The sequence below is a fragment of the Euprymna scolopes genome, chromosome 22 (assembly GCF_053919585.1).
Source record: "Euprymna scolopes isolate OS-2025 chromosome 22, ASM5391958v1, whole genome shotgun sequence".
Taxonomy (NCBI): Eukaryota; Metazoa; Mollusca; class Cephalopoda; order Sepiida; family Sepiolidae; genus Euprymna; species Euprymna scolopes.
The window spans coordinates 31,026,332-31,170,510 of NC_136503.1; the positions used below are offsets into that span (position 1 = coordinate 31,026,332).

At 33.8% G+C, this 144,179-nt stretch overlaps 1 protein-coding gene and 1 pseudogene across 1 annotated transcript; one reads left to right on the top strand and one right to left on the bottom strand.

Annotated features, from left to right (window-relative positions):
- Positions 1–3,171: 3,171 nt before the first annotated feature.
- Positions 3,172–119,827, bottom strand: LOC145243946 (tonsoku-like protein). Its single transcript, XM_080107074.1, has 24 exons — positions 119,707–119,827; positions 115,759–115,854; positions 110,658–111,050; positions 107,170–107,242; positions 98,357–98,528; positions 96,745–96,853; positions 93,849–93,994; positions 89,429–89,581; positions 83,161–83,286; positions 77,798–78,032; positions 74,320–74,408; positions 59,975–60,061; positions 57,925–58,161; positions 50,666–50,786; positions 49,352–49,469; positions 46,328–47,032; positions 43,613–43,769; positions 30,780–30,858; positions 28,543–28,692; positions 24,434–24,633; positions 13,703–13,889; positions 9,288–9,466; positions 8,428–8,504; positions 3,172–4,518 (listed from the first exon to the last, which is right to left on the bottom strand). Exons 1-24 carry the CDS (start codon positions 119,735–119,737, stop codon positions 4,143–4,145), a joined length of 4,296 nt encoding a protein of 1,431 aa, XP_079963200.1. The 5' UTR covers positions 119,738–119,827; the 3' UTR covers positions 3,172–4,142.
- LOC145244038 (5S ribosomal RNA) lies at positions 82,358–82,474 on the top strand (annotated as a pseudogene).
- Positions 119,828–144,179: the final 24,352 nt, after the last annotated feature.

Genomic DNA, 144,179 nt, shown 5'->3' on the forward strand with positions numbered 1-144,179 from the left:
GTATTTTTGCATTTTTTTAAAAATTAATTTTCAATCTGACAACTACACTACAATAGGAAAATTTAAAATTTCTGATATTGAATTTCACGGCAAACCAATGGTTTCTACTTAATTATGTTTCATGTTGCAATAATGAATATATCTAAAAATTATGAAAAATGACAAGGTAGGAAAAAATGATTTAAGAAAATATTTTTTGATGAAAATTATCCAAAATAAAATGTCTGGCTAAAAGAACAGTGGTGAGGGAAGGTAAATAGCGTGTAAATATTGCCAATTTTTTTTAATAAATTGTGTCAACAACCATAAATACTTTATTTTTAGCATAACTGAGTTATAAATAAATAAAATGTTTGGTCAAAAAAAACATGAGAGTTCAAAGAGGAAGCAAATTTGGCAATTTAAAAAAAAATAAATTGTGCATTAACAATCATAAATATGAACTATTTACTTTGTTTTTAGCATAACTGAATTACTTCCCTCGTTATGTCACATGTTTTTAAAACAATATGGCGAGAGTTTTTTTATGATAAAGATAAAAAACTTGTGTTTTTTTTAAATGATATTTAAATACTTTTGACATGCCAATTAATTAGATATCATTGCTTTTAGTTGAAATTGAGAGAAAAAAAATCAGTAGATACCATTTTTTTTTTTAAACTGATTTTTTCGTTTTCCGAATTTGGCCATTATAGTGCAGTTGCATCTAGACGTTAAACCGAATATCATTATATGAACATTACAGGGCAGCAAAACCAAAGCAAACGTCAAGACATTTTAAATATCAGAATGAATAAAAACTCCAAAAAGTCTAAATAAATAAATCAACAATTTATATTTTATAATTTATTTTAAAAAATGGTTCAGCTATATGGTTTTGTGGAAAATGTGGTAAGCTAAAACAATAAATAACAATCTTCCTGCACTCTAACCCTCAAAAATAAAAAGGTCATAAGAGGTTTGGAACCTATTTAAAAAAAAAAAAATAAAAAATAAAAAAAATCTGTAAGAATGTTCAACTCAACTCGCACTTGTGATCTTAAGAAAAAATTAAATTGTTGGAAAAATACTGTCCGATTTAACAAATAATTTTTAAAACATTGATTTAAATTTCTATTCTTGCATAATGTATCTAAAAATGGACAAATACCTAGCTGGAGTTCAACGGAAGCAATATGATCGCATGCAACCTGACTGGTGTCAATCCTTTTAGATTGGACCACATAGAGAGTAGGTGTGAAAACATTACCTGGTCTTATATCGCGAGTCCAAAACACTCGCAGCATCATAAATACCAAAGCCAAATAAAAAAGGAGATTCTTGAAATAATTTACATAAAACTTCCTATGTTTTAACCTTTTTAGCGAATCTGTCACAAAATTGTTTAATAGCAGGAGATACTATATGCAAAACTGGTTTTATTTGCAATACACACAATAAATTCAGCAATTAACTAATATATGCATGGAAAAGAAGACAATTTTCAATTGTCAGCATTCAAGATGGCCGCCATCAGAATATGTAAATTAATCAAATTTTATAATTTATTTTGATAGTCTTACTTATTATGTTGCTGCAAATGTCATATGCATTGTTTGGACATACAATAAAAGGTTAAGTTTACTGAGTCATTTAAAAGTATGTCTAAAAAATAATTTTTCTACAAACAAACAAAAGAAAAAAAAAAAAAAAAAAAAAAAAAGCGTTTACTTTTCTTGTTCAAAATCAGTTATAAAACTTCTCACTTCCCAAAACAACCAGCACTATCAAGAGAGCATGGAGAAAAAGGGTCAACAAGTAATGGGACAATACAAATGTGGTTTAAGAAATTCTATAATAGTGATGAGAACTTTGAAGATGACATTGAAGTAGTAGTTGTAGAAGCAGCATAGTTTTAATTTGAAATAATTATAGCAATTCAAAGTCAACTGAACATGTTTTTAAAATAAACTTAGTATATAATTCGATATTGCAGTTTCAACTTTTTATTAAGTCATTTGGAAAATACTGTTAGGTCATTTGGAAAATAGTCAGTTTTTGTGACTGTTTTAAAAAGTTAATTTTGATTGTTTTTTTTTTAACATACTTTTTAATAAATTTCCAATTTCTTTCAAATTACAATTCTGAAGCATAAATGAATTTAAACTCGATCGTTAATTCTTCACAAAACAGTTATGAATATAAAGAGGGCATGATCGTGCAGTGCAAAGGTGATTTCAGAAATTCTATCGTAATAAGAGCTTTGCAAATGAATGTAGAGAATTGCTATGCACTCTAGACAATGAACATTTAAAAGTAATTGTTGAACAACGTCTAAATCAAAGTGTCAAAGAAAATGTCTAAAGAATTTGATGTCGATATTTCAATAATGTCTGACCATGGAGATCACGCATGTAATGTTTTCACACCTGCTGCCCACCCCAGAGTCTGAGACATTTACAGAACTTAAACTACCAAAACTGGATAATAATGGTGATGAAGATAAAATAATATAAACACACACACATATGTATATGTACTCCATGTACGCCTGACAAGTCCATACAGGGATGAAATGTGAAAAATTCTGTGTCGCTTAATAGCCATATCTATTTTCATAACTTTCTATATGAACTATAATAAGTAAAAAAAAAAAATGCATTGGATAAGGCAAGGGAAGCTAAAACAGTAGCCCTTGATATATCTGAGACCTTTGACAGGATTTGGCATTAAGGTCTTCTCATAAAAATTAAATCATGTTATCATTGGACGAATATTTAACATAATCAGATCCTTCTTAGAAAAGAGGAAACATGATTATAAATGTCGATGTGTCTCCCAAGTTGATCCTTCCATCCATAGCCCTTGAGTCCCTAGAGGGGCATAGGCCATCCACAACTTTTTGGAGATGTTTTTGTAGCGAGGATTTATTTTTTACAGGGTGAGAGTGCTGGTCCCACGCCCAACCTTCCCAGAAGGTACATACAGCGCCTAGCCTTCCCAAATCGTCACCCATCTGGTACTGGCCAGGCTCTGCGTTGCTTAACTTCGGTGATTTGGTGAGAACCGGTGTGTCAACGTGATTGTGCCGTACAAGTTGATCCTTACACTTTTAATATTCCTGATATTCATAAATGACTTACCTGACAAAATTGTCTCTAAAATGGGTATATTTGTGATGACACCACGCTCTATAACAGACACAAGGGGAGTAATGAATAAACGCATATCTAAGGCAATCGCTGAAACCTTAGAGAATGGCCTCCAGTCTGTAGTGGGATGAGGGTATAATAGAGACACGACCTTCTCATTTGAAGATTCAAGTATTTCAGATTTGTATTAAATTTTATCCATAATCATCAGACATCAATTAAGCAAAATTCAGTGAATTTCAATTCCTTCTGAAGCCTTAAATTTTTTTAATGAATGTATTTTGATGAAAATGGGAATAAGGATTCTAGACATAAGGTTTAGTAGGATTATATCTTGATTTTCATTTTTGTAAGGATCATAAAAGTGATGCAAAACTGTTCTGTTTGATTATATAAAAAAATGACAAAAATCTATATTCCAAATTTCAAGATGTTAACCATCTTACCTTTTATTTCTTTAAGTATGTTGAGATGCACAATTCTGTTAACATCTTGAAATCTGGAATATAGACTTTTGTCATTTATTTAAATATGCTCTGTAGTTACATTGAGCTTCATAAATTAAAGGATCGGTATGAATAAAAGGGGAAATATAATTAAATAAATATATTTCCCCATAAACATAGACATTATAAAAATTACATTCATGTACATATGTATGGATTATGTTACTAACAGAATAAAATCCCTGTTGTAAATCTAATAAGGATTCGTGATGGATTTCTCGAAATATATTCTAAAGGTGGTAAAGGACAACCAAAAATGTTAATCTCTGTTTTTCCTATAAAATTTCACATTCCTAGGTCTAATAGCCTAAAATAACTAGTGGACAGTAAGACAGACACATGTCTCTCATATTAGCATAGATAGATGAATATTACGCAACAAGAATTAGTCAAAGTTTTTCCTTTCTATTTGGTAGAGACTGGATACATATGCTTTAGATGTGATAACAGGATTTCTGGCAGGAGTTTTCAATTGGTCATCCAATGTGGATGAAATGATCATAACTCATATGAGACTTTGCAATTGATCACTATTGCGGACACTTAAGCACACCTCATTTTTCCAAAACTCACAGACCCCCAAATCGCCCCAATGTCCAGTCCAGACTTGTTGTAAACTGTTTTTATCAACATTGTCAAGTTTTTGGCATGAGAACCTCAGCTTGACCAGTGGAATTTCCAATGATAACTTGCCGCTAATAGCATCCAAGAGGTTTGAGTTAAGAGGGGCCCTAATGCCACAATGGCTCATGTCCACTTGTTCGAGCGCACACTGACCATTATGCGTAGCGTTATCAAGCAATTCGTACAACACTTGCTGAGTAAAACATGGATTGTTTGATAAATTCACGGAACGCAGCTTGACAGCAAAACACGGAAGCCTGGAAAAAAAAAAATAAATAAATAAGAATGAGGACTTGTCAAAGAAATACTTTATTTTTCTGAATTTTTGAGATGAGGAATTGATAACTCGTATTAGTTGGATTATTCAGATTATTGTTTTCATCTTAAGTGTTATTTTCATAACATTTTGACTGATGTAACCTCTGACCTTATTCAGGTGTATCTTGTCGAATTCAGGAATTCTGAATGAAATCCTTTATTTAAACTAGAATGCTCTCGTTCTGTTAACTATGACTGGGTAGAAGTCTCAAGTAATTTGCAGTTGTATTCTTAGTATCGCCCGCACTGAGGATTGAACCTTTAACCTCTAGAAGAGGTGTCACTTATAACTGAATTTTACTTAGCATTTTTACCTGTTACGCCATGGGTCCACATTATATATATATAAGTCAAAGGTTACAATGGGTCAATACGTTGTGAGAATAACACTGAAGTTGAGAATAATTTGAATAATCAAAATATTTTATTATTAGGTTGGTGCAAAAACAATACCAGTTTCCCACATGTTACTTTTATATATGATTTATGAATTAATTCATTGATATATATATATAGCCATGTTATATATCATTTTGAAGCGCATTTTTCGCGCTATCGAATCGTGTTATTCGTTACTGTTCTCAATCTCGTCATTTATTTTTCTGCAGGCTTTTCGACAGCATGGACAAAATTCAAATCCACATGATTTTTTTGTTCCAGTTCAAACTAGGCTGAAAATGGTGGTTGAAGAAATTTTGCAATGGTGACGAGAGCCTCAAAGATGAAGACGGTCGTAGTCGGCCGACTGCAGATAATAACAAACATTTGAAAGCCTTAATTGTAGCCGATCCTCGCAAAACCACACGTAGTTGCTGTTGAACTCGAGGTCATTCACTCAACAATTGTTTGCCATTTAAAGCAAATAGGGAAGTCAAAAGAGTTGGATAAATCGGTGCCGCATGAATTGAACGATAATCAAAAAAATCGTTGTTTTGAGGTATCTTCTATGCTCCTTCTGCACAACAAAAATTACCCATTTTTGACGTGTGATGACAACTGGCAACAGTGGTTGGATGTTGGAGAAGCTCCACAACACTTCCCGAAGTCGAAATTGCACAAAAAAAAAAAAAAAAAAAAAAGGATATGGTGGCTGTTTGGTGGTCTGTGGCTGGTCTCATCCATCACAGCTTCTTGAATCCGGGCGAAATGATTACGGCGGAGAAGTACTGTTGACAAGTTAACAAAATGCACCAGAAGCTCCAACATATGTGCCTGAGATTGATCAATACGAAGGGATCAATTCTCCTCCATGACGATGCTCGCCCGCATGTTGCTCAACTGACCTTGCAGAAGCTGAACAAATTGGGCTACAAGACCTTGCCTCATCCACCATATTCATCAGACCTCTCACCCACTGATTATCACTTTTTCAAGCATCTTGAAAACTTCCTGTGCGAAAAGTGCGTCAAAAGCCGAGATGATGCCGAATCGACCTTTAATGATTTCATCGCTTCCAGAAGTCCGGATTTTTATGCTAATAGGATAAATAAACTTGTTCCTCGTTAGCAAAAATGTGTCGATTCTAATGGTTCTTATTTTGATTAATGAAGTTTTTTATGAAACTAGTTATGATCTTTAGAAGTTGAATGTCAAAAAACAACATTATTTTTGTACCAACCTAATAATTCAAAGTTAATTCCTAAAAGATATAATGAAATATTTTTTTTACTAGTAAGTCACCAGTTATCAAAATTAAAAACCACCCAAGGATAAGGGGATTGTCAGTTGAATGATGAAGAATGTTATGAGAAGAATGGAAATGATGAAGACAAATTTTTAGAGATTCACCGCAAAAAAGAAAATAAGAGAAAATTGATTTGTCTTTTTTTCTTTCTTTCTTTCATTTCATTTCTAAAGTTTGGCTGAAAGAGAAAAGTAAGATTGTTTTGTTTTACTTTTATGGATATTTGGATTGTAGGTGACACAAAGTAGTTCTGCTAGTGTGTGTGTGTCTGTGTGTATATATATAAATATATATATAAAATAATGTGAGAGATTATATAATTATTTCCACAGTCAAACAAAGAAATACAAAATAAAATGAATAAAACTTTGGAATGTAGCTGTATTGTTATTCATCTATGATATAAAAGCGAAAATGTATGTGTGTATTTTTTTTTCGTATGTCTGCCAAAGGCTTTTGGAGGGAGGGGGGGGGGGCACGAAGGGGTCACAGTTTCTTATAACTTTTTATATACTCCCTAGATTGTAATATCTCCGATTTACGAAAGGAAGTCACATGTATCCTTTATTTCAGTGACTTTTATGTTGCAAAATTCCCGCTGCGCTGTGATTTCATTTTCTCTATAGTGTGAATTTTGACCTAGAAAACCCCACGTTCACGTTCGTTTAATCACCTGCTTTTTTAAACATTGAATTTCACCCTTCCTCAATTCTCTGCCTGCATAGAGTCGTGGTAAGGTGTCAGGCTATTCGCCTCAAGGCTTCGGGTTCGAGCCTACCTCTCTACCAAATTTTTTTTTCTTTTACACCCCAGCTAGTCTATAATAAAAATCTCACCTGTTTGTTTAAATGTATGTACGTATGTATGTATGTCTGTCTACCTAAAACTTTTAACAGATGTGATGGATTTTCACAAGATCGATATTGTTTTGAAGCTCAACCCTTTAGATGACAAATATTGAAAAATTGGCTAAAAACATCAATTCCTTCACCCTCAATTGGACAGTTTTCTTCAAGGGGGGGGGGGTCGTTTGTTTTGCGTCACCATTTTTGCAAGTCATTGTATCGGTTGGAATGATTTTACTAATTTCAACGTTCCGAACTTCCACTTTTTTTTTGCTCAACACACACCTCCAAACACTCGGGCACCCAGACTAGTATATATATATATATATACTAGCAAAAGTACCCGTCGTTGACTGGGTTCAAAAACAGCCTACAGAAAATGGACTCTGATTTATGAAAGTATGATAGGTTATGAAAAGGAAGGGCTATAAAGAGATAGCTTCGAATTTGGGGGTATCAAAACCAAAGCAAAATATGATGAAAGTAAAAATAAAATAGATAAACCCCATAATTTATTATACCATACCTGTTCACACTGAAACACTTATCACAATATTCTGTGGATCTATATTAAAAAACCTTGTTAAACTTTGTAACATATTTACATTTTATGGAGGTCAGGCGCGAACGAACACTCCATAATTTTATTATACCGTATTTCTTCAAACTGAAACATAATTATCAAAGTATACTTATGCAGATAGATATGAAAAGTCTTTATTAAAGTTGGTGCCTATTTCCATTCTATGGAGACCAGGCGCAAACGCAGACCCCACAATTTTATTATACCATCCCTATTTAAGTTAAAACATACTTATCAAAGTATTCTTATGTACATCTATATCAAAAACACTTGTAAACGTTTATTTTTAATTTTTAAATTTTTTATTTCCATACTTTGTGGACCAGGCACGTACGCAGACCCCACAATTTTAATGAATCATCATTATGCCAGATCCAACATACCTATTCCTGTGTCTCTATACATCTTCTATCATTATATGTGATCAGTTTTCTATAATAGTCAACCATATAGGAGCCTATTCATGACTAGGCACACACACAGACGTTCAGCTTTATATTATATATATATATATATATATATATATATATATATGACAAAACAGCTATATTCCAAATTCAAAGATGTTATTCATCTTACCATTTCTTTCTACATGTGAAAACGTTTAACTCTTGACAGTATCTGTTTCGTAGCGCAGAAACAATCATAATTATTATGTTAATTATGAATATTTCCAGCACAGACTCCTCAGAAACAGATACTGTCAAGAGTTGACGTTTTTATAAATCACACTTACCTAACAAGGAGATTGCCATCATCAAGACTTAAATCGCAGCCAGACAAAGAAAGTTCTCGCAATTCTGGTTGTTCACACTGCATAAAAAAAAAAAAATGGATGAATACACTTTGTTATAAAATTTCAGATCAAGTAAAAAAAAAATTGATAACAGTTTAGATCAAGTAAAAAATTATGTTTTTTTATAACATGAAAAACACTTAACAATTTTATGGAATTACGTTTCTATATTTTTGAGATAAAGATTGATTATTCGCATTATTTTGATTCTTTGAACTACTGTTCTCACCTAGAGTGTTATTTGCACAACATTTTGGTCGATGTGACCTCTGACCTCCTTCAGGTGTATCTTGTCGAAGTTGGGAATCTTTTTGTCAAACTCAGAAATCTGCACAAAATTTCGAATGGAACCCTTTATTTAATCCACAAGGGTAGCATGCTCTCGTTCCATCAGCCATGACTGAGTAGAAGTCCTAAATAATTTACAATTGTATTTTGAGTGTTGCCCTCACTGAGAATTACACCTTCAACTTCCAGAAATGTAACTTTACAACTGAATTTTACCAAGTACTTTATCTAATATGCTATGGATAGTTTTAGATTCCCGAATTCGACAAGACACATCTGAAGAAGTTTGGAGGTTACATTAACCGAAAAATGTGAAAATAACACTTAAGATGAGAACAGTAGTCTGAAGAATCCAAATAATATGAATTTTATGGAGAGTTGCTATTTTAAATTAAGGTAATTTTCTACGAGAAGTGAAAAAGTACCATTACTTACCAACGGTAAAAAAAATAAAAACTTACCAGGAGTAAAAAACAGTATAAACTTACCAACGGTAAAAAAAGTAAACTTACCAGGGGTAAAAAATTCATAAGAGAAGAACAGACAACTTGATTGGACAGAGTTGATGACTTGGTCGTCCAAGAAAGATTCAAGTTAACGAGACGTGTTGGGTCTAGCCATTTAAATAAAAGACGGATTCCACTGGATTCAAGAATATTGAATGATATATCAACATCCTGCAAAAAGCAAGCTGAAAAGAAAATAAAATTTGTTGTAATATTGACTATTAACTGGAATAGCTGTCCCATAATAATGAGACACACATCATCATCATCACCAACACCACCATCATCATCAGATTTGGTTTAGCAGCTGTTTTATATGTTAGCATGTGTTCGTCAGATTTTAGAAATTGACTTCTAAACTAACCTATCTTTGGTCAGGTTTTTATTTATCCTTTTTTTTTTTCTCTCAATCCCTTCTATATCACATTTGTCCATGTTTTTATTAGGCTTCCCCTGTGAACTGACCCTACTATCTCAACTGTTCTACTACTAACCTAAGCACTCTCATCTACTTTTTAATGTGACCAAGCCAACTAAATCTCTTGCTTTACACACATCTCCCTATACTGTTCTGAGATAACTTGATCTGAGCATGTCTTTTCATATCCTCAAACCTAACTGGCCAGATTTTACGTTTATGCATCATTACACTGCATATACATGCCTGATAGTTTTCTGCTGGTTAGTAATGACCAAAGTTCCCTGAACATATTCTATTCACTTCCCACTCTTGCAATCACAAACAGTCATTAATAAGACTAAGCTGTTCTCTTTTAACAATTACAAGATGCCTCTCCAATAACCAATATCCATGACTAATAACAGCCTACCTGAGAATTTTTCCTTCAAACTTCTTGGCTTAACATTCACAGAAAATATGAACTGGAACAAATATATTGAGGACATTGGGAAAGCTGCTGCAAAGAGGGTGGGCTCTCTCTATCATGCTTAAAAACTACCCATACCTGAGAGTATCCTGTACCTCTACAAGGCAACCATTCACCCATGCATGGAGTATTGTTGCCACATCTGGGCTGGTGCATCTACCACAGGTCTCTCCATCTTGGATAGGGTTCCAAAAAATGGTCTCTAATCTGATAGGTCCCAATTTGTCAACTAGTCTCCAACCCCTGTCCCATCACCACAATGTTGCACCCCTGTGCCTGTTTTACAAGTTTTTTATTTTAATGGAATGGGCTCTGATGAACTCTGATGTGACCCCCTCAACGTACGTATCCCCGGCAAACCCGCTTAGCAACAAAATCCTACCCCTTCACTGTTGAGGTTCCTAAATGTCAGAAAGTTTTCTACTCTAATAGCTTTTTTAGAATGGCTAGACTTTGGAATTCCCTACCTGCTACCTGCTTCCCAAACTACTAATATGCAGAAATCAAATACAACCAAGATCTTAATCTTTCTTAGGCATGGTCCCAATTAGTAGCCCCTTACGTCCAAGTAGCAATATGCCTTGTTTTGGGGTGAAGATGAGTAAAAAAAAAAATGATGTTGATAGTTATTTAATTCTCGATGTAGGTGTGAAAATTCATATGTGCACTCACTTGCCCTGATCGTCTTACACATTGTTCCGGGTTAAGGCAGTCGTCAATCTAGCCAGCACTGCTATGAAGAGTTCTCATACCCAGTAAAATATGTCTGTTTATAAACAATAATATATACTAGCAGGACCCGTGGAAATTCCACGGTAGTTGAAAGTTTTTAAAACACATAAATAAAATAAATAAAAAATAAAATAAAACAAATAACAATGAATTTAAAACAATTTTTTAGCAAATTCTTTTTTAACCTTTTAAAGCTAAAAAGAATTGATTAAAATTTTTTTTTTTTTCCCAATGCAAATTCAACATACAACATATTTTTTTTTTTACTTTTGTGTCTTCAACCTCAATCTATGCAATAATGGTGAACAGCACCTTTTAAAGATCAGATTTGATAATTGATGTAGAATCAGGTGGAAAACAGTTTGAGGGGAGGAAGGGACTCAAATATAAAAATGGCGCTACAAAAATGTATATAATGACCCCTTGACGTACATATCCCCAACAAACCTGCTTAGCAGCAAAATCACACTCCTTCACTGTTGAGGTCCCTATATTCCAGAGAGCTTTCTACTCTAATAGCTTCTTCCCTAAGGCAGCTAGACTTTGGAATTCCCTTCCTGCTACCTGCTTCCCTAACTAACTGTGCTGATATGCAGAAATCCAAATGTAATGTAAACTAAGATCTTAATCTATCTTAGGCATGGTCCCAATTAGTAGCCCCTTACGTCCAAGTAGCAATATGCCTTGTTTGGGGGTAAAAATGAGTAAAAAAAAAAAAAAGAAGAAAGAAAGAAAAAAAAAAGAAAAAAAGACACTTTTGAAAACATTGCATTTATTAGAAACTAGTTCTATTCATCCAGCATTGCCCAATTAACACATATTACTAGAGGGAGGGGCTTATTAGAAAAAAATAATTAAGTCATGAAGATAGCATGTTATCACCTTATCGGATGCAGGGCGAAAGATTTTGGGAGGAAAAACATTGCCAGTTTAGGTTGATCACTGGAGGTACAATAGGAACCACCAATCATCATTGTCCATACTAAACTTTTAAATAAAGAATTACAGCAAAGCTATTAGATATGTAAAGTTTAAGGCTTTACCGTTTGGTTACAAAATGTAGAGTGGTTTTTGGTAAATAAAAAAATCGAATAAAAATTGAAACCATGAGGAGTCCAAAACAGAGGTGTAGACATTAAAAAAAAAATATATATATATATACTAAAAATTTTCAGTCAAGTTTTAATAAACATCTGAAACTGAATAAAACTAAATTGAAACATGGAATCGACAAGAAATGCAAATGTAAAACTGTATGTATTCTAGTTTGCAAGTCGATTCATTTCTTTCTGGAAAAACTTTCACAGCATTCCCCTCTGAATTGAAACTGTAAAAATTGTGGATATGTACTCGTTGGACATTTAATGCTGGGCTAATCAACTTTACAAATATTAATGGATTGTTTTATATTGTTCTGGACCCCCCCCCCCCAAATTTGACCTGGCAAAATCTTGATCTTACATTACTTCTGTTAGAGTGTCGATGCAGATGTCTATATCTATGTTAGTGCATTTGTATTATACACATTGTATCATTTTCATATGATTTCTTTTCATGCAACTCATGTCTTCAACCGACACTGGTCAGATCTCACTTCAATACATCATCATACTGTGTACACACGCTTGATAGACTTTTCTTGTTGGTCAACAGTGCGAGTTAGTAACAACAGAAGTACCCTGAACTTACTCCACCCATTCTTAATTATTGATATCATACTAGCACCTGCTCCAGCCTGTGCTTCAATAGTATCACCAAAGTAACAAAATTTCTAAACAACCTCAATAATATTGCCATCTACATATACTTTGTCCACGTCTGCACTATTATGCTAAAGATTTGGACGAATGCTATGGAAAGTAAAAAGTCTCAGAGTTACCGAGATCAAAGTGATGATCAGTAGTTGTAGTGTTGGGAAGCTCCCCCCAGAAAAAGGAAAATTCTTTTGCTCGGTTTGTGGAAAGGGAGTCTGGTGCAATTCAATTTTTTGTGGTATCTCTAAGTAGCAGGTAGACAAGTGCAGTAGAATTACTGGTTGAAAGAGGACAAACAATATTTTGTGCAAGAAGTGTAAGAATGGAAAGGGATGAAAACTCAGATGCGGAGAAAGTATATTTGTATGGTGAAAGCTATTAGAGTTGTCAAGTTTTGTGTCTTGTGGCACCGTTAGAGCACAAGGTGGAGCAAATGCTAGCGTGATTGCAAAAATTAGGAGTAAATTTCGTGAACTTCTGCCATTACTAAGTAGCAGAGCATTATCACGGTCGACCAAAGGACAGAATCTATCAGTCTATGAGATGTTTGTACGTAGTATGTGAATGTATAACAGTGAAAGTTACATGGAAAGAAATGATACGAGAATGATATGATGGATGTGTAATGTGGGTCTTAAAGACAAGCTTAGTTCTGATGAGCTCAAATGAGGATTAAATCTGGTGAGCATAGGGAGATGTATGTGGAAGAGTAGACTTCGTTGGTATGGTCACATTAGAAGAATGGCTAAAAATTATTCAGTTAGATGTAGCACAGTTGAGGTAGCAGGCTCAGTTCACAGAGAAAGGGTAAGAAAAACATGGGATGAAGTGATAAAAATAGACCTTCAGGATAAAGAAAAACCTGGCCAGAGATAGACTACTTTGAAAGTTAATTTCTTAAAGCTGTCCGATACATGTCAGCATATAAAACAGAGGTTAAACCGATGATGATGATGATGATGATGATGATGATTTCAGTTTTATTAAACTTGAATCTTAAGGTGCATATAATTGAGATTTTCATTTCTCATCACCACAAACTACTTACCTCGCATATCATGAGTTTCACTAAGAGCTGGCGGCAACCGATATGCCATTTCAAAGAATTTATACGTGATGTTACACGAGACAAGACTCAAGCGAATGAGCGACGGCAAAATAGAAATGAGACCCATTAACACGTTGCTGCTCTGATCAGTTAAGCAGTTGTAGCTCAAATTCAAATGTTCCAGCTTCTGTAAGAAGAGAAAGAAACAGCATTATTATATATTAGCAGGAACACCTTGCATTACCCGGAAATTAATATAAATCTTTTAAATTAAAACCTAAGTTATTACCAAGTAAAAAAAACAAAAAAAATTTATTCACATAACCTAGAACATGGATCATTTGGTAAAAACAGTGCCGTTGTTTCATTTTTTGAAAAATAGTCTAATACTAGCATGGGTGCCCGGCGTTGCCTGGGTGTTTGGAGGTGTATGCTGAGCAAAAAAAAAAAAAAAAAAAAGGTCAATTTTTTTAACTTTGACCCCTATTATTACCCCTTAAAATTTATTGTTTTGGGCTCATATTTAGTTATTAAGTTAGATCCATGTCCAAGGAACCTATATCTAAAATTTCAAGTGTTTAGACCCCAAATTGTCGGAGGAGTTTGGTAGAGTTCTCAAAGGTCAAATTGTTGAACTTTGACCCCTTAACAGCCAAATTTCTGCCCGAAAACCGATCACATAGATTTCCCCAAATCTCAGTACCCTGTATATCAAATTTCGAGTCTGTAGACTAAAAATTGACAGAGTTATTGCATAGGGAAATGTACACACACACACTTTCACTTTTATAGATATATAGATAAATAGTCTTGTTAAATATCTAGGTTGTGTTTACCAAGAAATCATTTTGACAAAGGCGTACACTTGGTGACAAATGCAAAAAACACCATAAAATAATTATCCAATGTACCAAAAGGATTTTTGAATAAAAATAATGAACCTGACATCATGTTTAATACCTGCACCTTATGTATCGAGAAGTCAGGCGTGCACCTAGCGACAAAAGTAAGAAACATAAAATAATTATAAAATTTACTAAAAGGTCATTTGAATAAAAATTATGAACCTGACACCTGGGAAGAAACAACCAGCATGGGAAGAAACCACAAACTTGATCAATTGTTAAAAGAAGATAAGTTAAAGTATATTTGATAGGACATTACAGGTGTAATCAAGTCAAACTAAAGTCAGATCAATCCAGTGAAATGATAATGACCGAATAAAACACTCTTGGGGTGTAGCTACAGTGACAATAGTTATATAAGAACAACCAAAATGGGTATTAGAGTCTTTTTATCTTCATTTTTGTTTAGTCTCCTTTTTTTTCTAAATTACGATGGTCATTCTGAAAGTAAAGCCTCCTATTTTCTTTTTAACTCTAAAAGTTGAAGAGCTACGAAGATGAGAGTGATACTATTAAAACAAACACCCTTTCGTGCTCCAGAATTTATTTTTTCTACATAGTTACCACCATTCTCAATGCACTTTTGTCAGCAATTCAATGATACATCTGCTTCTGACGCACGTCCATGGCAGGAATTGCTTTCTTAGAGTCTTATACTGTTAATATCGACAAGAGAGAGATGAAATTTTCAAGTCAAGAATGCGTATGTTCAGATTATAATAATGCAATTTGTAACCCCCTCTGATCCATTCAAGTGGAATAAAATAGGAGGCATTACTTTTGGAATGGCCCTTGTATTATTGTATGTGCTTTTTTACAAAATTATTTAAAAAAAGGAAACACCAAAAAAAGAAATGAACCCCCCCCCCCAAAAAAAAAACATTTTTAATTTAATTATTTTGGTATCTTCAGGCATTAAATTAATAATTAAACCAAATTGTTATGGTAATATTGTTGAAAATTTTATTTATAAACTTATTATATATAAATAGCTTCACAAGCTTTCAATTATTTAATATACTTGGAATAGTCGATTCCAGAATTTGTTAGGAAAAACAGTGTTCAACCAGTTGTTGATCCTCGTAATATCCAGTTTCTATTTAGCACAAGGATTGTATGTGACTTAAGGTTGAGCTTACTGTAGGATGGATCCATTATTGAGCACCACAAAGGCAATCATGACCCTGTGGAGTTCAGTAAAGACCACCAATCGGATTGATGAATTCACAATGAGAAGTCATCAGTTTTAATAACAATACACACGAAAAAATTGAAATGGCTTAACATATTTCAAAAATTGCATACATAGAAAGAGCTTAATAAGCTAAGAAAGAATCTTTAAAATTTTTTTTAAATCCAATTAAAATTAAGGCAGTTATGGCTATTTTTGTGCCTTGCATGTTTGAATATTTTTCCCTCTTTAAGACCATTGCAAAGTCTGTCAAATTAAAATATCGCGAGGAACAAAACCATCTAACATTCGCATATAATTTAAAGCTAATATTCTTTCCATTTTCAGGCATATTGTAACCGATAACTTTTCTTCACTTAAATAGACTATTTTGCCGCTTACAATGCCATGTCACTTAATTAATAAGTCAATGCTATAGTAAAGACAAACTCGGTAAAAAAAAGAAATTATGCTAAGTTATTTAGAGGACATGAAAACTTTATTTAAGTACGATACTTAATATAATCAGCCATCGAAAAAAATTTTTTTTTTTTTTTTTTTTTTAAGAAAAAAAAAAAAAAAAAAGTTAATAAACATCAGTGACCCCCCCCTTCCTTGTACACTGCCATTTCCTTTCCGGATCCCTGCTCCGAACTTATGCTCGTGATCCATCATCTCATCTGAAGATGAGGGGCTCTTATGCCTTACACAACAATTTATCAGTCTGTACTATTGTCTATAAACTGATATCATCAACAATTAGATAAGCTGTTTTTAAATTTCCCCTCTTGACAAAATTGCAAACCGGAATGCAAACGGATTTTCCTTTGCGTTAGAGGATTGAACTGAAGCAGTATACTTAATATGTACAATACGTGCGTACTAAACTAAACCACCTTTGTTACCTATATACAATCGCCTATACTGAATCCTCATCGGCTCAAAGCTCTCTGTATCCCCAGACTCTTAATTTCTCAAATCTTATATCACCAAGACATCCTTCTTAATTGATACAAGAATCCTCCTGAGCAGTTCAACATCCAGTGATCATATATCCAATCCTCATGAAATTGTTTATATCACCCTGAATATTACCTTAAATCTTTATTCTATCCCTAAGCTAAGTAGAACACCTAATAACACTCTAGTCAACTACTTTTAAAATTAGATAAACCCAGTTTCAATATTAGAAGTACATCGTCCCTCACCTTGACTACAGACTTGTGCAATAAGTCATGAAACTATTGTACCTAAAATTCCTCTCCAAACTACAAAATACTGCTGCTTGTATACTAAGCAAGTACCTCCTATAGATACTTTACCTCCAAGATGACTGCCTTGTCTGTTTTGCATGACAAACCTTATTATTTTTTACTTAAATTCTCTTTCTCCTGATCACTAACAAATCAAATCTGCTCTACTTCCTAAGTTGACACTAAACAAATCCGTCTCACGTAACTTAGATGGGTCCTTGCTCTCCGCCCTTGACCATAACAAGCTCGTAAATCGATACCCATTAACACCTAAAATTTCCTAGGCATGCTCCCGATTATAACTCCCAACCCATAACCAAGCTTCTAAGTAAATACTTACTAGCCTTAGTCCAATACATTGACTTAAAGTAATCTATAATGAACAGTAACCATTAATATCTCTTTATTAAGAGATAGTATTGCAGTAATTATTACACAAACTAAACCGGTACTCATTGAAATAAAAACTTCCGGATATTAAGAGAAAGGCGAAGTCATTCTCCTTAGTTGTAGTCTAAAGGCAACTTACTCAAATTGTCTAAAATTCCATGCATTCATATACAATACTACTTATCCATCCATCTATACTTTAACTATACTTACAGAATATGCAATAACCTATATCTATCAGGTATAACTGTACTCCACATCAAATGTTCTCTTGTCTCTATACTAAGCATATCTAATCTTTCAGTCTTACTAAATGTCCGGTTTGGGCACCAAATCAGAATTTCTAATAGAAAGTAGATCATACTCTAACACTTTATCCTAATCCTAAACCTACTAAACCATATCTAACCATACATTCCTAAACCTACTAAACCATATCTAACCATACATTGCTAAACTTACAAAACTATATCTAACCATACATTAACTCGACTCTCTCGATCCAATACTGTAGCAAATTTAACTGCTTCCACTGCATGAATTTTTACGTATACCCTCTCTCAGTATAAATGAAAATGGACAGCATAATAATGCCCTTTTTAAACCACACTTGAGGAGTGAAAATCTTCTGTAGAAGCTAACCTAAATGCCCGATTTTTCCAGGAGATATTAACCTAAATAACCAATAAATATTAACTACCCATGCGGGGTCGCAGAAATATCTGGATTAGGACCCAGGCGCGGGGCGAACCCCCTCGGAGCTGATGGACCCGTAGGTCTTCCCAGGCCATCCGTCTAGGAGAAGGAAAACTCTGAAACTAAACCTAGGGGAGGGAGGTCTCTTCAGTCCTGGACGACAACCTTCCTAGAGCTGGTGACTCAAACAAATCACCGGTTGGCAAACCTAAACTGCTTAAGGAGGAGATAGACTCTGTCTATCGCTCGGCTTTCATACTCCTTCTTTGCCTATTGGCCAGGCGTAGAGGTACTATCACAGGGACTCGCTTGAATCACCCAGTGGTTGACCTTGTTTCCTGACTAGGGTAATGAACGCCGCTTTTCCCCACTCCTGCCACATCCCATCCCCCTAAACTGGACACAGTGGGGTGCTTCAGTGCCATATATGTCAGTGCAGTTGGACTGGGCTGGCTTTGCCTAATGGATTGAGGGTACCGGATTGACAGTTCCTGGCTGCTGTTTCCGACTGATAGTACAGGAGCCCTAACTCTTTGGTAGCGCTTAGAGCGGCTGCTCCATCAACAGTTGTAAAATATCGGGATGTTTGTAGTGCCATGTCGCGCATGGAAAGGGACCCTGCACTCATCCCCGGTGGGCTTTCCTGAGGCCACAATCCTGTGGGTGAGGACAGCTGATGGTCTACTTGTATTGCATGTCTGGTATTCTGCACAACTACTTGTCCAGCACCCCCTCACTCATCCACCCTAACTGAAACTTTTAAATAAAATAAAATGAAATGACAGCTCAAGCAAAAGTTACGTTTAAACCAGGACCAAACTCAAAGAAAACCAACCTGCCTCCTCCCTTGAGGCTTGCATTTACTAATATCCGCGGGCTTAGAACTAACTTAGATGATGTTGAGTCATTTCTCCTTGTAAACACCCCGGATATCTTAGCATTAAGTGAAACTAACCTTCACTCCTCCATACCCTCTAACCACTTTAACATGCCTGGTTATCTCCCACTCTACCGTAAGGACTCGGACAGACATATGCATGGACTTGGAGTCTATATTCGAAACACCCTCCCCCTAACTAGAGAAATAAAACTAGAATCAGAGGGCCAGGCCTTTATGTGCTTCAGACTAAATATGCAACACAATATTAGCTACTTATATTTTCTCTACCGCTCTCCCTCAAACCAAGACTGTACCCTAATAAACAAAGTCTCAGACAGCATAGATATAGCACTCTCCCTCGATACTAGCGCACAAATACATGTATTTGGTGACTTCAATGTCCACCACAGTAACTGGCTAGGATTCTCAAATCACACAGACGTAGCTGGTAGCGCCACATATAGCTTCTCTATATCTCATTCCCTATCTCAGATGGTTACATTTCCGACACGTTTCCCAGACCAGCACGATCAACATGCCTCACTTCTAGATCTCTTTCTGACAACAGTTCCCAATGACTGTACAACAAATGCCCATAGCCCACTCGGGAATGCTGATCACGCTGTGATAATGGTAGAAATCAGCCTAAATTCTCGCCCTAAAACTGAAGACCCACTACTCAAAACAACGAGGTATTACAAAAAGGCTGATTGGGAAGCCATCAGGGAGCTCATCAGAGATGCCCCATGGCAAAATATCTTTACTCTTCCAGCGGAACAGTGTGCAAATGAGACAACTGAATGGTTCAAAACTGCTATTGAAGCACATGTTCCCGCACGGAAATACTATAGCAAGCCCCACTCCCCCCAATGGTTTACTTCTGCTTGTGCAGCTGCCATTTGTCAAAGGCAGCATGCGTTCCGCAGACTCAACCGACATAAGTCCAGCTCAAATAAACAGAAGTTTATAGAAGCTAGAAATAATTGTAAGAGAGTGATAGACACAGCTAAGTCAGATTACTCTGAAACCACCAGAAAGCGCATCGAAGCACAGAAATTAGGAACCCGGGATTTTTGGAAAATCTACAACAGCGTAGTTAATAATGGACAGTCAATTATTCCCCCACTAACAAACAATCATGAGGTTGCTTGCACGGCAACTGACAAGGCTAATCTGCTTGCCAGTCGGTTTGCCTCAAACTCCACACTGAACTCGGTACACCACTCACTCCCTGATTTTCCTCTGCGAACAGACGCCACACTTGACGACTTGAAAATCACCCCTTCTCAGGTACATGCTATTATAAAAAACCTAGACACCTCTAAAGCATGTGGACCAGATCTCATCCCGGCTGTGCTATTAAAAAAATGCTCTGCCGAGGTTGCTCCAGTTCTGTCCAAACTTTACAATAAATGCCTTAACGAATCTTGTTTTCCCGACTGCTGGAAAACCGCCTCTGTGGTACCAGTCTTCAAGAATTCTGGTGAAAGAACTGACCCACTAAATTATCGCCCCATTAGCCTCCTCCCACTTTTCGCCAAAATATTTGAGTCCTTAGTTAATAAAGCCCTAGTCCAGCACCTAACAGCTGCTAAACTCTTGACTGACAAACAATATGGATTCAGGCAAGCCCGTTCAACAGCAGATATCTTAACTGTAGTTTCTGAACGTATATACCGTTCATTGGATAAAACAGGGGAGGGTAGAGCGGTGGCCCTTGATATATCTAAGGCTTTTGACAGGGTATGGCACGATGGTCTTCTAAGGAAAATTAGATCATATGGAATCACTGGAAGAATTCATAATGTAATTAAATCCTTCTTAAGTAATAGAAAAATCAAAGTTGTCCTCGACGGACGTACATCCAAACAATATGACATAAATGCGGGAGTGCCTTAGGGGTCTATCCTTGGACCTCTATTGTTCCTGATATTCATAAACGACCTCCCTGATAATATTGTTTCGGAGATGGGTATATTTGCCGATGACACCACTCTCTATAACAGATATGAGGGGAAAACAAATGAACACATATCCAAGAAAATGGCAGAAACACTAGAGGATGACCTCCAATCCGTAGTGGAATGGGGACAAAAATGGTTGGTCTCATTCAATGCTGCTAAGACTAAGCTTGTTTCCTTCAATAACTACAAGAAACCTTCTCTACCACCAATAGCAATGGCCAAGAACACATTGCCTGAAAGTACTTCTTTTAAACTCCTCGGCCTAACGTTTACAGGGAATATGAACTGGAATAGATACATTGAGAGCATTGCCAAGGCTGCTGCAAGGAAGGTTGGCTCCCTCTACCGTGCTAGAAAACTACTTACGCCTGCCAGTATCCTATACCTCTATAAGGCAACCATTCGCCCATGTATGGAGTACTGTTGTCACATCTGGGCTGGTGCATCTGCTGCTTGTCTCTCGCTCCTGGACAGGGTTAAAAAAAGAGTCGCAAACCTGATAGGTCCTGAACTGTCATCTGGGCTTCAACCTCTGTCCCATCGACGAGATGTTGCATCCCTCTGCCTGTTCTACAAATACTTTAATGGTGAATGCTCTGACGAACTGCAAACACTTGTACCTCCCCGACGTAACTACCCCCGACAAACCCGACAAGCTACTAAGTCTCATCCCTTTACAGTGGAGATCCCTAGGTGCAAGAAAGCCTTTTACTCCAATAGTTTCTTCCCCAGAACTGCGGGTCTTTGGAACTCCCTTCCGGGATTCTGCTTTCCCAACTGCAATGATATGCAGAAGTTCAAGTGTAATGTTAACAAACATCTTTCTACTCTTCTCCCTTCATAATGACCCCGCTAATTAATTCCCTAATAGTAGCCCCCTGCTTCAAAGTGGCACTGTGCCTTGTTTGGGGTGAAAATTGAATTAAAAAAAAAAAAAAAAAAAAAAAAAAATATGCATTTTGTCACATATTTTGTAGTACCTTTTTTTAGCAAAAATGCTATATCTTTGTTAAAACACAGGATTAAGCAATGAAATTTGCTATGTAAGTGTATTTCTGTGCAAGAAATCAGGATGACACTGAAAATCTCCAGAAATTAATGGTTTCCAAATAATCTGCAGAAAATGTACATAAATTCCTTAAAAATGCCATGCATCCATTAAAAGAAAAGAAGTTAGAAAACTCAAAGCTGAATTGTAATGCATTTTATACACAAAAAACTGAAATCTAAATCTAGGACTGTTTAAAAATGAATATATTGCAATATTTCTTTGGTATTATTGTAGATTAATACCGTCTGCTCCCCCCCCCCATCCATCTGACCACCTCTCCAAAATATGTGATTCTACCTTTATTGACGATTATGTGTGAATACCCTGAAAAAACTTTAATTAAAGATAAACAAAAATTATTTTAGAATTTAATGTAAAATGATTTCCCATTTTGAGCCATTACAGTGTATTTGGGCCAGTTAACAGAAAATTTTCTAAATCCTGGGCGTTTTTTTTTTCCTAAAAAAAATGTGTGGTTTCAATATGGTCTCTGTGCAATTATAAGATGGGGAGGTTGCCATTCTGACTTTGGGTTGATGATAGGGCTAAGGGAAATTATGTATGAACATCCTGAAGACTTGATAGAAACAAAACAAAAACAATTTTAGAATTTGGAGTAGGGGTTGGTTTCACATAAATTTAATGTAAAATAATTCACCATTTTGAGACAACTTTAGCATTTTAGGACAGTTAACCAATTTATTTTTCTATGGGAGATAAATCATTTGCATTTTCTTTAAGGAAAGATTTTTTTTTTACGCTTATATGTAGCTTACAGAGGAATTTTGTTTAGTGGGGAGCTCTCCCACTCTGACTTAGCATTATTGTTAGTGCTAGAGGCTTTAGGAGGAAGCTTGCCCCTCATACCTAGGGTTGGACATAGGATTAAGGGAGTGTTTTTTGTTTTGTTATTTTTTTTGAAGAGGGCATTTGACACCCATTGTGAAACTTGGAAAAGTATCAAATACTTTTTGTCCCACCTATTTAAATATTTGGGGGAAAAAAAAAAACAAACTTTTTGCTAAAGCTGACAAATTGTTCACAAATTTTGAATGAATTTGATTTTTATTTTTAATTACAATTTATGTTTTCTTTCTACCATTTTTATTTCTTAACTAAGCACCTCCTACAAATATTTAAATATCGATTTTTCATTTTTTTTTTGATAATCGGGTAGATTAGTTTTTATTCAATAATAATCCGCTGAAAACATTGTAAAAAAAGACAAAATTTTAAAAAAATATAGAGGGGTTGTACCGCTCGTACACTGCAAAAAAAAAAAAAAAAAAAAAAAAAATCATATTTCAGTGCACATTTTCTGTTGTTCAAAGCATTTTTTGCTTTGAACAACAGAAAATGTGCACTGAAATATGATATTTAAAAAATTCAACCACTGGTCAAATTTTTTTAAATATTCATATGGTTGATAACAAAATAGCTGTAACTAAACATGTAAGAAAATTTTTTTATAATCAGATTTCAATAAAAAAAATCCGATCTGGAATAAAAATCAACAACAAAAAAAAAATGTCTGTTTACAGTGGGTGTGGTATTTCTGTTGCTTTTGCTGCTGCTATTACTAATACTACAGTCTACACTCAAAATCCAAATGATTTTTTTCCAGATATTATGTTTTTAAATTGCTATTTACCACAAGAGAAAACCACATACAAGTATTCTTTTAACGGATAAAAACATTAAAAAGATGGTTTTACTCAACAGTGGGTGTCCGAAGAAAATTAAAAAAATTTTTTCACTAGTTATCATGCTGAAATCTTTTTTTTAACACGAAAAAAAAAAAAAAAAAAAACAATGGTAAAATGTATTTTGGATACCCAAAACTATTAAATGTGACATCTCTTCTGGTTAGTTTCTAAATTTCATGAAAAATTTTTTAATACAAACACAGCTAGTACGAGTATTTACAAATCAACGGTGGTCGTTACAAAATCTTACCGAAAACGCTGTTTTATGATGTTCACATTTTTATCACTTTATTTGCTTAAAACTCTTAAAATATATAATGCACATTATTATTTATTAATTCGTTTGAAAGTATATTCATTTCTGAACAAAACGGTATTATTTTGAGGACTTAAAGTGCTTTGGTTTGTAAAATATGACTATCTTAGCAGAAGTTCCTTGAAATCTGTGATTATTCAGAGCTTGGTTGACCATTTGAGACCTGTTAGATTAGAGATTCTTTTTTTTTGGATCCTGTCCAACAGAGGGAGACTATTGATTGATGCATCAGCCAAATATGGCAAAAGATATTACATGAATGGGCAAATGAGGGTTTTGTCAGATGTGAGTATTTTTCAGCGCAGTAGAAGGAGTCCATCTTCTTTGCAACAGTCTTGGCAATGTCTTCTATGCATTTGTTCCAATTCATTATCTTTTACAATGTTAAAATTAAATTACCTGCAAGGGTTTCTGAGAGAAAGCCATCAGTCCTAGCCCTGGTGTGGCAGAAATTGCATCGGATGGTTCTATGATCTTCTTCAATTCCATGAGACCAACTGCAGTAATGCCGTTACACGAGATATCTAAAGAAGCGAGTCCAGGAATCGTATCCAGCATCTTGGCCAACATTTGTAACCCGATGTCACCAAGCTTGTTACCTAAAGAAAGAGAGATAAAAAAAGATTCTTTTTCTTCTAACATGGTTTTACTATTATTTTTATTATAAAAAAAAAAAAAAAAAAAAAAAAATGAATACATAATTAATTTTAATTATTGTTGTGGTCCTGTACGGGTATGGAAGAAAAACCAACTCGTAATTAATGGAAACAAAATATATTGAGCAGAAAAGTATATACAACAAAATAAAAATACATCAGTCCGACTGCCAAGTGCGTATGACTTGTGCATAACGTGTGCTAATATCGAGAGATATATTCTCCCAGTCTTTATGGTAAGTAGAAATGGGCATTATTATCTGTAGGGTGGACACACCACAACAATTATACAAAAATAAAAAGAAAGATTAAATACATTTTGGCACTTCTACACTATTAGGACGAAATTTCGGAAATCGTAAAACTGAATTTCACATGAAAACAATGGTATCTACGTATTCCTCATATTTTTAAGATGATTATATCCAAAAATTACAAAAATTGATAAGGTAGAAAATTATTTATTAAAGAAAATAAAAAATAGAATTTGATGAAAACAATAGTACAGGAGAGTTCAAAAGGAAGGTAATTTTCCATTTTATTTAAACAAGATGGCAGCAATTTTTCACCTGCTACCACAATTAAAGTTGTTTTTTTTTTTTTTAAATAATTCAGTAATATTCAAGTAATTTCGACTGCATAATTTGGAAACTATCATTGTAATTTATTAGAATTGACCAAAAAATCAGTTGAAACGATTGTTTTTATCTGAAAACTCCATTTATCGACTACAAAATCTCATTCCAATAGTGTAGAAGCCCCTAAATTAAAATAAAATCTTTTATACTAAAGTTAAGATGTTTTCCCTTTATACTTTAATGACACAAAATAGATGATAAAGTACACATTACAGAACTTTACGTTCGGAGTAAAACAGTCGCATTTGAAAGTGGTTTTTCCAAGTGGCGACTAGAAATAATAAAACGCTTATCTTTTAGCGATTGTGTTTTTTTACCAACAATTTTCCAAAGGTATTACTGAATGAAAAATGTTTTTTTCAACCTATTTTTTTTTTTTTAAAATAAAATGAGCAAAGTAAAATTATTTAAATAATAAAAGTGTATTAGAACAATATACACCCTTTTTTTTATTTAATGAAGGCTGTTTAAAAAAAACATTCGAAAAAATTAAAATTTTTAGACGTTCAAGTCTCAACATAAAATTTGATGTATATTTAGAATTACACTTACTAAAAAACAAAACACAAAAAAATTTACATGATGTAAGTATTTGTCATGGAACAAAGATTTCATATTCCAAAAATCACATGGGCTTGGTTAGTAACTTTAATATTTGGCTAGTAAACGAAAATATTTAGTTGTCACAGGTCAACTAAAGATAAATTTGACTGTAGTGCCCTGCATTAGTTCTGAGACTGAATTACGTTTAAAAAAAAATTCATTTTTAACTCTTTTCATTAGCTGTAATTTGTAATTAACTGACCAAACCACCTATCTCTCACTTAGTTCTGCATTTCTCTCATCCTTTCCCACTTTATGATGATTCAATCATTGTCGAATGGTTGTTAACGTCTGCGAACATTTAGCGAAAGAGTGACTCTCTCTTCTTAACTAATTTACATAGTGTATTTACACGCACCATTAACATGCTTGTAAATTAAATAGCATTTGGCATCTATATCATCCATAAGGTTACGTCTAGTATTTATTAAATGCAAATATACGACGGATGCGTGATGTGAGTCTTAAGGACAGGCTTCGATCTGATGACCTCAGTACAGGGAGACGTTTGCAGAACAGGAGACTTTGTTGGTATGGTCATATTGAAAGAATGGATGTGAGTTCTTGGGTTACTAAATGTAGAACAGTTGTGGTAGAAGGTTCAGTTTATAGGGGAAGGCTAAGAAAAACATAGTTGGAAACAATAAGAATGAACTTGAGAGGAAGAGGAATAAATAAAGACCTGGCCAGAGATAGGTATGTTTGAAAGTCAATTTCTAAAAGCCCTCCAATCTATACTAGTATGCTCACTGCTTGTAAAACATCACTAAAACAGAATTTTTGTGGGGAAGATCATGAGAGAAAGACTCATAAGATCACCATAAACCGATTTAAATTTTGCCAAATCAAATATCAAATGAAAGGAAACTGATTTATAAGTTTATCAACATTCTTATATATGCGTATTTGGTGCTTTTCGTTATTAGAGTGAAATAGAAACATTGAATTTCAAGTAAAACCAATTGTATCTACTTAATTGCTACGTCGCAGTAAAAGGAATACATGGAAAAATTATGAAACACGATAAGATAGAAAATTAATCATTAATGAAAACAGTTTTCAAAGACAATTAGCAAAAACTGAGTTTTGCTTAATTGGCCTAAGGTTTTCAAAGTTTGTAGAATTAATAATAATAATTACCTCCCCTGTCAGGATTCAAATTATTCTGTTTATTTATTTATTTTAACAAAACTCAATTTTCGGTCTTCAAAAACTATTTTCATTAATAATTAATTTTCTATGTTATCGTTTTTTTATTTGTGGGAGGATATGTTTTTTGCTGTGACATTATAATTAAATTATTTTCATTAATAATTAATTTTCTATATTATCGTTTTTTTATTTGTGGGAGGATATGTTTTTCGCTGCGACATTATAATTAAATTATTTTCATTAATAATTAATTTTCTATGTTATCGTTTTTTTATTTGTGGGAGGATATGTTTTTTGCTGCGACATGATAATTAAAAAGATACCGTTGGTTTTACTTGAAATTCAATATTTTGATTTTCAAATTTGTTCTAATAACAATGAGATACTGTGTTTTTTGCAAAAACAAGATAAATATTGTAAAATCGTTTTTTATTTTATTTTGATCGAGTACATAAAAGGGCTGTTAATTGTCTGTATTTTTGAGATGAGGTGTTTTCATTGATTGAGATTGTCGGACTGACTTCCTCATCTTGGTTGTTATTGTCACAACGTTTCGACCGTTTTGCCTCCTAGTGACATATGGCCGAGTGGTCCTAGACGTTGTATCAAAGTTTACAGTTACCCAGAGGTGCTGAGTTCAATCTTGAACGAAGGCAGTGAAAAAGTAACATTCAAAACAGAGAATCAGCAACTATGTCCCAAAGCCTAGCTGGAGTCCGAACATGGTACCCCCGTAATAATAATAAAGGATTGGGTTTGAGACTCCTAACAAACGGTTCCCCAGTTCGATACAAAACACCTGACGAAGGCCGGAGGGCAAAACAGCCGAAACGTTGTGACAATAACAACCAAGATGAGGAAGTCAGTCTGACAATCTCAATCAATGAAAAGGGCTGTTGTCTGTTTAATTCTATTTCAAAGTACAACTGGTGAGAATTTGGTAAAATTTGGCTTTCAAAATTGAGCAAGTCTTTTAAAGTAATACATGTTTGAATTTGGTAAAATTTGGCTTTCAAAATTGAGCAAGTCTTTTAAAGTAATACATGTTTGAATTGGGTAAAATTTGGCTTTCAAAATTGAGCAAGTCTTTTAAAGTAATACATGTTTGAATTTGGTAAAATTTGGCTTTCAAAATTGAGCAAGTCTTTTAAAGTAATACATGTTTGAATTTGGTAAAATTTGGCTTTCAAAATTGAGCAAGTCTTTTAAAGTAATACATGTTTGAATTTGGTAAAATTTGGCTTTCAAAATTGAGCAAGTCTTTTAAAGTAATACATGTTTGAATTTAGTTGGTCAAATACGTTCACCGAAATGGGTTATTAAAATTCGACTGTTGCGGTTCAGTTAAATCAGTAGAAAATAAAATGTGTCATGAGTTTGAATTGTTGTTATTTTCCATACAACATGGCTACCATGACACATTTGGTGCTAAATTATGAAAACAACTGGACGCACTTACCGCTGAGGTTGAGAATACAAAGATTGTTTTGATATTTGATTGCTCTGAACACAGACTGCAAACAGGCGGGACGTAAGGAAAGTTTCTTGAAATCAACACAACCTGATACATCAGCTTGTTCCAGCAACACTTTTAAATCCTGGCGTTCAGCTACAAGAAAAACATATACGTTTATATCCACCATAAAATGCTTTTATTAAATGAAAATTAGAGACGTAACAGGGATACAAATTAAGAACAGAATAATTACATAAAAAAAACACAAAAAAAAAAACAGGTCTCACTTTTAAAAATTACATAAAAAACAAAAAAAAAAAAACAGATCTCACTTTTAAAAATGACATTAAAAAAAACAGGTCTCACTTTTAAAAATTACATAAAAAACTAAAAAAAAACAGGTCTTCCTTTTAAAAATTACATAAAAAAACAGGTCTAACTTTAAAAAATTACATAAAAAAACAGGTCTCACTTTTAAAAATTACATAAAAAAATAAAAAAACAGGTCTCACTTTCAAAAATTACATTAAAAAAAAAAACAGGTCTCACTTTTTAAAAATGACATAAAAAACAAAAAAAAAAAAAAAAAAAAACAGGTCTCACTTTTAAAAATTTTTTTAGAAAAAATAATTCTGTGCCTGTGCAGAAAGTGTGTATGTGTTGATGTAAACCGGATAGATGGATTTTATGGCATTTTATGGCCTAACGATTCTTTAAATGTAAACATCTATATATATAAAAGCAAAAATGTATGTATGTATGTGTGTTCGCTTTTTCTGTATGTTTACAAAAGGCTTTTTTCAGAGAAGCAGTCGATCGCTTCACAACTTTTTAAAACTTTTTATATCACATATAAATCGTAATATCTCACAGTTAACAATGAAGCTCGCCTGTCTATTTAATTTGCTCGATTTCGGGAAGATAAATATTCAACATTTGTCGCTCGCCGCATGTGGATTAGTCTTTTTCCTATAACATCTTGGGAAAATAAAAATAAAAAAAAGCGTTCCGCAGTAAATGAAATACTATCCCGCAGTCAAACTTGACCTCATGAACTCATTAAAACGGGCACCTGCCAAATCCAAGTAATTAAATAAATTCAAACATGTTTCCGTTAGCATCTTGCGGTGGGGCAATGGTTAATGTCGCACGTTTTTTTTTTTTTCCACACTTCAATTTACACAACCAAGCAATGCTGGTATAATACACACACACACACACACACACACACACACACACACACACACACACAGAGGGGGTTCCAAAAGTCTGAGTTATTTGGTTAACTATGAATGGTAGTAAGATAGAAATGATGCCCTTTTAAAGCTAAATGCATTGCTTTTTTCTCCGAACCCACTCTAGAAACTCATACAACGCATACACAGGCCACATCACAAAACTCTCCCGATGACTAACCTATTATTTAGCTGACAATAGCGCCATAAAACAACACCTAACATCCCATGATAAAAACCTACAGTCGTCCGACATTAGAAATATCTTAACTAACAATACTAAAATTCGATACCTTAACAATTGCACATGACGACTAAAATTTCTAGAAGCCATACTTATAAAAAAAAAACTACAGCCCCTTAATAACCGGATCTCATTTAACACCGGGACAAATATACTAACAGTATTTAATGACTAACAAGAAACTAAATAAATAAACTATAAAATAAGAAAATCGAAATTAAACACAAAAATAATTCGCCTCTAACTATCCTGCACCCACCTTCATAACCAATAAAAAAAAAAAACAAACTATAAATACACCAAGCCTCAAAGAAAAAGAAAACGACAACAACAATCACTCCTGATGACAATCAGATGTACCGATAGAAAGCGCTTGAGAAGAATATGGCTGAACAACAACTTTTGGGCGCCATAATATACAACATGCCAGCTGAAATAAAAAAGATCATTTGACGAATTGAAAAGATACCCCCCCCTCCCCCCCCCAAAAAAAAAATCGGAAAAAAGGATAACTCTATCGTGTTCAATCAGATGTGCTTGAATATATATATATAAATAAATAAAGTACTTTTATCAATTTATGTAATTTTGGGAATATATTTTCTTCCAGTCATAAATATGTGCATCATATGGATTTTTCTTTATTTGTTTTTTAAATATAGGGTGAATTCTGGACAAGCACCAAAGTTTATTACTCCCAGGCAATACCAGGTTTCTTTGATAGTTTTTTTAATAACCGAATAAAATGTTGAACAACTTACGAGTTTTGTTAATTTTACATGCTTCTACATATCGTTGCTGAATCGGTGGCAGGTCCCAAGAAGTGACTTGAGCTTCCAACTAAAAGAGAAAATAAATATCTGTTAACAAATGACAGAAAACAAGAAAATTTGATGCTAATGTATGAAAGTGATCCCAAATTTCTGGTCAAACTTAGGTCATGCTGTATTAGCTGATCGATATCACGTCAAATGACATCGTCTCCTCTTTTTTTGACCTGTTTTATTTGGGGGACCATTCGAAAAGCCAGTCAAGTAGATGAGTGTTTCAAGGGGTAATTTTGTTATTGAGTCGTCCCTTTTGGAGAGAGGGTCATCTAGATAACCGATTTCCTTGTTGGGCCTTATACAGGTGGCCTTTGGGAAAACTATTCCATGAGTGATGGTAAGAGGTATTGACCAAGGAAGAGAGAGAGAGAAAGAAAGACAAGGCCCCAAATAGAAGGGGGACATAAATTAGAAGTTATAAGGATAATAATAAGTGGCTTTTTCGCTAGTTTGGGAGAGTTCGTTGGTGAGGAGAGTTCGTCGGCCGTCGGATGTATTTTTTGCGTCCGCCGGTCTAGGCGAAAAACTTAATTTCAACCGTTATAATCCTACACCCAAAATTCAGTCTAATTCCCCAAGTTTAGAGTGGCCTTAAGTTTATGTTCTTACATGAGAGATACCTGTAATAACTTATTTGTTACTAAAAAGACTGCCTTTGTGATTCTTTGTTGTTTGCCTGTGGTTGTGAAATGAATTCTTTCTCGATCAATGTTCAAACTGCGAAAGCGGCCCCCATCTCCAACGTCTGAGAGCAGGCGACCAGCTGAAGGACCCTCGAGATAGGGTTACCAACCAGCCATCATGAGAGCAGAACTACTACATGAACTTAGGGTTATGCACAAGTTGCGTGTTTGAGTAGAAAAACAATGAGTTCCCGCAACCAGCGAGTGTCTGGCATAGATATTAGGGTTCTAACCACTAGACGAAGAAAAGATGAAGGCAAAGATAAAAACTAGACAATCAAATCACGAGACAGAGTTATGAAGAAGTCTTCGCCAGTTTAAAGACTTTTAGTTTGTAAGAAGTCTGACAGTTTAAAGGCTCTCAGAAGATTTTGGAAACATTTTGAAAAAGATTAAAGGCAGTTGGAGACTTGAAAGGTCCAGATGCGAAGTTATTGAATTTTATTGAAAAGATTTATTCTTTTATTTTATTTTTTTTAAATGTAACCCTGAATCGTTGGGGGTGGGGTTACCTTTAAGGTGCAACCCAACTTGGCTCCTGGCGATGCAGCCTATAGGGTTATATTTATATAGTCTTTTTTCTTTTCTGATGACATCACTTCGCATCTGCGCTATGTTACATCTTTGACATGAGTCAAAATAAATGGCTGCCTACATGTGCTCATTAAATGGCTGCCTATATGTGCTCATTAAATAGCTGCCTACATGTGCTCATTAAATGGCTGCCTACATGTGCTCATTAGTGGAAAAAGAACCAACTGTTACATCTAGTTGCGTCACTAACCTGATCACTCCTCCCTCTAATTATACCCCACTATGAGACATTGCATTGATGTGAAAATGACATTTAAAACCCATGTGGCTAAAAAATTCTATCAAAATTGGATGTAATATTTATAAAGAAATTGAGATGAATGTACAGGTGTAACCCCAGTTAATTAGAATGATGCAGGGGAAAATGTTACCTTACAGTGCCCAGTTATCACGACCTTTAGATCCTCCACATGGAAGCTCAAAGATGTCACTTGGTAACATGTCATTCGTTTTTTTTTTTTAAAAATTTTTTTTTTTTACACAGTGATCACCACTTATCAAGGCCCAGAAGCCACTCAGGGATAAGGGTTATTGCAAGTACATTACGTTAGTGTGGAGATTTGATGAAGTGTTTACTTAAGGGGGCGGTTCATTAGGAATTTGTTAATGTTGGACTTGAAGACATCCAAGTTGTAGTCCGGTGGGAAGCAGGCAGACGGAACAGAGTTCCACAGGATGCAGTTCTAAGAAAGAAGCTTTGTTCATGGAATCCGCGTTTTGATTTAGGCACAGATATAGAGTGGGGGAAATTTTTCATAGTGGATTCAGCTAGACGGGTGTTTTTCGTGAAAGATTGGCGAGGGGGGACCAGAGATTGGAGTTCAGACGAGCACCTGCCATGGAAATAACGATAAAACAAGGACAGGCTCGCAACGTCTCTTCTGTGGGAGAGAGGTTGCAGGGTAGAGAAAAGGGCATCCCCCACTAAGCCACGAAGTCTATTTTGTACTCTGTCAAGGCAGGATAGGCTGTTTTTAGCAGCTCCTGCCCAGATATGGCAACAGTATTCTATCCTTGGACATACTTGGCTTTTATATAGATAGAGAATTGCATCAGTAGTGAGATATCTTCTGGAGCGGTAGAAGGAACCCACCATCTTTCCAGCGACCTTGGCAACAGACTTGATGTACGTGTTCCATTTCAGATCAGGAGTAAAGGTCAAACCCAGAAGCTTGTCAAAATACGGGGCCTCACCCAGACGAGAGCCATCCATCACAATTGATGCCAGATGGGGATCAGAGCGTTGATGATGTAAGGATAGGAGTTTGGTTTTGGATGCATTAAAGGTAACCAGCCACATCTTCCCCCACTGAACCATGCGCTCGAGATCAAAGGAGAGAGAATCAGACAGAACTTACCGGTTGCTTAGCATTTAACATTCGAGGTGGAGGCCTCGTTTCCAATCAAAAACAAGTCAAGGTTACTAGTTGAGCAAATATGATGTTGTTGTTTATTATCATTGTTGTTTATTATAAACATTATTTTTTATTATCAACATTGTTGTTTATTATCAATGTTGTTGTTTATTATCAACATTATTGTTTATTATCAACATTATTGCTTATTGTCAACATTATTGTTTATTATCAACATTGTTGTCTATTATCAACATTGTTGTCTATTATCAACATTGTTGTTTATTATCAACGTTATGTTTATTATCAACGTTGTTGTTTATTATCAACGTTATTGTTTATTGTCAACATTGTTGCTTATTATCAACATTATTGTTTATTATCAACATTGTTTATTATCAACATTGTTGTCTATTATCAACATTATTGTCTATTATCATAATTGTTGTCTATTATCAACATTGTTGTCTATTATCAACATTGTTGTCTATTATCAACATTGTTGTCTATTATCAATATTATTGTTTATTATCAACATTATTGTTTATTATCAACATTGTTGTCTATTATCAACATTGTTGTCTATTATCAACATTATTGTTTATTATCAACATTATTGTTTATTATCAACATTATTGTTTATTATCAACATTGTTGTCTATTATCAACATTGTTTATTATCAACATTATTGTTTATTATCAATATTGTTGTGTTATCAACATCGTTGTTTATTATCAACATTATTGTTTTTAATATTGTTGTTTATTAAAACATTATTGTCTATTATCAACATTGTTGTTTATTATCAACATTATTGTTTATTATCAACATTATTGTTTTTAACAATATTATTGTTTATTATCAACATAGTTGTCTATTATCAACATTGTTGTTTATTATCAACATTATTGTTTATCAACAACATTATTGTTTATTATCAACATTATTGTCTATTATCAACATTATTGTTTATTATCAATATTATTGTTCATTATCAACATTATTGTTTATTATCAACATTGTTGTTTATTATCAATATTATTGTTTATTATCAACATGATTGTCTATTATCAACATATTGTTTATTATCAACGTTGTTGTTTATTATCAACATTGTTGTCTATTATCAACATTATTGTCTATTATCAACATTATTGTCTATTATCAACATTGTTGTTTATTATCAACAATATTGTTTATTATCAACATTATTGTTTATTATAAACATATTGTTAATTATCAACATTGTTGTCTATTATCAACATTATTGTCTATTATCAACATTGTTGTTTATTATCAACAATATTACCTATTATCAACATTATTGTTTATTATCAACATTATTGTTTTTTATCAACATTGTTGTTTATTATCAACATTATTGTCTATTATCAACATTGTTGTCTATTATCAACATTATTGTCTATTACCAACATTGTTGTCTATTACCAACATTATTGTCTATTATCAACATTATTGTCTATTATCAACATTGTTGTCTATTATCAACATTGTTGTCTATTATCAACATTATTGTCTATTATCAACATTGTTGTTTATTATCAACATTATTGTCTATTATCAACATTGTTGTTTATTATCAACATTATTGTCTATTATCAACATTGTTGTTTATTATCAACATTATTGTCTATTATCAACATTATTGTCTATTATCAACATTATTGTCTATTATCAACATTATTATCTATTATCAACATTATTGTTTATTATCAACATTGTTGTTATGCTCAGTCCATCAAGTCCAAAGAAGCTGAGCAGCGGCTTGGTTCCCACCATTTTTTGCAAATAGCAAACAGAATACTGAACAGAAGCATTTGCTCTATCCCAACTATCATAAATGGACCCGAGGTAATCTCGTCAGCATCAGACAAAGCCAAACTTTTTGTCAAGAACTTTGCAGCTAATTCTACCCTTTGCGACCAAGGCCGCCAACCCCCAATATATCCTCCTGTATCAGAAAACACGCTATGTGATATACATATATCTGTACGTGATGTTGCCAAGCTAATCAAAAACCTTGATTCTAGTAAAGCAACCGCCGGCCCTGATGCTATTCCAATTATAGTACTCAAAAAACTTCAACCAGAACTAGCCTCCATACTTACAAAACTGTTTAAACGTTGTCTTAAGGAGAATAGCTTCCTATCACCATGGAAAATCTCATCTGTATGCCCTGTATTTAAGAATTCAGGTGATCGCTCATCCCCCTCTCAGTACAGGCCAATAAGTCTTCTGTGCATCATAAGTTGCTGGAATCTGTGTTAAATACAGAAGTAATCAACCATCTCAACAAAAATAACCTTCTTAGTGACACTCAATATGGTTTCCGTTCTGCTAGATCTACAGCAGATGTGCTTACAGTTATATCTCATAGGATTAGCAAATCTCTCGACGGAGGCAACCTTTCTAGGACATATCTAAGGCCCTTGACATATCTAAGGCCTTTGATAGGGTATGGCATAAAGGTTTACTTCACAAGATCTCTAGATATGGTATAGCTGGAAATGTCTTCTCAATTATTAAATCATTTCTTTCTGATAGGTTCATAAGAGTAGTAGTTGAGGGGCAAAAATCAGAAGCTCACAGTATTAATGCTGGAGTCCCTCAGGGGTCCATCCTGGGCCCAACTCTTTTCCTGGTCTATATTAATGATCTTCCAAATCACATCCTTACATCATTTGTAGACATTTATGCTGATAACGCTCCATTTATGGTAGCACATCTAAGACAGTAAACGACCAAGTTATCTCCGATTCTCTCTCCTCTGATCTTGAGCATGTGGTACAATGGGGAAAGGAGTGACTGGTTACTTTTAATGCATCTAAAACCAAGATTCTCTCTTTACATCATCAACATTCTGATCCACATCTGGCATCAATTGAAATGAATGGCTCTTGTCTTCAGGAGGCCTCAAGTTTTGACAAGCTTCTGGTCTTAAATGGAACACGTACATCAAATCTGTTGCCAAGGCCGCTGGAAAAATGGTGGGATCTTTCTATCGATCCAGTAGATATCTCACTGCTGATGCTATTCTCTATCTATATAAGAGCCAGGTACGTCCAAGGATGGAATACTGTTGCCACATCTGGGCAGGAGCTGCTAGAAAGGACTTGTCCTGCCTTGATAGAGTTCAAAATAGATTTCATAGCCTTGTAGGAGATGTCCTTTTCTCTTCCCTCCTGCAACCTCTATCTCACAGAAGAGATGTTGCGAGTTTGTCTCTGATGTATCGTTATTTTCATGGAAAGTGTTCGACTGAGCTTCAGTCTATGGTCCCCCCTCGCCAAACTTTCACAAGAAACACTCGTCTAGCTGAAAACACTATCAATAATTCCCCCCACTCTTTATCTGTGCCTAAACCTAAACGTAGATTCTATGAACAAAGCTTCTTCCTTAGAACTGCACGCCTGTGGAATTGTCTTCCGTTTTCCTGCTTTCCAGCAGACTACAATATGGTTGTCTTCAAGTCTAACGTAAACAAGTTCTTGATGAGCCGTTCCATATAAGTTAACAAATTTACCAAATTTCCATTACTAATGATTAGTATATTGTCCAATTTCTACTGTACGCTCTTCAACCCTAAAATTTTAAAGAAAAATAAAAAAAATATTTATTGTACATAAAACCAAAGAAACAAAAATATGTACAAATAATCCAAGGGAGATAAGCAAGTTCTTAATTCAGTCTAGTTTACATTTAGAAGAAAGTCCGAGTTATTGAGAATTAATAATATTCTTTGGTCAGAAAGAAAAGGTCAGAAAATCTTTATAATCACCAAATGTGTTCAGTTTTCTTTGACGATGCTTGTAATTGATTCATTATATAAGATTAGTTTCGACGGGATTTTGATCCCAAGAAATATTAGCCGGAGTTAATCTAGTCAGCGTCTGACAACCTCGAGTAGCATAACGACTTAAACTGATTCTTTTACTAACTGAAGAGTTGAAGCTATCAGTGTTTTTTTTTTATATAGTTTTGGTGAATGGGAAGTTCCAGAAACATTCCAAATGGAACACCATAACTTAGAATATTCCAGAAGATCTAAAAAAAAAAATTTTTTTTATATTCTAATCTGAATGTAATGTTTTTAATAGTAATAATTAAACATTTTTAATAGTATTATAAGAAATTGTGATATCCTAATACGGAAATTGTGTCCTCCTATGACACACTGTACTTGTTATGTACGCAAAGTTTAAAAGTATCACAAAAAACTTAAATTGCATCCAACAAACTGAGCAGTGGAACTTTTCTTTTTTTTTTTAATAGGTTTCCAACATTACAACTGTAACAGAGTGCATATGAGCACGTGAAGAAATATCAGCCGCAGCGAAGGATGGATGGCAAGTAATTGTCTTAACAGAAGGAGCAGCATTTAAACATGTATGAAAATTAGGAAGTGTGAGCGAGTTGGCACGAAAAGAAAAATGAAAAAAAAAAAAAATGAACACCACATGGTCGAGAAACAAAGTTGGCATCGAAATGAAGGTGAGAATGGGCCGGCTGTGGCCAGCGTGCGGTAGGAAAAAAGAGAAACATGAGCGGGTTAGATAGACATGTGGCACCGAGAAGCTTTTTAAGTGGTATCGAGACGGGAGAGTAATGGTATTAAATGCTTTTATTAACAAAGAAAGAACACCGACCCGGAGTGTTATTTATTTTATTCCAGTTTTATTTTTATGAATTACTAAAGTAAAGTTTTATTTTATTAATTACTAAAGTGAAGTTTTATTTTTATGAATTACTAAAGTAGTTTTATTTTTATTAATTACTAAAGTAAAGTTTTATTTTATGAATTACTAAAGTAAAGTTTTATTTTTATGAATTACTAAAGTGAAGTTTTATTTTTATTAATTACTAAAGTGAAGTTTTATTTTATGAATTACTAAAGTAGTTTTATTTTTATTAATTACTAAACTAAAGTTTTATTTTATTAATTACTAAAGTAAAGTTTTATTTTATTAATTACTAAAGTAAAGTTTTATTTTATTAATTACTAAAGTGAAGTTTTATTTTTATGAATTACTAAAGTAGTTTTATTTTTATTAATTACTAAAGTAAAGTTTTATTTTATGAATTACTAAAGTTTTATTTTTATGAATTACTAAAGTGAAGTTTTATTTTTATTAATTACTAAAGTGAAGTTTTATTTTATGAATTACTAAAGTAGTTTTATTTTTATTAATTACTAAAGTAAAGTTTTATTTTATTAATTACTAAAGTAAAGTTTTATTTTATTAATTACTAAAGTGAAGTTTTATTTTTATGAATTACTAAAGTAGTTTTATTTTTATTAATTACTAAAGTAAAGTTTTATTTTATTAATTACTAAAGTAAAGTTTTATTTTTATGAATTACTAAAGTAAAGTATGAATTACTAAAGTGATGTTTTATTTTATGAATTACTAAAGTAAAGTTTTATTTTATGAATTACTAAAGTAAAGTATGAATTACTAAAGTAAAGTTTTATTTTTATGAATTATCAAAATTTTATTTTATGAATTACTGAAGTAAAGTATGAATTACTAAAGTAAAGTTTTATTTTATGAATTACTACAGTAAAGTATGAATTACTAGTTTTATTTTTATGAATTACTAAAGTAAAGTTTTATTTTTATGAATTATTAAAGTTTTATTTTATGAATTACTAAAGTAAAGTATGAATTACTAAAGTAAAGTTTTATTTTATGAATTATTAAAGTTTTATTTTATGAATTACTAAAGTAAAGTATGAATTACTAAAGTAAAGTTTTACTTTTATGAATTATTACAGTTTTATTTTATGAATTACTAAAGTAAAGTATGAATTACTAAAGTAAAGTTTTATTTTATGAATTATTACAGTTTTATTTTATGAATTACTAAAGTAAAGTATGAATTACTAAAGTTTTATTTTATGAATTACTAAAGTACAGTTTTATTTTACGAATTACTAAAGTAAAGTTTTATTTTTATGAATTATTAAAGTTTTATTTCATGAATTACTAAAGTAAAGTTTTATTTTATGAATTACTGAAGTATGAATTACTACAGTAAAGTTTTATTTTTATGAATTATTAAAGTTTTATTTTATGAATTACTGAAGTAAAGTATGAATTACTGAAGTAAAGTTTTATTTTATGAATTATAAAAGTTTTATTTTATGAATAACTGAAGTAATGTATGAATTACTAAAGTTTTATTTTATGAATTACTAACGTAAAGCATGAATTACTAAAGTAAAGTTTTATTTTATGAATTACTAAAGTAAAGTATGAATTACTAAAGTTTTATTTTATGAATTACAAAAGTAAAGTTTTATTTTTATGAATTACTAAAGTAAAGTTTCATTTTATGAATTACTAAAGTAAAGTTTTATTTTTATGAATTACTAAAGTAAAGTATGAATTACTAAAGTAAAGTTTTATTTTTATGAATTATTAAAGTTTTATTTTATGAATTACTGAAGTAAAGTCCGAATTACTGAAGTAAAGTATGAATTACTAAAGTGACGTTTTATTTTTATGAATTATCAAAATTTTATTTTATGAATTACTGACGTAAAGTATGAATTACTAAAGTAAAGTTTTATTTTATGAATTACTACAGTAAAGTATGAATTACTAGTTTTATTTTTATGAATTACTAAAGTAAAGTTTTATTTTTATGAATTATTAAAGTTTTATTTTATGAATTACTAAAGTAAAGTATGAATTACTAAAGTAAAGTTTTATTTTATGAATTATTAAAGTTTTATTTTATGAATTACTAAAGTAAAGTATGAATTACTAAAGTAAAGTTTTACTTTTATGAATTATTACAGTTTTATTTTATGAATTATTACAGTTTTATTTTATGAATTACTAAAGTAAAGTATGAATTACTAAAGTAAAGTTTTATTTTTATGAATTACTACAGTAAAGTTTTATTTTTATGAATTATTAAAGTTTTATTTTATGAATTACTAAAGTAAACTTTTATTTTTATGAATTATTAAAGTTTTATTTTATGAATTACTGAAGTAAAGTACGAATTACTGAAGTAAAGTATGAATTACTAAAGTAAAGTTTTATTTTTATGAATTATTAAAGTTTTATTTTATGAATTACTGAAGTAAAGTATGAATTACTAAAGTAAAGTATGAATTACTAAAGTAAAGTTTTATTTCATGAATTATTAAAGTTTTATTTTATGAATTACTAAAGTAAAGTATGAATTACTAAAGTTTTATTTTATGAATTACTAAAGTAAAGTTTTATTTTTATGAATTACTAAAGTAAAGTATGAATTACTAAAGTTTTATTTTATGAATTACTAAAGTAAAGTTTTATTTTTATGAATTACTAAAGTAAAGTATGAATTACTAAAGTTTTATTTTATGAATTACTAAAGTAAAGTTATATTTTTATGAATTACTAAAGTAAAGTTTTATTTTTATGAATTATTAAAGTTTTATTTTATGAATTACTAAAGTAAAGTTTTATTTTTATGAATTATTAAAGTTTTATTTTATGAATTACTGAAGAAAAGTACGAATTACTGAAGTAAAGTATGAATTACTAAAGTAACGTTTTATTTTTATGAATTATCAAAGTTTTATTTTATGAATTACTGAAGTAAAGTATGAATTACTAAAGTAAAGTTTTATTTTATGAATTACTAAAGTAAAGTATGAATTACTAAAGTAAAGTTTTATTTTATGAATTACTAAAGTAAAGTATGAATTACTAAAGTTTTATTTTATGAATTACTAAAGTAAAGTTTTACTTTTATGAATTATCAAAGTTTTATTTTATGAATTATGAAGTAAAGTATGAATTACTAAAGTAAAGTTTTATTTTATGAATTACTAAAGTAAAGTATGAATTACTAAAGTTTTATTTTATGAATTACTAAAGTAAAGTTTTATTTTATGAATTACTAAAGTAAAGTACGAATTACTAAAGTAAAGTATGAATTACTAAAGTAAAGTTTTATTTTTATGAATTACTAAAGTAAAGTTTTATTTTTATGAATTATTAAAGTTTTATTTTATGAATTACTAAAGTAAACTTTTATTTTTATGAATTACTAAAGTAAAGTACGAATTACTTAAGTAAAGTATGAATTACTAAAGTAACGTTTTATTTTTATGAATTACTAAAGTAAAGTATGAATTAATAGTTTTATTTTTATGAATTATCAAAGTTTTATTTTATGAATTACTGAAGTAAAGTATGAATTACTAAAGTAAAGTTTTATTTTATGAATTACTAAAGTAAAGTATGAATTAATAGTTTTATTTTTATGAATTACTAAAGTAAAGTTTTATTTTTATGAATTATGAAAGTTTTATTTTATGAATTACTAAAGTAAAGTATGAATTACTAAAGTAAAGTTTTATTTTATGAATTATTAAAGTTTTATTTTATGAATTACTGAAGTAAAGTATGAATTACTAAAGTAAAGTTTTACTTTTATGAATTATTAAAGTTTTATTTTATGAATTATTAAAGTTTTATTTTATGAATTACTAAAGTAAAGTATGAATTACTAAAGTTTTATTTTATGAATTACTAAAGTTTTATTTTATGAATTACTAAAGTAAAGTTTTATTTTTATGAATTATTAAAGTTTTATTTTATGAATTACTAAAGTAAAGTTTAACAGCCACAACCACTAATCATCATTTTGGTCTCGGTAACATTCATTTTCAGATTATTACTTTCCATTTCATTCCTATAACTTAATAAGAACTTCCATCGTTTCACAAGTATTTAATCATAAACACACAGTGTATCTTCCTATACAAAACTCTAAAGAATGCTAAAAACCTCAAACAAATGCTGAAGCCAGCAAATCACTGAGAAGTAATATGGAGCATTTTCAAAGTGTATTTTTCAATCTCTCCAAAATGAAGGTTAAATCTAAAATGTCTTATCAAGAGATCTATAATAAGAAATTATCAATGACTGAGGATTCAATTTTTTATGAACTGTTATCCTCATCTTCATAGTTGTTGCTGTTTCATTACGTTTTGGCTAATTTATCCTTTGGTCTTCTTCAGATTGTTAATCGCGATGGAATAGGGATGCTGAGTCTTGTAAGTGTATCCTCAGCAATTACTGCCTTCCATAGTTGTTGTTGTCTCATCACATTTTGGCCGACTAATCCTTTGACTTGCTTTGGAAGATGAGAATAGCAGTCCGCAAAAAAATGAATAGTCAAATTATGAAGCCTCATCTCAAAGAATTAAAAAAAATAAAATATATAATACCATTTGGTACAAACCCAACAATCGAAAACCAAAGAACACAAAATTAGATTTACAGGACCACAAAATTGAACCTTGATGGCACATGGTGCAGTGGATAGAGGCATTGAGTATCTATGGTTCTAGGTGAGCATTGTCTGAAGATAGTAGTTTCAATCCGACCCAAAGCAAGCTAAAGGATTAGTTGGCTAATACGTGGTGGGACAACAACTATGGAAGGTAGTAATTACTGGGGATACAGTTACAAGACCCAGCATTCCTATCCAGTCGCGGCTAACCATCTGAAGAAGGCCAGAGGATAAGTTGGTCGAAACGTGGTGAAACAACAACTATGAAGATGAGGATAACAGTCCGAAAATATATATATATATATATATATATATATATATATATTTATATATATATATATATCAATAAACAAATTATGAAGCCTCATCTCAAAGGATTAAAAAAAACTAAAAAAAAAAAAAAAAATAATTATTAAGCACAATTACATTTAAGACTAAAAAAATTGCAATGTATTCATCATACACATGTTAAAATATACAAATAAAAATGATCGATAATTTCAGAAATACAAAATGCATTTTCTTAATTTGAAAACATTTTTTTTTTATTTTGAGAGACATGACTAAAATGTTTCATTTGAACTATCAATAATTAACTATTTGTAAATAAAAAGCAATCTATAATTGCTTGATTTACGACATATCAATCCTTTTAGGTTATTTAATGCCAAATCCATTTATAATTTGGTAAAAGGATTTCATGCTTGAAGTTGATAATATTTAAATTTTTCAACCTTTTATTCTGGACTAGAATCAATGTTAGGTTGTCATTTAGAAGATTTCAGAATGAATGTTTTTTTCTTTTCTTACCTCTTCTCCATTCTCGACTAACATTCTGATCTCGTCATCTGGACAGAGGAAAGCTCCAGATTTCGTTGTTAATAACAATAGCGGTTTCAGTTGGCATTGGGCATAAACGCGACGTGCTGTCTCCTGAGTCAACCAGGCAATATCATTTGATTGATCACTATAGAAACAAGAATAAGAATAAATAATAAAAATGAAAAAATAAAACACAATGGCACCAAGTGGGTTACAATAATAATGGAAAGGAAAGTATTAGAAGAGACTTGCTGTCAGTCAATATAAGTAAGGCTATGACAAGAGAATATTCTTATTATTGTTTTGACTCTCGAGTATATATCCAACACAGTTAATCAACTGAGAACCATATCACTCTATCTAAAAACATATAAGATAATATCTGATATATACTCGAGAGTCAAAATAATGAAAAGAATATTCTGTTGTCAAAGCCCTAGTCATTATCAGCAAGAAAACTTGTGTGAGATCTCCAAGTGAGTTATAATAGTTGTTTACTAATATATTTAACACATTAAATGTCAGGGTTGGTTGGTTGGTTGTTTTTGTTTTACGGCATATCAACCCTTTTCGGGTTATTTAATGCCGAATCCAAAGATTTTGAAGAAAATTTTTTTTAATAGAATATATTTGTTTTCATGTCGGTTTCTATTTAACCCATAGTTGGGACCCTAACAGGTATTACCACTCCGAGTCAGAGTGGACCTGGGAGCAATGGTAATTAAAGGGTTGCTCCACACTCTCCAAAGCCCACAAGCTGGGGCCTCACCACTGGATATAGTTTAAGGTCATATCCAGGACCCCCATTGAGGGACTTTTACCCTCTGCAGGGGGGCAGTCGGCGTATTCTAATGCCTCATCGACAGGGCCTGGAGATTTGATGATATATCATATGATTTTTTCCTAATTAAATGCATTATACCAACTGCTTGTCATTAAGTTTGTGGCCAGAGGCTCCAATTCCAAGAGATCAGTGTCTGTCTCCAGAAGAGTCTTGATTACAATACGAAACCTCTCAGTTTGTCGCTTTACCTCTGGGATCCACAAAAGTACTTTTCCAGCAGGTCCATAGGGTACATTTCCAGTCATTGTTAAAATTTGGTGTTGGATAACTGGAAATATGGATGGAAGGCAATAATACAGCAGGTGTTAAAATAATATATTGTTAACTATTCTCTACTTTCAAAAATAGATTGTTAACTATTCTGTACTTTCATCTAAAAAATTTTGTAGTCAAAAGCATCACACTTCAGTCCAAACTCATGACTCCAAATCCACTACCATCTCTGAAAAACGGGCTTTTATTTAAGCCAGTAGAATCTCATTTGCATATGAGTAATGAGATTTCTCGTTACTTCATGAGACTGACCATGATATAATTAGACGCAGCAGCCATTTTTTTTGTTTTGCCCATAATTGAGCCCTACATGCTGCACAAAATTAGAGGTTTGTATTAATGTTTTACTATTATTATTTGCTACGAGCAGCGACCAGGTATTTATCACACAGCATTTTGTGTTAAACGATCGCATCTTAATATGTTGTAGACAAGGTGTAGCATTTTGCTGTATGACCAACTTAAAAAATTTTTTTTAGATCAAGCAACAAGAGTCTGATTTGTAGAGTAAGATGAATTCAACCAATGTGTTGAAAATTTTGAATTTTGTCCCATTCTTGATAGCAGCTTTTTATATTTTGCCGACAGATTGCACGTTTGATTGGCACACCATCTGAGGAGACAGAATGGTGTTTGATGAGGGATTTAGTTGCATGTATTTGATTTAAAAAAAAATAATTCAAGAACAAGCTAACGTTCGGTTGTTTTCAAGAAAAGTGATAATATCAGCATAGTAAAGATCTGCTAGAAGTTCAGGTGAAAAGGACATTTCAAAGTGAGACAATCTGCAACAGTGATGGCAGAGTGGAGGGCGTGGTTCAAATGGATTATTAATAAGAAAAGAGTGAAAGAGTTTCTCTACAAAATGCCTGTATCAATTGCAAAACTGATTGTTCTTGCCTTCAGGCGTAATGACAAATGCAAACGTATTCTTGAATGGTTGCACAAAAAAAACAAACCCACTTGATATAAGCAGCTAACAAGGATGAAAGATGATTGTCGCAAAAACAGAAGATGCCTTTTCACTTTAGTCTTATAGAAAAAAAAAAAAAACAAGGTTGTAGTTAGGAGGAACAGAGCAGAAAGAGAGTTCCACAATCTTACAGTTCTTGGAAAGAAGCTACTGGAATAAGAAACTGTATTACAATGAGGTTTTAAAACAGAAAATTGATGAAGACTACTAGACCAATGAGTAAAACGAGCTAGAACAAAGGAAGCAGGGAATAGATTAGATGATTCTGAAGAACATGTATCAATAGTATAGAAAAGACTCAGACTAGTAACATGGCATCTGTGATAGAGACTCAGACTAGCAACATCTGTGTTGACGTCTGTGATAGAGAGAGGTTGCAGTGAAGAAGAAAGGGTGGGGTGGGGCAATCAAATTACAGATACGTTTTTGCATCTTATCAAAAACCTTCGAATGAAACGAAGATTCACCAGACCAACTATGACAACTGCACTCCATATATGGCCTGAAAGCAGATTTGTAGAAATCAAGAATCTTATTTAATGTACACAATTCACGCACAACAATAAAAAAAGTTTTAGCAAGATTATTTTTAAAGAGCAAGAATAATACTTACTTAACAGAGAGCGGGACACAGAAGCGAATAGTTCCAACTTTTATAAAAATTTTGGTGACAGTTGAAGTAGGAAGGGAAGAGTTTATCCCCAGGTTTACCTGTGGAAAAATAATGGATGTGTTGAGAGGGGTTAAGTTATCTGAAACCTCAGCCAATGGACTAGGTTCAATAACTTCAGTTTGTGGCGTCTCCAAGGGAGGAATATCATCATCCCTTAAGCTTGTACAAAAACCTTCGCCTTGAGAGTCTGTGTCCTGCAAATTGATATAACTGCTGCTATTTTCAGAGGATTCGTCGTCGTTATCACTGATTGTTGGGAATGTTTTTACTCGCTTAGAAGTTGAGCCGAGTTGGGAGGATTTTGCTGATTTTCTTTCGGTCTGTGTGCTGCCTTCAAAATAGGAAGAATTTGTACGTTTTCGCTTGGTAGGTCGAAGGTCATCGATAAGCCAATCGTCATTAATATACTCATCTTCTAGAACAAGTGCCCCCTGGGGTCCTGTTTTTGTGACGGTCGTTTGAGGCACACTCGACCCACACATCAGACGTCGGGAAGCACTTTGAAAAGTGGAAATGGTATCCTTGTAAACAGCAGCCGCAGAGGTTTCCTCTTCTGGTATATCAGTTTGCAACAGGTTACGGATGCCGTCATCGGAATCTGAAGAATCGTCAGAGTTATCATCTTCAATAAACGTTGAAAGGTCACTATAATAAAAAGAAATAAAAATTTTTTTTAAATGTGTCTAAAATTTCATAAACTGAATATATATTGTCTGAAAACACAAACATATAAAGCTAGTTTCCCTATTTTTTTTTTCTATGCTGAAAAGTTACCCCCCCCAAAAAAAAGAAAACAACAGATACTCTACCACTAAACCTAGGTCCAAGCTATAAGTTCCCCTAAAAAAAAAAAAAACTTTCTCTAACCCCCAAGTTTAAGTGGCGTCCCTTCCCCCAAAACATTATAAAACAACATATAATTGACTAAACAACATTTAATCTATAAGTAGTCCCCCACCAATCATTTTTCATAAGTTTTGGAATTTATACTAATTTCAGCATGACACGTGAGTATGTACTGTTTTCACTTGAAATGTGTTGGTTTAAAAGATCACTGATATAAACAAGCATCAATAAAACTATTGTCGTCCATAAACACTTGTTGAATTATTTTGTCTGCCTTTGATTTTCACTGAACAAGTGTTCAAAGGACTGAGGTTGAGAGAGGAGAAGAATGAGCAAGGTGAGATTTATTATGTAAATTAATTGCGTTGTAGATGCTTGAAAGGTTTTGGTTGGTTGGTTGTTTTTGTTTTTGTTTTATGGCATATCAACCCTTTTCAGGTTATTTAATGCTGCATCCGGTGATTTTGAAGAAAATTTTTTAATAGAATATATTTATATATTTGTTTTTTGCAAGTCAGTTTCTATTTAACCCATAGTTGGGACCCTAACAGGTACTACCACTCCGGGTCAGAGTGGACCTGGGAGCAATGGCAATTAAAGGGTGGCTCCACACTCCCCAGAGCCCGCAAGCAGGGGCCTCACCATCGGATATAGTTTAAGGTCATAAACAGGACCCCCATTGAAGGACTTTTACCCTCTGCAGGGGGGCAGTCGGTGTATTCTAATGCCCCACCGACAGGGCTAGAAAGGTTTTGAGATGTAATGAAGGAACTAATGCTTATGCCATAAACTATCATTCGTTTCAAACTAAATTGTTGCAGATGTCATCACTATGTGATATTGCTACTGTTGTGTGTTAGGGAGACAAATGCTAAGGCGATAAAAGGAAAGAGAGAAAAAGTATAACAAAAAAAAAAAAAAAGAGGAAATAAGTTTATCAGGTAGACAAAGCTATAGAAAGTGGGGTTGGGGGGAAAGACAATGGTGAGGGAGTTGTTCACCAAAGAAAACAAAAGGAAGCTGAGGTGCGAGTTATTGGTCAAGGTGTGACAATGATTTGGACAAAGAAGAATAATATATTTCAGAGTTAGTTTACAGTTTAATGGGTGACCATTTGAAAATACCAGGTGCTGTATGTTATCTTCGCTTATCTGAACATTGTTTCCAGTTGTCTAGCACTTCTCTTTGCCACTGGACTCAGGTAGTGCTGATTCAGGAGAGATGTGATTAGGGACTGTGCAACCCTTGCTTCGCACTTGCACGTGCAGCTACTCCTACAGGAGGTATCCATTGTCTCTTGAAACTGAACGGAGGCATCGATCGATTGATCAAGTTTACAGTCACTTTTAGGACTGGCAATGAGTTTTGTAGCAGTTTATTTTTATCAGGTAGACAAAGGTATAGGAAATGGGGCTAGTGGAAAGACAAAGGCATAAAAAGTTGTTCATCAATGCACACAAAGGAGAGCTGAATAGGGTTGTAATCAAAATGTGGCAGATGACGAGAACAAAAAGACCTGAGATATATTTAGAGTTAGTTTTAGGATTGGCAATGGATTTTACAACAGCTGGGAGTGGTTTGTAAGACAGCCTTGGGTTTGCGGCGGTCGAGTTGAGGAGATTGAGATGAACTGACAAATTCAGCTTCGACAGAATGTAGATGTAGACCTTAGCGTGTAGAGGGTCAATGATGTCACACACGCACTCAGAGTGCAACTAATATTTATGGAAAGTGTCAGAGTTTGTGTTTTCTTAATTTATTTATTTTTTTTATAGTTGCGAGCCAGTGCACTCCCTTGGCAATGACCACTGACATGAACAGAACGAGAAGAGAAGATCACGGAAACAATGTTGTTATGCGGACACACAAGTGGTTTTATCATTTAAGCAGTTCATGCTTAAATTTAAAACAGAATTTCTAAATGTGTCCACGAAACAGGTTTCATCGTCATTTATAAGTTTGAAAAAATATTTCCTTTGCACAAATTAAATATCTCTTCATATAAACAAGTAATGTTAAATATCTCTTCATATAATAATAACAAGTAATGTTAAATATCTCTTCATATAATAATAAGTAATGTTAAATATCTCTTCATATAAACAAGTGATGACTTACTCCTTCGTTGTTTGATCACGCATGTTTGCCCTTTGCTTGGAGGTAGACATCCTAGGAAGTCCAGTATCTTGAATCGAACTCAGTTTAATGTTTTTACTTTTAGCCCAAGAATTAATATCTGGAAAAAAAAAATAAATAAATAAAATAAATACTAAAGCAAATTTATAAAATTGGAGGTAGACATCCTAGGAAGTCCAGTATCTTGAATCGAACTCAGTTTAATGTTTTTACTTTTAGCCCAAGAATTAATATCTGGAAAAAAATAAATAAATAAATAAAATAAATACTAAAGCAAATTTATAAAATTATAAAACTAACAAAGAAAATTAAAAAGATCTATTTTTAAGACCCTGGTGTGGCACACTACCAATGTTTGAAAGAATTCTAAAACATCTCAATTTGTTCTTTTATGTTTCCATTGCACTACATGTTCCTGACCAAAAAATAGGAAATTAATAAGATCTTCATCACTAATGTTCTTTGAAATGCTGCCACAGACAGTTATTTGGATGATGGATCTGAAAGGATGTCAGGATGAAGGGTGCTTGTTAAGATAAAGTTGACGGATCGATATTTTAAATATGCTGTTTTTAGCAAAACCAATATTAATTGTAATGTATCAAATAGTAATGTACCAAAATATTACGAAAATTCATTGAGTAGAAAGTTATTTATAGTTAAAAGTAATTTTTACAGAAAATTGGGTAAAATCGCATTTTTCTTAAATGTTATAAAGTATTCAATAGGAATCTATATGCAGGGGACATAACTCCAAAATGAATATTTTAGATTACTTGTGTCATGGCTGCAATATTTGTTGTCTATAATGATAGGCTTTTTCTTTTTTTTCTTTTTTTTTTTTTTACTAAAACCACAATAGCAGTTGTTCTATGAATTTTTGGACATATTACTATTTTCAACATGACAATTGCATACGTAATATTGTCTTTTTGCTTAAAACGACTTGATTTGTCGATTATACCTAACAAGCACCAACGAAGAAAATCATTTGGTAAAATTAGTCATGTCTGAATGTATTTGAGTGGCATTGAATATTTTTTTAAGAAAATGGTCGCCATCTTCCACAGAAAAGATCAATATTTTCACTGAATTATGAATCAACTTTATTTAAAATATTTGGAATATAAAAAGAGTTGTTCAGCAGGTTGGCTTTAGTCAAAAGACAGAATGTGGTATTCTGAAGTCAGACAAATTCCTAAATAAGTGTTGCTTAATCTGAATTATTATAAAAAGGAACAACTTTTACAGTTTTAGTTTTAAGTTATGAAAGATTCTTGTGTGGCATTTGCTTACCTTTGATACCCATTCTTTCTTGTAAAAGTTTTAACATGGCCTGATAAGAGTCTTCAAGCTCTCGATCAAGTTTCCCTGCTCGATGTCTCCACTGAAGCAAACTATTTAGAGGATAGTTGCCCTAAAAAAGGAAAAGGGAAGAAAACAAAATATTTGATTAGTTGAAATATTTCTTGTATCAAGCAATGGAAACATCCTGATAAAAGTTAAAATGATTTGTAGTTGTTGATGTGAGTTGTTGGAGATGATAGCCAGCCATTTTTTTTCTTTTATAAGGAAATCGTCGCTTATCAAGGTCTGAAAGCCACTAGAGGATAAGGACTAATGAATGTAAGGTAATAGTGTAATAATTTTTAATAGTGTAAGTTGGGGAAATTTGATCATTTAAGAAAATGAATGAACAAGAACTTGTATACATTGCACTTGAAGACTACGACATTGTAGTTTGCCGGGAAGCAGGCCAGTGGTACAGTGTTCCACATGTAGGCAGTTCTAGAAAAGAAGTTTTGTTTATGGAATCCGTGTTTAGATTTAGACACAGAGAGAAAGTGAGAGATATTGTTGATAGTGATTGTAGCTAGTCGAGTGTTTCCTGTGGAAGTCCGGCAAGGGGGGGGGGGCATAGATTTGAGCTTAGATGAGCACTTACCATGAAAATAATGGTAGAAGAGACAGGCTAGCAACGTCTCTTCTGGAAAGAGAAAAGAGAATCACCTATTAAGTTTCGAAGCCGGTTTTAAACTCTATCAAGACAGGATAGGACGTGCCGAGCAGCTCCTGCCCAGATGTGGCAACAGTACACCATTTTAGGATGTACTTAGTTCTTTTACAGATAGAGGATTGCATTGGCAGTGAGATACCTACTGGAGCGGTAGAGTGATCCAATGATTTGATACAATCATTTGCTGGGGAGAGTTACTTGGTCGTAAAAATGTCTCTGGAACGGTTGTTATGTCCTGGGAACAGCAACCAACTCCTCGGGTATAAGACACAAATGATAGGCACATTCCCTTTAAACTAATGAGTTGATACAATACAAACGTTTGTTACTTCAATAGAATTAATTAGGGTTGATTTGACGTTGGTCAAATTTGTTAGTGGGTCTCTTGACGGCATAATGGTTTTGACGCCATTTTATTGTCATTGTTAATAACAGGAACCGTTGGGCTGGAATTGAATGCTTGAGGTAACGAACATTAGTGTACCCCTTAATTTAAAGGGGATGTGCCCATTGTTTGATTGTGTCTAACACCCGGGGAGCTGGTTGCCGTTTCCAGGACGTAACAACAGTTTCAGAGACAGCTTCACAACACAAACAAAACAAGTAACTCTACCCAGCAAACATTCAGATCACAATGGTGCCTGAAAATCAGGATATATCCTGAGGACAAAATCAACAGAATAGAACTGAAAATCATTCTACTAGACAAAAAAAAAAAAATAAATAAAAAATAAATCTATGCAACACAACTGAAAGTCCAAGCATTAGACGACAAAGAAAACATCAAAAGAAGTGAACCACTGGAAATAAATTTACGGACACAAGAACACACGAAAACAGCCACATCAACCCACCTCAAGCATCAACGGAGGAAGAAGAAACTGTAAAAACTAAGAAAAACTAAAGTAGGTGACTATTTTCTCTGGTCTTTTATTATTACTCTGCAAATTTGTTGGTTAAATAATTTATAAAAATTATTAGTGGATAGAGCTTTTTGTTTAAACATCGGCTATATATATATGGGGTCTTATTTACATACAACGAAATCTTATTTTTCATAACATTTAACGCAACCTCCTGATTTTAACTCTGTGATGAAGAAGACCTGATATTTTCATTGCAAACTGCTTTCATATAAACTGTATCGCCTGAAGAGGTCTCTAGTTACTAGTAGCTAGCTGATCAAAACATGCTCATGACTGTGTAGCAACATATTACTGTTTAAGTAAAAACAAATAAGAAAAACAAAAACAAACAAACAGGCACCTTCAGTCTTTAACAGATTATGGATACCTACGAAGAGGTGCCTGCGCGTGAAATTTTTGCGGCAGGAGGTGTACAATCTTCTACCAGACCTCTCCTGAGTCGAGATTATTAAATACCAGTGGCAACTGAAGTGTATGTACAGGACAGATGGAAACAAATGGCAAGATAAGTGGAGAGTGCATACAGTGCCTAGAATTCCCAAATGGTCACCCATGTGGGACTAGTCAGGCTCAACGTTGCTTAACTTCTGTGATCTGACAAGAACCGGTGTGTCAATGCGATTATGCCGTATAAACAAATAAAGAATATATATATTCAATAAGGTGAAAAGCTATAGTAAACATATATATGAATATTTTAACCATAGTTCCTGATTTCAAAAGGCGAAAAATTAAAAGATACATCTGCCTTACTTTTAATGCTAGGTTTATTTATGGTGTCTTTTAAATTTAATAAAAACCTTTCACAATTTGCTGACGAGGAGACCTTGTTTATTAAAAAACTATATGTAATAATTATTGTCCGTAACTTGATGTCTACCACAATAAAAACACTGTTTTCCAAAACGATCGTACAGATAATTGATTTGTTGTTGTTCCTTCTTATGAAACGGATTTTTAATTTTAATTTAATTATAATTTAAATTTTAAATTATCAATCACATTACTTAATATTAAATTAGCTCTAGGATATTTACCTATCGAGCTTATTATATATCTAAATTACAACGAGCACTTTTTCTTTCCTGTATTTTAATTAAACTAGTAATTTCACTATTACATTAAAATACACTCAGCTCTTTAGACTATTGTTCTAATCTCCTTTGAATATATATATATATATATATATATATATATATATATATATATATATACACATACACACACTCTTTATTTGTTTATACGGCATAATCGCGTTGACACACCGGTTCTTGTATTTAAAAATATATATATATATATATATATATATATATATACCACTCCCCATCTGGGGGTACCAAATTGGTTAAAAGGAAAATTATTCCCAACTTGCATTTAGGTAAAAATGCACTTTCGTAAATAATTGAATTCATTCAAAACGTATCACAAAAACAAAAACAAATAACACACGCACAAAATGATTAACCGTAACCCAATCCCATTTAATAGAGGTCCGTACAGGTGGATTGAAAATTCCAATCTTTACTGGGAAACCGTCCGACCTAAGACCATGGTTAGCAATTTTGAAGAAGAAAGAGTGCGTCTACCAGTTAACAGACCCTGAACTAGTAAACATAGCATATGATTTTTTGGACAGTCTTGTATTGGAATGGACCAGAGAATATCTTGACGAAATAGTAGCCTAATATGGTTAATTCATAAATTTGTTGATGCCACTTGAACTTTAATAAGAAGACGTACTCATGGACTTAGCAAATAGAATTAACCAACTTGCCAAGTTAGCATATAGGGACACAGATATAAGTGAAGGTTCAGTTGTGAAAGTGCACCTAGCTAAATTTTTCATAGATACTTAAAGTAACCCCTTTATTAAGAACATGGTCAGCAAGTTTTTGAGGAGTTAAAAACAAAGAAAAGAAATTGAACTGTAATTGCAAATAGTTGAGGCTTGAATTCTGATGACAACGGACAGGTCTCAACTATCGGATCTCAAAATCCATGTTTTTATAAAAAAAGATGCTTTGTTTGCTTATTTTGTACAAGCGTTCAATTTTCAGCAGCAGGGGTTCCTGCCTGCCATTAATGACGATGAAAATTCTGCTTGTGAAGACGACCAAACCCACAATAACCGACACATAGCCGATTATAGTAGACGCCATATCGACCTCTTGATGTAAGGGGATGTGTCTAACACCCAGGGAGCTGGTTGCTGTTCCCAGCACGAAACAACATTTTCAAGAAACATTCACACAACAAAACAAGTAACTCTCTCCAGCAAATGATCGGATCACATTGGCAAAAGATTTGATGTATGTGTTCCATTTCAGATTAAGAGTTAAGGTCAGTCCCAGAAGCTTGTAAAGACATGGTGCTTCCTCAAAACAAGAGCTATTCGGTTCAATTGAGGCATGATGGGTGTCAGACTGATTATGACGGGAAGGGGGGGGGGGAGTACTGTGTTTTAGAACTTTTTATATACTCCTTAGGTTATAATATCTATGATCTATGATATGATTTACCAAACGACGTTGTCTCTAGATTTATTTATTTATTTTTTTTTATATTGCATTTTCACCCCAAACAAGGCACATTGCCACTTTGTTCTTCGGGACAAGATCAAAGTGTAGTATCTGTTCTTCAGATGCTGCACTTCTATTTCTTGTTCTCTTTCGGTGGAGGAGAAATCCTTCACGACTGAGACAATTTTTATTTTTGTACCTTTTCTCCACGTTAAAAAACGACCCTGGTGTCTAACTCTGTCCCGTGGGGAGGCATAGTAAATAGGTACTATCAGGGACATAAGCATCAGGGGTACTGTGTAAGGAGTTGGGCAGCAAGATGTCGGTTCACATTACACTTGAACTTCTGCATGTCAGTACAGTTGGGGAAGCAGGGACCCGGAAGGGAATTCCAAAGTTTAGTGGTTCTGGGGAAGAAACTACTGGAGTAAAAGGCTCTCTTACATTTCGGGATCTCTACCGTGAAGGAGTGGGATTTAATTGCTTATCGGGTTTGTCGGGGGTATTTACATTGAGGGGGCACAAGTGTTTGCAGTTCATCAGAGCATTCACCGTTAAAGTACAGGCAGAGGGATGCAACATTTCGTCGATGGGACAGAGGCTGAAGTTTAGATGACAGTTCAGGACCTATCCGATTGGCGACTCTCTTTTGAACCTTGTCTAGGAGCGAGAAACAAGTGGCAGATGCACCAGCCCAAATATGACAGCAATACTCCATACATGGGCGAATGGTGGTCTTATAGAGGTACAGGATACTTTCGGGTGTTAATAACTTTCTAGCACGCTAGAGAGAACCTACCTTCTTTGCAACGGTCCTGGCAATGTCCTCAATGTAATTGTTCCAACTCATGTTTCCTGTGAACGTTAGGCCAAGGAGTTTAAAAGATGTACTTTCAGATAAAGAGTCATTGGCCATTGCTATTGGTGGTAGGGAAGATTTCTTGTAATTATTGAAGGAAACAAGTTTAGTCTTGGCAGCATTGAATGTGACCATCTATTCTTGTCCCCATTCAACTACGGATCAGAGGTCATCCTCTAGTGTTTCTGCCATTTCTTTAGATATGTGCTCATTTGTTTTCCTGTCGTGTCTGTTATAGAGTGCGGTGTCGTCAGCATATATATCCATCTCAAAGACAATTTTGTCAGGTAGGTCATTTATGAATATTAGGAATAATAGAAGTCCAAGGATAGACCCTTGAGGTACTCCCGCATTTATATCATATTGTTTAGATGTACGACCGTCAAGGACAACCTAGATTTTTCTCTTATCCAAGAAGGATTTATGTTAAGTATTCTTCCAGTGATATCGTATAATCTGATTTTCTTGAGAAGACCCTCATGCCATACCCTGTCAAAAGCCTTAGATATATCTAGAGCTACCGCTCTACCCTCCCCCACTTTGTCCAGTGAATGCTATATACGTTCTGAGATTACAGTTAGGATGTCTGCTGTTGAACGGGCTTGCCTAAATCCATATTGTTGGTCGTTCAAAAGTTTAGCAAAACCAATTATGACATGTGTTCTTCAGAATTGTCTGATTTATTCCATGCTTCCTTTGTTCCAGCTTGTTTGACTAATTGGTCTAGTGGTCTTCATTAATTCATTGTTTTGATTCCTCATTGTAAGTTTCCTATTTCAGTAATTTCTTACCAAGAACTGCAAGCTTGTAGAACTCTCATCATCTTTTATTCTTGTTAGCTTCTTATATCAAATATTTCCATTCTTGATTTCATTGCTACATGCAATAATGTGACGTAGACCATAGCAGGTCAAGTAGAAATAAAGATATGCTAAACTCTAATTACGTCTGTAACATTAGTAAAGACAATAGAAAGTTAAAAAAAAAAAACTGATGTGCACTTTCTTACATATCAAACAGATTTCTTTCATGAAAATGTTAATGAAGCTATACGGGCCACTGAAATAGGGGAAAATAAAATCACTTTGCTTCATAAAATATAGTCTTTGAACAAGGAAATTTTTGGAAGACAGGTCATGCCAATTTAAAATATGAAACCATTGTTTTGGGTTCGGCTTTTATACAAGAACAAGAACAAATTTTATAAATGCTGCAAGATACAGAAAATAAAAATTTAGTGCCTCTTTATAAAAATGCATGGAAAATATGGAAGTTTTGAATAAAATAACAAGAAAATTTTTGTATATAATTACTTATTAGTGAAAAATATTAGTTTAAACCAAAAATTACAGAAAATAAGCAAATAAAATTTTAATAAAAAATTAGATTAATATACTATTTGTAATTCACAAACTTCAAATGACATTTCAGCATTTCATAAACGATTATCTCCCTTTTTTAATATGAAAACATCATGTGATTGTGTTGCAAATCAATTTTATTGGTCCTCTGACAAAAGGAGGGTGAATCTGTAAATTCACCCATGTTTATTTGTCTGTCCGTACTTTTCTCAATAACTACACCTTGGAATTTTTTGAAATTTTGCACAAGCATTAAACATGATAGGAGCAAAAAAAGTAACAGAACAGATTTTTCGGGAAAAGTCTGCTTGCCCCCCTAGGAGTGCCTTTCGAGTTAAAATGGCTAAAATTTACACTTTTGTGCTTATTAAAAAAAAATTGATGCCTTGGATTTTTATAAAACTTTCTGAAAAGTTGTAACTAACTGATTTCTTTATAATTTTGTTTGTCTATACTTTGCGATAACTCTTTTAGGGCTAATAAAAAACACTCCATTTTTGGGACTATTTTACCATATTTGTTCAAAATTTTCTGTGTATGTCTATTTAGCAGTTTTGCATGGCACTGAACTCAAATTTAAATATGTTATGGCCTTGGGGACTTTTGGGGCTAAATGGGGCGGGGGGGGGGGGGCAAATGATGGACTAATGCCTCGTTCACTGTGCACTCATGGGAGACCATGCATGCTTCACTTGTTTTTATTAATATTCTACTCGCTTCTTTACCATGGTTTTTAGTGTACACTAATATTTGTCATTTTAGTGTACCCTAATATTTGTCACTGATAAGCATATCTGTAAGTTTTCCTGTTGTTTTATTTTGAACTACCATATTTCATTTGTATCATAAATAAGCAGCAAATATTCTTCTCACCTCGTTGTCTTTAAGAAAAATGTCTGCCTTATAGTTTATGAGAAGGCCCATAATTTCCATATTTCCACAGTTGGCGGCATCTATCAAGGGTGTCATTCCATCACACTGCTCTCCGCCTTTGTCGTTCACATAAGCACCATTCTGAAGCAGAGCTTCGACTATATCATAGAAGCCATGGTTACAGGCTTCATGCAAAGGTAACCAACCACAATGATCCCGGACGTTTATCGGGTGACCCTGAAACATTGAGAATTGGCATCTGATAAAATACTTATAGAAAATTTATTAATTTAAAATATTTATACTTATACCTTTATTTAAAATGGTTACTTAAAAAAATACAAAAAAGAAAAATATTTTAAAAGCTGTTTTAGTGTCAAACTCAATTCCTACAAGACTTTGATTGTAACCCTTTATGACCTGGTGGAACTAATTCATCCAGTCATAAATAAATGAATATAACAGCATAAATAAAGTGGGAATTGATTCAAACATGCCTTGTATGTATAAGCTAAGTATTTTTTTTTTATTAAAATATACTTTTTTCCAGTCTGAAGAAAATCATTACCTTTTAAACTAGCTAAAATATCTATATATCAATACGATATTTATGTTATTTTATGTGTCACACTCACATCTTTTTTCTTCTGAGTGACTGCTGTTTAATTGTTATGACCTTTCATTTCTTGTAAGAAATAATTTTACCAAGAATTCTTCGTAAGTTTTGGTTTCGGTTTTGATTATAGCTGATGGCAATCAAGTCATCTATTTTTTTTTTATAATTAATTTTACCAAGAATTCTTCATAAGTTTTGGTTTCGGTTATAGCTAAGCAACTCAAGTTATATATATATTTTTTTTTCTTCATAAGTTTTGGTTTTGGTTTAAGCTGATTCACCCAAGTCATATATATGGATATATTTTTGAAATCACAACTTTATATAATATATAAGCATCAATAGAAAATTGACTCTATAATAATATATATACAAAATCTGCATAAATAGAACACCATATTTAAGTGTATTTTATGAGCGGGCTATGTCGGGCATCCCTGCTCGCTTAGATAAATACTTGTGCAGTTTAAACAAAAGAGCTACAATAATATCAGAGCGTCTCCATTTACGCTGAATATCTACAGAATGCCTACATCAATATATTACATATGAATGAGTCTGCTGTGGAATTTCTATAGATCTTGCTAGTTATCAATAAATATTTTTTTAATCATCTACATCATAATTCAGGTAATATAGGGTTAAAAGTTATGCTTCCCTGCAGAGATTTCAGTGAAAAAAAAAAAAAAAAAAAAAAAAAAAAGCTAAAAAAGAAACAGAGAAAGAGAATAAATGCACAATTTCATTTCAACAATAATAAAAAAAAAAAAAAATTCAAGTTAAAAAAAATATTTGCCAAACTTCGGCTCCTATCACACGTGCTTGTTTTGCAAGTACTTCCATGAAATGTGCTCCGATAAGCTTACTGAACTTGTACTCCCTCCATGTAAATATCCCAACCCACCTGAACTCATTATCATCGGCAATCACTCGTGACGAGTATGATTGTTCTCCTGTTAGTGAGATTGGGTCTGGTTATGTATGGGCCTCAGATGGCTGTGGAGGATGATCCTTGATCCGCAGACTTTATTGCAGTGGGAGCATGTATGGATGGTCGACTGGGTAGTGGAAGAGGTAGGAGGAGCTGTGTTGGTAGTAGATCTCTCCTTTCTCTGCAGCTCTGTGGAGGACCTTTTCTGAGTGAGCTGTGCTTTCATGGACCATCCTGCTCCACATGCCCCTCTTTTAGCTGACCGTAGAGCATTTTCTTTAACTACCTGAACTATAGAGGTCCCTAGATGCTGGAAGATTTTCTACTCTAATAGCTTCTTTCTTTGGGCCGACTTACCTTTGGAATTCCCTACTTACTTTCTGTTTCCTCGACTGTATCAACATGCTGAAATTTAAATGTAATGTGAACAAATGTCTTTTTATTAATTAACATAAGTGCAGGAGATAATAATAAAAAACAAAACCTTCTTAACATGAACTCACCTGCTGCAGTAGTAATTTCACACGTTTTAGATTGCCATCGATGCAGGCACGATGCAGTAATGTTTCACCTTTTTCATTTCTTTTTATCTACAATGAAATTGAAATCGTACGCACACATCATATATATATATACACCCATATAATGCATATGCATGTATATATATATATACATATCAAATAGGTTTAAAGAATATGGATAGATGCTTTATACAGAGACTTATCAAGATAATATGAGAAGTGATGGTGGAGCATAAACATAGAATGAAATTATAGACAAGATAAAATAAATATAGGTATTTTTTTTTTTATTCAATTTTCACCTCAAACAAGGCACAGTGCTACTTTGAAGCAGGGGGCTACTATCAGGGACTTAATTAGCGGGGTTATTATGAAGGGAGATGAGTAGAAAGATGTTTGTTAACATTACACTTGAACTTCTGCATATCATTGCAGTTGGGAAAGCAGAATCCCGGAAGGGAGTTCCAAAGACCCGCAGTTCTGGGGAAGAAACTATTGGAGTAAAAGGCTTTCTTGCACCTAGGGATCTCTACTGTAAAGGGATGAGACTTAGCTTGTCGGGTTTGTCGGGGGTAGTTACGTCGGGGAGGTACAAGTGTTTGCAGTTTGTCAGAGCATTCACCATTGAAGTATTTGTAGAACAGGCAGAGGGATGCAACATCTCGTCGATGGGACAGAGGCTGAAGCCTAGATGACAGTTCAGGACCTATCAGGTTGGCGACTCTCTTTTGAACCCTGTCCAGGAGCGAGAGACAAGAAGCAGATGCACCAGCCCAGATGTGACAACAGTACTCCATACATGGGCGAATGGTTGCCTTATAGAGGTATAGGATACTGTCAGGCGTAAGTAGTTTTCTAGCACGGTAGAGGGAGCCAACCTTCCTTGCAGCAGCCTTGGCAATGCTCTCAATGTATCTATTCCAGTTCATATTCCCTGTAAACGTTAGGCCGAGGACTTTAAAAGAAGTACTTTCAGGTAATGTGTTCTTGGCCATTGCTATTGGTGGTAGAGAAGGTTTCTTGTAGTTATTGAAGGAAACAAGCTTAGTCTTAGCAGCATTGAATGTGACCAACCATTTTTGTCCCCATTCCACTACGGATTGGAGGTCATCCTCTAGTGTTTCTGCCATTTCCTTGGATATGTGCTCATTTGTTTTCCCCTCATATCTGTTATAGAGAGTGGTGTCATCGGCAAATATACCCATCTCCGAAACAATTTTATCAGGGAGGTCGTTTATGAATATCAGGAATAATAGGGGTCCAAGGATAGACCCCTGAGGTACTCCCGCATTTATGCCGTATTGTTTGGATGTACGACCGTCGAGGACAACTTTGATTTTTCTATTACTTAAGAAGGATTTAATTACATTATGAATTCTTCCAGTGATTCCATATGATCTAATTTTCCTTAGAAGACCATCGTGCCATACCCTGTCAAAAGCCTGAGATATATCGAGGGCCACCGCTCTACCCTCCCCTGTTTTATCCAATGAACGGTATATACGTTCAGAAACTACAGTTAAGATATCTGCTGTTGAACGGGCTTGCCTGAATCCATATTGTTTGTCAGTCTGGAGTTTAGCAGCTGTTAGGTGCTGGACTAGGGCTTGATTAACTAAGGACTCAAATATTTTGGCGAAAAGCGGGAGGAGGCTAATGGGGCGATAATTTAGTGGGTCAGTTCTTTCACCAGAATTCTTGAAGACTGGTACCACAGAGGCGGTTTTCCAGCAGTCGGGAAAACAAGATTCGTTAAGGCATTTATTGTAAAGTTTGGACAGAACTGGAGCAACCTCGGCAGAGCATTTTTTTAATAGCACAGCCGGGATGAGATCTGGTCCACATGCTTTTATAGTGTCTAGGTTTTTTATAATAGCATGTACCTGAGAAGGGGTGATTTTCAAATCGTCTAGTGAGGCGTCTGTTCGCAGAGGAAAATCAGGGAGTGAGTGGTGTACCGAGTTCAGTGTGGAGTTTGAGGCAAACCGACTGGCAAGCAGATTAGCCTTGTCAGTTGCCGTGCAAGCAACCTCATGATCGTTTGATAGTGGGGGAATAGTTGACTGTCCATTATTTACTACGCTGTTGTAGATTTTCCAAAAATCCTGGGTTCCTAATTTCTGTGCTTCGATGCGTTTTCTGGTGGTTTCAGAGTAATCTGTCTTAGCTGTCTCTATCACTCTCTTACAATTATTTCTAACTTCTATAAACTTCTGTTTATTTGAGCTGGACTTATGTCGGTTGAATCTGCGGAACACATGCTGCCTTTGATAAATGGCAGCTGCACAAGCAGAAGTAAACCATTGGGAGGAGTGGGGCTTGCTATAGAATTTCCGTGCGGGAACATGTGCTTCAATAGCAGTTTTGAACCATTCAGGGGTCTCATTTGCACACTGTTCTGCTGGAAGAGTAAAGATATTTTGCCATGGGGCATCTCTGATGAGCTCCCTGATGGCTTCCCAATCAGCCTTTTTGTAATACCTCGTTGTTTTGAGTAGTGGGTCTTCAGTTTTAGGGCGAGAATTTAGGCTGATTTCTACCATTATCACAGCGTGATCAGCATTCCCGAGTGGGCTGTGGGCATTTGTTGTACAGTCATTGGGAACCGTTGTCAGAAAGAGATCTAGAAGTGAGGCATGTTGATCTTGCTGGTCTGGGAAACGTGTCGGAAATGTAACCAACTGAGATAGGGAATGGGATATAGAGAAGCTATGTGTTGCGCTACCAGCTACGTCTGTGTGATTAGAGAATCCTAGCCAGTTATTGTAGTGGACATTGAAGTCACCAAATACATGTATTTGTACGCTAGTATCGAGGGAGAGTGCTATATCTATGCTGTCTGAGACTTTGTTTATTAGGGTACAGTCTTGGTTTGAGGGAGAGCGGTAGAGAAAATACAAGTAGCTAATATTGTGTTGCATATTTAGTCTGAAGCACATAAAGGCCTGGTCCTCTGATTCTAGTTTTATTTCTCTAGTCAGGGGGAGGGTGTTACGAATATAGACTCCAAGTCCATGCATATGTCTGTCCGAGTCCTTACGGTAGAGTGGGAGATAACCAGGCATGTTAAAGTGGTTAGAGGGAATGGAGGAGTGAAGGTTAGTTTTTTTTTTTTTTTTTTTTTTTATTACATTTTCACCCCAAACAAGGCAAATTGCCACTTTGGTGTAGGGGGCTACTATCAGGGGCAACAACTACTGGGGTACTATGTAGGGATTTGGGCAGCAAGGTGTCGGTTCACGTTACACTTGAACTTCTGCACGTCAGTACTGTTGGGGAAGCAGGGACCTGGAATGGAATTCCAGAGTCTTGCGGTTCTGGGGAAGAAACTATTGGAGTAAAAAGATCTTTTACATCTAGGGACCTCTACAGTGTGGGGGTGGGATCTAGTAGCCTGTCGGGTTTGTCGAGGGTGCTCGCGTCGTGGGGGCACAAGTGATTGCAGTTCATCAGAGCATTCACCACTAAAATACTTGTAGAACAGGCAGAGGGATGCAACATTTCGTCGATGGGACAGAGGCTGAAGCTTAGATGCCAGTTCAGGGCCTATCAGATTTGCGACTCTCTTTTGAACCTTGTCAAGGAGCGAGAGACTAGTAGCAGATGCACCAGCCCAGATGTGGCAGCAATACTCCATACATGGGCGAATGGTGGCCTTATAGAGGTACAGAATACTTTCGGGTGTTAGTAGTTTTCTAGCACGGTAGAGAGAGCCTACCTTTCTTGCAGCGGCCCTGGCAATGCCTTCAATGTAATTGTTCCAACTCATGTTTCCTGTGAACGTTAGGCCAAGGAGTTTGAAAGATGGACTCTCAGATAAAGAGTCGTTGGCCATTGCTATTGGTGGTAGAGAGGGTTTCTTGTAATTATTGAATGAAACTAGTTTAGTCTTGGCAGCATTGAACGCGACCAACCACTTTTGTCCCCATTCCACTACAGATTGGAGGTCTTCCTCTAGTGTTTCTGCCATTTCTTTAGAAATGTGTTCATTCGTCTTCCTGTCGTGTCTGCCATAGAGTGTAGTGTCATCAGCATATATACCCATCTCAGAGGCAATGTTGTCGGGGAGGTCATTTATGAATATCAGGAACAATAGAGGTCCAAGGATAGAACCCTGGGGCACTCCCGCATTTATATCATATTGTTTAGATGTGCGACCGTCGAGGACTACCTAATGCTAAGATATCCGGGGTGTTTACAAGGAGAAATGACTCAACAGGAGGAGTGAAGGTTAGTTTCACTTAATGCTAAGATATCCGGGGTGTTTACAAGGAGAAATGACTCAACATCATCTAAGTTAGTTCTAAGCCCGCGGATATTAGTAAATGCAAGCCTCAAGGGAGGAGGCAGGTTGGTTTTCTTTGAGTTTGGTCCTGGTTTAAACGTAACTTTTGCTTGAGCTGTCATTTCATTTTATTTTATTTAAAAGTTTCAGTTAGGGTGAGTGAGTGAGGGGATGCTGGACAAGTAGTTGTGCAATACAAGTAGACTATCAGCTGTCCTCACTCACAGGTATATAGAGGGTGTCCATAAAGTTTGTGTGCACTTTAAAAAATTTATAACTTTATATTTGCGATAGAAATAATCTGTAAAAAATGTTATAAGGTTTCATGTATCTAGTTTTAAGTATAGTTATTGAATAATTTTTCACCACAAAATTCGTAACAATTTTTAGATAAGTAAAAAATATTTTCTTTTGTTTTTCAGAATCAATTTGATCCCATGGCTTCAATTAGCAATACATATGAAAAAATTGAAATAGCTTGAAATATTTCAATATTGGTATGCACAGAAAGAGCTTGATGAGCTAAGAAAGAATCTTTTTAAATTTTTAAAATCTGATTAAAATTAAGGAAGTTATGGCTATTTTTGTGCCTCACACGTTTGGATATTTTTCCCTCTTTAAGACCATATGCGTTTCGTCACATTTTTTACACTACTTTTTCAGTAAAAATGTCATATCTTTGTTAAAACACAAGACTAAGAAATGAAATTTACTATATAAGTGTATTTTTGTACAAGGAATCAGAATATGCAACTGAAAATCTCCCAAAGTTTATGGTTTCCAAATAATCTGCAGTAGATGTGCATAAATATGCAGCAATTCCTTAAAAATGCCATGTATCCATAAACAGAAAAGAAGTTGGAGAACTCAAAGTTGAATTGTAATGTGCTTTATGTACAAAAAACTTAAATCTAAACATAAGACCATTTAAAAATGAATATATTGCAATATTTCTTTGGTATTATTGTAGATTAACACCTTCTGTTTAACCCCACTCAACTCCTTCTGACCACCCCTCCAAAATGTGATGCTACCTTTTTAGGAAATTATGTATAAAATGCCATGAAAAACTTTAATGAAAGATAAACAAATTATTTTAGAATTGAATGTAAAATAATTTCCTAATATAGGTCATTCTAGCATTTTAGGGCAGTTAACTGTTTTTTTTTTTGTTTTTTTTTTTAAAGATGATTATGTGTAGTTTTAAGAGGGTTTCTATGCAATGAGAATATGGGGAGGGTTGCCATTCGGACTTTGAATTAATTGTAGGGGCTAAGGAAAATTATGTGTGAACATACTGAAAACTTGACAGAGACAAAGCTAACAAAAACAATACTAGAGGGGGGAGCGGTTAGTTTCACAAAAATTTAATGTAAAATAATTCACCATTTCCTGGCCATTCTAGCATTTTAGGACAGTTAACCAATTTATTTTCATGTGTATTTTTCTTTAAGGAAGGATCTATTTTTGTTTGTTTGTTTTAGATGCTTGTATGTGGCTTACAAAGGTATTTTATTTGGGGGGGGGGGGCTTGCCACTCGAACTTAGTGTTATTGTTAGGGTTAAAGAGTGTTTTAGGAGGAGACTTGCCACACATAATTTGGATTAGAGGTGAAGTAAAAGAAAATTCCATAAATTTGTTGATTTCTATTTTCGAGGTTGAAGGTGTTAATTCCATAGGCCGTTTATACTACGCTGGAGCAGGTTGTAAAAATATCTTTTGCTTAATAAGTAGAAAAAAAAAAAATAACGAAATAAAAAGCTTCCTAATTGTAGTGTGATGTGTTTTCTAACTGCTTTTAAAATTTCAAGAATATTGATATAGATTTTGAGGGTTTGTATTACTATACACATAGATTCGAAAAAGTTGTCAAAAAACAAATATATAACAAATAAATGTTATCAAAAGCAAGTTACTTTTCTACATAACTGGATAATTTTTTAGTGTTTTTATTTAATGTAACATGTTTATTCAGCTTGAAAACAGTGTTTACCGATGTTTTGGAAAATTTAAAATGGCGCCCGACTCTTGAAACGGTAAGTTTGTGGAAAAGAGTTAAAAATAAAAAAGTAGACAAAATACTGCTAGAAACTCGCTCAATATATGTTACCGTGACATGTGACATAGGCTGGCATATATTCGGTGAGTTTTTAACAGTATTTTGTATAGTTTTTTTTATTTTTAACTCCTTTTCTCAAACTTACCGTGTCAAAGAGAGTCGGGCCGGGCGCCATTTTTAATTTTCCAATACATCGGTAAACACTGTACGTTTTTCGAGTTGAATAAACATGTTACATTAAATAAAAACACTAGAAAATTATCCAGTTAGGTAGAAAAGTAACTTATCTTGCCTTTGATAACATTTATCTGTTATATATTTGTTTTTTGACAACTTTTTCGAATCTATGTATAAACGAGATTTTGATACTTATTTTGATTTTGAAAAAAAAAACATTTGTGGCTGTTCGCAGTAAAACATTGTTTTAATTCGCTGTTCAAAACTAATTTAAAGAATAAAAGTGCATGCAATCTACAAAAGTTTATTTTGCTTTTTTAACCATGTTTTTAAATTTGACGAGAAATGTGAGAAATTGCAACAGATTCAATGAATGTCCGCGTATTCAATCACCGCGAGCGGATATTTTGTCAACACGGTTTTTTAACAAATAAGAAATAATATTTTTATTATGTTTGAAACAACTTTAATAGTTTATTTTGGAAGTATATTCCATAAATAAAATAAAAAACCCACTTTAAAAACAGAAATTACGATTTTTTTTATATTTTATTTGCAGTTTTGTCTTAGGGGTGTCAAATTTGCAATGGCGATTTTCCCAAAGATTCTGACACTGCTACAGATTCATGATGCCGAATTGGTTGGGATTGTTGTTATTATACATTCTGAAAACCGAATAGTTCTAAACTAATGTTATTCTGATAACAAAATAGCTCTAATTAAACATATAAGAACATTTATATTCATATTTTCATGTTTTTCTTAATTCGTTCTTGAATAAAAATTAAAGAACGCGTGTTGTTTATACACTGTGCTGTGCTATGGCTGATTCTACAGGCTGGAGCTGCTGCTGCTGCTAGTAATACTAACTTCATTTGACCAAATTCGAGAAATAGAAACAATTTTTTTTTCGGGTAGGTCCTTTTAAATTATCAATTACCGCGGTCCTACTCAACATAAAATAATACTTTTAATTGATAAAGATAGTAAAAAGATTGATTTACTTACTACTGGGTGTCCGAAGAATTTTTTTTTCAAAATGTTCGATACTAGTCATATTAAAGTCTTATTTTTAACACAACAAAAAAAGAAATGGTCAAAAATATTTCGGACACTTGACAGTATTAAGATTAACACCTCTACTGATTGGTTCCCAAATTTCATGACGAAATTCTTCATACAATCACGGTACGGACCTTTAGAAAACAGGGGGGGGTCATTACAAAACCTTACCGAAAACGCCATTTTATGACGTTCACATTTTTATCACTTTATTTGCTTAAAACTCTTAAAATATATAATGTACATTTATATTTATTAATTCATTTGAAAGTATATTCATTTCCGAACAAAACAGTAGTAATTTGAAGACTTGAAGTGCTTTGGTTTAAGAATTATGGCTATTTTAGTAGAACTACCTTGAAATCTGTGATTATCCAAAGCGTTTTTTCGTCCGTGTGTATTACTACTTCAATTGAGGAAAAAGTAAAATGTGTCCTTTTGTTGGCGGAATTAAAATCTACTATTGCTGTACAAAGAAAGTTTAGAATTGAATACAATAAAAAAGCGCCTCATAGGAACACCATTGTTAAATGGATGAAAAAATTTAAAGAGACAGGCTCTGTCCATGATAAACCATGGTCTGGAAGGCCATGTGTCAGTGACGAAAGTGTTGCTTCCATAGAAGAATCCTTTACTGCAAGTCCAAGAAAGTCTGTAAGACGGGCATCATTGGAGCTCGGGCTGCCAAAGTCTACTGTGCATAAGATTCTGCGGGCAAAACTTCATATGAAAGTTTACAAAATTCAATTACATCAACAGTTGTTAGAAGAGGATTATTATGCACGGCTAACTTTCTGTCACCAGTTCAATGAAAAACTTTGCAATGATGATGCATTTGTGAGTAATTTACTGTTTTCTGATGAAGCAACATTTCACATTAGTAGCAAGGTCAACAGGCATGATTGCCGAATTTGGGGAACTGAAAACCCAAATGAAACTGTTGAACATGAAAGGGACTCTCTTAAAGTTAATGTGTGGTGTGCTTTGGGAATAAATCGAATCATAGGGCCATATTTTTTTGAAGATCGTGTTATTAACAGTGACAGCTACTCAGATATGTTGCAGAATTACTTTATTCCGCAACTTGAACAATTAAACTTGAAAGATGATACAGTGTTTCAACAAGATGGAGCTCCCTGTCACTTTGCTCGGCATGTTAGACAGTTTCTAAATCAGGAATTTCCTAAAAGATGGATCGGAAGGGGTGAACCATTTCATTTGCATCCACGTTCGCCAGATTTGACTCCATTAGATTTTTTTTTTATGGGGACAGGTTAAAACAATTGTGTATGCAACCAAACCTAGTTCATTGGAAGATTTGAAAGCTAGAATAACTAATGTGATTTCAGGCATTACTATAAATCATTTGGCAAATGTTTTTTTTTTTTTTTTTAAATTCAATTTTCACCCCAAACAAGGCACAGTGCTACTTTGAAGCAGGGGGCTACTATCAGGGACTTAATTAGCGGGGTCATTATGAAGGGAGATGAGTAGAAAGATGTTTGTTAACATTACACTTGAACTTCTGCATATCATTGCAGTTGGGAAAGCAGAATCCCGGAAGGGAGTTCCAAAGACCCGCAGTTCTGGGGGAGAAACTATTGGAGTAAAAGGCTTTCTTGCACCTAGGGATCTCTACTGTAAAGGGATGAGACTTAGTAGCTTGTTGGGTTTGTCGGGGGTAGTTACGTCGGGGAGGTACAAGTGTTTGCAGTTCGTCAGAGCATTCACCATTAAAGTATTTGTAGAACAGGCAGAGGGATGCAACATCTCGTCGATGGGACAGAGGCTGAAGCCTAGATGACAGTTCAGGACCTATCAGGTTGGCGACTCTCTTTTGAACCCTGTCCAGGAGTGAGAGACAAGCGGCAGATGCTCCAGCCCAGATGTGACAACAGTACTCCATACATGGGCGAATGGTTGCCTTATAGAGGTATCGGATACTGTCAGGCGTAAGTAGTTTTCTAGCACGGTAGAGGGAGCCAACCTTCCTTGCAGCAGCCTTGGCAATGCTCTCAATGTATCTATTCCAGTTCATATTCCCTGTAAACGTTAGGCCGAGGACTTTAAAAGAAGTACTTTCAGGTAATGTGTTCTTGGCCATTGCTATTGGTGGTAGAGAAGGTTTCTTGTAGTTATTGAAGGAAACAAGCTTAGTCTTAGCAGCATTGAATGTGACCAACCATTTTTGTCCCCATTCCACTACGGATTGGAGGTCATCCTCTAGTGTTTCTGCCATTTCCTTGGATATGTGTTCATTTGTTTTCCCCTCATATCTGTTATAGAGAGTGGTGTCATCGGCAAATATACCCATCTCCGAAACAATTTTATCAGGGAGGTCGTTTATGAATATCAGGAATAATAGGGGTCCAAGGATAGACCCCTGAGGTACTCCCGCATTTATGTCATATTATTTGGATGTACGACCGTCGAGGACAACTTTGATTTTTCTATTACTTAAGAAGGATTTAATTACATTGTGAATTCTTCCAGTGATTCCATATGATCTAATTTTCCTTAGAAGACCATTGTGCCATACCCTGTCAAAAGCCTTAGATATATCGAGGGCCACCGCTCTACCCTCCCCTGTTTTATCCAATGAACGGTATATACGTTCAGAAACTACAGTTAAGATATCTACTGTTGAACGGGCTTGCCTGAATCCATATTGTTTGTCAGTCAGGAGTTTAGCAGCTGTTTTTCGTGAACTGCAAAATCATATTACCCTTTGTATTGCTAATTATGGAGGGCATGTGGAAAGTTAAATAAAATTTCAATAAAAGCTTAAAAAATATAGATTTACTTCTTTCAAATCCATTTTACAGATTATTTCTATTGCAAATACAAATAAAGTTATAATTTTTTTAAAGTGCACACGGACTTTATGGACACCTTGTATATATATATATATATATATATATATATATATATATGTCGGTTCATTAAGGAAAAACAGCAATAGAAAGAGGGATTATAACCATTCTTTATACCTACGAATTTTGAAGCCTAATGCTTCTCATTAGAAGAGGAGAAAGGAGCTAGATTACAAATATAGGGAAATGTGACATCTAGCTTAGAGCACATTAGGAAGGAAATGTAGAATAAACAAAATAAAAATAATGATGAAAAGCATAAGCCTTTGAAATGCTTAGGTATATAACTCCTCTTTTGAAATGTTTAGGTTTATAACTCCTCTTTCTATTGATATTTTTCCTTATTGAACTGACAAATAAATTCATATATACCTATATTTATTTTATCTTATATATATATATATATAGACAAATTTATATGGTCACAACACTGGACATGCTAATGTTTTGGACAGATTGTTGGCTAAACCACAAATCCTCGTCAGGCGACTTAGAAGTGTTTGTCTTCCACAGAAAAAAGCCCGTTCTCAAACCTCAAATAAAAGGTTTGAGACACACATTTTTTAAGTCGCCTGACGAGGACTTGTGGTTTTAATGAACCATCTGTCCAAAACATTAGCATGTCCAGTGTCATGACCATATCAATAAAAATATATCTCGTTTTTTATTGAGTCCTCTTAATAATTTGTTAAATTCATGAGTTTTCTCTCTTGAATACCTTTAACTTGGTAAATATATATATATATATATATATATATATATATATATATATATATATACACACACACACACACTAGCAGTACCATTAAATATATTAAGTTTTAGAGTAGGGATCACTATGTGTGGATTGGAGAGGTGATGTCAATGTCTGTGTCAAAGAAATTGATATGTTAACAGAACATCCAAATAAGTTTCAACAAAGGTTTACAATAAATCTAAAGACATCATTGAAATTTTCTTTTGATTACATCTAAGGCCACTAGGGGCAATTACTAGTTAGGTCCATAAAGTAACTGAAATATATTAGCACATAGAAAACAAAATTGTTTTCAAGCAGACATTTTTTGTGACATAAAACAAAAATATTTAAGTATTTATTACTGGTATTTGATTTATTTGCAAAAAAAAAAGAAAAAAAAAGAAAAAGAAAAAAAAAAAGGAAATTATTTTAAAATAATTTTTTCAATATATCAAATTTGTTTCAATATGTTATTTCCATTTGCTATCTATAAAAAACAGTTTTCCTTAAGTAACAACAGTATGCTAACAATTTTCTTTTTATTACTTGACCTCATATTACAAATGTTATTTTTTAATTATTAGCTTTTTTTTTTTAAGAACACCTCTGCACCAAGAGGTGTTTTTTTTTTATATTACTTTATATAACTTAATAATCTTCTGTACAATCATCAAGGTATACCATTCCAACTTATGAAATCAATAATGCATAGTCTAAACTACTCTATTATTTTGCCCATAGCTAAGGGTAGGGAATTTATGCCCAAGCATATTTGGTGAAACTTAAACATTCACTTCTTAACTTGAAGTACCTGGTATTTTTAAATGGTCAATTATTAAAATACTGCCCAGGCTCAAGTTTGCTTAATTGCTGACACTGAAGATATTGCTAAGGCTGCTACAAAGAAGGTGAGCTTTCTCTGCTCCAGAAAATTACTCACACCTGATACACGGAATATTGTTGCCACATCTGGGCTGGTTCATCTCCCACCAGTCTTTCACTCTTAGACAAGGTCCAAAAAAGATTCTTCAACCTAATAGGTTCCACACTAGCAACCAAACTCCAAACCCTGTTACATAGCTGCAATGTTGCATTTCTACGCCTGTTTTACAAGTATTTTAAGAAAATGTGCTCTGCCAACTCATAGCACATGTGCCTCCTCGAAGTAAATACCTCCAACTAACCAAACAAGCAGCAAAATCCAACCCCTTTACTATAGAGGCTCCAAGATGCCGAAAAGCCTCTTATGCTTACAGCTTCTTCTCTTGAACTGCTAGACTTTGGAATTCCCTCATGGTCTCCTGTTCCCTGACTGTACCTATGCAGAAGTTCAAGTGTAATGTGAACAGACATCTCACTGCTCAACTTTTTATTAGGGTATAGAAGCCACCTGGCGATAAGGGTTAATTACGGATTTGTTATTTTTACTCTGACTAACGTTTGTTTTTTTTTAAATAAAAAAAATATTCTCCATTATTTGTTTTTCGTACTTATTTTAAGAAAAAGGAAAGTATATTAAAAAAAAAGAACATGTTGCAGAAATTTTTTTCTGCAAGCAAAATGTATAAACAAATAAAAGAACATTTAACAAATACATCATAAAAAAAATTTATATATATGTATTTATATTATATATATATATTTTTCTTGTGAAACTTTTTTTTTTTAAATTAAAATTATTCTGCATTGTTTTTTCAATGTCTTTCCTGTCCTTGATCAGGGGATGGGGGGGGGGAAGAAATCCTTCTAGACTGAGCCAATTTTTACTTTCGTTCCAATTCAGAGAGCTCCTTTTGGGGAGCTGGATCTTTTCTACATTTAAAACCAACCTTGTGTCTAGCCTGCTTAAGTGCTGAGGCAAAAATTTATAACTTAAAAAGGTATGCTCTTTATGAATTTGTAGGCTTTTTTTTTTAAAACTAAATACAAAAAAAAAAAAGAAATAAACAAAAACAAACAAATCAATGTATAGATAGTTTTAATAAAAAATACAAACATTTTGAGTATCATATGCTTACAAGTTCAATGTATGCGCACAACTAACTAGGAATGAGAGCAAATGGAGTCAAATCGAATCGGTCCTTTTCATATTTGCTTGTTTTAGCGAGTCTATAATTCAATTGATCACCTTCTAAGATTATTTAATGCAAACAGAGAACACTTTTATTCTTTTCCCCAGCCTTCAGGTTGTGTCCTCAGTGAGTGAAAGAGAAGTTGCTCTACACCGAGGTAATTTTTATATTTTTACCCTCATTGAGAGTGGCTTTTTGGAGAACTGAATTTTCCTCTCATAAAAACCAACCTTGTGTCTAACTCTGCTTTCGTGGGAAGGCCAATAAATAGGGACAATATCTTTTGTAAACCATTTTATATAATTCATGACTGAATGGATGTCTTGAACTATTAATATCTTTATGACACAAAGTGCATCGCTGACTTTATACACTCAATAATTTATTTATACACCCATTAAAATATTTATATGCCTAATAATTTATTTATACACCTATTAAAATATTTATATGCCTAATAATTTATTTATACACGCATTAAAATATTTATATGCCCAATAATTTATTTTTACACGCATTAAAATATTTATATGCCCAATAATTTATTTATACACGCATTAAAATATTTATATGCCCAATAATTTATTTATACACCTATTAAAATATTTATATGCCTAATAATTTATTTATACACGCATTAAAATATTTATATGCCCAATAATTTATTTATACACCTATTAAAATATTTATATGCCTAATAATTTATTTATACACTCATTAAAATATTTATACACCCATTAAAATATTTATACACCTGAACAGAATATTTGCTTACTGGTATTTTCAAGTGATTACTCATTTAAGTACTGATGAAGCTCAATGCTACTTAACTTTGATGATCTGATGGAAACTGGTATATCAACATGATGTCACTGTAATTGAGCACAAATTGTTATTTTACCTATAACTGAAAGGAAACCGGGGGTTCATACCTCTTCTAATGTGTAAATCACTCCAACAGAAATGATTTAGAATAGCTGATCCAATCTTCTGCGCCAATATCCGCTAAGCTAATCACGCAACACCTACCATTACTACTACAATAGAGGAAAATCGTACCTTAATTCGTGTTGAGCTTGCTCGTCTTTTTGTCAGTGGAACAATTTTCTCTGCTTCATCTTTTTCTTCTTCTTTTTCCTCTTCTGACTCTTGAATAGACAAACAACACAAACAAAAAAGATTTAAAGTTTTATAGACGAACTTAAAAAAAAAGATAGAAAAAGCATTATTATAATAAACAAAATGGTAGGTATCTAGACTGGTTAACCCCCTTTTTTAGGGTGGGGAGTTTGGAGAGTGTATGATTGGTTTGTGTGGATGCACTCAAATTTTATGGAATCGGATATATTTTTTATTGCTAATAGTGAAATTCTAAGTTCTTTTTTAAATTTATATAAATAAAACAGGTGTGCGTGTGTGTGTGTAAATATTTAACCAATAAATGGTTTATAATAAGTAAAATCTTTGTTTAGATGGATGAATAAACCGCACAGAAATATGTGTCCTGCGTTGCCTCAAATAAATTCGATTGGCTAATCGCTGGTATTTAAAAGTTTATAACTTCTAAAAAACTGCTAATAGAGATCAAACAGCCAGGGTTCACATCTAAGTATGCTGTTGCCATTGCTTACACAAACCACTATTTCGATTACTATCAATGGAAGAGATACCCTGAAACCAAAACTACCTTTAGAACTGCCTGCAACCACTGCAAATAGATTATAGGAAAAGCAAAAATTCTTATGCCTGATTTATTAAATTCAGATTTGCTGAGGAGAAACTTGAGTTCTCAAGAATTTTGGCGAATAACAAATATGGCACTGAACAAACGTAAGACTTTTATCCTAACCATCATTACATTAAAGCATCTGACAGTCAAAATTTTGGCAACAAACTTTGTCTCAAAAATTCCATTTTGATCATCAAGTCCACCTACTTCCTGAATTTCTCTGTACAATTTAAGATACTTTAAGAGATATCTATATATCTGTTTGGGATGTTGTTAAAATTATCAAGATGCTGGCAAGACAACTGGATGGCAATCCAGTCACTATGTTTAAGAATCTGCTGCCAAAATTAGTTATAATCTTTACAAAGTTACTTAATCATTGCATTAATGAAAAATGCCTTCCATCTCACTGGAAAATTTCATTGACCTGCTTTGTATTTAAAAATATTGGCGATTGTTGTTGTTTTTTTTTTTTTTTTTGCATCTTAGTATAGACCAATTGGTCTCCTGTGCACACGAGGTTGTTTGAATTTGATAAATCTGCCATTGCGCACAGAAATCACTTTTTCCACTGTTTCCAACGTAATAGATGTATGAAAACTAAAGCCGCTTTCAGGACTGCCAGCAACCATTGTAAGAAAGTAATAAAGAATGCAAGAGAGTTGTATGCTCAATCTGTTAAGTCCAAAGTAGCTGAGCAGCGGCTTGGTTCCCACCAGTTTTGGCAAATAGCAAACAGAATCCTGAACAGAAGCGTGTGCTCCATCCCAACTATTATCAATGGACCTGAGGTAATCTCGTCAGCATCAGACAAAGCCAAACTCTTTGTCAAGAACTTTGCAGCTAATTCTAACCTTTGCAATCAAGGATGCCAACCCCCAATATTTCCTCCTGTATCAGAAAACACGCTATGTGATATACGTATATCTGTACGTGATGTTACCAAGCTAATCAAAAACCTTGATTCCAGTAAAGCAACTGGCCCTGACGGTATTCCAATTATAGTACTCAAAAGACTTCAACCTGAACTAGCGCCCATACTTACAAAACTGTTTAAACGTTGTCTTAAGGAGAATAGTTTCCCATCTCCCTGGAAAATTTCATCAGTATGCCCTGTATTTAAGAATTCAGGTGATCGCTCATCCCCCTCTCAGTACAGGCCAATAAGTCTCCTGTGCGTCATGAGTAAGTTGCTGGAATCTGTGTTAAATACAGAAGTAATCAATCATCTCAACAAAAATAACCTTCTTAGTGACACTCAATATGGTTTCCGTTCTGCTAGATCTACAGCAGATGTGCTTACAGTTATATCTCATAGGATTAGCAAATCTCTCGACGGAGGCAACCTTTCTAGGGCAATTGCTCGACATATCTAAGGCCTTTGATAGGGTATGGCATAAAGGTTTACTTCATAAGATCTCTAGCTATGGTATTGCTGGAAATGTCTTCTCAATTATTAAATCATTTCTTTCTGATAGGTTCATAAGAGTAGTAGTTGAGGGGCAAAAATCAGAAGCTCACAGTATTAATGCCGATGTCCCTCAGGGATCCATCCTGGGCCCAACTCTTTTCCTGATCTACATTAATGATCTTCCAAATCACATCCTTACATCATTTGTAGACATTTATGCTGACGACACTACCATTTATGGTAGCACATCTAAGACAGTAAACGACCAAGTTCTCTCCAATTCTCTCTCCTCTGATCTTGAGCACGTAGTACAATGGGGTAAGGAGTGGCTGGTTACTTTTAACGCATCTAAAACCAAGCTTCTCTCTTTACATCATCAACATTCTGATCCACATCTGGCATCAATTGAAATGAATGGCTCTCGTCTCCAGGAGGCCTCAAGTTTTGACAAGCTTCTTGGCTTGACCATTACTCCTGATCTTAAATGGAACACGTACATCAAATCTGTTGCCAAGGCCGCTGGAAAAATGGTGGGATCTTTCTATCGATCCGGTAGATATCTCACTGCTGATGCTATTCTCTATCTATATAAGAGCCAGGTACGTCCAAGGATGGAATACTGTTGCCACATCTGGGCAGGAGCTGCTAGAAAGGACTTGGCCTGCCTTGATAGAGTTCAAAATAGGGCTCGTAGGAGATGTCCTTTTCTCTTCCTTGCAACCTCTATCTCACAGAAGAGATGTTGCGAGTTTGTCTCTGATGTATCGTTATTTTCATGGAAAGTGTTCGACTGAGCTTCAATCTATGGTCCCCCCTCGCCAAACTTTCACAAGAAACACTCGTCTAGCTGTAAACACTATCAATAATTCCCCTTACTCTTTATCTGTGCCTAAACCTAAACTTAGATTCCATGAACAAAGCTTCTTTCTTAGAACTGCACGTCTGTGGAATTGTCTTCCGTTTTCCTGCTTTCCGGCTGACTACAATATGGTTGTCTTCAAGTCTAACGTAAATAAGTTCTTGATGAGCCGTTCCACATAAGTTATCAAATTTACCAAATTTTCATTACTAATGATTACTATATTATCCAATTTCTACTGTACACTCTTTAACCCTTATCCTTGAGTGGCCTCTTGGCCTTGATAATGTGGTGATGCCTATGTAAAAAAAAAAAAAAAAAAAAAATTCTTAGGACTAGTGTTCTCATCTTGGGTGTTATTTTCACAATGTTTCAGTCGATGTAAACTCAATCCAAAATAAGTACTAATAGTTAATCCTCAACATAAAATCAAGAAGTCTTCAATCACGTCAGCAAAAAGCAATTTACTTAGTGATAAACAATATGGATTTCATTGTTGCAAAAATCAATGATAGTTAAGAAGAAAGAATTACCTTACCCGATTCAGTGAGATCTGACATATCAATTTGTTCATCTGTGTCTGTGACATTTTGAGACAGAGAACAACTGTCCGAGGCATGTGTAGTATCATCATCATCATCATCTTCATCAGAGTGATCAGCATCACTTGATGTCCTTATTTTCCCTCCTAACAACTTCAGTTTTTCTGTATACTTTTTGCTTTCTTTCTTGTAAGTTTCTTGAAATTGAATGAGTGAACGAAGAGTATGACGCTATAAGAGAGAGAAACAAAGGATAAATATAAATATATAAAATAAATATGTATGTATTATAGTTTTTTGAAAGTAAATCACAACGCAGATATGAAGGATAAACAATATTTTATTGTCAGCTACGCAAGATTCAGTTAAAGTTACAAACTTTAACTGAATCTTGCGTAATCGATGCCCACCCGTCATTTCAAAACAACACCGCTGAGGACAACATGCAGACTTTCTTTTAATAACTGACTTTCTTATCAAAACCATGTCAAAAAAAAAAAAAAAAAATACAAAATTCTGAAGATGATGTTTGACTTCGAAATATATTAATTTTAAATAAATATTCTTTATCCTTTATATCTATGTTGTGATTGACTTTCAATAAAAATATAATACATACGTATTCATTTTAAACTTTAATCAATGCTTCTATCATGTCACTTACAACCTCAACTGAATATATATATATATATATATATATATATATATATATATTCTAGGTTAAAAATATCCAAAAGTAAAAACCCTTGAATTTAATGATAGTGCACAATAAAAAGAGCAGGATATTATTTTATTCAATTTAGGTAAACAAAATTACCATTTGTCATGACAATGAATCTACTGTTTCAATATAAAAAGATTTCATCAGGCGACAGAAACCGCCAGTCTTATTATTATTATTATTATTATTATTATTATTATTATTATTATAATAATAATAATAATAATAATAATAATAATAATAATAATAATAATAATAATAATAATAAAAAAACAAACATTTGGAGGGCTTTTTTTGAAAAATTAATAATTTCTATAGTGTGTGTTTGGACACGTAGAAGAAAGCAGAAGGTGGTTTAATCAGCAACTTCGAGACTCAATGAAAGGTATTCTTAGTTACTTTAATTAGGTCAGAACAGCTGCACTCGTTAGGTGACAGGAAATAAGGAATTCATTAAGGGGAAACTGAAGACGAAAGGGAAAACAGAGTGAAGCGTAGTCAATCTCTCTGCAGTTTATTGCTATGATGATGAGCACGTATATTCTAGACATTTATTTGCTTAGTTCCATTTATAAATTTATAATAATGGTGGTAAAATTTATTGTTAAAAACTTAGTTTGAATTAAAAATCAATTTAAATATAAGGACTTAATTTTAATATTACTTTAAATGTTATTATGAGAAGTGTAAGATTCCAACTTTAATATAATAAGTTTAATCTACTCTATAAATATTTAATAATAATCCTCAGTGCAAATAAAAGTCAAAATCATACAAAAATTAAATAAACTACATCATTTGTTATATCTAATTTATAGAAGTTGTTAATATTTATTTTATTCAAGTAAAAGTTTATATAATAGATATATTGTTAATATATTATAGGAAGTGACAAATACAAGCATCTTATAAACAGTAATTAAAATTTTGGAGTTTACTGGATCATATTAATATCAGTTAAGTTTATGATTTATGCATCTTTATGTCTTAAAGCCTATACATTAAGATAGCTCTGAGTTTATCTAAAAATTTAGGGTTAAAGTATTAGTCGAGAATTGAGAGAAGATTCTATCTATATACTCACACCTATGAAGGCATGCACATCTATAATATAAAGCTGAATGTGTGTGTGTGTCTGGTCACGAATAGGCTCCTATATGGTTGACTATTTAAAAAAAAACTGATTACATATAATGATAGATGTATCGAGGATCAGGAATGGGTATGTTTGATCTGGCAGAATGGTGGTTCATAAAAATTGTGGGGTCTGCGTTCGCGCCTGGTCCGCAAAGTATGGAAATAAAAAATGAAAAAAAAAAACAACAAAAAAAAAAAAACGTTTACAAGGGTTTTTGATATAGATGTACATAAGAATACTTTTATAAGTATGTTTAAACTTAAATAGGGATGGTATAATAAAATTGTGGGGTCTGTGTTCACGCCTGTACTTCATGGAAATATGGCACAAACTTTAACAAAGACTTTTCATATCTATTTGCGAAAGAATACTTTGATAATTATGCTTCAGTTTGAAGAAATATGGTATAATAAAATTATTGGGTGTTCGTTCGCGCCTGACCTCCATAAAATGGAAATATGTCACAAGGTTTTTTAAAAGGGGTGAGGGTCCACGATAACACCTTAACTTTAATCTTAATTCACGTTAGCTTTTATTTATTTTTTTGAGTTGAATCATATTGTGTCGAATAAATTCACCTCATAAATTCACGTTCTTATTAAAGTGAAAGACAAAAAAAGAAATGTCGGAACTTTAGACAATTCTCGATACAAATTTTGCATAATTCTGTTTTTTTCTTCTCCACTTGCACGTGGCACTCTTTCGAAAATAGATAAATAATAAAAAATAAGAATGTTACTTGTTATCGTGTCAAAAGAAGGAAAAATCCTGTTCACGTGATTACATGGCTTTTTAAAAACATTTACATAACCTTTTTATTTTTATTTATATATCTGTTTAAGACTTTTTTGTCAGTGTACTAGAAGGAATTCAGTTGATTACAACCCTTTCTGCGTGTTCTTTACATTACAATAGTACAACCCTGAATCCGACGGCGCAATACTACACCGTTCAATACTGTAAAGCTGAAAGGAAGCTGTTCTGCTTGAAAAGGGCGCCATTTTCTTCTTATTCATATTTATATTGATTCTTTGCTTAAAAAAACTAAAGTAATTATGTGTTTACTTTTTTAATATTCCATTTTGCTGTTTCGGATTATTTTACTAAAGTAAGTAAAACTTTTTTCAAAACTGTTTTTGTTTCTTTGTTTTTTTGATATTTTGTCGATATTATTTAGTAAAAGTGTTTAGCAGAAAAGCCAACAAACGACTACCCGAAAAAATAAATATACAAGAAATAAATCTTACCATAGTCAATAAAAGTTCAGTTCATGTTATTTTTTTGTTTTGAAATAGTTTTTAATACTCTTTACTTGAAATAATTTCAGTGAACCGAAATTAAAACGACATTTGAGGCGATAACTACTTAAATGAATTTTTATATAAACTACACATGCCATAATCGAATATTCCTCAAGCACAAAATAATGGAAAACATTAAAATATGTTTATAAATATTCCTTACGTTGACGGAACTCTCTTAAATTGTTAACACAGAATGCTCAGGTTCCCCTCCTTCAAATTGAAAACGGGGTTCTCCATTTCAAAGTCGCTGGCATTTTGATTTCTTTTAAACCGGTTCGTGAATTAAAAAGAAAAAAATTTTTTTTTACAAACTACTTAAAAATACAAACCAATGGACTTTTCTACCATAAAAGTAACTTTTATTGACTATGGTAACATTTATTTCTTGTATATTTATATTATTATATATAGGAAACATCATTTTGTTGGTCACTCTTGGCTACGAATGGAAACAAAGTTGATATAAAAAATATATTTTTGTGAAAATTATCTTGAGTATCAAAACGTATCTCTTTACAACCCCCTCCATTTCATAACCTATCATATAAAAACAGCCTACAGAAAATGGACTGTGATTGATGAAAGTATGATAGGTTATGAAAAGGGAGGGGGTTGTAAAGAGATAGGTTTGAACCCAGTCAACGACGGGTACTTCTGCTAGTATATATATATATATATATATATATATATATATATATATATATATATATATATATATATATATATATCTACAATTGTATTGATACCATCTATGTAAATCAGTTACATTTGTGGAAACAAATAAGATGAGTCAAGATGGTAATTTGCTGAAACAACTGTTAATAAAGTAAAAACATTGATACTAAAAATGTTTATATTGCTAAGATGTTATTATAATGCCTATAATTTAAGAAGGTTTCTTGTTTTTTAATGACCAACTTAATAAATAATAATAATTGAGCAACTTAATAAATAATAAAATGAATAATATTCTACCATCTTAACTCATATATGTATGTGTGTGTATTTATATATATATATATATATATATATATATATATATATATATAAATATATATATATATATATTTATTTTGATTTAAAGGTTATGAGGGTTTTTTGGTCACAAAAAAGTATCGAAACTTTTTCGATACTTTTTGTGACCAAGAGCGGTCCACTTGAAATATAAAAATAATAATAAAAATATTAAATACAAAAAGTAACATCGTTTTTCATGCTTCAAAAAACCCTCATAACCTTTAAATCACTATCCTAGAAGCATACGTGGACTTTTAACATTATATATATATATATATATATATATATATATATATATATATATATATATATATATATATATATACATCTACGGCATAATATATATATATATATATATATACACATACATACATACATATACGGCATAATCATGTTAACACACCGGTTCTCATCAGATCAATGAAGTTAAGCAACATTGAGTCTGGCTAGTACCACATGGGTGACCACTTGGGAATTCTAGACGCTGTATGTGCTTTACGATTATCTCGGCATTGTTTTCAGTCGTCTTGAACCTCCACTTACCACTGGTATTCAACAATATTGAGTTAAGAAAGGTGTGGTTGGAGATTGCACAACTCTTGCCACAAAAAAAAAAAAAAAAAAAAAAAAAAAAAAAAAAAAAAAATTTCACGCGCAGGCACTCTTACAGTGGGTATCCATAGTCTGTCAATATTGAAGGAAGCCTTTTATATATATATATAAATATATATATTTTATCTGTTTGGTTACATATGTTTCAGATGTTGGACCATGTTTATGATCTAACAGTCTTGTCAGACCTTACAGAAGTGGTTGTTAGTATTAGGAAGAAGTATTTTAGAAGAAATACGAAAAAAAAAGGAAGGGGTTGAGGTAGGAGATAATAAGGGGGGGGGGAGGGGGAGACGGGTATTGACAATATTTCAGTTTTGAGGGTTAAGATACAATATATATATATGTCCTATCATTTTTGACAGAAGGTGTACACCATTACGATTTTGACGATTGAATCAAACTTTTAAATATTTAGGAGTCAGAGTCAAGCATGTGACTCTACAGCCCTGTAAGCATGGTATTGTATCCGAGGTCACTCACAGGTCACGCTTATCGTTCTAAGTGTTAAACGAACGCATACTTTCAAAACAACAGAACAAAGAAAGTGATTTGTTGTATACTTACTTCTAAGTTTAAATGTTTGGCTTCCTGGGCAGATTGCAATGCTTTCAGGTAGGTCAGTTTGATGACTTCATAATTACTCTTGATGTTTTCTTGATTGAGGGCAATGTTCAAGAGAGTCCGACATGCCTTTCAAGAAAGAAATCAAAAGTTGAAAAATAATTAGGAATTTAAAGAAAAAGGTAAACAAGTTTTATAAAACGAAATGGTATTGATTAGTGGTGGGACGATTAATCGGAATCGGAATCGTTAATCGTAAGAATCGTGTATTTTGGGAGGCATCGGAATCGCATCATTAAAAAATACCTTAATTTTCCAATTCCTTCATTACGATTCTTTTAGTCTGATGTTGAAAAAAATAAAAAAAATTCCTGATATTTCTAACTGCAAGAGAGAAATGTAGCATGTTATAAAAAGAAACCAAAGAAATTCATTATTAACAGGGCAATGCTTAGTGCTCCCTCCCTTACAAGGTTCATTCATTCAGATCTATTGTGATCAAAACTACAAAAGAGTTAACTTGAAAAGAAGTATGCAGGGCTCTACATTGAGAGTAAAAAAAAAAAAAAAAACGCTTATCTTTTTGGCGACTGTTTTTTTTACTGACAAATCTTCTAATAGTGAATGAAAATGCTTTTTCAACTTATATTTTCTTAAAACGAGCAAAGTCAAATTATTTAAACAGTAAAAGGTTTAATAGAACAATATACTTTTTTTCTTTTTTTAAAAGAAGGCTTTTGAAAGAAATATCTCTAAAATGAAATTGATCACGTTGTATTATTTCGCAAAATTTGGACAGTAGTCGGCTTCTTTTGAAGTTTCAAAAAAACCGACTCCATACCTATCTCTTCCAAACCTAAAGTTATTAAATAACCCCTTCGTTAATTTAAGGGTAATTAATTCAATTCAGTCAAGTTGTTTTTTTTTTAAATTTCATTGAAATAAAATCCATTTTTAAAAATTTTTTCTCCAGAAAGATAAAACCCTGAATTTGATTATATTAAAAGCGGAATATAATCTTTTTTCTAGAATTTTAAATTGAAAATTAAAAAAAAAGTGTTTGACGCAGTTTTTTGCCAAATGAAAAAGAAATTAATATATATTTTTTAAAAGGTGTTGTAATCAATTAATTTTTATGTCTAAATAATATTTACGATTAATTAAATAATTTCATTTTAAAAAGTATTTATAAATAGAATTTTACTTATAGTTTAGCAACATTGAACCGCATCAACCATGTGTGAATTGAACACAGTCAACCAAAAAAAAATAAAAATTCAAAAGAAATGCATATTTGCATTTCATTATGTAAACTTTTATACATTGGTTTCAAAAATTAAATTCTATAAGTTTTTTTTTTTTGTTAACTACTGGTTGGTACAATTTACCGCTCCATCCCTTTATATTTTTTTCTTTTTGTCTTTTTTAGCGGATTATTTTCAATTAATTATCCAAATAAGTGACTAGCTTTAAAACAAAATTTAATAGTAATTTATTTGTTTACAGATAAACTGAATTTTCTAATATGGCCTCAAAGTCCAAAAAAAGTCTTGCATGGAAACTTTTTGAAGTTGATGAAGATCATGAGTTGAAAGCCATTTGCAAAGTCTGTCAAATTAAAATATCGCGAGGAACAAAACCATCTAATATGACCACAACCAACATGTTAAAACATTTAACTATGAAGCATCCAAATGAATTGGAGGAGCAAAATAAAAAAGAAAAGGAACAAAAAATTACCAACTAGTCACTCAGAGCAGTTTTATTAGTGAGGGTCGAAATCGCAGTGTCTTTTTTTTTTTTGCCTAAGTCACCAATTTTTTTTAACCTTCCTTAACTTCAAAGAGTAAATACAATATATACAACTAAAAAATAATTTTTAAAAATGCTGATTCTATTCATGAAAAATTCTTTTAACTAGAAATTAAAACTTAGGTAAAGATAGCTGACTGACAGCAACAGGAGCACTGGTTAACTACTGAACCACATGGAAAGGTGTGGGGGAGGAAAAAAGGAAATTAAAGGATGATAATAAATTATGATAACCGTCTTTGAAAGGCACTAAACTCCTAAAATTTACTTCTTTAAAATTTTAGGCGGCATTCCCCGGCGATTTTAAAGCACTCTCTCTCAAAAAAAAAAAAAAAAAAAAGATTTAATTTTCAAGAGTTTGGGAAAGATATATTTATTATAACCGAATTCCTGTATGAAGACTGGATCTACTTTATTGGACGTTAATTTGTGAGATAAGTAATTTTTCAATGTTTAATGTTTTTAAAGTTTCAATTATCAATTAAATTTTTTTAATTGCGTTTTTTTTTTCAATTTATTTATAAAAAAAAAACAGGGTTTAAAATGTATTTTTCAAGATAACAAGCTTCAAAATAAGTCTAATTAAAAAAAATCACTTAATTTTTAATTTCGACAACCCTGAGAATTTAATTATTAAAAAAATATTGAAATGTGACATTTTTTTTATTTAACATTTCTATTAGTTCAATTAATTTTCTTTCAATAATTCATTTCACTCAACAAACTTCACCATTTTTTGTTTTGTTTTATCTTTTTCTGTAATTTTGGTAACTATTTTTGCTCAATTTTATCTAGTATTTCATTTGTTTTTATAGTGATATCATTTTTATATGTGTTCCTTTGATATACCGTATTTCAAAATTAGTTTGGCTAAACTTATTCTTCACGTTAGAAACAACGTGTAAAAGTAATGAAAAAGTAAGAAAAAACAATAGGTGTTAACTACTCTTTGTGAATTATGGAGGTCTGAAGAACTGCCGTCACAAATACAACTATCAATAGCCAAACAAAAAATCGTTTTTGAAATTCCTTTACTTGTAACTTTTCGCTATACCTACCTTTTGGTATAAAACACAAAAACTTTCGATTAATGGTATTTCTCAAATATGGTCGTTAACTTTGGAAAGATTATTTTGTATCTACAGCACCATGTCACGTGGTATATTGTTTTTTTCATTACGCATGTTCATTTATAAATTATTAAATTAAATATTTATCTTTTTTTATATTTAATTAGTATATATTTTCTTTCTCTTCCGCTATATTTTTTTTATTTAATTCATTAAATCTGTAAATTATGAGGACCAAAATAATGAATCGTGTTAATTTATTCTCTAATTTTCTTGTTTTTGTTCTGTTATATAAATTCTATTTTATTTGTTTTTTCTCTGAAGGATAAATTCTATTTTCTTTGTTTTTTTTCTGTATTCCAATTAAGTAAAATAAATTTTCTCTAGAATAAATTTTGCTAATTTTTCCGTTTAGTTTACTATATAATAATTTTATTTAACCCAAAACACGACGGTGTAGACATAAAATATCTCTTCCAAAGTTAGGGAACATATTTGGGAACTACCGACCATAAGTATAAAACTACCTGGTATATTTCAAAACAATAATTCCCTAGGAATCGGAATCGTACTTGGTATCGGAATCGTTAATCAATATTTTCCTGGAATCGGAATCGTATAAAAATTAGGAATCGTCCCAACACTAGTATTGATGTAAACTAAAAAGTCAAACTTGCGTTTCACAAGTGACGGATGCTGTTCAACATTAAATCTTTTATTTACATGATCCAATTTTTCGATATTTGTTGTCTGAAGGGTCGAGCTTCAAAACAATACTGATCTTGTGAAAATCCGTTGCCTCTGTCGAAAGTTTTAGGCAGATATGATGGCAGCAAATTCGCTTTCGAACATTGCCATCACTCGATATAGCACAAAAAAGGTATATAGAAACACAAAAACATTCAGTGTGGACTGCACGAATGTGACTTTTAAGCCCTGCTAAACTCTGGCATTCCTTAGCACACATTGTACAGACATGTGCACCATAAACCGCACGTTCTTGCTGTTCTTTTCTATGCAGGATCAAATGCCGTTTCAAACCGCCTGTCGTTTTGTACATCCGCCTGTAGTTGACACAGGTTAACTCTGGCAACTCAAGACTGCTTTGTGGCCCACTGCGCCGATGAGTAGATTGGCGACTCATCAGCCCAGCTCTGCTCAGACATATTCTTCCGAACACCTCATACTCCAGACCAATTTGGCGCCCCCTCCCATCCACGGCTCTTTTCACTCTCCCTTTCCGGATATCGCGCTTCAGCTGCTCATACTGGGTTCGATCTGCCTCAAACTTGCCCACACATCCCTGCAAGGTCCTTCTCCACCCTTCGCGATCCAAAGCAAGACTCTCCCAGGTTCTTTCATCAATCTCACATTTTTTTAAAGGTGAATCTTAAACAATCGTTAAATCTCAATTTAGGCAGATTTACAAACATACATACACTAACAGACAGGTTAGATTTATATAGTAAAATATACTAGCAGTGAACTGCCTGGTTTTGCTCGGGCACTATGTACTGTTCATAACTTTATGTGCATATGTATATATATATATCAAAAAATTTGACTCATCTCCAGGTAACCTACATCTAAAATTTCAAGTCTTTAGACCCAAAATAAATGGAGGAGTTTGGTAAAGTCTTCAAAGGTTAACTTTTTCAACTTTGACCTCTTGCCAGCCAAATTTTCGCCCAAAAACTAATTTCAAAGCTTGTTGCATGTCTGAATATTCTTTATGTAAAATTTCAAATGTTTAGACCAAAAATTGGCTGAGTAATTTGGTAGAGACCGCACAGGTCAATTTTTTTTTAACTTTCACCCCAATTTTGACCCCTTAATATTTATTGTTTTAGCTCAAATCAAATTAATGTTTTTGGTCAATTTTTTGATATTTGTCGTCCGAGATGCTGAGCTTCAAAATGATACCGGTCCCGTCAGGATCTGTTGCGTTTGTCGAAAGTTTTTGGCAGACATACAAACATACGTTAAAAAAAATTGACGATTGAGATTTATCTTATAGATAAAAACGTCTCGTTTTGATCAAAAGAAAGGAGGAGGGAGAGGGGGAGCACATTTTACAATTCTTCTACAGAACAAGCAAGAATTTCTCTGGGTTCACAAGCATTTGTTTCATTTAAATCATAATTTTTTATGGATTTTGAGTGAAGACTAATGATGAAAATTTCAAATATTTGCAAGAAATTTTCATTTTTATTCCCAAGGAAATAAACCAATGATTTATCCCTAATCTGACTATTTGCATTAATTTTGATTATTTGAACCACTCTCCTCATCTTGGATGTAATTCTCACACCATATCAGCATCTGGCTGAGGACTGGAACCTGTATGAAATTTAAATGAACCCTCATTTATCAATTTGTTCTGTTCTGTTAGCCATGAACTGGTAAAAGTCTCAAATTATTTGTAATTTTATTCTTAGTGCCACCCGCAGTGAGGCAATCACTTAGAACTGATTATATTTAGTAAATTTTATCTGTTGTGCCAGGGATCTTTGCTATCTCAACATAAAGATTTCCGAGTTTGATAAGAAGCACCTGAAGAAGGTTGGAGGTTACATCGACCAAAATATTGTGAGAATAATATTCAAAATGAGAACAGTAGTATGAATCATCCAAATAAATGCAGGAAGCCAGGTTTACAGAGTAATCTCTGATTTTCCCCACAGGAGGATAAAATGATTTTTTTTTTTGTGCAAAATATTTAAAATTTTCATCATTAATTTTAACTCAAAATCTATCAAAATATGAAGCAAATCACTGGTGATCCCAACTAAATTCTGGCTTTTCTTGTAGGAGAGACGAAAAATGACCCCCTCCCCACCTCTTCCAAACATTTTTATAATATTGAAAAGTACACTCCTTTGTTTAATTTCTTCTGTAAATCCACCAAAAGTTGTGACAAATGGTTATTTACACGATTCAATAACATCCACAATGAAAACAATATTATGTTTCTAAATTTTTGAGATGAGGATTGAAAATTTCTATTATTCAGACTACTGTTTTCATCTTGAGTGTTATTTGCATGTTTCGGTCAATGTAACCAAACTTCTTCAGGGTGTATCCTGTTGGACTCGAGGAATCTTTCTACCAAACTCAAGAGTCTATACAGAATTTCTAATGAAACCCTACATTTAATCCATGAGGATAGCATGCTCTCATTCCGCCAGTCATAAGTCCTAAGTAATTTGCAATTGTGTTTTTTGAGTGTTGCCCACACAGAAGTTGAACCTTCGACCTCCAAAAGAGTGTTACTTGTTATGAATTTTACCAAGAAATTTATCCAAAAGAAACAATTTTTGCAAAAACTCCAGAGACAAAGGGAATAAAACATTAAAATATGTTCCTTAACATTCAGAAGAAATTCCAACCTGTTCTGGATTTGACTTGTAATGATCAAGTTCTTTCTGGTAGTAGTGAATTGCCTTTGTATATTGACGGTCATCTTGGTACGTCTGGGCTAAAGACATGAAAATTGGTACTAACTCAGATGATGGAGTCTTTAGTTGATCAGCAAGTTTGAGCTGGAAATAAAAATATAATAAAATAAATGACATTTTTATTTTTATTTGTATACATTTCATCTGTATATTAGTGGAGCTTATAACACGGGTTAAAATTAAATAGAGCTAAAAAAAGACTGTAGCATGATACATTTGAAACTAGTTTAGAGAATTTGATTCATAATTTTACTGATATGTTCATGAGTAAGAAAAAAGGGACTGTCTTACATCACCATCTTGGATAACAAAAAGAAAAAAAAAACAACAAAGAACAAAAGAAAACAAGGTCAGATTAGTACACAATAATTCAAAATTAATCAGCTTTGTAATGTTAATGATTTCATATTAATCACTTAAAATCATTTAAAAATGATTTTATTTATATATAAAAAAAAAAAACTACCAGATCAATTTATGTGATTCATGGAATATGACATTTTCGTTCTGTGATAGGTATGTATATCATAAAGATTTTTTTTGTATTTTTGTTTTTTATTAAATTGAACTATGCATTTGCACAGTAATTTCTCCAAAATCTTAAATATGATACAGGCCAAAGAAATTTGTCTGTAGTTACCAGATGCAATACAATGCCTCTGTTCAGTGTCAAGAGACAATGGATACTCCCTGTAAGAATAGCTGCACATGTAATTGTGAAGCAAGGGTTGCAGAAGCCTCAACCACAACTCTCCTGAATGGACACTGCTGGAGTCCAGTGGCAAGAAGTGCTAGATGATTGGAAACAATGCCAAGATAAGCGGAGAGAACATACAAAACCTGGAATTCCCAAATGGTTACCCATTTTAGTACTGACCAGGCTCAATGTTGCTTTAGTTACCAGATAAATGTACTAAATCATTAACTTGAAAGATAAGTATCAGTTTTTTAGAATTATTTAAAAATTAATTCATTAAATGCTTATTTATTTATTTGTTTGCTTAGGCATCGTTTTGTTTAAAAAAAAAAATCTATCAACTTAAATAAAAATTTCAGTATTCCTATAGATTGGTGGTCTTTTAAACCAACGAATTTCAGGTGAAAACATTACATACTTACAAGTTACAGTGAAATTAGTATACATTAACAAAAAAAAATCCAAAAAAGTGATTCAATAGAAAAATAATTACAAGTAAAAATAGAATTTATTAAATTATGAAGTTTTATTGTATATTATAATGTGGAACACTTGTATGACCAATTCAGTATGACAAACTGACTTATCTCCCTTGACTTAAATTGAGGGTTCACCATTTTTAAACAAAACATAATTGTGAATGAATTTTGTTAAAAATACATTTAACAGATTTGTTACTGGGTCATTTTTTTTTTTTTTAATTTTTGGAATTTATACTAATTTCGAGATGCCATGCAAATATGTAATGTTTTCACCTGAAATGTGTTGACTTAAAAGATCACCAATTTAAGCAAGCACCAAAATTTCACATTATATAGTAGTGTAAAAATATATCTATGGCAAGTAAGCTACACAAAAGCATTCACATTTCATCCCTGCAGGAAAGCTTCCACAATATTTATATTTTTGTTAATAAATCATAGTTTGGTTATGCTATCAAAAGCAGTCTAAACTAAAAGCACTCTATCTAAAGTCTAAATACAAAAATTTGCATTATCTCCCTTTAACAAATTATTAATTCATGGCATCTAAAAAATTTGATAAAGTTGACTTCATGGAAAATCCATGTTGTTTAGCATTTATGCCATACTAGCAGGACTACCCAGCATTGCACTGGGGAAAATTAATCTATTTCTATTAAAACTTGTCACTGTACTTCTTTCTATCTTTGTTTTACCAACTCTCTCTTTTTTTTTAAAATTTTATTTTATTGTCATTTCATCTCAAACAAAGCACAGGGCCATTTAGTCGTGAGGGGCTACTATTTGGGACCAGATTTGCAGGGATACTATTTATGGAGTTGGGCAATGAGATGTATGTTCATATTACACTTGAATTTCTGCATGTCAGTACAGTCAGAGAAGCAGGGACCCGGGAGGGAATTCCTAAGTGCAGCAGTCTGAGGGAAAAATCTATTCCAGTAGGAGGCTTTACGGCATTTAGGGTGTAAGGGTGAGATTTTGCTGCTTGTCAGGTTTGTCGTCGAGGGTGTACTGATGCTTGGAGTTTGTCAGAGCACTTGCCATTGAAATACTTGTAAAATAGGCACAAGGATGCCATGTTTTGGTAATGGGATAGTGGTTGGATAGTTCAGGACCTATTAGGTTGGCGACTCTTTCTTGAATCCTGTCTAGTAGCGAGAGACTAGTGGCAAATGCACTAGCCCAGATGTAGCAATAATACTCCATGCATGGGCAAACCTTGTAGAGATACAGGATACTCTCAGGTGTGAGTAGACTTTTAGCACAGTAAAAAGAACCCATCTTCCTTGTAGCAGCCCTGGCAATTGCCTCAATGTATTTGTCCCAATTCATGTCTTCTGCGAATGTCAACCCTAGGCACTTGAGGTAAGCACCTTCAAGCAATGTATCATTAGCCATGGCAATCAGTGGTTGAGAAGGTTTCTTGTAATTATTAAAGGAAATGAGTTTAGTCTTGGCAGCATTAAACTTAATCAACCAATTACGGCCCCATTCCACTACAGACTGGAGGACTTCCTCTAGAGTTTTAGCAATTTCCTTAGATATGTGTTCATTAGTTTTGCCCTTGTCTCTGTTATAGAGCATGGTGTCATCAGCAAATATCCCCATCTCTGAAAAAATTTTATCAGGGAGTTTCTTTCTCCATCACCCAGCCATTGCTGGACACATACATACATATACGACTCTTCTTTATATAACAGATTCTTTGAGTATGGAGTTAGCATTTTCTTTCCAAATTAATAGAAAATAACATAAAAAACACTGATGAAACCTGGCTCAGTCAGCTCCCAAAGAATGAATAATGTTTTTTCTAAACTTTAGGCAATGCTAATCAAGAATATACCAACTTTGTAGATATTAATTTTGTAGGTCTTGACTTTTACCTAGAAATACAAACGCACACACATAAACAAATTAGTATCCCTAATGATGCTAACTTAAACAGAGCTGAGAGGGAAAAGATATCGAAATACTAAGGTCTTATGTATGACATGAAAAGAAACTGGAACCTTATGAAGACCTGTATCATCCCAGAAATTATAAGAGCACCTGGACTCCTGAAAAAGAATTTCAAGAACCAAAAACTAACTGGCAAATATACCTAGTGAACCAAGTGCAAGAGAGATTCAAACAATTTCACTTAAAGGGACAGTCAGAATCTTTAAAAACATCTCTCAGTTGGAATATCTGAGTTAGTGGGTGAATGTGTGGCTTTCAGTAAGATGCTCAACTACCTTTTATATAATAAACTTTAGTGATTTCTAATTAATTTCTCAAAAACCTTGCATAAAATATGTTATAGAAAATGATCTGTAGTTAAAAGATAAATGTTAGTAACCTTTTTCATGTGAAATTACAACTACTGATTTCACATATATATAGGAAATATTTCATAATTTTCCAGCTGTATTTACCTGGTGTTGCACCGGATACAATGAAGTTATTTAAATTTTTACTTATTTATACATTTTTTAAACCTAAAAGTAGAGAAAGCCTATTATATTCTCCAATTTAGAATAAGTTATCCCCCTTGCTAATTTTTATTTTTAGGTGATTATTTAAAAATGTTTCATATTAGTGTCTGGTTTGTAGTAAGAGATTTAAAAAATAAATTGTAGCTAAGTATCTTATAATATTGCTGATAACACAGTATAACAATAACAGACGAAAATTGGCTGGTCAAGAGCTAAGATGATTTATCAGGTCAGACTTTGAAAATCTGACAAAATAACTTTATAGGTTAGATACATTTATTTTATTAAATAATGTAAAAACAGAATTAAAAAAAATCTTTAGTGCAAGTTCAACCTAACAAAAACAAAAAAAAAAAGCACAAATACAGAAAAATCTTTATGGTGTATATACCTGTCACGTAATGAAGAGGTCATATTCCAAAAATCACATAAATTGATCAAGTAGTTTTATTTTATACAGAAAAAGGAAAAAAAAAATGAAATTTTATGAATAAGCAAAAGTAGACTTTCTTGCTTAATTCCCTATACTGCTACTATTTACAGTTCTTGATAGCAAACTCAAATTTCTCCAAGGTATGAACAAATTGGAAAAGAGTGGTTTCAACTAATGAAGTTGTGAATTGACCTATCCCATCATTTTTTATAATTACACCTATAAATACTTATTAAAACGATAAAAAAATGAATGTAAAACGCACCACTTTGAGGTAATATTTGATGGCCAATTGATAAAGGTTACAATTGGCAGCATTATCTGCAAGGATTTCGTACAAATTCATTTCACCAGTGAGACTTTCATTTTGTTCCTCTGATTTCTTATTAAGGGCCGCTTCACTTTTCTTAGCTAAAAGTTTAAAAAGATAAAAAAAGAAAAAGATACCTTTATAACATTTACTGCACCATCATTTATGCAGAACATTATTGCTGACCATCAAGGGAAAGTCTATTAAGCATGTGTATGCAGTTTGAGGGTGCATGGACGTAAAACCTGGATGGAAAGGATATGAGAATGATATGATGGACGTGTAATGCAATACGAGTTTTAAAGATGGGCTTAGGTCTGATGATCTCAGAGGAATATTAAATCTGGACAGTATAGAAAAGATGTGAGCAGAACAGGAGACTTTGATGGTATGGTCACGTTGAAAGAATGGATTAAAGTTTGTTGATTATAGATGTAGAACAGTAAAAAAAAAAAAAATGGATTTGAAAGAAAGAGGGATAAATAAAAACCCAGCCAGAGATAGATTAGTTTGGAAGTCAGTTTCTAAAAGCTGTCTAGCACATGTCAGAATGCAAAATGGACGTTAAACCGAATATGTTGCCAATGACTGTTATTACTACTACTGCTGCAATCTATACAATAATCTGTTTGTCCCTCCCTTAGTTAGCACGACTATAATACTCTTAATATGTATTAAGCAGAGGTAATTTATCCACACTTGATGCAATAGTAGCATTAATAGTTTTCGGTGATGTAAAAGATTAGGTGATATGAAGTCCGCAATAAACAGTGTTTGATAACTATTTTTATTTTTCTAAAAAAATTAAAAAAATTAATAAATCAATAAGCATTTCATAAAGTATTATAATTTTTATAAAGCTAAAAACAAATTCAAAACAATAAAATTATATTTAATTATGCAAAAAAATAATTAAATATAATGCAATTTTTTTTTTTTTATCTGACACTGTTTGGTGCTGACTTAGTCGCCTAGCCCTTTGCATTATCCAACTTTCTTTTGCATGTCTAAACAAGAAACAGATGGCAACTGATTCTTCCTAACATTTATTTAATTACAAAAGTTTTATCTAAGAAAGTAATTAACTAAAAACATCCATAAAAAGAATATTGCACAGCTCTAAAAATTCAATAATTTTTTAAAAAACTTTTATGACCAGTATGGACAAAGTTTATGCAAATAACTTTATTCAAAACTAGTGACATATTAGTGATGGGACGATTCGAAAATGTTTCTTGATTCTGATACAATTATTGATTGTTTTAAATTTCTGATTCCAATACAACGGCTGATTCTGATTCTAATTCTTTTAAAATCACAAACTATTTAGTTATAGAGATTTTTTTCCTTTAAATTACAGTAAAAACCCAGGTTATTTAAGGTCTTTATTTTTGCAAACAATATGAGTAATGAGAAATTAAGTCTTAAACAAAAAAGCAAACAAAATAATAGACAATTAACAGAATTATTATTGGCATTGGAAAATAGGCACACAGTTTTTTTTTACCGATTCTGATACCTCAAAACTCAAAAAAGTTCCAATTTCCTTGATTCCTGATTCTGATCAATCGTCTCAACATGGGCACAAGTCTTTTTACTGTCATTTTTGTTTCATGTTTCTTTTTTAAATAATAATTTTCAAATTTAAATTTAATTACTATGGCTTTGTTTGGTTGTTAAATTAATTGAACAAAATTATTATAATATCATAATTTTGTTAAAGTTATCTTAGTTTATTCATAAAATTATTCAATGTAAACAGTTTTCAAAATTTTCAATCTTTTAATACAAAAGAGCTTACCAATAATTTTAAAGCCAGATTAAATTATTGTCTATTGAAGATTTTAAATGCTTCCAACTCCTTTCAAAGTAATCTACATTTTTCTTTTGTTAGATTAAAGTAGCTGTTTTTTTTTTTTAAATGAAGAAACAGAAATGCGTTCTGGTTGATATAATTTAAAAAAATATTTTTTTACTTTTAATAAATAATCAAGTAATAGTAAAAATTAGTGAGACCTGTGGAAATTCCACAGGGGACTTATTCATATGTAATATATTGATGTTAGCATTATGTAGATGTTCAGTGTAAATTGAGACGCTCTGATATTATTGTAGCTTTTTTGTTGAAACTGTAAAAGTATTTATCTAAGCTAGCATGAATGCCCGGCAAAGCCTGGTTGTAAAGTACGCTTGAATATGATATTTTAATGCTTGCAGATTTTGTATGTATTATTATAGAGTTAATGTTCTATCGATTTTTATAGATTATAAAATTGTGATTTCAAAAATTTTTAAAAATATATCCATATGACTTGGATGTATTAGCTTGAATTGAAACCAAAATAAAAACTTATGTAAAATATATATATATATATATATATATATATAAATAACTTGAGTTCCTTCAGCCACAATCGAAATTGAAACCAAAACTTACGAAGAATTCTTGATAAAATTATTTATAAAAAAAATAGATTACTGGAGTGCCATCAGTTATAATCAAAACCGAAACCAAAACTTATGAAGAATTCTTGATAAAATTATTTATGACAAGAAATGGAAGTACATAACAATTAAATGACCCGGATGTAAGCATGACACAGAAAATAACACACATGCTATTGTATTAATATATAGATGATAAACAAATATTGAAAGAACCATATTTTTGCACAAAAAGCAGTTTTTTTCTGCATATGGTCACATAACTTTCAGCCAAGAATTTGCGTAAAATTAATGAACTAATTCAGCGAAAAATCAGAATAAAAAAAAAGAAAAGAAAACACAAGTCGTTCCAGTTAATATCAGAGACCAAAATGACCAAATACTTACAAAATGACCAAATACTTACAAGCTCTGTAAAATTTGAGGAGGTTGTGCTCATCATGTGAAGCTCCGATTTTCTTAGCCATTTTTAAACAATGACAAGCAGTGTTGAAATTTTGAATTTTAAAACAAATCTGTAAAACGAGGGAACAATGGAATTGATTAAATATTTTGAATTATGGAATCGAACAAGTATCAAAAAATTCAGGATTAGATGGAGATGTAAGATAATTAAGGTTTTAGAAGCATATGTTCCACCCGCCCATACTTTTATTGAAATCGAAATCTGTGAAATCGCCTATCTTTTTTTTTTTTTTTTTTTTTAAATCAAATTGATTAGTTGCCTGCTCTCATTAAGGACCCCTCCCACAGTGTGCCAGGAGAAAGCTTTACATGCCTCCTTGCTGTAACTTAGTTCACAATACATTGTAGTCTACATTGCACTGTTGAGAACTTACTGTTGATTTTATAAAATTATCTGTAAATAATGGATTCACTTAAAGTTCAAAATGCAAAAGTCAAGTATCATGATTCAACTGTGCTCTAAACAGAAACATTCATTTTGAATGCAGCCCTGTTTTACCAACCGACTGTTGATTTATAGGCTGTGCCTTTCTGCTTGTGCGGTGATCAAACTTATCAATTGCACATGATCTTAGGTTATATTAAGTGTTAACTTTAATCTAAAATCACACTTCCTTTACATGCTCTTGCCATAAGGTGGGCTCCCTCTACCGTGCTAGAAAATTATTCACGCTAGGGAGCATCTTATATCTTTTCAAAGCCACAATTTACCCATGCATGAAGTATTCTTGCCACATCTGGTGCATTTACCATTAATCTCTTACTCTTAAAGAAGGGTCCAAAAATAGGTGCTGCACTATCAACCAAACTCCAGACCCTGCCCCATCTCTGTAATATTACATCCCTGTGACTGTTTTACAAATACTTCAATGGAACATGCTTTAATGAACTCGTAGCACTTGTGCCCCCTTGACATACACACTCCCAATTAATCAGACAACAGTAAAATTCTACCCCTTCACTGTTGCGATCTGTAGATGCAGGAAAGTATTCTACTCTAATAATTTCTTCCCTTGAACTGCTGGACATTGGAATTCCCTCCCTGTTTCTTGCTTCCCTAATTGTACTAACCCGCAGAAGTTTAAATGTAATGTGAACAGACATCTTGCTGCTCAACTCTCTTCAGTTACCTGTAAGATACGATCCCAAATAGTACAAAACATAAACATAAACAAATTCCTGATGAACCGCCCCCTTAAGTAAGGCACTTTATGAAATTTCCAATACTAATGATTACTACGATACTATTCCATTGATTAATGTACACGCAATAACCCTTATCTCTGAATGGCTTCCGGGCCTTGATAAATGGTGACTACCTTGTAAAAAAAAAAAGAAAAACAGTAGCCTGTTATGTTCCAAGAGGCAATATGGCGTGTTTGGGGGTGAAAAAGAGTAAAATAAATAAAATAAAATTAAAATGGCATAAGAATTGTTTTTTTCTTATAAAAAAAAAAAAAAAAAAAAAAAAAGCAATAAATCCACATCTGCATACCAAGTTCTTGCAAACATAATTCGTTTTTAAAAATAATAGTCATAATTTTTTTTCTTACTTGAAATTTTAGTAGCCAAGCATCGAATAAAAGTTGCTTTTTCTTGTTTTTCTTGGCAGTCGCAATGGCGGCATCTATGTTTTGTTGGGCAGCTGTCATGTCTTGAGTTGCTGACAATGTATCAGCCAGAAGGTACTGCACCCGGAACAGGTCATCAGACAGATTATTGGCACTGGGAAAAAGAAAAAATAAAAGTAGAAGGATCTCTTCAAGAACTGCTAATAGAATATTCCTTTAGTTGTGCAACAATATGTTATATAATATGATTGAAGGGAGTCAACTGGGGACCCATATGATGAGCAGATAATTAATTCATTAATTTTAACCATGTGACGCAAGAAAGATTTAAAATTTAGTTGTAAAATCGGTAACCCAAACACTAAACTTTGACTTGTTAAATTTGAAAATCAACTCAAGACATGACATTTTTCCCTTTATGACTTGGTTGAACTAATTCACTCAGTCGTAAATAAACAAATATAACGGCATAAATAAAGTGGGAATTGATACAAACACGCTTTGTACATATTAGTTCAATATCTGGGTAGATGCCAGATACCTTCAGATTGCAACTGTCCATTACTTACATTCAGTATGCTGCCATCTATCTTAGAGAGTGGAGGATTTTGTTTGTTGTCATAAACACACTTTTCTTTAAGCACTATGAATAATACTCAAAGTCAGTTTATGAAATTCAAAAATTTTCAGTGGTAGTTTAACTAATGAACTTAAATAATTTTTTAAGTTTGAAAACAATAATAGTATCATTATCCTTTGAACTAACTAAAATAAATATTTTTTTTGTCTACATCATAATTCAGGTCATAAAGGGTTAAATTTGAAAATCGCTCAAAGAAATATTTTTCCAATAATAATAATTCATATATGCAATATATTATTTATGATTTTAAAAGGGATTCGCATGTTTTAAAGGCTAAATAGAATTTAAAAATTTTTTTAACCTGATACATAATGCCCCCCCCCCATCTTCCCTGCACGCATCACCATCATTTAAGTGGTGACAATCTTCTTTTAAAAAATTCCAACACTTCAAACTTCCTTCACTGTTTGCATGTTATTGATGAACAGCCGAGGATATTAATAAATATTAATAGTAGTTACATCTATCAACCAATATATATATATATATATATATATATATATATATATATATATATATATATATATAGTAGCAGTTACACCAATCAACCTACATATTATCAAAACCCTTCCAAATTGAAAAGAGTACCTTTATTTGTGCTTATTTAGAATTAAACTTATTTTAAAACCAAAACACAGAAAAATCTATAAAATACTTTATGATGTACATACCTATCACAGAATGAAAATGTCATACTCTAAAATTCGCAAAAAATTGATCAAGTTTTTTTTAACTAAAAAATCAAATTTTATAATTAAATATTTCTATAAATTAGGGGAGACAACTCAATCCAAACTATCGAGATCAAAATCACCTTTGTAATGGTTACAATTTCCTATTAAAATCACTAACAATTATAATATAAAAAAATACTTGATCAATTTACGTGATTTTTGGAATATGACATCTTTGTTTTGTGATGGGTATGGATATCAAAGATTTTTCTGCAATTTATTTTTTTTTAATTCTAAATAAGTCTTGTTTTATTTAATACTAGCTATATCAACCTAGTATTGCCCAGGAATTTTTTGTATCAGTGATAGAGATAAAGGTTATAGTCAACTAACATACTTTATAACTTCCGGCATAGTTACTACCAGAAGCTGTTACAAGGCAAATTGGTTCCTTCGCTTTTTTCTCTCATGCCTATATATCCCCTGTGCATGTACTCTTATTATTATTTTTTTTATTGTTCTTATTTTTTTTATTTAATAATCATAGAAAAAGTTTTTTTTTTGGTTTTATTTTAATTAAGAATTATTGAAATTATTTTTTAATTACTGGAAATACTTTTTAAATATTTAAAATATATTTTGGGAATATTATGTATTGGATATATTTTTTATGGTGTTTAAAATTTTGTTATTTTGATTTCAATAATTTCATTTTTATACTTTCATAAACGTATATTTATTATATAAATTTAAATAAAAAAGCTTTATTTTTAAAATTAAAATAAAAAACTTTTATCTTTATAATTTCATAAACATATTTCTTATAAATTTCAAATAAAATAAAAACTTTTATTTTCTAATTTTGTTATTAAAAATGCAAATAATGACTAATTGTATTATCTTAATCTTTATATAATTTTGTTAATTTTTATTGTATATTTTTCAATAATGTCTTTTTTCATATTTTATAATAAATTGCTTCACAATAGAAATACTGAAGAAGAATAAAAATGAAGGAACTACTTTGCCTTGTCACCGCCTCCAGTAGCAGCTGAGCTTATAATAGTAGTTAAGTTATGAATTTTGTAATATTTCTTTTCTAGATGCAAGTGCTAATATTATATTTATTTCAGTTTTTAATCTTTATTTTTATTTCATTGTTTTATTAATTGTGTAAATGGTATTCTCATGGAAAGATGTACCGAATCTATTTGGCAAGTTCCTTTGGAATATATATTGTTTTATTTATTAATTTATTTTTTTTTAACATAGATTTTTCTTGTCCATAAATGTTTATATTTTCTAAGTTGATAGCATAACAGATTTTGCAATTGTTTTCATTTTAAGTTGATGAGAGGGGAATCTTTCACCTAACCCCCTCTTAAACACACCAAATGGACTTTTATTAAGTACAATACTTAATTTTTTTTTTTAAATGGAGAGTAGACAATGCATTGTGGATGCGTTATCAGCAGCTCCCGTTACTCTCACTTCTCTTTATTTGTCCCTAAGCCCTCATTTTTTAATGAGTGATTTTTCTGACAAAGGGAGAAGAAAAAGCTGTTTTCTAGATTGGCAGTATTTTGCGTGAATAGGCACCAGGGATGTCGGAAATTTTCTGTTTCTATGTCTATCCTCGTAGCCATGTAACTAGTAAGGGTGCTGGAGGTAAACGTTTTATCTGGGCTAACGTTATCCGTCTGATAGTCAGGTACCCGAACCTTGGATTAACCACTAAGGAGGCTGTCCTATCAGCAGGTGCAAAGTACTGAGGCTGCTGTATTGTCATTTGGTGAATGGGTTCTGGACCACGCAGTAGCTTCTGGTGGGGCCTCTCGATGCCATATTAGTGGGTAATTGTTATGGCTTTACCGTTTCATGTGCTACAAAAAAAAAAAAATTCTTCATTTCTATTTCTCTCTTACTTTCCCTCTCTGCCCTGCTTCAGGCATGTTTGCCAACCTAGTCCACAAATCTCAAAACTCCATCATGAAAAGTCTCAATAAAAAACACACAATTAAACCCGGATTTCCAACTTCTAACGTAGGCCCCCCCCATCCCCCCCCCCACTACCATGTCTCCTTCTCTAACATCAAGAGTCTACGTTCTAACCTTCCAGAGGTTGAAACCCAATTACAGGAGACTAAACCAGACATATTATTTCTGAGTGAAACTGGCACTGGACAGACCATTTCCCTAGATGAGTTCGTAATTAAAGAATACTCTAATTTAACTTCCAAATCTGACCCCCAAGATCGCCATGGGCATGGAATATGTGCCTATATTAAAGATGGCTTTCCATGTGGTAGGGACATCTCCAGAGAAGATCCTAACTTATATGTGCTTCCAGGTTGCACTAGCTCAAACTACTACATTTATATTTGCTCTCTATCGCCTCCACAACAGCGGAGTTACCATCTTTAAAAGCATATCTGAGAAAATTGACCACGCCCTATCTGCTTATCCTTCAACTAATATTCATGTCTGTGAGACTTTAATGTACACAATGTGGAATGGTTAACTCACTCAAACAAGACCGATGATGAGAGGAGGTTCTGTCATGATTTCTCCATTGCTTATGACCTCACTCAGATTGTTCACGAACCCACCCAATACTGACGGCCAGTATGCAAGTCTCCTAGACCTCTTTCTCACAACTTGCCCTGAACTGTGTTCAGCTTCTGTTCTGTCTCCACTTGAATTTTCCGACCACTCAGTTTTATCAGTTAAGATAAAAATGAAATGCAATAAATGTACCTCTCCATCGTACAGTATATCGATACTCTATGGCTGACTGGGATAGCTTCCGCACATTTATATCAGATCTACCTCTGCGTTCCATGTTTAAAAAGGATGTTTCCTCTATAGTATCAGACCTGACACTGGTTAATTGTAGGTATAGACCGTTTCATACCCTCGAAAAAATCCCAGCAAAAACCTAACAGCCAACCGTGGTTCTCTCCGGAATATGCTGCTGCCATTGCGTATAGAAACCACTTTTTCCATTGCTTCCAACGTAATAGATGTACTGAAACTAAAGCCGCTTTCAGAACTGCCAGCAACCACTGTAAAAAAGTAATAAAGAATGCAAGAGAGTTGTATGCTCAGTCCGTCAAGTCCAAAGTAGCTGAGCAGCCGCTTGGTTCCCACCAGTTTTGGCAAATAGCAAACAGAATCCTGAACAGAAGTGTGTGCTCTATCCCAACTCTCATAAATGGACCTGAGGTAATCTCGTCAGCATCAGACAAAGCCAAACTCTTTGCCAAGAACTTTGCAGCTAATTCTAACCTTTGCGACCAAGGCTGCTAATCTCCAGTATTTCCTCCTGTATCAGAAAACATGCTATGTGATATACAAATATCTATACGTGATGTTGCCAAGCTAATCAAAAACCTTGATTCCAGTAAAGTAACTGGCCCTGACCGTATTCCAATTATAGTACTCAAAAGACTTCAACCAGAACTTGTGCCCATCCTTACAAAACTGTTTAAACATTGTCTTAAGCAGAATTGCTTCCCGTCACCCTGGAAAATCTCATCAGTATGTCCCGTAATTAAGAATTCAGGTGATCGCTCATCTCCCTCACAGTATAGGCCAATAAGTCTCCTGTGCGTCATGAGTAAGTTGCTGGAATCTGTGTTAAATACAGAAGTAATCAACCCATCTTAGCAAAAATAACCTTCTTAGTGACACGCAATATGGTTTCCGTTCAGCTAGATCTACAGCAGATGTGCTTACAGTTATATCCCATAGGATTATCGAATCTCTCGACGGAGGCTACCTTTCTAAGGCAATTGCTCTTGAGATATCAAAGGCCTTTGATAGAGTATGGCATAAAGGTTTACTTCATAAAATCTCCAGCTATGGTATAGCTGGAAATGCCTTCTCAATTATTAAATCATTTCTCTCTGATAGGTTCATAAGAGTAGTGGTTGATGGGCAGAAATCAGAAGCTCTTAGTATTAATGCTGGAGTCCCTCAGGGGTCCATCCTGGGCCCAACTCTCTTCCTGATCTATATTAATGATCTTCCAAATCACATCCTTACATCATTCGTAGACATCTATGCTGATGACACTACTATCTATGGTAGCACATCTAAAACCGTAAATGACCAAGTTCGCTCTGATTCTCTCTCCTCTGATCTTGAGCAAGTGGTACAATGGGGAAAGAGGTGGCTTGTTACTTTTAATGCATCTAAAACCAAGCTTTTATCTTTACATCATCAATGCTCTGATCTCCATCCGGCATCAATTGAAATGAATGGCTCTTGTCTTCGGGAGGCCTCATGTTCTGACAAGCTTCTGGGCTTGACTTTTATTCCTGATCTTAAATGGAACATATACATTAAATCCGTTGCCAAGGCTGCTGGAAAAATGGTGGGATCTTTCTATCGATCCAGTAGATATCTCACTGCTGATGCAATTCTCTATCTATATAAGAGCCAGGTACGTCCAAGGATGGAGTACTGTTGCCACATCTGGGCAGGAGCTACTAGAAAGGACTTATACGGCCTTGATAGAGTTCAAAATAGACTTTGTAGTCTTGTGGGGGGATGTCCTTTTCTCTTCCCTGCAACCTCTTTCTCACAGAAGAGATGTTGCGAGTTTTTCTCTGCTTTATCATTATTTTTATGGCAGGTGCTCGGCTGAGCTCCATTCTATGGTCCCCCCCCCCCTCGCCAAACTTTCACAAGAAACACCCGTCTAGTAGAAAACACTATCACTAGTTTCCCCCACTATTTATCTGTGCTTAAACCGAAGCGTAGATTCCATGAGCAAAGCTTCTTTCTTAGAACTGCACGCCTATGGAATTGACTTCCGTTTTCCTGCTTTCCAGCTGACTACAATATGGTTGTCTTCAAGTCTAATGTAAACAAGTTTTTGATGAGCCGTTCCATATGAGTTAACAAATTTACCGAATCTCCATTACTAACGGTTACTATATTGTCCAAGTTGTACTGTACACTCTTTAACCCTTATCCTCAAGTGGCCTCTTGACCTTGATAAGCAGGGATGTCTATGTAAAAAAAAAAAAAAAAAAAAAAAAAAAGCTGGAAGTTAGGAAGTATGTTAGCCGACTATAAGAGAGATAAATCAAATTAACTGGCAAAATATAGCAAAATGCAACAAGTCAGACAGATGTGTACATCCATATACCGTTTGAGTGTTTGTCTAATTTGACGGCAAACCTTGATATGATAGGCATCATAACTATCTCTGGTAGGCAGTTCCGCAGAACAGAAACACGGATAGAGAATGCTGCATTTCTTCTAATGGGATGAAAGCACCTATAGTACATCTTTTATTGGATCTGGTAGAAAGCATGATTTGGAACTGGGTAAAAAAAAAAAAAATCCTTGATAGGGAGAGTGTTGATTATGTGATTAATGCAGAAAAGAGAAAAAATGGGTATTAATTGTCAGCCATTAATGAAAAGATTAAAAATTTTTATAAAGTACTAACCTTCAAACAGGACATGTTAAGCTTTGAGCCCAATTGGATTATTGGTTTACAAATTAGTTATTTAACTCAAGCTATTGTAAATTTTCAAAATAATGGACATCATAAACCTAAGTCCGCTTTTATTGTAAATATTTGATCACTGTGAAACTTTTTTTTATCTTTGATTACGAGGGGTGATCCAAAAATAATGCCTTCTATTTTTTTTTATTCTGCCTGGCGGAGTCAGAGAGGGATTGCAAATTGCATTATTATGATGATTGAACTTAGGCATTCATGACTTGAAAATTTCATCTTTCTGTTGCAGATATTAACGGTGTGAGACTCTAAGAAAGCAACCACTGTCATAGATGTGCATCAGAAGCAGAGATGTGCCATTGAATTTCTAGCAAAAGTGTATTGCGAATGGTGGTGACTATGTAGAAAAATGAATTCTGAGGCAAAAAAGGTTTTAATGGTACCACTCTTGTTTTCGCAGGTCTTCAACTTTTGAAGTAATAAAAAAAAAAAAAAAAAGGAGGCTTTACTTTTGGAATAACCCTCATATGACAAAGCACACTGCGGATGTCCATGCACAGCCATCGTTCATTACTAGCAAAAGTGTATTGAGAATGATATGTAGAAAAAAAAATTCTGGCGCACAAAAAAGTTGCTTGTTTTAATAGTACCACTCTCATCTTCATAGTTCTTAAACTTTTGGAGTTAACAAAAAAAAAAAAAAAAGAAGAAAAAAAAAAGAAAGAAAGCTTTACTTTTGGCATGCCCCTCATATTTAACTTTTATTTTCTAAAACTTGATGACCAATGCTTTTAAGGAGATGAGTGGTCTCAGCAATGACAACAAGTACATGTTCTGCCACACAAAAGTGGAGAGCGTGAGCCACCTGACATCCAACTGTAAGGTCTTGCTGGGGGACAGCTACTATATGATGTGACACAATGGAGTGTGCACCACTCGACGATCTGTAAAAAGTTGAATATCGAATGCAACAGCAAATCCTGGGAACGTGTACCAGAAAGAACATTTGGTAATAAGTCATACACCATCAACTATGACTATGCAATACCTACAACTACGTACCTTGAAAATGAAGCTATTAAACCTGACATAGTGATATGGGATAAGAAGGAGAAAGAAGCAACCTTAGTAGAAGTTAGTGTCCTCAATGACGGTGGCTTAAACAGAGGTGAGAGGGAAAAGACATGAAAAGAAATTGGAATCTTAGGAAGATCTCTATCATTCCAGTAATTATAGGAGCAACTGGATTCATGAAGAAAAATTCAAAAACTATCTGCCAAATATATCTGGCAAATCAAATGCAACAGAGCTTCAAACAATTGCACTCAAAAAGATGGTTAGAATCTTAAAGAAGAAGAGATCTCTCGGTTGAGTTAATGTCTGGCATCCGGTAGGATGCCCCATCCCCAGCCTGAACAAAATAAAGATAAAAAAAAAAAAGCAAAAGTTCAAGAAGATGCAATTAAAATGTTGACCAGGTAACATCTTGTGCAATTTATACAAAATGGAAAATGCTTTAAATTAGTAAACACTTGGAGTTAAATGCTCAAATTTTCAGGATTTCTTGCGTAAGTCCTGGATGATTTGATATGGAATTATCCCCCCCCCCAGCCCTGTATATCATGGTCTTTTAGTTGTTCCTCAAAGTTGTTACTGATGCAATAGACATTGGTGTCCTTTGTTGGATTTATAGCTTAGTTCCACTGGAGATGTTTGCAGCATTTGCTTGATTTCACCTGCGAGCATTTAATTCTATCTGGGAAACCAATGCCAACAAAAAACAGAAGTTTTATTGATTTATATGAATTGCACTTGCATATCTTTAACTGACTGACTTTACTAATGGCTGACTATTTCAAAAGTACCCCCTCTTCAACTCCCATGTGAACCAATCAGAGCTGTATGAATCTCTCAAGTTCCATCTTTTATTATCAAACACAGTTTTAAAAAGGGGAAATGAAATAAAGGAAGCGTTCAGAAAAATCATATGAAGACTTACAGAGCGATGGACAGGCTGCGTTTCATGTAGATTTTCGATTCATTATAATTTCTCTTATATGAATAAACAATACCTTTGGAAAAGAAAAAAATTTTTTAAGAAAGTAAAAATATATGTGTAAAACAGAAGAAAAAACAAAGCTTTTTCCTTCACAGAGACCATTTTTCAGAAATCTAAAAAGTTATTTTTTTTTTATATTTGTTCTTCAAATTTACTGCAACTTGAACCCCTCCAACTCTCACAGAAAAACAAAGAAAACAAAAACAAAAAATCAAATTACAGTAGAACCCCGGGATACAGTGGCCTTAGGATACAGTTTTTTCAAGTTACGATGTGGAATACAATGTTCTTCCGGCCCTTGATTATGGTATTTGCCCCACCTTACGGTGTCATTTATAATGTTATTTGATAATATACATGCGTATTATATATTGTACTGTATTATGTTACTAATTTTTTATGCCGTATACTGGGGTCCTACTGTATTTATATAAATAAAATATTATATTGAAGACTAAGACAATGTGTGATAAAAGGTAAATACAAGAACATACAATCTATATATATATATATATATATATATAAAAGTGAAAGTGTCTGTCTATCTGTGTGTGTACATTTCCCTATGCAATAACACTATCAATTTTTAGTCTACAGACTCGAAATTTGATATACAGGGTACTGAGATTTGGGAAAATCGACGTGATCGATTTTCGGCCATAAATTTGGCGATTAAGGGGTCAAAGTTCAACGATTTGACCTTTGAGAACTCTACCAAACTTGTCCAACAATTTTCGGTCTAAACACTTGAAATTTTAGATATAGGTTCATTGGACATGGATCTAACTTAATAACTTGATTTGATCCCGAAACAATAAATTTTAAGGGGTCAAATTTAAAAAAAAATTGACCACTTTTTTTTTTTCAACATCTCCAAATACCCGGGTAACGCTGGGCACCCATGCTAATTATATATAGAAAAAGAAGAATGATAATACAAGGTAATAACAAAGAATGCTATCATGCATATAAATATATTTATCCACTTTTTTTTTATATATCTTTTTATATTTATATGCACTTGTCCAAGTCTTTTTCTTGGATCTTCAATTTTAATCAACGTGTTTAAGAAAGAGAACAAAAGGGTGGTGGTGGAGATATGATAATATAAAAAAAACAAAAAACAAAGCCTTTTTTTTTAATTTAAGTTAAATATTTTTTTTTAATTATTCAAACTACTGTTTTCATCTAGGATGTTATTCGCACAACATTTCAGCTGCCATCCAGCTACCTTCTTCAGATATGAAACTGCAAATCTGTACAGGATTATGAAAACTATAGGAGTAACTTGTTCTCGTTTAGTCTTCCACGATCAGCTAAAATCGTCAAGTAATTTGTAATTGCATTCTTAGCATCACTTGTACTGATGAGGATTATATCTTCAACCTCCAGAAGATTGTCACTTAGAACTAATTATACTTAGCACTTTTATCCGTTGCACTACATAGGCAAAGTATTATCATCTTAATACCATCTCTTTGTGGGAACAACCATTAATATGATTTTATGGAAGACTAGCCTGGGTGCCCGGTGTTGCGCGGGTGTTTGGAGGTGTGTGTTGAGCAAAAAAAAAAAAAAAGTGGTAGTAGGCAGGCTAGAACCCATGACGCGAAGGTGGAAAAGAAAGTGGAAGAAAACCTGACGTCTTACCCCTACTCCATGACGCGACCGGAAGTTTGGAACGTTGAAATTAGTAATATCATTGTTCTACTAGGACTTGCAAAAATGGCGACGTAAAAAAAACAAAAAAAAACTGATCGTCCTTGTAGAAAAGTTCCCAGTTGAGGGTGAAGAAATTAATGTTTTCAGCCAATTTATCGATATTTGCCATCTGAAGGGTCGAGCTTCAAAACGATACTGATCTCGTGAAAATCCGTCGCCTCTGTCAAAAGTTTTAAGCAGACATACAAACATACATACTTTTAAACAGAGAGGTGAGATTTATATAACAGACTAGCGGAGGTACCCGGCGTTGCCCAGGTGTTTGAAAAAAAAAAAAAAGTTTGGAGGCGGGAGGTAGGCTTGAACCCGAATCCTTGAGGCGAAAGCGAAAAAAAAAGTATGATGATTACCTCAACGCTACAAAGGTAGGGGAATGAGAATGGATGAAGTTTAATGATTAAAAAGTGAATTGACAGGTGCATGAATTTAATGAGGTCAAACATCAATCCCGCAGTTAAGTTTGACTGCGAAGCATTTTTTTTGGTTTTGTTTCCCCAAGATGTTGGGGAAAACCAGTTCTCCATAACAAATGGGGGAGTCCAAATGAAAAGCAATTGTCTGATATGACTGTTTTCACCGCATTGATCAAAGCTGATTTGCTTTCTGGACGTCCTCAACGGGAAAGCCGAGGAGTTGTGTTTGTTTCGATATTAGTTTCACTTTATTTATACTAAAAAGCCAAACAAACATGTGACAGAGCGAAATAGTGCGAATTTTATAAAAGTCAATCAAAATAAATCTAGACACGACGTGTGTTCGAAAATCATAGATATTATTATCTAGGGGGTATATAAACAGTTCTAAGATATAGCACCCCCCCCCGAAAATCCTGGCATAAAAGCCTTTCTTGAACATACAAAAATATGCGCGCCGCATTTGCCTTTTATATATATATAGAAGATTACTCACATCTGAGAGCATCATATATATTTACAAAGCCACGATTCGCCCATATGCATGGAATATTGTTTCCACATCTGGACTGGTGTATCTGCAACTAGTCTCTCACTGTTAAACAGGGTCCAAAAAAACATCTCAAATCTAATAAGTCCTGCACTATCAACCAAGCTCCAATCTCTGTCTCATCACCGCAATGTTGCATCCTTGTGCCTGTTTTACACAAACTTAAATGGAATGCGCTCTGATGAACTCATAGCACTTGTGCCCTTTGATGTAAATACGCCCAACTAACCCAACAAGAAGCAAAATCTCACCCCTTTCTATGTTTGAGATCCCTAGATGCTGGAGTCTTCTACGCTAATAATTTTTCCCTCAAACTGCTAGACCCTGGAATTCACTCCTTGTTTCTTGCTTTTCTGACTGTATTATCCTGCAAAAGTTTAAATGTGTTGTGAACAAACATCTCGACATGTTCTAAGTGTCAATATGTGTTGTTTGGGATGAAAAAAACTTAAAAAATCTCACGCATCTCCTACATTTCAAGTTACGATTCTGGGCTAACTTTCAACTCCGATTACTGCACTTTCATATTGCATCGCATTGCAGCAAACATGTTTCCATCACACAGAACAAGGATACATTGAACAGAATCCCTAAGGGATTGTAGACCAGAAGCATACAACATCATCATCTTCGTTTTAAGTAAGTTCACCCTGAAACCCTTGACCTCGAGACTGTTATACTAAAAGTTTAGCTAAAATGTTTGTAGAATAACAAAGATAATTACAAATTGATTATAAACTTACCAAGATTGAGGAAGAGTCGACATTTCATTGCCATGTATTCTTTTGGGTTCAGTGTGGCCTTAATTTGTTGACAGAGTTCAAGGCTTTTAACAAAAGCTTTTTCAGCCTTTAATGAGGCTTCATGACCGGTTTCAGTTTGACCTTCAGTCTCTGCCTGAAAGAGATATGTTCGACCAATAGTTGCCCATGCACGCTGCTCTTCCACTGTGTCCTTAATGCTGCAAGCCAAACTGAGATAACGCTTTTGCAGTTGGATCGCTTTATCAAAGTCTTCAAGCTCACAGTAGCATTCACCGAGTTTTCGACAGGCCACTGCGATGCCAAGTGTGTCTGAGTAGGTTTCACTAATGGATAATTCCATTTCATGTTCGACAATGGCTTCTTGGAATTGCCCTGGATAAAAGAGAAAAACAAATTATTGCTTTATAGTAGAAAAGATAGCGAAATCCCAAGGTCTTATGTGCAGCATAGAAAGAAACTGGAATCTTAGGAAGATCGCCATCATTCCAGTAATTACCAGATTCATGAAAAAGAATTTAAAAAACTACCTGGCAAATATACTAAGTGAACCTAGTGCAAGAGAGATACAAAAATAAAGGAACAGTTAAAATCTTAAAAAGATCTCTCAGCTGAAATGTATGGGATAACAGGTGAATGTCTGGCATTTGGTAGGATGCCCCATCCCCAGCTAGGATAAAAGTAAAATTATAAAAAGTATCACAATATTGTGGTTATTATTTCAAGACAATATAATCAGAGCTTAATTTAAGTAAAAAAAAAAAAAATTATAAAAGAAAATCTTTTAATGTAGTGTATAAGGAAGATAGGTGATAAAAAATGGTTTTATTTTGCTGTCACACCTTATTTCTCTGGTTAGAGATAATTGATGAAATTGACAAGTTGTGGTGAAGATAGAATTGGAATAGGAAAAAAGAATAGACAGGGGAAAAGCAATGTTCTTTAAAAATTGTGCAAGATATACATCTTTTTCTCATGGTGAAACCGAGATGTGTTGATGGGTTGCAAGTGTGCAGTTTATTGCACCCGTTTAGAATGGTATGTATCAGGTTCTTAAGATGCATACGTTGCACTGTTTTTAATGCATAGTTTTAGTACTTAAGTAGATGATTTGTAAAAGTTGGGTCAACATTTGTACGAGGTGCCTTCAATAAGTTCCTTTTTTTGCATTTAAAATTATCGTAGACTCTTGAAAATTCAGAATGTTATTGCTATACATCTTATGAGATAACTGACCAATTTTTATGATTTCAGGTTCAAATAAACAGCTACAGCAGAAATTGGATTACACCCTACTAAAGCCCGATTGTCACAGCTGGTGAATTTCAAAAATGCAATCTGGACATGAGGACACTCTAGAAGCATAATATGCAATAAAATTCTGTTTTAAACTTGGAAAAACTGACATAGAAACATATAGAATGCTTCAGACTGCCTTTGGACCATCTTGCATGAATTAAGCATCAGTTTTTGAGTGGCATAAGAGATTCAAGGACAGCAGGGAGTCTGTGACAGATGATGAAAGGTGTGCGAGAAGTAAGAAAGTCAGAACACCAGAGCCAATTGGCCAAATAAAGAATTTCAAGGATAAGGACTATCATGTGTCTATAGAGACAATAAATGCACACTTTGATGTCAGTGTTGGAACTGTACACATAAATATCTGTGATGAACTGAAGATGCAGAAGATTTGTGTGAAGTTTGGACAATGCACCAGTCCACAATTCCAACCTTGTCACAGACTATTTGACCAAGATGGGCATCAAAACAGTTCCTCACCCTCCCTATAGTCCAGACATTGCTCCCTCTGACTTTTGGTTATTCTCTTAGCCCGACTGTCATTATCAGACAACTGAGAAGATGAAAGAGACTGTGACTAGGATCATTGACATACTCACACAAAAAGAAGACTTCTATGGGGTCTTCCAGAAATTGTTGGAATGGTACAACAAGTGCATTGCAGCCGGAGGAGATTACTTCGAAGGGGACTAGAGTTTCATGTTGGTACTATCAATAAAAATGCCCGCACGAATAAAATCTGGAAACTTTTTAAGGTAGAGATTATTACTTCCTCTACCTAACCCATGTTACAACGCTACGTAGTTTATTTACATGTTTACAGATTATTGAACTCTACAATTATCTTCAGGTGGATTTTTGTCGTAAATCATTAAGGCAATTTTTGAAACACGGTTATTTATGCCATGTTTTGCGTTCGCTGTTTTTTATTTTTATTTTTCAGATTTTTTTTTAGAAGTTTTAATATTGTTTGTTTTGCATCATGTCCGTTTTTTTTTTTTCTCCATCACGTTCGCGTTTTCTTTTTTGTTTTTCCAATTTTAAGAAATTTTAACATTGTTCGTTTGCATCACGTTCGTTTTTTTTTCTGATTTTTTTTAAGAAGTTTTAGCATTGTTTTTTTTTATAATATTTAAACAGGGTTATTACTTAGCATATTCTTTTATTTTGATTTACCCCCCCCCTAATAACAAATAAAAGGTACTTGTGCACTTATGCTACCATGCTGAAATAATAACGTTATTATTTAAAAACCCATTCTTAACATGGGGAAGGAAGGGTGTTTTGTTAACTAATTTGTACTTTCACCTAACAAATAAAAAAGATATCATAAAACTTGAATTTATTTTTAACTCGTCAAGACCATTTTTTCGAATCTGTACAAAAAACCCGCTTTTTTTTAAAACTGAGGATATCTAAATAATGATAATAATTAGGTGGTTCGATAAAGAATTTCAGTGTGATGAAATTTTTTTTACCTTGTTTCCACCTTAAAATTGTTCTTTAAAATGACTACCTTTTAAGATTTTCGGGTATGCTGAAAACGAATATCGCATTTAAATTTTCTGCAAATAAGTAGCTTTCCGGATATTAAGCAATGTAATTTTTTACGTTATTGCTGGTTGCCATCTTGGTATGCGCATTATTGCATAGTTTCTCGAGGTTGCACGTACCAAGATGGCCACCAGCGATAACATAAGAAATGACATTGCTTAATATCCGGAAAACAACTTACTTGAAGAAAATTTAAATGCGATATTCGTTTTCAGCATACCCTAAAACCTATCAAAGTAATTTTAAATGTTAAGGTGGAAACAAGGTAAAAAATTAGTTTTATTTCTTTGTTTACATAATTGAATTTTCAGTAAAACAACAATAGAAATGACAAAAATTACCATCAACAGGTGAATATATAGTTGTTGCTTATCAGGATTACTAGTATCCTGGTACTGTGAAAGTTACATCGAGGATTCATGTAAAGTACGATTTATGGTTGCATCTCAGAAAATAGGGGTATATTTTGAGCCAGATATAGAGGATTTACAAAATTGAAAATTGGACTGGTTCCAAAATACATAAGTTCTGGTCGACTATAGGAATTTCTATCGTTTACAGAAATCCAAAATCTATACGAAAAATTTTCTTTGATTTATTTGAGATTAATTCATATCTACTCAATTTTTTTTTTCCTGTGAGGGGAGTAGTAAATATCGGCCATGAATGCTCTTTAGGCATTCAATGGCTACACCCCAGATTAAGCTCTCCTTTGGTGAGGAGGCAGGAAAATGCCTATTCTAAATAAAGCTATATTTAAATACCACTATAATACTTAGTTTTGCTCATGAATAGACACCCACTGTATGATACCATGCGCCAGTTTAAAAAAAATTGAAATTTGTACATCTGAATTTATAATTCATGGCTTATGGTAAAGAGATACTCGTACATCAGATTTGACTGCATAATCAGAAAGAGCACACAATTTTACATAAGAATGCCAAGTTTCATGAGAATAACTTGAAAAATAAATAAATGGTGGCGAAATTACCAAATTTCTTGAACTGTTGAGGTCTGTAATTTAACACACTTTTTCTAAAGTCCACGGAAAAGCCTAAATTTTGGCACTTAAAATTCTCATAACTTTTGAACTACTGATGGTATTTGCATAATTCAAACGGTTTTAAGCATCTTTTACATAGCTCTTTTTATGCAACTTGATAAAATAACAATTATCTAAAAAGAAAAAAAATCAACTTGTAATGCTAAGATTATATGTTGAAATATTTAAATAACTATTACTTGAAATACAGAAATTATATTTAAAGTTTTGGTTTTCTGTTCTATGTCCATTTTTTCCCCCATGTTTTTCATCAAAATCTGTAGCATATTTTCATCAGTTACATGGTTAGGAATCCTATACTCCTCTATAGTTTTCATTTTCATATCAGTGCAGAATACATGAATACGAAAAAGTTCACATAACTAAAGAAATAATCTTACCATGACGTGAACATGGGTTAAAAACTAAGAAAATTTAGTAAATATCTACGATATTAAATAAGGGTGGTGGTGAATTTGGGCGGGGACATTATTATTATTATTATTTCACTCACTACGTATTGTCTCACAGGTCATCATCAGTGATCTCGCTCACTGGCAGTAACCTGTGGTATTCCCTGGAAACCAAGTGACAACAAGTCTTCACAGATTTCCAATGTTCTCAACCTCTTGTTATTGCAATTGATTCTCGTTGGTATCGGCCAGTGGTGTTTCCTGGGGTTTGGGTGACAAAATGCCTCTCCAAGGTACCAGATTTGAACTGCACACTTCCAGCGGAGATTTGGTTAGTACTCTCCCAAAATTAACGTATGCAGCAGTGAGCTCGACGCCATTTGTCTTTTCCAAATATATCGATAGCACTATCATTTTTGAACCAAATAAACATTTTACATTCAATAAGAACACTAAAAACTTTTTTTAGATCCATCCAAATACTTTAAAATGGTATATAAGTAAACTTTTAGGGTACAAAATCACTGAAGATATTACATTTTAAACTTTGTCAGCATTGTCGGGAATTCATTTTTAACCTGGAAAGGTAAAACTGGTGTCATTCAATTCATATTACGAAGATACATGTAAAAATAATTTGTGTCAGTCAAAGTCTGGCAGTTTGTTGATTTGACATGAAATAACTTGGATACTAATTTTAACACATGCCCAACAACGACAACGACAATAACAACAACAATAAAAAAAAGACAAATGTTTTTTTTTGACATACCATATTTGCAAAGTAATTCTCCAATGACATTGCAAATCTGAGCAACTTCAGGGAACTGGTTTTTGCGCTCAGCTTCTCTCTTATCCTTTCGTAACTCTGCAACAAGAGAGCAAGACAGGGAGTGTTAAATTTAAAAAGACATTATTTCGTAATAATTAAAACAACAATCCATCAAAATGTCAGAAAAAAATAAATTCACTTTTTATTCTATATTAGCTTGTTGCCTATTGTAAATAAGCTTAAATGTCATATTTTCAATCATGCAAATTTCATATTTATTATAATTGACCAACACTATTGATTATTATATTGTACCCAATATATAGCAGTGATTTAAAAAGTTAAAAAAATAAATACTTGAGTGCCATAAGTTAAATTTGTGCATAAGTAGAGGATGCACATTAAGTCCACTTACATTTGCCAAGTTCCAATTTTGACACCTTAGCAGCTATTTTTATCAGCTAAAGTCCAAATTGAATTTGTTCCACAGGTCCAAATCCCCTACCAAGTTTTAAGTCTGTAGACCAAAAATTGATAGAGTAACTTCGTAGAGACCATTTTGCACATACACAAACAAGGTCACTTATCTATATAATGAAGTTCAATGTCTATGTGTCTGTCTGTACACGAATAGGCTCCTATATTGTTTACTATTATACATAACTAACACACAATGATAGAAGAGGTATCCAGGATCTGAAATAGGTATGATAAAGTAGAGTCCAAGGGTGGGCAGAGGTCACTTATAAAGGGGAACCTTATGCACACTCATATGCAGAGCTACCAAATTTGGCAGGATAACCTACTATGGAGAAGGGGAAGTTTTGACGAGTTACACTGTTCACTCCCACAAATGGGGGTGGGGCCCCAAGGGGGGTCACTTATAACTGTCCAGACTTTGCTCTGTGTGACTTTTGGTTGTTCCATAAGTTCAAAGAAAACCTTAGAGGCTGTTGTTATGAGACAATTGAGGAGATGAAAGAGGCTGTGACGAGGGTTGTTGACACGCTCACACAAGGGGACCTCCATGAGGCCTTCGAGAAGTTGTTGGAACGGTACAACAAGTGCATTGCAACTGGAGGAGATTACTTTGAAGGGGATTAGAGTTTCATGTGTGTACTATCAATAAAAGTGCCCATAAGTCTGGAAACTCATTGAAGGCACCTCGTACGTCCACGGTTATGTTTCAATGAATTTCCTGCACCTGTACTTTTTCAATCCCATGATGTATCCAAATAACAAAATCACACCCCTTCACTGTAGGTTCCTAAAAATCGGTAGGTTTTCTATCAAATCCAAATGACCTGGGGTAAGAAAGTAAATAGTTTCTTTCTCCAGACTGTTTGCCTCTGGAATGCTCTCCCTACTCTCTTTTCCCCTTCCACCTGCATCAACATGCAGAAATTTAAATGTAATGTAAACAAGCAGCATACTGCCCAACTCCACACTAAGATTATCCTTTATAAATATGGCTGTTATGTTCCACTGTCAATATGCTTTGTTCATGGCGAACAAAAGTACATATTTTTTTAAATAATCTAAAGAAAAGTAGAATCTTTTTTTCGAGGATAGCTGTGATAGGTGTGATTTAGCTGAGGTTGCTTAACTTCTCATCTACAATAATGCTGTTTTTTTTTTTTTTTTGGCGAAATGGTGCAAAATCAATTTAATCCTTACTTGGTTTTGCATTCGTATGCTTGTTGTCTTTTTTTTTTTTCACAATTTTTTTTTTTGTAACTTTCAAATCATAAACTACTTCAGCCATTTCCATAAATCATAATCGGAAACATCCGAGTCAATATGGGTCCCTTTCTTCACAAGACCTTTAACACAGAAGAGATGTTGCTAGCCTCTTTCTATGGTATTGATATGTTCATATCAGTTGCTTGACTGAGCTTCATGTTCCTCATTCGTCCACTGGAAGATATTTACAGCAAGAACACACCTGGCTGAAACTACATTCAAGGGCTTTCTTTCTCTCTGTACTGTGAGAAATTCCATTTCCATGTTTCTTGTTTAAGCCGCCTACATAGTTCTAGTAGTCGGCCCGTGATTGGTTAGTTTGAATGAGTCAAGTTAATGACTTGGCACCCTTTTTTTGTATCATGCTTTTATTTTTCAGTCCACGTGAAACCACTCGGCAGGAAGGACTCACCACATGGTCGCTCCGAGAAGAACACCTCATCGAGAATGGAGCTGCCACAATTTCTTCATGTTATATCACCAAACTGTTGGTGAACAAAGGACTTGAAATCTCTACAAGCAGAGACACCTTTATATTTTGCCGAAGATATCCTAATTACAGGATGGCATCTTTGAACATTTTCATCATGTTTATATCTACTAAATATTGGAACTTTTCTCAATTTAATTAGAGTCCAAGCGACTCGCTTTATGCCTAATTATAGGCACCAGCATTCTTGCCGAGAACACCATGAATTATCATGGATCATGTCGAGGAAAAATGAACTACCACTCCATCAAAAAGAATTTAACTACTGGCTCCCTGTTTAGGGAGGCAAAACTCGACCATCGTTTTGCAATGGACTGTACCAGGACCAATGACTTTTCTTTGCTGTTATTTTTTTTTTAATAAATTTTGAGTTTAAAGGTATGACTTTTGTAATTTGTGCATTTATTTTGCGTCTGCCAAGGAGTATTGAGTTTGTGTGAATTAAATTTCTCACAGTACCAAAGACCTAATGCAACTTCCATGAACAAAGTTTCTTTCCTAGAAAGTCTCGTCTGTACAACAAAATACAATAAAGCTGCTTCCCAGCCGACTTCAAGTCTAATGTAAACAAATACTTGTTGAGCCGTCCCGTCCTCTTAGATAATTAATTCCCCTTAAATCTTCTACCCATTCCATGATTGTTTTCAATCTTCAGGCGGGGTACTCAATGTCCAACTGATGGTCGCTTTAACTTATCCTCGAGTGGCCCTGGGCCTTGATAAGCGGTTATCCGTTACTGTAAAAAAAAAAACAAAAACAAAAAAAACACCAAAATATGAATTAACCAAGAATATTTGGTGCTTGAGTAAATTACTGACCAACACATTTCAGGTGAAAACATTATTATATACCCACGTGTCATGTCGAAATTAGTATAAATTAAAAATAAAAATACGAAAAATGATCCAGTAGATGTGCTAGATGTATTAAAAAAAAAAAAAAATCCACAATCACGTTCTGTTTAGAAATGGCAAACCCTTAATTTTCAGTCAATTAAAATCAGGGGAGATAAGTCAGTTTGCCATACTGTATTGGTCGCACAACTCTTCTTCATTAAGATATACAATAAATTCAACTTTTACTCGTAATTATTTTTCTACGGAATCATTTTTCATAATCAACACTTGTTTCGACATAGCATGCAAGTACGTAATAAATGTTTTCACATGGTTTAATAAACGATTACAAATCTACACAATCATTTTTAGACCGCGCCACGCGCCACTATTCTACCATTGAACCAACATTTACATAATTTCACTAAAACGTTAAATAAAGCTATGTTAAAAATTCAGTCGTCATATTTAATGTAATATTATTTGGGACACCTTTTCGAATTTTTTTTTCTTTTCATTTTAGTTTATTTTTCGATGTTGTCATTCATGAAGATGTTTATAAAGTCGCCTTCTTTCAAAATGTCGATTGTCAGAAAAAGTTGAACGAGTCAACGTTTAATACAAAACAAATTGAAATGCCCAAACCATCAAATCAATGTTTTGACGTAAAACATAAAAAAGTTGACAGAAGGAAATTTTCATATTTTTAATTCATTATTATATAAGCAAAGCAAAGTAAAAAAAAAAAAACAAAACAAAAAAGAAAACATGTTGATGAAAGGATGTTTACAATATTAAAAAAAAATATATTTATATAAACAATATGTCGAACGTTGTATTATTTATTATTATAGAGTTTTGTATTATTAATTTACTTACTCAACAATTCTTTCGCATCGCTTGGTTCCATTTTTTATCAAATAACAAAATATCCACATTTGTTCATTTTACAACAAACGTAAATTTTGAGGAAGGCGCCACTTTTTTTTTGAAAGTGTATAAAAAATGGAACCGAATTCAAACCGAAACGAAATTATCTGTATAACTTTAGTTAATATAAAATAATAGAATTTTCTTCTAATTATTATTTTAAATATATATTTTTGAATTACATCTGATTATTTCAAATAAATGTTAGGATTAAATATATTTTCAAAAATGATATTCAACAAGATTGAAACTAAAATATAGACGTGATATTGTTGAATCGACCCAAAAAGAGAATTGTGAAAAAGGAAACCAATATTCCGTCCGAATTCTCACATGGAGATATTTGTTGCGTTTTTTTTTTGTTTACCAAATAAAAAATGACTAAAGCAAAACATTATTTTCTTTATTTAAATTTTGGTGAATATGGTTTATAAAAAATAAACAATTAAAATTCAAGTAAATGATTTAATTAAAGTAAATAATTAAAAACAAACATTTACTTGCCTCCTTACTCAGACAAAAATCTCGCCCCCCCCGCAGTACATTGGATTAAAATAAAAGCGATTCATTCCTACTTTAGTCACGTAAATTATTTAGAATGAAATGAGTTTTGGCAAGATTTTGGCATGATTTTGGCATGACTTCAAAACAACTTTTTTTGTTACTTAAAATATGTTTAATTGTTTGCAAATCTTTTTTTTTTAATATATATAATCTGATAGATTAGTGTCCAATCGATAATAATCCGCTCAAAAAATGGAAAAAAGAATGAATGAATGAATATATATATATATATATATATATATATATATATATATATATATGCTGCCGACTTTTCATGGAGGCGTTTGCTTGGTCAACCTATACATATAAGTATGTGTGTGTGTGTGTGTGTGTGCACGCGCATGCGCGCACACACACACACACACACACACACATACTTATATGTATAGGTTGACCAAGCAAGCTCCATCGTATACATGAAACGCCTACTTAAAAGTCGACAGCATCACTATAAATATCCAGGAAAAAATGTCAAAAAAATTAAAAAATTATAAAATAAAATAAATAAATAAATAAATAAATAACAACAACAGAAAGAATAATTACTCAAGTTCATAATTTTCTGTTTTTTTTTTAAATAATCCATTTCATTTTAGATAATTTACGTGACATAAAAAGTCTAGAAATTAACCTATTAAAATTGCCCCAGCCGAGAAGTATTTCTCTTTTGACAAAGAATAACATACTTTGAAAACTTTATTCACTTTAGAAAATTTAGCACTTGGGCACTACTCGGACGGATTAACTTCTTTTGGTTTTCAGTTAGGACATGGGGAAAGTGCATAGCAAGGGCAGACAAATGCAATTTCAGGACCAAATCGAAAATAAGGGCGTGCTTCTTAATTAGGGATTTTTAAAAAAAATTAAATATAATAAATCTATAATAGCACAAACTAGAGGTTTTATTTAAAACAAAAAAGCCATTTTTTTTTCATTTTTAATAAAACATGAACATAAAGCTTTTGTAACACATTTCTGAAAGTAAAATAAATATAAGAAACCTATAATAACACAGAAAAGAGTTTTTTTTTGTTTGTTTTTAACAAAAAAGACATTTTTTAAAATTTTCTGATAAAATATGATCTTGCATTATTGAAATGTGTGTGAATTTTGAGAAAACTTTTTTCTTTCAAAATTTTAAATTTTACTAATAAAGTAAAAACTTTTCTTTGTAATTAATAAAACAAAACATATTTATTTTTGATTCGGTACTGAAATTGCATTTTTCTGTCCCAGCTATGCACTCTTCTCATATCCAAATCGAAAACTAAAAAAAAAAAAATGAATCCGTCCAAGTAGTGCACAAGTTGCTGAAAATTTTGCAGTAAAAATAAAATAATCATAAAATACACGGTGCCTTCAATAAATTTCCAGACTTTTTTCGTAAGGCCACTTTTATTGATAGTACACACAAAAAACTCTACTTCTCTTCGAAATAATCTCCTCCAGCTGCAATGCACTTGTTGTACTGTTCCAACCACTTCTAGAAGGCCCCATGTGAGTGTGTCAATGACCCTTTTTCATCTCCTCAAACGGTCTTATAACAACAGTCTCTAAGTCTAACGTAAATAAGTTCTTGATGAGCTGTTCCATATAAGTTATCGAATTTACCAAATTTTCATTACTAATGATTACTATATTGTCCAATTTCTACTGTACACTCTTTAACCCTTATCCTTGAGTGGCCTCTTGGCCTTGATAATGTGGTGATGTCTATGTAAAAAAAAAAAAAAGAGTTTTCCTTGAGCTGAGCTTAGGGACTAACCAAAAGTCACAGGTAGCAAGGTCTGGAATATAGGGAGGGTGAGGAACTGTCTTGATAACCATGACACTGTCTTTATTTCTGATCTTTTTGGAGCACCCTTGGGACAAATTTCGTGCAAATCTTCAGCATCTTCATTTCTTTGTGAATAACTGTATGCATAGCTTCGATATAGACATCAAACTATGCACTTATTATCTCTATAGACACACGACGGTCTTTATCCTTGAAATTCTTTATTTGACCAATCAACTCTAGTGTTCTGACTTCCTTACTTCTCCCACACCTCTCATCATCCATCATAGACTCTCTGCCTTCCTTGAATCTCTTATGCCACTCCAAAACTGATGCTCGATTATGCAAGATGGTCCAAAAGTAGTTTGAAGTATTCTATACATTTTTTGGGGCATTTTTGTCAAATTTAAAACAGAATTTTATTTCCTATCATTCAGTTTCGTATATAAATTTAATGGAAAATTAATTAGAATGTAACGGCACAGAGTTGAAATCAATATGCATCAACGAAGCTTGAAGCCAATAATACGATTCAAATCAGTTCCAGTTTGGATCACCTCTTGATAGGATGTGCTATCTTGTTCTCATCGTTTTGTCACAAGTAAACTGCTAGAATGGAATTCCAGGATATAACATTTGTTTATCGACGAAAAAATTCTGGTCATGTTCTAGTGTTCCTGTGAATAAAAAGTGACACCTATTTAGTTGACGAGATGTTGATCTTATTTATGGAAGACGGTGATTCTTTTTCTTGTTCAATATTCTATTCTAGTCAGATGCAGCCAATTTTTACTGTTAATCACCCTAAACAAGGAACAGTGCCACTAAGTTGTAAGCGGCTAATATTCAGGACAAGATTTGCAGAGATACTATGTAGGGAGTTGGGCAGCTAGATGTCTGTTTACATTACACTTGAACTTCTTCATATCAGTACAGTCAGGCAAGCTGAGAGGGAATTCCAAAGTCTAGCAGTTTGAAGGCAGAAGCTATTTGAGTCGAAAGCTTTGCAACATCTAGGGATCTGTACAATGTAAAGGTGGGGTTTTGCTGCTTGTCAGGTTTGCCAGGAGTAGTTGAAGGAGTACTAGTGCTTTGAGTTCATGAGAGCACTTTCCATTAAAACCATTCACCCATGTATGGAGCATTGTTATCAAAATTGGGCTGGTGCATCTGCTACTAGTCTCTCGCTCCTGGACCAGGTTCAAAAGAGAGTCGCCAACCTGATAGGTCCTGAACTGTCATCTAAGTTTCAACCTCTGTCGCATGAAGGAAATGTTGCATCCCTCTGCCTGTTCTACAAGTATTTTAATGGTGGATGCTCTGACGAACTACAAGTCCTTGTACTCCCTCAACGTAAATAACCCCGACAAACCCGAAAATCAGCAAAATCCCACCTCTACACAGTAGAAATCCCTAAATGTAAGAAAGTCTTCTACTCTAATAGTTTCTTCCCCAGAAGGGCTAGACTCTGGAACCCCCCCCCCGGTTCCTGTTTTCCCAACTGTACTGACATGCAGAAGTTCAAGTGTAATGTGAACATAAATCTTACTGCTCAACTCCCTATATAGTATCCCTGCAACTTAAGTCCCTGATATTAGTCCCCTATATAAAAGTGGCACTGTCCCTTGTTTTGGGTGAAAATGAAAAAAATAAAAAATACTTGTAAAACAGCCAAAACCAGAGATATTTTGTAGTAGCAATATCATGTCGTTATTAAGATATAATTTTAAACATGCTTCTGTTGCCAATTTTGTAGCTGCTCCTGTTGCCAATTTTGTTGCTGCTCCTGTTTCAATTTTATTGCTACTTCTGTTGCCAATTTTGTTGCTACTCCTGTTCCCAATTTTATTGCTACTCCTGTTGTCAATTTTTTGCTGCTTCTGTTTCAATTTTGTTGCTACTCCTGTTTCAATTTTGTTGCTACTCCTGTTACCAAATTTGTTGCTACTCCTGTTCCCAATTTTGTTGTTACTCCTGTTCCCAATTTTGTTGCTACTCCTGTTGTCAATTTTGTTGCTACTCCTGTTCCCAATTTTGTTGCTACCCCTGTTCCCAATTTTGTTGCTACTCCTGTTGCCAAATTTATTGCTACTCCTGTTCCCAATTTTTTTGCTACTCCTGTTGTCAATTTTGATGCTACTCCTGTTTCCAATTTTTTGCTGCTTCTGTTTTCAATTTTTTGCTCTGCCTGTTCTACAAGTAATGGTGAACGTTCTGACGAACTACAAACACTTGTACCCCCTCAACGTGAATGCCCCCGATAAACTCAACAAGCAGCTAAATCCCACCCCTTCACAGTAGAGATCCCTAGGTGTAAGGAAGCCTTCTATTCCAATAGTTTCTTCCCCAGGACTGCTAGACTTTGAACTCCCTTCCGGGATATTGCTTTCCCAACTGTACTGACATGCAGAAGTTCAAGTGTAATGTGAACAGACATCTTGCTACTTATCTCCCTTCATAATATCCCTGCAAATTATGTCCCCGATAGTAGCTCCCTACTTCAAAGTGGCATTGTGCCTTGTTTGGGGTAAAAATTGAATAATAATAAAGAAAAACAGCAACAAAATTCATAGCAGGAGCAGCAACAAAATTGAGAACGTGCATCAACAAAATTGGCAACAAGAACAACAACAAAATAGAAACAGCAAGAAAATTTGCACCATGATCAGCAATAAAATTGGCAATAGTGTATGGGTATGAGTTTTCTTTTCCTGACAACATGAGGCAACCAGGGATGATCTCCCCTGAATTGGAAGTAATCAGTGATGATCTCCTCTGATGTCTATATCTATCACAGACGTGAGTGCAGACATTTGCATTTTGTGTTGTGTTCAGCAATGAGCTGGAAGGATACATTTTCACACTTTCTGATGCTGTTACATGGTGCTACAAACAGGTTTGCTATTGTAAAGCTTGAAAATTTGTAAAAACGACATTGGACATTGGAAATATTCACCACCGAAATACCATGGAGCAAGAAAGTGCACTTTTATTAAACAACTTGGAAGCCACAAGAAAAGTATGGAAAAGTGGGGAGTCATTTATATTCACTAATGGTACCTCGGATAATTTTTCTGCTCACAAGCGCAATAAGATACAGCCGGCAAATGTACATCACCTTAAGTGGGATGGGGAGCAATTTCAGGTGTGTGCCCCAGAGTTACCGCTCCCCCCCCCCAGAAACAGTGGAAGTGACTATGATGCCGGAAACATGCAAGATTCAGGCATGTACTGAGAAAATTGGTCAGTCAGCACAGTCATCGGATCTCTGCTTTTGTAGACACAAGGGCCCAGACATGTTCCAGTGGCTAGAAATACAGAAATTCCTGTCAACCACTCATCGGATATGGGATATAATCGAAAACCGGTTACACATCAGAGGTGTTTTGTTTCTGTGCATAAAGGTGGGAATGAAAGAGACACAACAGGCCATACACCAAGATGTAAATGGTACACTGGCGAATGCAAAGCAATGATTGTTCTGGCTGGGGTTAGATGCTAACGTCAGGCAAACCAGATCCCAGTGCTGCACTTGCAACACAATTGCACCATCTCAGCCTAGGGAACCCTTAATGTCTCGATCAGACCCAGAATTTCCATTCCAATAAAAGGTGGTTGACTTTGTTGATATACAGGGTAAGAACTTCATGTTGTATGCAGATCGATATACTAGATGGGTTGAAGTGGCTCTAATGACATCGGGAAGGGCCAAAACAGTATGCGACACCTTAAGAACTTGATTCTGTACTTACAATGCACCTGAAAAAATTTCTTTGGATGGTGGACCACCATTTGAGGAATGGTGGACCACCATTTGAGGAAAAAGGGATGTACAACACAGACAACTCATACCTATACATGCCTCTCTCCCTGTGACCACATGATGATTTGTCGTGGTCATTTTTACATGCAATAGAAAATTTGTGTGATTTTCCGTGTATTTGTGGCAATAAATTTCTTGGTGCTCTAGTTTTCTGACTTGAACGTTTTCTTAACGGAAGAGCACTAACCAGGTGTATACATTTTCCTGTGGTATCATCAACTTCCATTTCTTCTTCATGCTCGCTGGGCAATTCAATGTTGATGTGCTGTTCAATCTCCATTGCTTCTTGAGGGAGTTGTTCCTGTGGGGGAGAGTCAGATAGATTTCAAGTTCCTGGTGTGGCATAATGTGGGCCATCTGCAACTGGATATATCTTACGAAGAAACTGATAGTTGTGCAATGTTGCTCCTGTCTGCTTGAACTTGGTACTGTCGGCTCCCATGTGTCTCTACAATCCTCCCTGTCTTCGTCCATCAACATCGGTAATTACCATCCTGGTTCTGGATCTGGACAAAATCTCCGATTTGGAGTTCCTGAAATGGACGACAATGCTGGTTGTAGAACTGTTCGTTCCACATGTGCCTCTTGGCCATTGCTACCTTTCTTAATTCACCTATTTTTCTCCACTGTTTCCTCATTTGGTATTAATCCTGTAAGACAGGAAGGTGGTCTTTAATGACTCGACCATATGGCATTATAGTTAGACATGTCAAGGTCTTGGACAGGAGTGTTTCAAAGGATGAGTAATGCCCGAGCAGCCCGATCATGGTATAGGTGTAACTGTCCATGTTGTTGGCTAGTATATGTTTTGCAGTTTTAACAACTAATTCTGTGCTACCATTGCTTTGAGCATAATAAGCTGAGGAGGTACGTTTCTGTATACCGCAACAACTGCACTCCAATTATCTTACAAGTGAATTACATCTTACTCTCGAATAACCCTCTCTCTAACAATTTTTTCTCATTAACAACAACTTCCTTTAAAGTTCAAAAAATGATTGCAAAACAATCAGTCAAAAGATCCATCCCGTGTTTTGTCTTTTTCTTTCTCATCTCCTTATGCATGATCAATTATATAACAATAGCTTCCCTTTTTATTTTTCTGTTTTATTGGAATTCGTTCTCTTTATCATTTCCAAAATCAAGTTAGTTTTCACAGGAACGTATTAACTCAAAATATTTTCAACCACATCAAATGTAACAATTCTGTGTAAAACTAACTAAGTCTATAAAACAGTGGCTTCGTGAACTGAAATCAGAGTTCTTCCATGGTGGCACCTATGACAATGTGTCTTAACTCTAAGCATCAACAATATCCATCCTAGAAAATTTGACTGCCCCAAGCTTTTAAGTTTGCTGCTAAGTTTCTGAATTTTTGAGATGAAGATTGATTTATTTGTATTCTTGGACCTATTGTTCTCATCGTATGTGTTATTTCCATAGCATTTCAGTCAATGTAACTTCTGACCTTCTTCAGGTGTAACTCGTTGAACTCATGAATCTTTCTGTTGAACTCGAGAATTTTTTTGTTGAACTTGGGAATCTGCACAGAATTTTGAATGAAACACTTTATTTAATTCACCAGAGTAGCATGCTCTCATTCTGTCAGCCATAACTAGGTAGAAGTCCTAAGTAATTCGCAATTGTATGATGAATGCTGCCCGCAACAAAGATTGAACCTTCAACCTCCAGAAGTGTGTAACTTTACTACTGAATTTTACCAAAGTACTTTATCTACTATGCCACAGTCCTTGTGCAAGTATTTTATTTATTTATAGGTCCTTTCCAAATTCCATGCCGATTCAAGAGTTCAATGGAAAGATTCTGTAGTTTGATAAAATACACTTGAAAAAGGTCAGAGGTTACATCAATTAAAAAGTTGAGATGAGAACAGTAGTTCGAAGAATCCAAATAATATGTATTGATATGCCTTATAAAAGAGACATTGAATGATGCCAATTAGTTGTTTTGTAATTGGTAGTGTCATTCAACACAAAACAAATGAAGCGTGCATGGTCCCCCATGAGTGCACAGTAAACAAGGCATAAAAAAATTGCCCCCTCCCCTCATTTAGACCCAAAAGTCCCCAGAGGACGTCAAATCCTGGTGAAAATGAACAAACAGTGTAGTTCTGCACCATGCAAAAATAGAAATGTCTATTATTTGTCCCCTCCCCAATTTATCCCCAAAAGTTCCCAACATATTTAAATTTGAGTTCAGCACTATGCAAAACTGCTAAATAGACATACACTGAAAATTTTGGATAAATATGGTAAAATAGTTCCAAAAATGGAGTGTTTTTATTAGCCCTAAAAGAGTGTAGTTATTGAAAAAAGTGCTGACAGATGAACGGACGAACGGACAAACAGACAAGGGTGCATTTACAGGTCAACCCTCGTTTTGTTGGGGGACCAATAACAAATCAAATGAGTTGATATGTTATAAAAAACCCTGAAACCAATGAATTATTTACTAGTGTGCATCAGTATTAAATAACTTTCTCATAAAAACTTTTCCAACAACCAATTATCGTGGTTGTTAACATCCTTACACAGCGTTCAATCTGTAAATTTTTCTGGCTTAAAATTTTCGGCCTACATGAATTGGAATAAGTACATAGAAGATACAGCCAAGTCTGCCACAAAGAAGGTAGTCTCTCTCTCTCTCTCTATCAGACTAGAAATCTTCTCACGCTTGCCTGTATCTTATATCTTTATACATCTAGTCTAGTGCACCAACAACTAGTCTCTCCCTCTTGACGAGTAGCAAAAAAGAATTTCTAGTATTATATGTCCTCATTGTCTGTGAAGCTCCAGCCTCTGTAACATCGCTGCAAAGTTGCATTCCTGCACTTGTTTTACAAATACTCCACAGAATGTGCTCCAATGAACTTTCTGCACTTTGTACCCCCTTAATGTAAATATCTCTGACCCCAAGCCCTACTAGTGGCAAATCTTATTAAGTGGTTAATGACACGGTCTGACAACCTGGGCGTTCCAAGTTCGAATCCAGTTCGTTCCACAACGTTCGCAAAGAATTCTGACTAGAAAAAAATCGGGGAAACCAATGCCAACAATAGAATTTTTGAATTCATATGATGATGATGATGATGACGATCCCCAAAAGCCAGAAGATTTTCTACTCTGATGAATCTTTATCTTGGACCTTTTACATTTCGAATTCATTTTCTGCTCCCTGTTTCCCAGACCGTACTAACATGAAAAAATTTAAATGTAATGTGAACAGACATTTTGCTGCCCAATTCCCCACCCAGGTTGCCCCATTCCTCTATAAATCTGCCTCTATTACAGTAGACTTTTATGCATCAGTGGCAATATGCTTTGTGGTGAACAAGAGTAAAAAGTTTTGAATTTTTTAGATAAGGTATGAATGTTTGTATTATTTAGATTAATTGGACAATAGTTCTCATCTTGAGTAAAAATTAAAAATTTAATCACAAGTGAAAAATTATAACCCTAGCATTCCCTGATAATTAAATTATCTTTATAATCCGTGTAAGCTTAGTTCCAATTAGATCCAAAATTTGAAACCTTAGAGTGTAGAGCTACCCCACCCCACTTTTTTTTTTCCTGCAAAAACATGGCAACTTTTACATCTGATATTGTGCAGATGAGAACAATCGTCAGATTTATCTAAACTAGTGAGACCTGTGGAAATTCCACAGAAGAATCTTTCATATGGAATATATTGGTGCTGATCATTCTGTGGACATTCAGTGTGAATGGAGACTCCATGATATGATTGTAGCCCTTTTGTTAAAACTGTAAAAGTATTTATCTAAGTAATCTGGTTAATGTAGTGTCAGAATATATCTGCTTATTACGATTTATCTCTAATATCCTTATAGGAGTCTGTGACATATTTGCCTTATATGAACGCTCAGTGCAAAAGGAAACCTCACAATATCATTATACCATCTTTAGACAGGACAGATACTACCCTTGGATCTTAGCCATAAGACCAAGAAAGTATATTTTAGTTTCATGTGTGGCCCAAAAGCAACATCATTTTTATTTTGAATTTTATTTTTTTGTTTTACATTGCGTCTTCTGTGAGCGGGAGATCCTATTTATTAAAACAGAGGATAGAAGATGATAACTAACTACGAACATTAAATTAGCGTATCTATACCATACTTTGGGGTAATTGCGCCAAGTCCAGGGTAATTGTGCTAACTAGCTAAAAATGATCTTTTGGCAACCATGCATATAAAGAGTACTTTTTTTTAGTTGGCTCAATTATCCCCGGATTTGGTGCAATTACCCCAAAGTATGGTATACAAATTTAATCTTCATAGTATGGCATCACCGTCTATCCTCCTTTTTAATAAATAGGATCTCCCTATCGAATAATTTATAACCTGGAAAACGTGACACACGTATGTATGTTAAAAGTTTACAGTATAAATATATAGATGACTAATTAGAACAGATTTCTTTTTTCAAACATAACTCAATCCCAGAAATGAAGTATATTTTAGCATGTATTTTGTGTTATTAAAGTATATTGGAAAAGTCTTATGGGGGGGGGAGTTCAGTATAATACAAATGTCATTCCAAAAGTAAAGCCTCCTATATGTTTTAATTCCAAAAGTTGAAGAGCTACGAAGATGGAAGTGGTACCATTAAAACGAACGACCTTTTATGCTCAAAAATTTATTTTTCTACATAGTCATCAATGCACTTTTGCCAGTGATGAACAATGATGATGGCTGTGCATGGGTGTCCAGAGCATGCTTTATCATTCGAGGGTTGTTTTCATAGTAAAGCCTCCTATTTTTTTTTTTAACTCAAATAAGTTGAAGAGCTATGAAGACGGGAGTAGTACCATTAAAACGAGTGGCCACCATTTTCAATGCACTTTGCCTGTAATTTGATGATGCATCTCTCCTTTTGACGCACGTTCATAACAAGGCTTGATTTCTTAGAGTTACACGCCGTTAATATCTGCAACAGAGAGATGAAACTTTCAGGTCATGAATGCAATAAGTTCAGTCATCATAACAATAAAATTTGCAATACCATCTGACCCATCCGAGTGGAATGAAAAAAAAAGGAGGCATTACTTTTGGAATGCTCCTCGTAATATATTTATATTCCTTTTCGGACTTATTTCATTTAAGTCATGATGGTTAGTGTTTATAACTATTCACAACAAACTTAAACTATTAAGAATTAAAATTATGCTGATTCTCCAAAGGTGAGCAAATTTCTACGAGAAACTTTTACTGTTTATTGACGTAAGCGACACGATAAACGGATGCGCCAACATTAGCCTTTCGGCGAGGAACAAAGTGTAGTATCTGTTCTGATACTTCACTTCACCTTTTCTGTCCTCGATCAGTGGAGGAGAAATTCTTCTAGACTGAGGCAATTTTAATTTTTGTTCCTATCCTATATAATTTTTTATTCCTTTTTGAGGAGCTGGATTTTCACCACATTAAAAACCGACCTTGCGTCTTGCTCTGCCCTTGTGGGGAGGCAAGTAAATAGGAACAATAGATTTAGAAAAAAAAAAAAAATGAGTAAAAAAAAAGAAAGAAAGAAAACAGTCTTGATTCAATTTCTTTTTTATGACGTCATCAACATGTTGATATTTTTACTTTTTGTTTGTTTGTTTCAGAAATCAACAACTAGAAAATTAAGGAGAATGAGGATAGGGAAACGTCAAGTTTAATTTTCTTAGATGTTGTTAACTTCCCACGTTGACGAGAAATAGAAAGAATAAATTAACGGAATACAAGAAATGCACTTTTACTCGGTGTAAATATTGTGGACAGAATACATAACTATAGAAGACTGAAAACTCTAATAATCCTGCCTACTTACTTATTTGCACATTGAATGTTTTAAATGGTGAAACCAGGGGCGGATAAGACGAAATGAAGTACTGCTGCTACACGTGGGAGCTTTTTGTTTTACTTGAGAGTCATTACTTATCAAGGCTTGAGAGCCACTCGAGGATAAGGGTTAATGAATGTAAGGTGTAGTTTAGTAATCATTAATGGTGTAAATTGGGTAGAATTTTGATTTTTTCTGGACACGGCTCAGCAAGGACTTGGTGCCACTTAAAGCGTTCTATTTTTTGCCTTGAGAGAGTACAAAATTGACTTCACAATCTAGTGGGAGACGATCTCCTTTCTCACAGAAGAGATGTTGCTAATCTTTTCCTTACTCTGCCGGAATTCCTGTGGTAGTTGCTTGACTGAGCTTCAAACTTTGGTCTCCTCTCCCACATAAAACTTTCTCAGTAAAAACTCGTCTTTGTACGAATACTGTAAAGAACTCTGCCTTCTTTCTTGGTTTACCTAAATCAAACAAAACTTCGATAAAGAGAGCTTTATTTTTCTTTTTGAGAATATTCCCAATATCGAACACATCGCCGAGGAAATGTTTCTCTACAGGCTATCGTTTTCAAATCCAATGTAAACAAATATCTGTCATGATATCTTGTGAATTAATCATAGTTTTTAATTCTCTCATAGTGCTGTCCCACCATCTATCTGAAAATCTCACTAACTCTTATCCTCGAGTGACCTTTGACCTTTATAAGTGGCGAACCTTTCGTATGAAAAAAGAAGAGAAAAAGAGAAGGTGTGAAGTGAGAAATAGAGAGAGTACATTAGATTCATAGAATATGGTGACCTCGGAATACAGTGGTTCCCCCCCCGGATACATTTTTTTTAGGTTACATGTGGAATACAATGTTTTTCCAGACCCTGTTTACGGTATTTGACTCGCCTTACAGTTTTATTTATAATGTTATTCAATTATATACATGTGTATTATATTCTGTATTGTATTTTGTTACTAATTTTTCATATGTACTATATAAAATTTTGTTTAACCCCCGCCATACTGCAGTTTCACCTTACAATTCCAACCCTGAAACAGATTAATGCCGTATCCTAGGGTTCTACTGTAGTAGTACCAGTAATAGTATACTATAGTCGCTAGTTCTCCTTGTAAGACATTCACAGCAAGAACTCGTCTTTTTACCGCAGTGTATCTTAAGATAAAACAAAATTTCTATGAGCAGAATTTCTTTCCAACAACTTCCCACGCAATTCATACAGTCATGTGCCTAGAAACTTCTTCAACCTTCTTTGATCTTTACTCCTGATCTGAAATGGAATACATATATCAAATCCGTTGCCAAAGTCGCTGGAAAAATGGTGGGATCCTTCTACTGATGCAATTCTCTACCTATATAAAAACCAGGTACGGCCAATGATGGAGTACTGTTGCCACATCTGGGCATGAGCTGTTAGAAGCAGATTATTCTGCCTTGACAGAGTTCAAAATAGACTTTGTAGCCTAGTGGGGTTGCCCTTTTCTCTTCCCTGCAACCTTTTTCCCACAGAAGAGACGTTGCAAGCCTATTTCTGCTATATCATTATTTTTATGGCAAGTGCTCGTCTGAGCTTCAATCTATAGTCCCCCCTTGCCAAACTTTTATGAAAAACACTCATCTAGCCAAAACCACTATCAATAATTTCCCACACTCCTTATCTGTGCCTAAACCTAAATGTAGATTCCATGAAGAAAGCTGACTACAATTTGATTGTCTTCAAGTCTAATGAAAACAAGTTCTTGATGAACCGTCCCCCTAAGTCATTCAATTCACACAATTTCCACTACTTATGTTTACTAAGCTATAATCCCATTGACTAATGTATAACCATTAACACTTATCAAAGCACTCCAGGCCTTGATAAGTGGTGATTCTTATGTAACCCCCCCCCCCCAAAAAAAAAACCCAAAAAACTTTTAGATTAAAAAATAGGAGGTTTTACTTTTGGAACAATCCTCGAACATAATCTACAAATGAAAAGGCATCATGATTGAAACAGACGTTCAAGGATGGAGTACTGTTTCCACATCTGGGCAGGAGCTGCTTGAAGAGTTCAAAACAGACTTCGTAATCTAGTAAGCGATGGTCTTTTCTCTTCTCTGCAACCGCTTTACCACAGAAGAGACCTGTTCCTGCTCTATCACTACTTTCATGGCAAGTGTTAGACTGAACTCCAATCTATCGTCCCCCCTTGCCAATCTTTCACAAAAAACACTCATCAAGCCAAAATCACTCTCAATAAATTCGCTAACTCTCTATCAGTGCCTAAACCTAGACATGGATTCCACGAAGAAAGCTTCTTTCTTAGAACTGGCCGCTTGTGGAACACTGTTCTGCTTCACTGCTTTCCAGTTGACTACAATATTGTCATCTTCAAATCCAATGTAAACAAGTTCTTATTGAACCATCCTCATAATTAATCTAATTATACTAAATTACCACTAGAAAAGAATCATTACGCAATTATCCCAATGACTACAATGCACATATTAACCCTTATTCTCGAGTGGCTTCTGGGCCTTGATATGTGGTAATCTCTTTGTGAAAAACAAAGAAAACAAAAGACACTTGTTAGCTGATCGATCGTTCTCATCATGTGTGAAACTTTTCTTATGGCAACATGTAGAAAGAAAAGAAAAGAAGGCACGGGACGTATGCAATACATTTCCACCAGAATGCTGTTACACATACTTATCAAGGCCTGCAGGCTACTTGAGGATAAGGGTTAATGTGAGTAAGTTAGTCAGCAAGACAACAGCGTAATGATTGGTAGTGGTGGAAATTGAGTAGAATTTGATTATATAAGTGGACGACTCAAGAAGAACTTGTTTACATTGGACTTGAAGACGACCATGATGTAGTAAGCTGGAAACCAGGCCTGCGGTACAGAGTTCCACAGGTGGTCAATTCTAGGAAAAAAAACTTTGCTCATGGAATTTGTGTTTAGGTTTAGGCACAAATAGAAAGAAAGAATGACCTAAAGAAATTGGAGAACTTCAGCTGCTGCTACTACTACTACTACTACTACTATTGCACGTCTATGTTTCCTGAGTTCAAGGGTTCCCTCCACTTGATTCGATCTATTGTGAATGCTTCTGTTATAACCTATGATGTTTCAGGTCCTGCTTGATGTTATCACTTCACCTCTTCCTAGGTCGATATCTTGGACAGACTGTAGAGACATCAAAGTTAACAATTCCTTTTGTCTTCTTGTCCACTTATCGACTGCTATGCATTGGATATGGCCGAACCATCTCAGTCTATTCCAGCGTAGGGTCTCATCTACTGAAAATAAATGACATCAACGATCCTCTGTCCCATCGAAAGAATGTTGCATCCCTCTGCCTGTTCTACAAGTACTTTAACGGTGAATGTTTTGACGAACTGCAAGCACTTGTGCCCCCTCAACGTAAATACCCCCGACAAACCTGACAAGCAGCTAAATCTCACCTCTTCACAGTAGAGATCCCTAGATGTAAGAGAGCCTTCTACTCTAGTAGTTTCTTCTCTAGAACCGCTAAACTTTGGAATTCCCTTCCGAGTCCCTGCTTCCCCAACTGTACTGACATGCAGAAGTTCAAGTGTAACGTGAACTGACATCTTGCTGCCCAACTCCCAACACAATACCCCTGATGCTTATTTCCCTGATTTTAGCCCCCTATATCCAAGTGGCAATGTGCCTTGTTTGGGGTGAAAATGTAATTAAAACAAAAAAAATATGAGAAGATGAAGGTGAAGGAGAACAGGTGGCTGGTGAAAAAGTACTCAACATTGAAGAGAGAGAGGGGGTGGGGTAGGGAGAAACGGAATATTAGAGAACAAAGAAGAAACAAACAAAACAATATTTCATCCCCAGAAAAAAAAACAAACAACATAATGAAATACACATGCAGCAATCCGATATCCAATAAAAATGAAGGGGAATCTTTTTCTTAACATGCAGTTAGACTTGGAAGGAAATCAGCCCACTGTGAACGCTTTTAGTTCTCTCTCGCTGCAAAAACTTAGACACCAGGGTGGATTGAAATTTCAGGGCCCCCGGGGAGGAGCACTCTGAGCTAAAAAAAAAGTGCCTGGGCAACCCCGTCGGCATTTCCCGATAAGGGCACCTCAGGCGATTAGCAATAAACTAACCCCTTCTCAAAGAGAGAAGGCAAGGCCTGGGAGGGTGAATCTCGTACAACTGTATGGAAACTAAACTCCCACTGCAAAATCAGCAGGAATGGTCTAATCTCTGTTGACTTTGGGGGGGGGCGAGGATAAAAATCAGTCCACTGTGAATTTGATTACGTTGGATAAATACTAGAGCACATCATATAGACGATTGACGATGATGGAACCATTATCAGAGCAATTCTGAATACTTGCAAACGTAATACCACATGTGTTACCCTACTTGACAACGCCGCCAACTCCAATGTTTCTTCTCTTTCATCTTCTGACCATGTCATTGTCTCTCACATTGGCATATGTCGAATTGGGCACCGATGGGTTGACAAGTATAATAAAATAAAAATAAAACAAAACACAAACTCCAACACATTCTGAAAATGTTAGTTGCAGTTTCTTTCTCTCAGTGTGTGTGTATGTGTGCACGTGTGTGTGCATGTGTATATGTGTGTGTGACACCATCGACCCTCTGAATGCAAAGGTCCACATCTATATCGAAGCTGTGTTCATCAGTCGGTTGATCAATTCATTTCCACATCTTCTCAGAGCCACAATCTGCCTTTGGCTTTGTCGAACTGGCAACTGTCCTCAACTGTCAGAAACCCTAGACGGTCTTCAAACCGCACTCAACTGTTGTGATCTCTTGTAAAACTCATCTACACTCCTAAAACTAACTCAAAAATATATTAGGTGGAGAAGAAGGTTCTCGCAGAATTTTTAATTTTGATCCCAAATGATGCATTTTCAAATAAGTTTTCGTTATAATAACTTTACTTTATATATCATTTTAAAAAGCGGTTTTCGCTCTATCCAATCGTTTTAATTACAATCTTTTTAAAACAATACTGTTTTCTTTTCTGAACGTTGAATACAAGATGGAAAAATAACAAATTTGCACAATTTTCTTATTTCAATTCAAGCTAGCCTGAAAAGCTGCTGAAATAGCTTGCGATATCAATGAAGCATTTGCCCCAGGAATCATGACTGAATACACAACACAATGATGGTTTAAGAAATTTTGTGGCGGCAATAAGAGTCTTGAAGATGATGAGCATAGTGGTTGGCCATCGGATGTTGACAATGATCAATTAAGAGCCTTAGTTGAAGCCAATCCACACGTAACTGCTCAAGAGCTTGCTTTTGAATTAGGCATAACGTATACAATGATTTCCAACCACTTGAGAAAGATTGGAAAGACAAAAACTTGGTCAATGGGTGCCTCACGAATTGAATAACAGCTAAAAGAAATGTTGACCGGGTTGTGATTTGCGATGAAAAGTGGGTTCTTTACAACAACCGGCAACACTCAGCTCAGTGGTTGGACATTGACGAAGCTCCACGACACTTCCTGAACCCAGAATTGAACCAAATGAAGGTCATGTTTATTGCAACCGGTCTCATCCATTACAGCTTTTTGAATGCAGGTGAAATCATTACAGCAGAAAAGTACTGTCAACAACGGATGAAATGCATCAGAAACTTCGACAACACCCAGCATTAGTTAACAAAAAAGACCCGATTCTTCTCCACGACAATGCCCGATCGCACATTGCTAAACCAACCCTGCAGAAGTTGAAAGAATTGGGTTATGAAACACAGTCTCATGTTCCATACTCTCCAGAACTCTCACCTACCGACTATCATTTTTTCAAGCATCTCAACAACTTACTGTTTGAGAAATGCTTTAAAAACCTAAGCGATACCATAAACGCCTTCAGCAAATTCATCACCACCAAAACGCAAACTTTTTACATTATTGGCATGAATAAAGTTTTATATTAGCAAAAGTGTGTTTGTTCTAATGCTGCTTTTTTTTGATCAAGAAATTTTTGTTTTAGCTGAGATATGTTCATGTGAATTAAAAAGTTAAAAACCACACAAACTTTCTTGTCAACCTGATATTAACCATTCTTTGCCTCCATCAGTGTCACACCTTGCCCAGCAATCCTCAGCTTCCTTTTGTGTTTCTTGGTGAACAACTTCCTATCAATTGTGTTTTTTTTTATTACATTTTTCCCTCTGACATGAAGTGCCATTTTGATGTAGGGGGCTACTATCAGGGACATAAGTTGCAGAGATATTATGTAGAGAGTTAAGAAGCAAGGTCTCTGTTCATATTACACATGGACTTCTGCATGTCAGTACAGTTGGGGAAGTAGGAAGCCAGAAGGGAATTCCAAAGTCTAACAATTCTAGGGGAGAAACTATTAGAGTAGAAGAATTTCTTACATCTAGGGATCTCTACTGTGGGGGGAGGGATTTGCTGCTTGTCGATTTTGTTGGGAGTATTTACATCGAGGGGGTAGAAGGGCTTGTAGTTTGTCGGAGCATGCACCAATCCTATTTCCTATACTTTTATTTTCATGATAAACTTATTTACTCTTGTCTTTTCTCTTATTTCTTTTTTTTTCTTTCTCCTCGACTTCCCAACATTTGGGTAGTGGGGACGCTAGTAAGATTACACAAACAAAGACTTTTAGAAGAAGCGGTTCAGAGAAGAAATTCTTCAAACAGAGATTAAAAATCTGCTGAACAGTAACCATGTAGCAAAAAAAAAAAAATGCAAAATAGGGTGAAGAGTTGGAGAGAAATCTTGTTTGCCACCAAAGTGCGTATCTACTAGTTCTTGTTACATCACCGAAGTTAAGCAACATTGAGCCTGGTCAGTACTAAAATGGGTGACCATTTGCAAATTCCAGGTGCTGTATATGCTCTCCGCTTATCTCAGCGTTGTTTCCAGTCGGCTAGCACTCCTTGCTACTTGACTCAAGCAGTACCGATTAAGGAGAAGTGTGGTTGCTGATTGCGCAACCCTTGCCTCACAAACTTATAAAGAACATAGACCGACACGTCCAGCCATTCCTTTTCGTTTCAACACGAGAAGGAACAGCAGAACGTGTCGGTTGCATGAATCATGTAAGTTGTCAAAAATGGTGCTTTTTTTTTCTAAGCTTGAAGGAAAGATATACTATAATATATTTAAATGGTTAATTGGTGAGAGGAAAATTATGTTCTCAATTTCTTTACTAACTCCATGTTTGAAAGATAAAGAACGTTAATGGAACATTCGAATATCTATGTATCTCATATAGAGTTCAAGTGTTAACCTCAAGTAGGGGTCCTCTTGATTTTGGAGAACTTCTACTGAAGGAAAATGAAATGGAGTTTTTTTTTCGGTACTTGTACAGTTTAATCAAGACATTAAAAAATGAAAATATCGAAAAAAGTTTAAATTGTACGTATCTGTTATAGAATGAAGTTCATCGAAAAAAAAATTTCACTTAATTTCATCAAGTAGTTTTTGTTTTATAGTGAAAAAAAAAATCTGTTATAAAACCGAGCAAAAGGTTCGATTTTTTAGGAAGAAAAGCTAGTATTAAAGATGGGGAGGGAGTGTGGGCGCTTTAACTGGAGTTATCTCCCCGTGACGTTTGTAAACTCCAAACAAAAATTAAGAAAAAATCCAAGATGTCTGCCTTCAATGTGTTCTCATAAAAACGTGTTTTTCCGCTGTAAAAAAACAAACAAAAAAACTACTGGATCAAATTAAGTGAAATTTTTTTTTTCTGAGATCTTCAGTTCAAAACGGATACGTACAATATAACATTTTTCCAATATTTTATTTTTTTGTCTTGATTAAACTGTACAAGTACCCTTTTTTCATACAATCACAAGTCATCATACTAACACTTTAACACTCGGACGCATACATAACTAAAATATATTAACACACAAAACAGACGCACACATATCTATTTATTTATCTATCTATCTATCTTCATAGGTATACATATACATACACACATGCATCTAAATATACTTATTTACATGCATACAATCAAACATATATATTAACACAGATTACAAAACTTATTGTCTTTCTAGAGATCATTAACATGATAAAACAAACCCTTTACTCCTCAACTATTGGCCATCCCCCAGGCACAACGGTTAATGGAGTTTTTGAATCAGGCTGTCCGGGGCATTTGAAAATAGATACGGATGATAGACCACCAAAGTAGCTATAAACATACACAACTATATATATCTATATAACACACATGTGTATATATATATATATATATATATATATATATATATATATATATATATATATATATATATATATATATATATATATATATATTATTTTGACAGATGTCTTATTTTGGATATATTCTCTCTCCTGTGTGCTATCGTATCAATTTTCTGGTTGGGTTCGAATCTTTCTTTTGATATGTTCTTCAGTGTTCTTCCGTGAAAAGCGTGATAATAATGAATGACAAAAGTCTATATTTCAAAGTTCGTGATGTTGATCATCTTACAATTTGTTCCTTTAATTCAGTTAACATTTACAATTCTTGACAGTATCTGTTTCATAACACAAAAACAATCACTTAATTATTATATCAATCAGTGAATCTATTATGCCTTTAACTCATCAGAAGAAATAACAACAATCAATCCATCAAAAGGAGATAAAGTCCATTTTGACATGATTAAAAATCTGAAAATTGGAAGAGAAGCTGTAAATACCTTATAATATGTCTACATTATGTCATTTTGAATATAGAAATAAAGTCTAAATAAGGTATTTACAGCTTCTCTTTCAATTTTTGGATTTTTAATCATGTAAAATCAAAAGTCTTCCAAGATCTGATCAGGGAATTTCTTTATGCAGATGCAAACATTTCTCATGCCCACTGAGTATGACATGCAGGTTATTATGGACGACTTTTCATGAGCCTGTGATACATTTGGGCTCAAAATCAGCTTGAAAAAAACTAAGGTGATGTTCACGCCTTTCCCTGGAGAGGAGTACATTGAGCCAAACATATTGGTTATTGGTTAATTAGGTTTGAGGGAGTGGATGTCTTTGTTTTGGCAATGTATCATTCAGGGATGGCTCCTTGGATGCCGAGATATACACCCGCATTCAAAAGGCTTCTGTTGCATTTGGGAAACTAGAGAAGAGGGTGTGGAGTGAGCGTGGACACACCATTAAGATCAAAGCGGATGTGTACATGGCGTGTGTTGTCATAGTGCTTCTCTATGCTGCAGAAACATGGACGATCCACCAGAGATACATTAAGGTTCTAGAACATTTCCATCTTAAGTGTTTAAGAAGAATTTTGAATATCAAATGGCAAATGCACATACTACTGGAAAAATCACGGTGTCCGAGCCTTGAAATCATGTTACCACTGCGCAGTTGCTCTGGGCATGTCACATTGTAGGTATGAGTAATGATCATCTCCCGAAGTGACTCTTTTATGGAGAACTTGTGAGTGGTAAGCGTCTAAAACATGAGCCCATAAAGCGCTACAAGGATGACTTTAAAAGCAATCTGAGAGATGCAGGTATTGATACCGACACCTGGGAAGAGACTGTGGTTGATTGTAGTGCTTGGCGGAAATTGGTAAAAAATGGTTGTGGTTCTCTTCAGGTTAAGAGAATGGAGTGTGCAAAGCTGAAAAGGCACTTAGGAGGGGAGATCTGGAAGTTTTTTTATAGAGTGGTTGTCTACTCGGTTTCGAGTGTGACCACACTCCAGAAATTTTTCAGGCTTTATATCAAGAACAGAATACCGAAAAAAGAAAGCACTTTACAGCGCAATTGAGCTTGCACAACACGCAATACGCCTTTTGGGTGAGGTACCGAGGGTTCGATAGCACATTGGATGAAATGAGTGGTTCATACTAGATTTGAGTCAAGTTTACCTTCTTTTGGATCGTTTGCCTTCATACAGTCAAGAAGTCCTGTCGCCCCGTTAGATGATGACAGTCTGGTTATTGGAACAATCATCAGAGAGGAAAAAAAGCTCAGTTTTTGTCAGAATTTTCTTTTGTTTAGATGAACTGCTTTTGCCACGGCTAAAGAGCCCCATCTATCTCATATATATATATATATATATATATATATATATATATATATATATATATATATATATATATATGTATGTATGTATATGTGTATATATATGTATGTATATTTGTATATATATATTTTTTTATATATATATACATATACATATAGTGAAAAATATAGAATAAACAGATAAAGTGTTCTAAAAACACGTTTTCAGACACAAACTAGCGTTTCTTGGGCGTACAATACGCTTAAAAATGATATTTTAATTCATGTAGAATGGGTATGTATTGTTATAGAATCAATCCTCTATTGTTATATTTATTTAATTATTATATATTATATATTACGAGAAGTAATTTACTCAGTGGACTAATTTGCAAAAAATAAATAAAATAAATAAATAAAAAATAATCATGATAATGTCGTTCATCAAATTCCGTCTGTGTTTGTTTACAATATTGCGTCAGCTGATATTTAGGCTGGACGATAAATGCTCTGAAGAAGTCACTTCTGATTAATGCTTGGTTTTAAAATATGCAAACAAACGATAAATATTAAATGCAAAACAACAACATTGTTTTCATGCTTCAAAAAACACCCTCATAACCTTGAAATCACTATATATATATATATATATATATATATATATATATATATATATATATATATATATATATATATATATGTGTGTGTGTGTGTGTGTGTGTGTTTGGAGAGGACAGATCCAGCTTCGACCCCGACCCAGGTAGAGAGACAGAAAAGCTGCATCTGCAGCAACTGTGGCAGGCCATGTGGCTCCCGCATCATCCTGCACAGCCACACCACAAGCTACCCCCCCCCGACTGAATCAGGATGCGAAATTTCATGATATCTGAAGATCGACGGAGCCAGCAACAACAAAAAATATATAAGTAGTTTACATTCCAAAGCCAAAAGATATATATATATATATATATATATATATATATATATATATATATATATATATAAAATAAAACCAACACTAGCAGAAATAATAATAATAATAATAATAATAATAATAATAATAATAATAATAATAATAATAATAATAATAACAACAAACCAACCCCGGACAAGAACAACGATACCATAAATAAAAATACTAATAACGAACAAGATAAATGCAATTGTAGACACCGCACACTTTGCCCAGTCCAAAATAAATGTCTAACAAAAAATGTAGTTTATCAAGCAACAATATTTGCGAAAGAAAACCCGAATAACAAGAAATATTACATAGGCATGACTTCCTTAGATTTCAAAACCCGATACTATGACCACAAAAGTACATTCAAGAATAAAAAAAACACCGTATAAAAACAACACTAGCGAATAAATACTGGGAACTCAAAGAAAGCGGACATTCGCCGGTAGTCGAATGGAAAATAATGAGACAAGCTACCACGTGCAGACATTTAGACGACCCATGTAAATTATGCCTCCATGAAAAATTTGCTATCCTGTACTTTAAAGAACCTCAAAATCTATTAAACTGTAGACGAGAAAAAGCAAACAACTGTGTTCACAAAATAAAACTTACTCTAGAATAGCGATACAAAATAGCTTTAAAACTAACAATAATAATAGAAAACAAACAAATGAATAAATTAAATAAACATGAATATGCATAAACGATCACACATATATGTATATATATATGTATATATATGTGCATGTATGTGTGTACACATAGGTATATATATATACATAGATATATATATATATATATATATATATATACATATAAAAAGGGAAGAAAAAGATCTACCTTAAACCACTAACCTAGTTCTAAAACAGATCCTTTGTTCGATAAAATGCATGCCCATTGGCTGATGGGAGGGGGCGCGGTGGATACTAGAAAGATGATTGGCTAACTAGAAATCCCCAACATATATAAAAACAAGAAGCAACCACAAAATTCGCGCATAAGCCTGACGAATCCTATAGTGGATGAAACGCAGAATATTCAGTGTAGCTTAATCGCCATATATATTTTATAAATTACTATATATATATATATATATATATATATATATATATATATATATATATATATATATATATATGTTTTTATTTTTTCTTTCAGAATATTTTATTTTGTCTTACATGTGTTTCGTTCAACAGCGTACGAACAGCAAACAACTCATCAGAGATAGGTAATATTTTCCTCGAAAGCAAAACAAACAGTTCCACATTTTTGTTTTGATATATGGATCTAACAAGAACGAAATATATATATATATATATATATATATATATATATATATATATATATATTTCGTTCTTGTTAGATCCATATATCAAAACAAAAATGTGGAACTG

Bases quoted from the DNA above. Each gene is read 5' to 3' on its own strand.
- LOC145243946 (XM_080107074.1), bottom strand. From the start codon at position 119,737: ATGGAACCAAGCGATGCGAAAGAATTGTTGA. The intron at 78,033-83,160 runs GTAAGTATACAA...TCTCTCTTATAG, and splicing joins CCAAACATTTAAACTTAGAA to CGTCATACTCTTCGTTCACT. The intron at 9,467-13,702 runs GTAAGTAGTTTG...TTTTCTTTTCAG, and splicing joins TGAAACTCATGATATGCGAG to CTTGCTTTTTGCAGGATGTT.